Source organism: Danio rerio, chromosome 25, assembly GCF_049306965.1.
Source record: "Danio rerio strain Tuebingen ecotype United States chromosome 25, GRCz12tu, whole genome shotgun sequence".
Taxonomy (NCBI): domain Eukaryota; kingdom Metazoa; phylum Chordata; class Actinopteri; order Cypriniformes; family Danionidae; genus Danio; species Danio rerio.
Window position 1 is genome coordinate 21,001,637 of NC_133200.1, and position 144,179 is coordinate 21,145,815.

Below are 144,179 nucleotides of genomic sequence, written 5' to 3' on the forward strand. Positions count from 1 at the left end.
ACACATTAATAATGCTCTTTATTGACTTAAATGTATAGTACTCAATATGAACTCTTTAACCATTATTATTAAATTCATGTGTTGAAGAATGAAAAAGTAAATATCGTGTTTTTATTATCCTATAAAATGTAATCTTTAACAGAACTTAGAAAGTTGTGGAAGATCTATTTTTTTTTTTTTTTTTTGATAAACAGATGATAAACATTAATGGATGAAATTTTCATTTATTCACCTTCATGCCACTCCAGCTTTCCATGACTTTTGTGTTAAACAAAAAAATATATATTTGAAAGAATTTTAATTTTGGGTGAACTAATTTGCGTAATTAAAAATTTAGTTTGTGAATGCTGGACTACATCACATGTCTCTAGCAAAGATTTTTCATATAATGTATGTTCTAGCCGAGTAAACAGTTGAGTTAGTTCTAGACTACACATTTGAATTTCATAGTTGATGTCTGATGGAAACTTTTTTTTTTTCTTCAGACTGTTTCATTGTGCAGTTTGTTTAATTTTGTAATTAACTGATGAACTTTGAAGGTGTTTGTCTAAAATTATTAAGTTTGTAATTTTATTATTATGATATTCCTCTGTAGCCATTTTTCAAAGTTGGCAAATGTATAATGTGCGTTTTTAAACCTGTCTACAGCATTTAAAGAAACATTATTTGTATTTAAAGCACAAAATACTGGTCAAACACAGAGACAAAAACATTTGTGAAGGTGTATATTTTCAGGGTTCCCACCCAGGCCCGTAGCCGAGGGGGGTTTCCGGTGGTTCAAATGGTCCACTCCCCCACTGACAAAGGTCCTGTATTTGTCCCATACATGAGCTCAATTGTCCTATTTTGCTGTGCCATCATAAGTTATCAAAATAACCCATTGAAAAAGGCTTTAAGACCAAGCAGAACCTGATGCAAGTAAAGTCAACTTTCACTGTTTTCTTGTTATAGAGAAAAAAAAATTACAAGTAACTTTTATTCTAAATCTTGGACCTTATTCTTGAAAGAGAAAAATGACCCATAAAAAGTTCCAAAGCACCAAAAACGGCCATATTAATACTTATGGCTGTTGTTGTTATCTATGAATTTTCAAATGTACTTTTTCTTTACAAGAAAAGCTAGAACAATTGTGGCACTCTGCATTATTATTATTATTATTATTGTTATTTATTTATGTATTTTTATTATTCTAATGGCCAAATTGTGAGGAAAAGCTGAATGTGTTGCCCAGTTTGTTTTTTGCGTAATAAATTACAATAGGCCAAAAATTGCTATTTTCCCCCCAGTTATATATCATAAAGCAGCTTAAAATAAGTAACCTCTTCACATTTCTTTATTCTGAATCTTTGGTAAACGTTACGGTACATCAAAAAGTGTGGCCATCTGGCAAGCTAATTCAGCAAAAAAAATAAATAAATAAATAAAAGCCTAGAATCTTACTAAAATGCAGTATTAAAACCTCATAATTAAATAGAAAATGAGTTCAATAACTGCAATAAGGTCCACTTTTTGAGAAACTAGAACCACCTTTTCACTAGGCTTGCTACGGGCCTACTATACAGAATCATCCCAAATCAATCGAAAATTATAAATGTTTTTGTCATAGTAAAATTGTATTAATACAAATGTTTTTCAATATCAAGCAGTCCTAATGAAAATGTAATTTTTCTATGTGGCGATGTTTCACGTGTTTTGCCTGCTATATTTAGACTATTTTTCAGTGCCGTTTTATTCATTTCTCACTTGTCAACCAGCGATCACTTAAGTCAAATCCAGCCACCAGGCTGTGAAAATACTGTCTGTGGCTGTTTAGCTAAGCTCCAAACTACAGCTGCATGTTTTTCTGTTCATTATAGCTGATGGAAATTCAGCTTTTTATTCAGTGAAAGTCAGGGATTTGACATGTGGCTTACAGTGCAGTCCTGTATATTTTATTCAAACTAACACTTAAGTGTGTTGTTTTCCCTCCAACCACTGCATCTATTGTGTCAATGTGCTTAAAAAGATAGACACTTTAACCCCAGTAATGTAAAATAAACAATTCTGTTCCTTATTGCAGAACTCATTTAATTTACTTAGCCATTTTTCTCTAATTATTTTATTTAAGCCATTTAGCATTAAATAAGTCCTTTTCAAGTTGTTACTAGAAGAGAAACCATAGGTGTGGTTCATCAAATTAACTAAGGAATCTTCCACAATCTTCATAGGTTGTTTCAATTATTTTGTGCAAATTTTGCTTAACGTGTGCATGTGCTGTCTTTAGTTGCCACTTAGTGTGAAACACTAATACCATGTTATTTATTTCAAATACTTGTGGCTGTGTATCCAGACCAAAAAAAATGTAGATGTGGTGAGAGAAATATTACTAAATCACTAAATATCCACATGAGGGCGCACTCAGCCAAGATCTGCACTAGATCACTGCTATTATAAGTGAGCACAAGTTCCATTTTATGCAGTTTTATCTTAAATGAAAAAAAGAGTGGAAAATGAAATCTATTTCCCTCTGGATAAACAAAGCTTTTCTTTCGTTTCCCATTGACTGTTTTTGCAGTGCTTAAAAAGAAAACAACAAACTGCCATTCACTTCATTTTCAGCAGTTGAACACAAAAGAAAATAATTTGAAGAATGTTAGAAACTGACAACCAGTTACTTTATATAATTACTTTATCTTTATTCTACCATGGATAACAATGGCTTTATTCATAGCATAAAAATGCATATAGTGTTCAGCATATATATACCCCTCACAAATCTATCTTTTTAAGTCATATTTTTAATAGGAAGCTATACAATATTATATTTGTGCATGTACATTAGATTAGTTGGTACTGAAGCCAAATCTAGAAATTATCTATCAAAATAACTGACGATAACGGTCTAAAAACTATTCATTCATTCATTCATTTTCTTGTCGGCTTAGTCCCTTTATTAATCCAGGGTCACCACAGCGGAATGAACCGCCAACTTATCCAGCAAGTTTTTACGCAGCGGATGCCCTTTCAGCCGCAACCCATTTCTGGTAAACATCCACACACATTCACACACTCATACACTATGGACAATTTAGCCTATTCAATTCACCTGTACCGCATGTCTTTGGACTGTGGGGGAAACCGGAGCACCCGGAGGAAACCCATGCAAACGCAGGGAAAACATGCAAACTCCACACAAAAATGCCAACTGAGCCGAGGCTTGAACCAGCGACCTTCTTGCTGTGAGGCGACAGCACTACCTACTGCGCCACTACCTCGCCTAGGTCCAAAAACTAGTACACCCAAATTTATGTTATAGAAAAATATTCAATACAAATTTAAGAAAGAGGAAAAATCAAGAGAGGCAACATTTGAACAATTTAGTTGAAAATGTAGGTTGTAACTTTTTTTGCATTATTTTACTTGAATTAATTTGTGTTATTTTTCAATTTCTAAATATGTTTGTTGACTAAAAATATTTTAATAAATATATCAGTTTATTAAAATATTTTTTGTTTAATTACACCAAAATACATTGCCTATATTCACTGAGAAATGGATAAAAATATAAATTTTCAAAAAGGGGTTTACTCAATCATGCTGAGCACTGCATAATATTTTTAAACTCTTAAAAAATAACTCCAAATGTCGATTTTTCATTTGGTATACAGAATTTTTATGATGGGTTTTGTTGATGGATTATTATTTTATAAACAACAATTCATGTAAGATTTTCTAGTTTTCTATTTAAAAGTTTTTATCTATTTTAGTTTTATTCTGAACTTTTTTCAGAAACACATTATAGGCTACATTAAGATACCATGAAAAAAAAACTTTTAAAAGGTAAATTTCTTGCTTTTATTTAAACTTAAGCATTGTAGCCTACTTCAATAGCCAAGAAAGCAAGCTCTTCGGCTGAGCTCATTGGGTATTTCAAAATCACAATGCACGAGCAGCTCCATGCAAACTGTGGGAGGGGAAGAGAAGAGCCATCTTACTCATTAAAAGTTATCAGTGCAGCTCTCTGGTCCTGTCGCTCTGCACTCAGAAACATGCCTTGACCCAATGTGCACTTCCACGTTACAGGAATGGTTGGAATTTTGCGAACTGCAGACCTTCTGGATCGTTTGGACTAATTTTCCCAATGAGATGCGCGTGAGCCATGGAATTACCAGTGATATGGATGTGCTTCGGATTACTACTTCATCTCTCACCTTTTGGATGCTTGGATCTGCATCTATCGGAAACACTCAAACCTGGTGCAAATCTGGCAAATGTATCAATCGGACCAGAATGGACGTACAGAATCGACAGAAGTCTCACAGATAAGTCTTTTCGACACTTTCTGAAGATCGGGAGAAGTGATGGGCTTCTTTTACTCGCGCGGAAATTTGACTGCGCTCGTTTGCCGAGAAATCCAGTGCCAATGTATTTGCGGATTAAACCACAGCTTTCTGAAAACTTCATACTGCTTCATTTCAACACATTTGTGCATGGTCAGAACTGCTACATCAAATACAAAAGAAAAAACCTGACTCCAGATGCTTATATGTATGTCGTGACTGGATATGATTCGTGTTTGTCTTTAGACTCCTTACCTATAAACATTTACGAAAGTTTACCTGTTTCTATGCGGAATTCTCAGATGTTTCGTGGTAGGTGTGTTGAGAAAACCCAACGGCGTGTTTCTCCCCTCACAAACCGATGTTTACCTCACAATCAGCGAGATGAGGCGAATTTGATTTGTTTAATGCCTAACTCTGTGAATAGCTCTTTATATGTCGACGTTAAGTTACATTTAAATAGAAAATACACTGGAAGTGATTTTGACCCGTGGGCTAAACGTCAAAAAAGAAACGTGAACTCCGCTCCTCAGTTTCAACTGCCAAACTACCAGGTATCAGTGCCCGAGAACGAGCCCTCGGGGACGCGTGTCATTACACTCAAAGCCTTCGATGCCGATGACGGAGATGCTGGTGTTGTTGTATACGACATGGAAGCTCTATTTGACAGCAGGTCTAACAATTTATTTCAAATAAACCCTGAAACGGGTGGTATAACGACTTTACAACCTCTAGACAGGGAAGTTAAAGATACCCATGTGTTTAAAGTTACTGCTACTGATAAGGGGATCCCTAAAAGATCAGCTATTGCCTACCTCACTATCACAGTCAGCGACACTAATGACCATTCTCCAGTTTTTGAGCAGAATGAATACAGGGTTAATGTTCGAGAAAATGTAGAGGTAGGTTTTGAAGTTATGACTATTAGAGCTACTGATGGAGACGCCCCTTCAAATGCCAATATGATTTATAAGATTGTGAATGATGATGAGGTAAACTCATGCTTTGAAATTGATCCAAGGAATGGGTTGGTCAGAACCAAAGTCAGACCTGACAGAGAAGTCAAATCTCAGTACAAGCTTTTTGTTGAAGCCAATGATCAGGGCAGAGAGCCTGGTCCACGTACCGCCACAGCTACAGTGCATATTTTTATAGAGGATGAGAACGACAATTACCCTCAGTTTAGTGAGAAACGATATGTAGTTCAAGTTTCAGAAAACATTGCTGTCAACACACAAGTAGCTGTGGTGAAGGCTACTGATAAAGATGCGGGGAACAATGCTAAAGTGCATTACAGCATCATAAATGGGAACATAAAGGGTCAGTTTTACATACACTCCCCTACTGGGGTCATTGATGTTGTCAGCCCTTTAGATTATGAAATGATTAGAGAATACACACTACGAGTGAAGGCACAAGATGGAGGTAGACCGCCTCTTATCAATGGCACGGGCATGGTTGTAATTCAGGTGGTGGATGTTAATGATAATGCCCCCATGTTTGTTAGCACACCCTTTCAAGCCTCAGTGTTAGAAAATGTTCCTATTGGTTACTCTGTGATACACATTCAAGCCATCGATGCTGATTCAGGTGACAATGCTCACTTGGAATACAAGCTGACTGACACATCGCCTGGTTTTCCGTTTGTTATCAATAACAGCACAGGATGGGTTACAGTTAGCGCTGAACTGGATAGGGAGACAACAGAGTTTTACAGTTTTGGAGTGGAGGCCAGAGACCATGGGGTTCCCACAATGTCATCTTCAGCTAGTGTAAGTGTCACTATACTTGATGTTAATGACAATGTCCCCACCTTCACACAACATTTGTATAACCTAAAGGTCAACGAGGATGCAGTTGTGGGCACCAGTGTGCTTACTGTTTCAGCTGTAGACAGGGATGTAAACAGTGTGGTAACATACCAAATATCTAGTGGGAACACACGGAACAGGTTTGCCATCAGCAGCCAGAGCGGAGGGGGACTTATCACTTTAGCATTACCTCTGGATTACAAGCAAGAACGGCAGTATCTACTAACAATTACTGCCTCAGATGGTACACGCCATGACACAACTCAAGTTTTTATTAATGTGACTGATGCCAACACCCACAGACCAGTATTTCAAAGTGCCAACTACCAGGTATTAGTAAGCGAAGACCGGCCTGTAGGCTCCACTGTCGTTGTCATCAGTGCCACAGATGAGGACACTGGTGAAAATGCCCGCATCACTTATGTAATGGAGGACAATGTGCCACAGTTCAGGATTGATCCTGATACTGGTGCCATCACAACTCAGATTGAAATTGACTACGAAGATCAAGCTTCCTACACACTGGCTATCATTGCTCGTGACAACGGCATCCCTCAGAAATCAGACACCACCTACGTAGAGATCATCGTTCTTGATGCCAATGACAATGTACCCCAGTTTCTCCGGGACATCTACCAGGGAACAGTCTTTGAGGATGCGCCAGTGTACACCAGTGTACTCCAAGTATCAGCTTCAGACAGAGACTCTGGATCTAACGGTCGGCTGAGCTACACCTTTCAGGGAGGGGATGATGGCGAGGGGGACTTTTTTATTGAACCTTACTCTGGAATCATTCGAACTGCCCGCAAGCTCGACAGGGAAAATGTTGCATTGTATACCCTTAAGGCATTTGCAGTTGACAAAGGAGTGCCCCCACTAAAAGCAGCTGTGGACATTCAAGTGTCAGTGCTGGACATAAACGACAACGCCCCTGTTTTTGAAAAGGATGAATTGTACATTTATGTTGAAGAAAACAGTGCCGTAGGCTCCACTCTTGCCCGTGTCAGTGCCACAGATCCAGATGAAGGTACCAATGCTCAGATCCTATACCAGATTGTTGAGGGCAATTTTCCTGAGGTCTTCCAGCTTGACATCTTCAGCGGAGATCTAATTGCCCTTACTGACCTAGACTATGAAACAAAGATGGAGTATGTAATAGTGGTCCAGGCCACTTCTGCACCTCTTGTCAGCCGCGCCACTGTACATGTCCTCCTAGTAGATGTCAACGACAATGACCCTGTTTTACAAGATTTTGAGATCATTTTCAACAACTACATCACTAATAAATCCAGCAGCTTTCCAAATGGAGTTATTGGGAAGGTTCCTGCTCGTGACCCAGATGTGTCCGACAAACTCATCTACACATTTGTTGAGGGAAATGAACTCGGCCTGCTGATTCTCAACCAAGATACTGGGGAGCTAAAGCTGAGTAAGGACCTGGATAACAACAGGCCGCTTGAGGCATTGATGAGGGTAACAGTTTCAGGTGAGCTATGTTTCATCACATTTTTCTTGAAAGCATTCCATTGCTTGGTGATTACTGAAATCTACTTTGCAGGTTGCCTTGACATAGTAAAGGATTTGTCAAAGTTTTATTCTCTGCATACTTAGATGATTAGCTATCTTTGATGGATTTAGTGATAGTGATCTGCCTTCTTTCATGCCTTTCTCTTTTTGATGGTTCTCAGTCCCTGAATCTCTAAATTATTTTTACACTCATACTGTGTCATTTCCAATGCTCAGTAGTCGTTAGCACTCCCAGGTGCACACATAAATGGAAAAAAAAACAATTATTGCACTTCAAGCTTATTTACTTGCAGCACTTTTGACATTTCCATCCATTTATAAGTTTTATGCCTTCAATATATTATTCAAAGAATATGTAAAGCCTCATCAGCCCTGTTGACACTCCAATAATTGTGTCCTCATAACCTCACTATGAGGTATATAATGACCTTAAATGCCCCTTCATCTTTTAAAATTACTAGATTATATAATTACTTATAACATGACTTCATATCTCACATTTTGATTATTTATTTTCCAGACCTTTCTAATATTTTTACAGTGAACCAGAAGCATTCTGAATATATTTTTGCTTGGTCATGTTTCGGGTCACCTCAAGTAATTCTCTCTCCTTCCCTCTCCCTCCCTCTGTGTCTGGGTCTGTCTCTTCTACCTATTACTGGAAATGATTTTATAGTGAGATGCAATTGTGTCTTAATCGCTTCTCTCCAGCCATTTTCAAATTAACAGTTGTTGATTTTACCCAGCATTCCTCATATTCATGTGTCCTAGAACATATCCCCACTAACAATTATCATGCACTAACATGCATAAAAGTTAGTGAATCTTTCTCCCTTTGAATCACGGGGAAAAATGTAATGTCATTCTTACCTGTCAGGTTTGTTCATTTCATGTACATTTTCCCAGGAGCCAAAACTTACAGAAGTGTCTGATAGGCAGTGAGTGATCATGTGTCAAAGGAGGTTTCAACTTGATTTATATTTTAGTTAGTCTTTAGTCACATTCTGTGTCCCCGAGCTGTAACATGCCCTGGGGTTAACTGAAGAAAAAATTAAACAAAACAAAAAAGCTGAAATAACTGAAATCAATCCTTAATTTGAAAACCAGGCTACATGTCCCAACAAGGTATCTCGTAGTATCAGGATTAGAAGTGATGCGCAAGTGATGTGATAGATTCACAGCGATAAAACTTGTTTGTCTCTCAACAGATGTCACATTTGACAAGAAAATGTTGGGAATTAATTTTAGAGCCTTTGAAACTCCTACTAAAGCTAGGTACAACTACAGTTTGTTATGTGTTGTTGTGATTACTTTTTTTTAATAGATGTCACAGCTTACAGAGGATCAGGATGAGCCAGCATCGATGCCCCTTTATCATGTGGTTCCAGTGAGAGACTGCCACTTAATTTCATTCTGAGGAATGCCATGTGCCGCTGCTTATGAGCAGACAAAGAACTTCTAAAAATATGCAGTGACAGATTTCTTTAGAAGACCATTTTATATTCAGTTGAAGTCAGAATTATGAAACCCACTGAATTATTAGCCCCCTGTAAATTTTTTTCCTTAATTTTTTAATCCCTGTTATTTGTACCTAGCCTTAGTAGGAGTTTTAAAGGCTCTAAAATTGACTCTCAACATTTTCTATACATATCCAGTGAAAATATGTTGCGAATGTCCTTGCTTAATTAAACATCACTTGGTAAATATTTAAAAATATAAAATAATCAAGATTTTGCTTTTAACTGATTTTTCTTTAACTGTATGATCAATAGGTTGTTTTGCACATAATGTGATTGATGAGATTCAGATGGAGGGCAGGAAGTGATTCTTCTACATAGAAATCACTATCAAAACATTTAAATGTTTGTTTTATGTTGTTTATAATTGTTTAAATCCGGCAAAATAAAAAAAAAACAAACGCTTTTATGTACTTCCAAAAGTCTTTGCTCATAAAGGGGAGAAATTTCAAGAAACTGACTGAAAAACAGAAGAAAAGGTGGCACGCAATAAACATTCATTCAAAACACAATAATTCTTCTGACAGCACCAATTGAGATTAGATACAGGCCTAGCTACAGTATGTGTATAAATATGTTTTAGTGAAATATAAATCAGGTACAAACACCAACTTACCTATACAAAATCCAGGAAAATATGAATAACGTACCCTGCCATGTAATCGCTCTAATGAAATCTCCGTTTTGTTTTGCAATAATCCAAGTCTTTACTGGCTTTTTTGTGAAATAAACAACTGTTACTTGAACATCTATATGTGCAGCAGCGGTGAATGTTTGTTGATGGTAAGTTCATCGATATCAAACACAAAAGAAATGCAACTCTTGCGACAAAGTCGGTTACTATTGTGGAGCACTTTTCCCCCTTTTATCATTGATTATTTACAAAAATAAATAAATAATAATTTAGATTATGCAACGGTTCACACTTTTGTATGCTTTCATGTGCTATTACATGATGTCTGGAAGAACTATAGTAATTTATTACTATAGATGTCTAGAAGAAAACTATAGTAATTTATTATAAACATGTTTTTGAACCACATAGTCAAGTTTATAATGTGTAATCTCTTTGTTAATGAATGCTACCGAACATTGTAGTATAGTAAACTGATAAACTGTAATAAATACTGTAATGTTAGTGTAAACTGTAGTGCATTGATGGTGTATAATTATAGCGTAGAAAACTAAAACCTATTGATTAATTTGTTTATTACAGTTTTGTCATACCACAGCAACAATATAAATATTACGACAGTTAAATTCAAGTGATTATTTATAGTATGCTTCCAAACACTCTCACACATATTTATTTTTTCATGTAACGCAATAGCTTATAGAGTATTTACCGCTTCGATGACAGGCAAATATCTTTTAGTTCAGTAGAAAACTCTGCCCTCCTCACTATATAAGGATCATGCCCAACATTTGTGTCTTTTTTTATTTCTATCTCCTTTGAATTATGGTATAAATCGCAAAAATACAGGCTGTCCTCAATGTCTCCCATTCAGTCACCCAAAACAACCAATTAAAATACCTCAAATTTAACAATAAGCTGTTCTGTAAGTTGCTTAGAATAGTAATACTTAATTTCAAGTCATCCATTATCATGATTATTTTTTTAAAAATATTTATCTAGGCATTTATTATGACAGGACAGTTTAGTATAGACAGGATGTGAAATTGGAGAGAAAGATGGGACGGGATTGGGAAAATGTTAGGCTATCTTACCGACACCATAATTTTTAAAAATAGTTGTTTTATTTTGTGTATTTGTTTGTCACAGTGTTACACAGTTTTACATAAGTATTTATTATAAATGTGTTTTTGCAACATTCATATTGACTATGTTTACATGGACATCAGGAATGTAATCATTTGCCTTAATCAGAATAAGACAATAATATGATTAATGTGTTTACATGAGTCACTTTTTGAAGGTTCCTTTCATGATACCGTTTTACATGTTATCGCACATAATTCGATTAACGTCATTGCGTCAATGCGCTATCTAGGGTTGGGCAATGTTGACCAATTTGGCATCATATGATGTCTGATATGAAACCTCACTATGGACGATGGCATTGCCGTCATAGGCGGAGGTGAATTAATTATTTATGAATATTTAATTAATTAATTAATTCATAACAAATTAATTATTTGTAGCCTATCGTTTCAACTACCTGACCCACATGGTCTTTGTTTTACCCATAAACAAACCATAAATAAGTTGCACACAAATTACCACCTGTCAGTCACTTTTTTCCGAGGGAGGTTGGTCGGTAAAAAAGGTGCACAACCAACAGTATCTGAGGTTTTCCCTAAAATTACTAAGTACAAGTGTGAAAGTGAAAGACTGAACCAGTGTACTGATGCTGTGACACATTACCTGATAGATTCAAAAGACCGAAGAGTCGTTAGATAGAGACGAGATTAATTAAATATCCCGTTTAACAACTATATGAGACGCGATCCAGCGGTACATCCTTGATAAACTGTCCGACGTGCACTGCTCTCTTGAGCTCAGACGAGCGCATGACAATGTGTGTGGTTGTGTGTGTGTGTGGCTGTGTGTGTGTGATCACATGATGTGCGTTTTCAGCGGAGAGAGGGCTGTTCAGAAATGCTGAGTAAATCAAGGTGTGGATGTGGATCATTTTTGTTCTGAAATGCCATTTTAATACTAAGACGTATTAGTGTAAAGGGGGCCTAAGTGTGTATTTTTCGCGAGCGGGTTTGCGACGGGGGCGGGCCGGAGGATCAGCGATGCCTGCTCAACAACGTGTTGTCTATTAGCCATCTGCGATAGACGATGACATTGTCTATCGGCCCAACCCTAGCGCTATCTACATTTCCTCCGGAGTTTCATAAAATTTGGGGTGTTTAACTTTTAATTACTTTCACTTTTATTCATGTATATTTCATGCATGTCTCTATGACAAACGAGATATTAGATGTGAGTATAAACTGCTGGAAGAGTATTGTTTTAATGGAGTTTGATACCACACACTGTATGGGAAAAAACCCTCTGCATTTTGCAATGCAGGTGTCCTTTACTCGGTAGGTGCAGAGAATAGTGTCAAACAGCTGTGCGTGTATGGACTATCCTGTCGCAAAATGCGGCAAAAATTCTATACAACGTTATACAATTCTATACAACGTTAAAAGGTCGATTAATTATGTTTACATGTCTGTACTGCACTTCGATTTCTGTTCAGGTTGATTATGACCCTAATCGGAATAAATTAATCAAAAATAGCTGTTTACATGATGGACTCTTAATCAGAGTATTGTCTTAATCATATTAAAATCAGATCATTGGTATCCATGTAAACATATTCATTGACTATTGTGGCTCTTCTGTTTGCCAGCATAACAGTACATCTATAATGCTTGCTATTGTGCATTATTTATTTTCTGTTCAACAAACTTGACTCAAACCCAGGGAAGCATTTCTTTTGTAACAGTGCATTCATGTATATTTATAAACCCTGTCCAGAGTGCTGTTGGATTTGGTTTAATTCGATATCTAAATTCAAGTGAGCGAGCTGCCAGGAAAAGACCATCTGTGCTTAATTCTTTAGCTGAACTTTTGATCTATAGTTTTATTTTAAAGGTAGGGCACTTCTCATAATCTTTGATCTTTTCATCTTTATCTTTTGAACCTTTGATGTATTTCATCCATCGCCTCTCTTCGTCATTTAAGTGAAATCTCTTGAAGCGGCTGATGCAAAGCGTGTGGCGCGCACATTTCTCTCCTTAATGGCAGCGCATATATCTTTATCCTTATTGCAGCACATTCTAAATCACCTTATGTATAGAATCTTTATCTCGCATCAGTGTTTTGAAGTATCTGAAGCATGCAGGGAATTTGTGAACTTTTAAGAGAAAAGCAGGGATCAAGTTGTTGTTCGGGTCACATTTTTTGCTGACACAGAGCAGTGTAGATCAGCATGAATTTCCTTGCAGGCTAGTTTATATGTTTTTGGTGGTCTAAGAAATCATGCTTGGAAATTCTTAAAATTAATATCTTATTATTTTATGTGTTAGACCATTCATATAGAATATGTTTGTGTAGCATTTTTCTTGACACAATTCTAATTTGTTCCTTTGTTAGTTTCTTTTAAGAACTGGAGTTGATTTGGAAGGAATTGACAGCTTAAATAGACCAAAAAGTCTGTTGGTGAATGATGAGTTTTTATTTTGGGGGCAACTTATCTCCAGCACCCAAAACACAACATCCACTGGTCTTTTCAACCGAGTAACTTGCATTAAGCAAGCTGATCTCCTCCTTAATCCTCTGGTAATTTAATGGAAGGATCCTATTGGTTTCCCTCATGGTCCTCTGAAGGAAGTCTGGGAAAAAGAGTTTTGAAAAGCTCTGGCTCTCCGTTGTGGTTGCCGTGGGTGATGGGGGAGCATTGTGGAGCTTTTAAGCATTTTGCACCAAGCTGGGGGTTGAAGCACGGGCCCCTTTTGTGAAGTGGGGTGAGAAGGAGGGTAGGGGGCGAAATGTGGGGGGCTTCTTAAATTCGAGGAGGAGGGAGGCATTGTCCACATGCAGATTTCTGTCATTGAAGACAAAGCTGTTTGTGTGTCGAGACCTTAAAGGAAGGACACAGCTGAAAGAAGAGAGTTTTTCTGTACTTGCTTGGTGTCTTGTCTGGTGAAAGAGCAGAGATCAGACATGAATCAGAACAGCAAGTGGAAAACTTGTCACTCATGCACTGTGTGCTGTGGCTGGTGTTCCTGCGTGACAATAAAACAATATCACATCACTTGCACAAAGTAGATTTTTATATCAAGCCACAATGTGCGGTGTTGATTGCAGACTTAAGTTACTTGTAATTAAAACTTTTGCAGAATTAATAGCTGTTCTTATTTTTCAGATTCAGGCAGTTGCTATTGGACGCCAAAGACTATTTAACAAAGAATCAGGAATGGAGGTTTTTCATAGGGGTGCATGAGTACAAAGGGCAAACTGGGCATTATCTTCTCTAGCGCTAAAGCTTTGCTCCTGAATACCTTTCTTAACAATGGCTTGAGATGATGATGCAATCAAGGCCAATTCTTCACTTAATCTAAAATATTTTATGCAATCATTACAGCTCAGCTGAAGCAGTTTTTCCAAAATGCTGACCCAAAAAGGAAATGTTTGCTCTATTTTGTTATATGGTCAAACTTGTATGAATTTCAGTCTTTGGAGTACAAAAAAAGAAGTTTTGCAGAATGTTAACACTGCACTTTTATATATAATGAGAATTTATATATACCTGCTAATTGGTCACTGTAAATTGTAAAATTTACTGAATATTTTCAATATCAAAAGTAATAAATGGATGCATTTTACAATATATATTTAGTCACAGGGATGTAAATAAATACAAAATTACAGCTTTTATTGAACCATTAATGGTCACTCTTTATTTTAAGTTACATTTCTCATGATTAATAAACCATGAATTATTTTTAGCTCAATAAACTGCTAGATAGCTGCTTTTTAAAATATTTATTAAGGTAATAGTTATAGGTAGAATCAGGAATGTAGAATAAGTTATATCTACTTAATAAGTACTAATAAGCAGCCCATAGTTCATAGGCTGGTAATAGGCACTAGATAAAGGAACACTCAATTTTTATTTTTATTTTACATAGGCTCATTTTACTACTCCCCTAAAGTTAAATAGTTGAGTTTTGCCATTTTTTGAGTACATTTAGCCAGGCACGTGCACACATAGGGCTCGACCTGTGCAGTGCACATGCCCTTTTTAGTCTTGGATAGAAAGTGCCCTTCCAAAATGATCAAAAGTGCCCCCGCGACGCGGCACACCTTCGGTCCCGCCCTTCAGTAGGCGCGCGACAACACCGCTCTTGAGTACGCGCGCGACAACACAGCTGATCAGTACGCGCACGATAACACCACTCTTCAGTTCGCGCGCGATAACACTGCTCTTTAGTACGCGCGCACCCACTGCAGATCTGCACCAATCTCCCCCCCCCACCCCCCCCCCCCCCCCACCCCCCCGCTCTATCCTGCACATGCCCTTTGGACGGTCTCTGCACGGGCCTGCATTTAGCCCATCTCTGGCTCTGACTGGAGCACTTCTATCTTAGCTTAGCATAAATCATTGAGTTGGATTAGACCATTAGCATCTCATTCTTTCATTTTCCTTGAGCTCAGACTATTTTAGAGGTCGCCATAGCGGAATGAACCGCCAACTATTCCAGCATATGTTTTATGCAGCAGATGTCCTTTCAGTCCCAACACAGTATTGGGAAACACCCAAACACTCATTTACACACACTTATACAGACAGACTATTTAGTTCATTCAATTCACCTATATCACATGCCTTTAGACTGTGGGGGAAACCAGAGCGCTCAAAGGACACCAACATGAACAGAGGAAGAACATACAAACTCCACACAGAAACTGTGCCAGGACCCGAACCATTGACCTTCTTGCTTTGTGGCTAACCACTGTGCTGCCACCTTTAGCTACTCATTAGTTAAAAAGAAAGCTTGATTCTGTAGTACCATGTCTGCAGAAAGCGCAAAGATATAACACAGATTCTAACTTGTGGTGCAAGTATAGGGTTTGCTGCTGAGGATTATTTTCAGGAACTGTGTAATATCATTGTGCCAGCTGCAGGTGGTTCAGCAACAACCTTTCTTGATTGTTTTGCCAGAATGAGAGTCAAGGCCATATCGGCTTTGAAAATGGCACCTTTTTATTTTCCATCAGCACACAAAGTAACTATAGAGGTGTCAAGCTTTATATAGGAAAATTATCTAAAAACATTTTAAACAAGGTGCTAATGGTCTAATCTGATTCAATAATCTATGCTAAGCTAAGCTAACGTTGCTCCTGGCTGACCCAGACATTAGCTGAATGGATTCAAAAACGGTAAAGTGGAGTGTTCCTGCTGGGAATTGGTTCTTAAACTAAAGGGTTACCCTTTAACAAACAATCTTGTTTAAGGAAGAGCTTTGTAAGAGCTCATATTGCAGAGACCAATGAAGGTGGAAGCTTCCAGATTCTCACTATATTTGGTGGCTTCTGCATTTTTAAATAAAGGCTTTTAAAGTGTATAAGGTATTAATATTTTATATAAGTACTTTAGACCTCAAAGACCTCTACTAATAGATACAATGGAATAACCACGCAGAAGCTCCCTTCACATGTTTCTCGGCCTTGGGCAACATTAACAGCTCAACCCATAAAACCCACACCTTGCGGGGCTGATTTCACTGTGCTCCCCTGTGTTTTATGGATGTGCTTGAAGGGATCAAAGCAGACCTGCCACCGATGATGTTAACAAGAATCACAACAGATTCATGAGGAGGCCGGTCGAGGTGTGGTCTCCATTATCAGGCACTTAGACCATGCACTCAGTGGAAAGAAGCTTTGTTCATTAACTTCTCTGAGTGCAACTTACCACATTCCACTCAAGCCATACCAGAGCCAAAGCTTTTAATAGGCCTTAAGAAGGAATGTAGGGTTTGAATGGAGAATTGATGCATTGAACAAGCAAGAGACAAACAAGCAAACAGCGAAAACAGAAATGGAATATTTATCTACTATGCTGTCAGTTACCACAGAGGGTTTTTTCTGCAAGAAATGAGTATATGTGGTGTTGCAGTAATGATGCGCAGTGCTTTGAAAAGTACCAACAGATACCATTAGGTATTTAAAGGAATAATTCAGGCAAAAATCTAAATTTACTGACAATTTACTAATCCTCAAGTTATTCCAAATCTTTTCTGTTTCTATTTTCTGTTGTAAACAAAATTATTTATATATAAATAAATATATATATATATATATATATATATATATATATATATATATATATATATATATATATATATATATGTATATATATATATATATATATATATATATATATATATATATATATATATATATATATATATATATATACAGTTGAAGTCAGAATTATTGAATTGTTATATTATTATTATTTTAATTATGGATTTTATTTAAGAATACATTTTTATTAATGATCTTGTTTTCTTGATTGATAGTTTTAATAATTAATTAAATTCTAATTGGTAATTAATTGCTTTTTATAAGAAATTTTTATATAATTATTCAATATTTTTTTATAAATTGATGTGTCATACTTTTGACTTTTCCTCATAATTTCGATTTAGTATCTCAAAATTATGATTTCATAAATATGATTGAGTGCTGCACGGTGGCGCAGTAGGCATCACGATCGCCTCACAGTAAGAAGGTTGTTGGTTTGAGCCTCGGCTGGGACAGTTGGCATTTCTGTGTGGAGTTTGCATGTTCTCCCCATGTTGGTTTGGGTTTCCTCTGGGTCCTCCGGTTTCCCCCACAAGTCCAAAGACATGCGGTATAGGTGAATTTGAATTTGTATGTGTGTGCATGAGTGTGTATGGATGTTTCCCAATGATGGGTTGCAGCTGGAAGGGCAAAAAAAATATATGCTGGAAAAGTTGGCAGCTCATTCTGCTGTGGCGACCCCAGATTAATAAAGGGACTAAGCCGAAAAGAAAATGAGTTATAAATGATGGTGCTTAAGACATTTTAGGTCATAATTTGTATTTTTTCCTCATATGTTTTATATATGTACTTTTTTTTAGAATTTATTGTCTAGTAATAAATGAGTAAAAATAAGTATGTTTAATTTCTTTATATTTTATTCATGATTTAAATAATGTAGAATGTTTTTGTTAAAATTGCAACATTTTGACAGAAATATGCCACAAACTTGACTATTAAAACATATATCAGTGTAGAAACTTTTTATGTGATAAATGTTAATAATAATTTAGACTTTTTTATTAAAATGTATTATTTCAGTTTAGACCTTTTATCTTATATTAATGACAAAATATAAATATTTGATAAATATGTATAATTTCATGGTTTTATTTGCAAAACTATGAGTTTATATCTTATGTTTTTTAAGTTTTTTTGACGTATTTTGACTTTATGCATCATATTTTTTTTTTTTTTGCATACATATATATTTTTTTTCCCTTATGTCTTTTTTTTTATCATGTACTAAAAGTAAGCTCTCAAAATCTCTCCAAAACATTTATGTCTTTCCAGAGAGATGAGCCCTGCCCTTATTGCCCCATGCACTCACTAGCCCCTCTCTCAGCTGTGCCTATTGTGCGACGGGCACCAGTTGGCTCGGCTTTGCACATATTTAGGTCAGCCATCAGCAGTGATGTTGCTGTGGCCACTGCCGGTGAAGCTGGACATGTGTCTAGCCGTTGGTTAACTGATGCTTTTTGTCAGTCCATGTCATCTACAGTTGCACCAGCCAACTGCCAATCAGCTGTCTGAGTCAATGTTCCCACATGCTTTTTCAAGACTGTTTTGGAATAGATGAATGAAAAGAGACAAATAAGTCTGATGTGCTTGTATTCAGCTTTTTGTGCTGTCGCCGCATGACGCATATTTAGCGCATTAGATCATCTAGAAATAATGATCCTGTCATTATTTACTCAACCTCGTGCTGATTCAAACACTTATGCGTTTCTTTTTTTGACGGAAGATGCAAGAAGAGGTTTAGTAGAATGTTTACTTTGACTTTTTCAACTATAAAAGTTGGACAAGTCAACAAATGACTTTTCTTATGTTAAATCTTTCCCCGCCGGGTTTGCACAGTTTTGATGATTTTTATTTAAATTTGGTGGTCCTCAGAATATTTTCTGCCATGAATGTGTTATATGAGCATATTATTTATCTAAATAAAAAGCCAAGCCTGTGCTTTTTAACAAAAATCATCATTATATTTCCAGACCAAAAAGTCCTGTAACTGATTCTGCAAATCCTTACCATAGTACATCTTAAAAACGAATTGCTGTAAAAACTTTTCTCTCAATGAGATATCTTGACAAGATATCTCAACAATGGCAGGGAAAGAATTAATTTTTATTTTATTTTATTATATTAAAAACATTCCTGTTCCAATTCAGATGTGCCATATAAAACAATAAGATACTACTTTTAGGTATTAAAAATCATTTTGATACATTGGATTTAATGCGAAAACACAGTTTACTTTGTACATTGTAAAATATTTTAATAATTATTCATAAATTATGAGTTTAAGACTTTTTTTGTGTTCACTCAGTTTCTCTTTTCAAATGATTACTTTATATCATGGGTCTTAAACTCGATTCTCGAAGGGCCCAGCTCTGCACAGTTTTGCTCCAACTCTAATCAAACACAGGTGAGCCAACTAATCAAGGTGTTTAAGACTACTATGGACTATTAAGTAGGTGTGACTTGAAAGTGGTTGGAGCTAAACCATGCAGAGCTGCGGCCCTCCAGGAATTGCGTTTGAGACCATTGCATTAAATGTTTTTTCTTTTAGTTGACAAAATTTGATGTAATCATTATTAAATATAAAGAAAATATCAATGAACTGTCTACCGGCAAACATAAATAACCTACATTGCGTGATTAATTTAAACACTTTACTGGCATAAATCATGAATTTTGTGCCAGAAAAGAGAAAGTGACCAATGCATTTGCAAAAATGTCAGTCACAAAATCCTGTTTCTATGACTAATCAGACACTATAGTTTCACTGTGTATTTCTTAGTAAATCCTAACAGAATTTAGGTTATGGTATGTTTACACAACAATAACATTTTAAACTACAAACTGAAAACTTTGTATACATTTTAACCATTTGTTTACACAACAATAATGTTTTTAACATCTCTTTGTAAACTACAAAAACATGATTTTTTTCAAAGTGGCGGCATCATTTACTCTATATATGTACTACATCTTCAGTCTACAGGCATAAGCTAGTGCTTGATAAGTGTGCATGTGCACATCAATGCAGCAGTAATATTTATATATCAATCTCGATATATGAGCAATATTACACGTGTAGCAGTGCGATTTGGCTATACTGTATATCTGCACTGGTGGGGGGTGTGCGTTGTGTTCCACCAATGACGATGTACACTGCTACAAGTTTATACAACAGTTTGATGGCATAATTGTGTATATAAAAAAGAAAATCAAACATGGAGAGTTTTAAAATCCTTTTGTAAGAGGAGCTACTTTCTTCTTCCATTCATTCATGCAGCTGGTCAGTACAGCAGAAACCATAACTACCTCACCAACATCACTTTAGAACTAGTATTTCAATGATTCTGTAGCGTATGGATGACAAAACTAATTTTGCTCACATTTTAATTTCAGATAAGGCTACAGAGTTTTCCCAGTATTTCTCTGTTGCAATTGAAATATCAAAATAATTAACCCCGGAAAATAAAAAGCAAAGCAAACACTAACAGATTATATTGAATAAATACAGCACTACAACATACAAAAGAGAGATCGACTTAGAGTCTCACTTACCAGTTTTATAACGATTTGATTAGTTGTAATTTGAAATTAGTTTTTACTTATTAAACACTTATTATGTGGTCTCTGTCGCCATCTTGTGGTGGAACGTCAACCCTCTTTAATCTGTTAAATGACAAGTAAATGGCGACGACACGCTGAATCTCCAAAACTATACAAATTTTAAAATAGGCCTTGTCCTAATAAAAAAACTGCCTAGTTGCTATCTAAACAACTACATTTTCACCTAAAAAAGCCTCAAAAGTACATTATGTTGTCCAACAGCTGCAATATTTGTCAAACTGTTGTGAGTTTATTGATCTGCTGTCACTCTGAGTGGGTGTATACATACACACACACATACAGTCAGAATTATTAGCCCCCATTTGATTATTTTTTTATTTTTAATTATATCTTAAATTATGTTTAATAAAGCAAGGAAATTTTCACAGTATGTCTGATAATATTTTTTTCTTCTAGAGAAAGTCTTATTTGTTTTATTTAGGCTAGAATAAAAGTTTTTAATTTTTAAACGTGATTTTAAGGACAAAGTTATTATCCCCTTTAAGCTAATTTTTTTATAATAATTAATATAATTCTGCTAATAATTCTGACTTTAACTGTATATATATATATATATATATATATATATATATATATATATATATATATATATATATATATATATATATATATATATATATATATATATATATATATATACACTTATACATATATCAATATTTTAGTTAATCAATTTTTTCTTAACCAAATTTTTATTATTATTAGATTGGTTATCATATTTCTTTAAATAAAAATATTTGTTTTGTATGGAATTTGTGCTTCATATTAAAATAGTTTGTTAACAAAATAAATATTATTTTGAAATTCACTTTTCAAATAATAAGCAATTTCAATATCAATATTGTTCAAATTGTATGAAAAGGTATCATACCACAAAAATTTTTATATTTCCCACCCCTACTGGACAACAAAAACAACAATTGCGAAGAACAAGACTATAAGCCTACAGACACATTTCTTTTCTTTACATGTTGGATCAGTTTGATGATTTTTGTAACCTCTGCATGTGAAAATTCAAGTTTTTAGTTTTGTTGTTGTGTAAACAACCTAAGATGATAAGCTTTAAACTTCCCACTGAGCACATTTGCAGGGTTTTTAAGCCAGAATGAAGAATTTTCTTTGCACAGACCGTTTGGCCATTTGCCCTTGGAAAACACCGTGTTATAATCTGTTTGTCTTCATCCTCAGATTGTTCAAGAAAAACTGAACCTGACATTTGCTCTTTACTTGCTCTTTACGGCTGTAAACACCGTCACAGTTCAGTGCTCCTGCAAAGGATTGTGTTGCCAAGTGAAACTGTGAACATTTCAGTTTAGTTTATTCTGCTATCGTCATAATCTCAGTTTCAGTTTTGAGGGATTTGTTGAAGCTGTACTTCCTGCGGCGCAGTTTCTAAAAAAATAAAAAATTCCCAGTTTAAATAAAGGATCGTACTGTGTTTTGCTTTGTGTTCTTGATCTGCGAGCACTGGAAAGAGTTTGTACAGTTTCTGCTTCAGACCACCCACACTTGTATAAAATATCTATTAATCACACTCTTTTTTGTATTTGATTCTAGAGACTTCTATCATTCTTTTATACAAGCTTTTTCCTGGAGCGAATCCAACATCACACCTTGTTTAAGAAGATTGGGACAACTTTGACTTTGATCTATTTGTTGAACACATTTTCTGGTGGAAATAACTAATTTATCAACATTTTCATTACTTTTAATATTCATTTTGTCAGCTACTTTTTAATTTATGGTCTTTTTTGATATTTCTATTATTGGTCAACCTTGTCTGATTTTTGTTTGGCTTACTAAATATTATAATAGACATTTTAGTCTTACATATACAGTTGAAGTCAGAATTATTAACCCTTCTGTTTATTTTTTCCCCCAATTTCTATTTAACAGAGAGAAGATTTTTTTCAACACATTTCTTAACTCAATAGTTTTAATTACTCATTTCTCATAACTGATTTATTTTATCTTTGCCATGATAACAGTAAATAATATTTGACTAGATATTTTTCAATGCACTTCAATTCAGCTTAAAGTGGCATTTAAAGGCTTAACTAAGTTAATTAGGTTAACTAGGCAGTTTAGGGTAATTAGGCAAGTTATTGTATAATGATGGTTTGTTCTGTAGACTATGGAAAAAATGTATAGCTTAAAGGGGCTAATAATTTTGAAAAAAAAAATTTAAACTGCTTTTATTCTAGCCGAAATAAAACAAAAAAGATTTTCTCCAGAAGACAAATTATTATTAGACAAACAGTGAAAATTTCCTTGCTCTGTTAAACATCATTTGGAAAATATTTTTTAAAAATCAAAGGGGCGCTAATAATTCTGACTTCAACTGTACATGTATGTATTTGCCAGACTCGTTTATCCATAATTAGGCATAATTATACAGAATTCAGGCAAAGAATCAGGGAGCATAGGAAAAAGGTGGATAGAGAGAACACACACTAAGTTGCCAGATTGCAAAGATGAGAATGCAGAAATTGGACGTTTTTAACAACAAAAAAAAATCTCTAAGTTGAGGTATTATGCTCTTGACATCTGGCAACCACAAATATGAACACATAAAACATCCTGTAATAAATTATCTGCTTTTACCACTAAATTGAAGGTTCAATCGAGACTTTTGTATGGTTTTTATTTTAAGGATATATTAGTCATATATTTTGCCCTCAGTGGTATTGCTTGTGATATAGTCACAATTATGGTCTAAATACTTGACTGTCCTCTCATCTCTTGAGAAAAACATTCCCTCTTTGTCAAACATTCTGTATCATATTAGGTTTAAAAAAGTTACAAATAATACACCTTTTGCAATTGAAAATGACCACAGTTATAATGTATGGTAAGTTAAATAAACACTAAAACTAGTGAAACCAACCAGGGGCACTCAACCTGTGTTCTGTGTGGGTCCCTGACGCCCCAGTATATTGATGGGGACTCTATGCTGCAGTGAACACCATCTTTCGGATGAGATGTTAAACCAAGATCCTGACTTTGTGGTTGTTAAAAATCCTGGGATGTCCTTCGAAATAGAACTGGCATCCTGGCCAAATTTACCCTCTGGCCTCTGTTCATCATGGCCTCCTAACCATTCCCATATCAAAATTGGCTTCATCACTCTTCACCTATGGCTCTCCTCTCCACCAATCAGCTGGTGTGTGGCGTGCAGTCTGCCATAATATGGCTGCCATCACATCATCCAGATGCATTTCTGACCTCCAACACTCATTATGTTGTGAAATGACCAGCTAAATGAATAAAAAAGTTTTCTATTTTTAAAAAATTGTGGTGTAAATGGCCTTTAAGGTGCTTGTGCTTTGATATGATGTAAAGCATCTCTGTAATATTTCATTATACTAGAGTGTTTGCGCTGCTTTAGAAGCAATTACTGGTAGGAGAACCAACAGAGACTTAATGCATTTCAGAATTGGTCATATTATACAAAATTGCTCACCTAATCAAAGGAAAGACAGGAAACCACTTACCATATACATTACTTCGTACTTAGAATAAGAACCAGGTTTCTGGCATGATTAGCAAGATAACAAAGCATATTTGAAAGAAACATACTTTAGTAGTTTATGGGATTATTGAGTATTATGAACACAATAGAGCAAGATGTAACCTGTTATTATGCTGTGGGAAACTTGGGGTTAGTATGTGACAAATTTGTGATTTGCCAAGATTGCAAGTGTGCCAGATTGCTACATCTTTGATATTGCATGAAGTAGGTAAAACATTTTAGGCTGTCAATCATTACAAATGTTGTTGATATATGATACTATATAGATGATTAATGAATTAAAATGTAAATAAAATCACACATCGGTGATCAATTTAGTATTTTATCTCCTATTTAATGAGATTGGAAAGGCCGATACATTTTTTTACTATAAAAATTGAAGGAATTTCTGTACAATGCTATTTACTATAGGAACTTTATATAGAATTTAGAAACCCTTGTTTTTAGCAACACAGGTGGCCAATAAGTGAACTGCAGCCAGTTTTTTCTCACACTCATTCATATGTATCGATAGTGCATTGTAAACTCTGTAAATATTTCCTCTCCGAAGGGCAGTTTGTAGTAAAAAAAAAATCATGGCCGTCATATTGCAGTGTCAATCCAAAGCCATATCATCCTGGAGCCCAGGACTTCGTCACTCACTGAAGCTTAGTAGAATTAAGACTAGTCAGTTCCTGGATGGGAGACCACATGTGAAAATTAAGTTGCTGTTGGAAGTAGTTGTTAGTGAGGCCAGCAGGGGTAATCATCCTCTGGTCTGTGTGAGTCCTGATGCCCCAGTATAGTGAAGGGGACTTTATACTGTCAGTGAGTGTCATCTTTTGGATGACATGTTAAACCGAGGTCCTGACTCTCTGTGGTTATTAAAAATCTATTGCAGTTCTTGTAAAGTGTAGGGGTGTAACCCCTGTTTTCTAACCAAATTCCCTCCATTGGCTCTTACTGATCATGGCCTCCCAATCATCCCCATCCACTGAATTGGCTTTTTCACTGTCTCTCCACTCCCCTTATAGCTGGTGTGGTGGCTGCTGTTGCATCACCCAAGTGGATGCTACACTCTGGTGGTGGTGTGGAGAGACCCTTCCCCTTCATGATTGTGAAGCACTTTAAGTGTATGGCTAATGGCTAATCTCTTTAGAGGGACCCTGCAAAAGGATTAGGGTATAAGGATGAGCCCTTCTGAATGGAACCCAGTGACAATATTTTCACAACGCATCATCAGTTGGCCATTGCCACTGAACCAAAACTTGCATATTTTGCTGTATGATTACTACTTCTGAAAAGGATCAATTATTGTCATGTTTTGGCCTGCAGAATCAATCAGGCTGAGAAAAAAACATTAATATAGACTAGTGTTATCACGATACTGGAGTTTGATTCCAATCGGTACTGAAATTCGAAAAACGTCTGTTTTCTACTAACATTTAAGCACTGTTGAGCACAATCTTTAACAGCGCTGATTTGTGATTGTGTTCACATGCTCAATTGAAATGACTGTGATTGGCTGTGAAGGTCATTAGTTCATCGCAATCACTGCTGTTTACTAAATAAAACGACAGAAACAGGGACATGGGGCAGTACCAAATTAGTACCAAATTGCAGTATCATGACAACACTATTATAGACTTCCAAACGTTCTATGAAGTCAAGCAAAATAAAGCCTATTAAAGTCTGCATGAACTGTACGTCTTTTATTTCAGTATGCTAATGTGCTTCCAACTGAATCTGAACATTGAGTAGGGAGGTCTTTTTTTTGCACATTATTCGCTTGTAGCAAACTAATGGTAAGAGTGTTTTGAATATAAGCAAATTATTAAAGCAATTCAATTCATCTTTATTTTTATAGCACTTTTACAATGTAGATTGTGTCAAAGCAGCTTAACATAGAAGTTCTAGTAAAAAGAAATTGTGTTCATCTAATTTTCAAAGTTAAAGTTCAATTTAGTTCAGTTCAGTGTGGTTTGATTTTCACTGCTGAAAGTCCAAACACTGAAGAGCAAATTTATTGATGTGCGTTGCTAAAATGTTATTTTCATTTAAACTTTAAATTTAGTTTGACAAAATATTACACCTTTACCTGCCTACTACTGTAAGCCCTTTATATGGTTTATCATAATCCACACATATTTTCTATCGTTTATATAGCATAATTAAGCAGAACAACTTATTCAGTACTAAAATGGTATGCAATCCATGCTGTTGTTGACATCCAAGTATCTCCATAATAGCCACCCATGGCTAATTATGTGTCACTTATCATGATGTAAGTGAACACACTAAACAACAATGCATTGATGCAAATATAATTTATTGTATGGTTAAGTGTATGCACAAAAATGTGTGCCTGCAGAGAGGGAAAGGAACGTCTTGTTGTGTCTGTATCTGCCTGTCTGGCTTGGCTGACATTATATGAATGGACAGTTGAACAGAGTGGAAATATGTCCTCATTGTTCTGCAATTATAGCTCTCTGCATTCACATGACAGAGGGGCCCTTTACACCAGGAGCCCGCAACTGTTACAAGTAAATATACAAGACTCTGAACAATGCCTGTCAAATAAACCAACAAAGCAAATGCAACACTGGGGCCAGATGTACCACGCATAATAATAATAACAATGATACACTTTATTTTTGGGGGGGTTTATTGTAGCACACAAGTATCAGAATAATATTTTCACATTTTTTCTTTAAGAAAAACACAACAGATTATAAACCTTCCTCCCCTTTCAAGGATAATTTTTCATTTTGAGGTCAAGGCTGGTGCATTGCATTGCTTGACAGAAAGCCGGTTGTATTTCTGTTTAAACAGTGTGAATAATCTATCTAAAACTGTGAATGTGGAAATGCTCGGATCACAGATTTGAGCTCCATGTTCCAGCATGCTCTTAAACTTCATTTCAATCACAAGAATGTAAACTTAGCACTTGCCAGCCCCCACCATCTCATTCATTCTAGTTTAAACATTAATCCAGGCCTTATTGTACCTTTGTGTTTTCACAGATGGACTCCACCAGGTCTCGGCCCTCTGCACCCTCCGCGTGACTATCATTACGGATGATATGTTGACAAACAGCATCACCGTTCGTCTGGAGAACATGTCTCAGGAACGTTTCCTCTCCCCCCTGCTTTCCCTTTTTGCTGAAGGTGTAGCCGCAGTCTTGTCCACCAGTCCCGACGGCATCTTCATCTTCAATGTCCAAAATGACACGGATGTTAGTGGAAGTATTCTCAACGTCACTTTCTCTGCCCTTCTCCCTGGTGGAGCTCCGGGGCGTTATTTCCCATCAGAGGAACTTCAGGAGCAGCTTTACCTGAACCGCACCTTGCTGATGCTAATCTCGACTCAGCGCGTCCTTCCGTTCGATGATAATATCTGTCTGCGTGAGCCCTGTGAGAACTACATGAAATGTGTAGCTGTTCTGAAATTTGACAGTACGGCACCATTTGTGGCGTCTAATACAGTACTGTTTAGACCTATACATCCAGTGAACGGGTTACGCTGTCGGTGTCCAGATGGATTCACTGGAGATTACTGTGAGACGGAGGTGGATCTTTGTTACTCAGGCCCGTGTCAAAACAATGGGAAGTGCCGTAGTAAAGAAGGGGGATACACCTGCGAGTGCCCGCAAGATTTTACAGGTCAGTCATTCTCTTATTTTTTTTTGTTATTTAATAAAGTGTTCATGAATTATTGACTTTCCCAGTGATGGGTTGCGGCTGGAAGAGCATCCGCTGCGTAAAACATATACTGGATAAGTTGTGGCGACCCCAAAGGGACTAAGCTAAAGAAAAATGAATGAATGAGAATTAATGACAAATTAAATTGTTGTGGTGGTTGTTCAACACAAATTCTGTCATTGTCTCTCCATCTGACTGCTCCTCTACAAATATATCAAGAAATATACATAGTGGTGGTAGTAATATGGGGAAAAAAGAGAAAGTGCTTAGGGCCCAACAGCAAAGTTTGAGGATGGGGCAATTACCCCCATTACCCTCACCTGAGACCCCATCACTCTCACCCAACAGCCCAACCTCCAAATCTCCTGTTCCAGTATTGGACTAAGATGCTTTTTACACTAGTGAATTTTTGTTTTAAAACTCAAGGATCTTGTTATGGTTTTGCCTGGCATCCACACTACTCCATCATCTTCAACCCATTAAAATTGAACATTTTGAAGAGACTTTTGTAAATTCACACTTAGCCCATGATTTTTACATAGCTTGTTTGGCATGCTGTCCCTGGAGAGAAGCCTGAGCTCAAGGGATCCCTTTTTCAGGGCGCAGCTCAGGTCGGTCTCAAAACTCCCCCACTGCTGAGGCTAAGGTGAACTTCCTGAGAGTGAGACATTTAGAAAAAGACTTAGGCTTATTTTTTTTCTATAATGTAGAGCATATTTGGACAGTGGGAGGAAACCAGGGAACCCGGAGAAAACCCACTCAGACACAGGGAGAACATGCAAATTCCGCACAGAAATACCATATGGCCCAGCGAGTTCCTAGAGCCATTGGTATTCTTGCTGTGAGGCAGCAATGCTAGTCACTAGGCCACTGTGCTGCCTATTCTGGATAAAGGTCGAAGAAAGCGAGGAAGGGGGTTTCTTCCAGATGACAATAGTTGTAGAAAGGAAATGAGGATATATATATATATATAGCGACTTCTTTGATTGGAGGACTGTGATTAGCTAATGTGGGTCGCTGGGTCAATCATGAGGACTTGCTCCTCTCGAAATTAGTTTAATATTAAACTTCACATAGACCCTGTTCTGGGTTTCCAGGTGTTCTGTTTTGGTACAGATGGCCTATAAGTAGGGCTGGGCAATAAAATGTAAAAAAATAGAAATCGACATTCAGAACCTAATATTTCCAGGTCAATTTTTTCAATTACTTTTCAATTACTGTCCCTACCATGTTTGGAGTCATATGACCCCACTCTAAGGCAGAATTATACTTAAATTAGGATTTATACTTAATATATTATTATGTGGTTATACTTCTGCCAAGGGCATGTGTACAATCCAGTGCAACCGTTGCAAACTCACAAGTCAAAAAAATGTACTTATTATTCGTTACAATGAAGTGTAGTGCAAGCTTTGTGATTGGTTTGTTTGGTGGCTGTTATGAAGGTGGGTGTCGCAGAGAGCCACGTTTTAGGCAAAGTGTGTTTTAATTTTAGTTGTTCAGCGTTGATATTCAATAAATAATCATAGATAGTAGATAGTGTGTGTTTCCTTTAATTATTTTAAAATCAGGTAATGCACCCTACATTCAAAAATGTCTCACTTGTAATATGTAAGCACATTTACTGTACAAAGCTTAGTGAATTATGAGGGGAAAAATAAAAAATAAATATTATTAATAATCGTTCATTAATCGTAATCGTGTAAAAATGTTCAATTAATCGAGATTTTGATTTTAGGCCAAATCTCCCATTCCTACCTGAAAGGCATTTTCTTTTAAACGGGCGTGTGGCTTTTCAAAATAACTCTTAATAACTATAGCAAGTACAGAGATCTTTTTTTCCAAAAAGCAATGAAAATGTCAGTTTTGTCATTATAGAAAAACTGTTTAATTAAAGTTTTAACTAACGTGTTAACTGTGAAGATAAGAGAGTAGGTTTGCACTTGGCACTGGTAGGGACATATAAATCACCTCACCACATTACCCATCCCTTCCGACCACAAACCCCAAATCCTCCTAAGCCACCGCCCCCCACCCACCCTGATTGAATACCGTGGGGTTTGTTTTAACACTGTAAATGCTAAATCACTTTACATTAATACTAGCAATTGTATTAGATTTATTTTAATCCATTCTCATTACAACTCATTAAGTTCAATTAAGGAATATTGTAATGTTAAAGGATTGTTTAATAACTGAAAAAGACAGAGTTTAATAAAGACGTCTGTGTATTTTATCCATAGTGCAAATGAAACATGTCTATATCAGCCTGCTATAAAGTTAGACTGTGCATTAAAGTGGAAAAACGTTTCCCATGAACAAACTTGAGTTTATGTGACTTATACTTTTCTTTGAAAAAAGCTCCTTATGTACGCCTTTTTTTGCCATCCACCATCGTATGTCACCCACTTTATTCTTGCATTGGAAAATTCCCCTACAGTTTTGGTGCTGTACATAGCTACAGCCTCTCACATGACAACATGAAAAGGCAAAGCCAATCACAATGTTCATATGTGTTAGGGGCGGTAGAACTCAAGTAGAGAACGTGATTTAACCTTTTCTGCATGTCTAGCTTAATGTTGACAGTGGAATTTTTTTTAGTCTGTGGATATTGGTGGGGAAACATCCCTTTCCTCCATTCTAAATCTACGCTCCTGTGTGAAGGCCGTTTCATGGTAGTGAACTCGAGTGAATGCAATATCTGTGCTTTTATGTTGTCGTTTATGCCAAATTTGGACCCTATCTTCCAAATGTCGCAGGAGAAACAGATCAGGCAAACTTTGAGTCTTGAAATTGGAGTATTGCATTAAATTGTAGCATTGCATGTAGAATTTTAGCATTGCATGTAGAATTGTAGCATTGCATTAAATAGTGCTGTTCTCAGCTGAAAGGAGGTTCACTGGTGTACCCTAATTTCTGTGTAGTAGTTCATCTGCTTGAAGATTTGATTTTTTGTGTGTTCAGAGATGTTCGGGTTTGGATATTGTTTGTAACATGGTTATTTAAGTTACTGTTGCTTGCCTCAGCTTACCTCTGGCATCAACAAGCTAATTTCACAAACAGAACTGTCACTCAGGGAGTATTTCCTCTTTTCAAGACAATTTTACAACACAGGCTCATTCTGAAAATGTAGCCCTAGTATATACATTTCTGGAGATCACAAATTATGTAGCCAAAGCTACGAATGGCTGCATTACGTCTTTAAAAACGAACGCTATGGGACAGTGTGATGCCATTCCTTTTTCGGCTAACCAGCCTGCATAAGGACGGCTTTTCAGCTGTTACCAGTTTGTTTGGTTGTTGGACATGTACATCGGCGGACTTGAGATGCAGAGCAGAGTTGACCTCAACAATGGGGTGAAGAACAATTCCAGAAAGCAGTACAGAAGCCAAAAAATAAAATAAACAAGTGAATAACAGGGTGATAATCGCTCGGTTGGTCAGTCAGACAGTGAGTTAGTCGACAGCATCCTCTAGTGGATTTTTTGTAAGAAGAGAAGGCACGAATGGCATTCACAAGAAATACTTGAGATATCAAAAAGTGCAAAAAAAACGGCCTCTGGTAGATTTGTGAAAACAAAAACTGCAAAAAAAATTCGCTCCTGGGACGTATTTTCCTCACTCCGGAAATGTATATAAGGGTAGGTAATCAGAATGAGTCTGTGTTTCCATTTTGCATCGTTTATAGATCCCAAAATTCTAATACCAGTAGATCTGCAGTTTCTGAAATATTGTTCATTGAGTCATGTAAATAACCTTTTAAAGCACGGTAGTAATAAATAATAAAGTTGCTTATGATTCTAACTATCTAACCATCATGCAAATAATTAGGTAGGATTGTTTTTCTGCCATTTTTTTAAAAGTATTTTTCATTGTTGGACAATTGAAAATAGCAATTTTAAAAAGTAGTATCATACCTTATTTCAACAATTGCCATGATTTAAAAAAGTTGATGTTTAATATTTTGGTTTTGACAATTTTACTTTTGCCCAACTCCAATCTGTGGGCTCAATATCGATGTATGCAAAAAAAAAAAAATCTATGTTTTGTGTGGTCAGTTGATCCCAAATTGGTTGCAAATTTTCCCATTTTCAGTTGCTCCGACCTGTGAGAGCATCATTGCTTCTGTCATGACTTGAATGGAGATCCGCTCTTGTTAGAAGGAATTATCCCATGTTTGACAGCAGGAATGGTATTCAGACTAAGACCTGAGGTTCAGAGTTCCTGCACTGGATCATTCACTTTGACGGCTTCTGTCTGTTTGTCAGCTCGAGTTTCTGGACTACAGTAAAGAGTAGTGAACCTCTGCCCTCTCCAGCCCTCAGGTAGTATGTGGTCATAACTAGAGGTGTTGACAGTGGCCTCTGTAGTTCCTCTCAGGGGTTTCTCTCATTACAGAGTAATGTATCCCTGTAATTCCTCCGAAATGAGGGATTATCTGACCGACATTTGGATCATTACCCCTTTGGAACCTCTTTTGTGTGTCCCAGTTGACATAGTTCCTCTGGGCCCAGATCTTGTCAAAGTAATGGCAGGTACACAATGGTGTGCACAACGAGCTGACCTGGAATCAGAGATACAGGATTACAAGCTCAACAAGGTAAAGTCCTCCCAGCAAACCTCAGTTGTTTGTTCTGCACCCTGCGCTTGTCAGCATGGTGATGGATTTTTTGGGAGATTGTTATCAGCATGTTTACAGATGTTTCTCAGGTAACAGCAAATCTAACATGAGTAGGTAAACACACACAGGGTCCAAAATAATACTGTGAGTGAACTATCTGTCCGTCCGTCCGTCTATCTATCTATCTATCTATCTATCTGTCTGTCTGTCTGTCTGTCTGTCTGTCTGTCTGTCTGTCTGTCTGTCTGTCTGTCTGTCTAGTCTGTCTCTGTTGGACTTTCTGTCTTTCTTCATGAGATCAGGCAAACTTTAAAATGATCATGCAACACCAAAGTACATTTTTTGAGATGTTGTCGTATATATGTCCCACGCTGCTAAAAACACTATTAGGACATATTTATTTATCTAAAAAGTTTAAAAATTTAAAGTCTTTTTTGTTGTTGTTGTTGTTGTTGTTGTTGCTTATTGAGTAAATTTGTTCTTCTGGTTTTAAATTAAATTTTGAAGCAACGTCACAGCGATGAGATCATTGTATAAATTCCAGCATGGAGATTGGCTGTCTGTTCCAGCGGTACAACGTGACTTCTTTAAGTTTTCATCATTAATTCATGAGAAAGACTTGGTTCCAACCAATTAGCATTCTCTTTTGTGAACGAGATGCAACTTCACTAATATGCATGAAGTTCTCCTGTTTTGTGTGTTTTGTGTGTTCTTGAGATGTCACATTGTTTTGCCAACTAATTCAAACAATTAGTAGAATAAGAATTGTTCGGTGACATGGGTCATCAGTGTTGTGTTCCATTTCCTCACGATGAGAGCAGAGCTTACATGTGGACCCACATGTGTGGATTACAGTGGTCTGCTAACATGCGACAAAAATAAGTTTTTTAAGAAAAAAATGGTGAAATCCGGATTTGCCGCTCATCTTTTAAAAAAAAACACACGGTTCCAGTTCATGTTGATTGTCCTGTCTCTATGGATTTGGTAAGTGTGTGATCAGTGTTCTTTTTGTTTATGTTCCTCCAGATGGCAAAGTTAGTTAGTATCGTCACCAGTACTCTTTTAGTTTTTAAAAACATACCTTAGTCAAAATCTGCCATCTTTCTGTCTGTCTCTGTCTAATGGACCTTCTGTCTTTCCTCATTTTTGTCTGTATGTATTTGTTGTCTGTCTATTTAGGCTATCTAGCTAGCTAGCTGTCGGTCTGTCTGTACTATGTCTTCTATATTTCGGTCTGTCTCTGACTACTGTGTCTGACTGTCTATCTAGTCTGTATCTTATAAACTGTGCATTTGTTGTCTATTTCTCTCTCTCTCTCTCTTTATATATATATATATATATATATATATTTGTATAGTTAATTGTAAAAGCTTTGTATTTCAGTTAATTTAAATACTCCTTAATTCAAACCACAAAGTAGGTTGTTGGCGGTAAATATAATTAATCAATTTAAAATAAAAGTTCAGATGACCCTTGTAGTGATATATTCCTATATTTCAGCTTGTTGTTTTTCATGAGTTACATCTGAATTTAATCAAATGCCCTAAACAAAATTTCTAAACAATTGTATTGAGTATCTACCTGTAACAATGTCAATGATGTCAGTTTCGCCAGAGGCATCTTCCAATACTGGTGCGTCATCAGTTCACCCCAGATCTCATGTCATGTTAGGAGTTTAGTGGAGCAGAACAGGTGTCTGACAGACCACCAGAGCTCTTTCATTGTTCTTCTGTGGCTTTGGCTGTGGTCCTGTTTCTTTAGAGATTGAACAAAGGTTGGTCTGGGTCATTGAGCACTGTGGCCTGCCTGGAATAACTGAGCAAAGAGGACATATAGCTGCTCAATGGTCTCTCTGCAGCCTTTTCGTCTGGACAGAACTGGAAGCCATTGTGTTGTAGGATCTAACACTAAGCTCACTCAAGTGACTGGGTAAGAAGGTTGGGTTAAAGGAACAAGTTTCCAATTATTTTCTGAAATTGTGTGCCATGCATGAATTGCACCTTGTGTCAGTGGATGTAAGAAAGGTGTATTTGTTTCAGGAAGAACCAATAAGCATCCAGAACCTGAACCTTCCATTTTATTAAAGTTAAAATTCTGTTTTAAAACAAGAAAAAACATAATATATTGTTTGTTGGAATTTAGTCGGCAAAATTAATCACAAAATGTAACATCCATTGCACAAAAAAGTGAATTGGGTAGGCTAAATTGTCCATAGTGTATCAGCGTTTGTGTGTATGTGTGTGTTGATGTTTCCCAGAGATGGGTTGTGGCTGGAAGGGCATCCGCTGCGTAAAAATGTGCTGGATAAGTTGGCGGTTTATTACGCTGTGGCGACCCCGAATTAATAAAGGGACTAAGCCGACAAGAAACTGAATGAATGATTAGATGAATGTTTTACACGCTAGGAAACATGGTTCATGTAAGAAATACTGAGCTCACAAATCGATGTGCTGGGTGTGGGTCATTAGTCAGTTGCTTTTGTAACTTCACTAATGATTTGAAGTGGCAATTCTTCAGTTGTGGAGGTGGTTTGTAATCAATTGTGTAAAAATATCTGCTTAATGATTACTAATTGTTAGTGGATTCACTTATTTTAACACAAACTATTGGTTGATTCCGAAATTTGTCAGTTGCTTACTTATTTGAACAACTGAATACAAATTTCAGCAATATACAGATTGTAGTAAACCACTATTGTCCAATTTCTAAAATTATTATATCTAAATATATTATATTTGATGGCAAATTTCACAAATATATATATTACCCATTCACATGAAAGCCTTAAATATCCTGCTGACTCCCATAGACTTGTCAGTTTTATCATGTGTCACATTCATATATTCAAACATTTTGTAGGCATTTCGTCTAAATGGAAATGCGGTTTTGGAAGAGTGAATCAACTATTTTTTTAAACTGGATAAATCTTATAATGACTCCCTGGACATTTTTTGTGTAAACATCCAATCTGTATATTTTGTGAAATGATAATGTCATTAGCCCACGTCTTGGCCTTAGTCAGACACAACTACATTACATAACAGCAACAACAGTAAACTAAATTAACCTGTTAATTGAATAATCCTGCTGAAGTTACGGAGCTTCACAACTTTGTTTAAAAGCATTAGCCATGTTCGTCTTGTATTGACTTGTATTCAGAGCATGCTCCAAGTCTTTTTTTTTTTTTTTTTTTTTTTGATTTTCGTCAATTTGTTTTTTTCTTCTCTATTACTGGCAAAATTATAGTGCCACATACTGGTCTGGCATGTTTTTTTTTAGATATCATTTAATTTTATTTATTTATTTTTTTACTTTTTGCATTTGTAGTCAGTTTCTGTGGCTTCGTGTGTTATTTCTTTATTATTATTTCTTGCTATTAGGCTTGCTATTAAAACAACTACAGTGTAAATGCTAAGGGAACTAACAAACAGACCAGACACCAGAAATAAACTGCAAGGGTGATTACAAAAATGTAAACTTACAAAACAGAATAACAGAACTTATCACTTTAAAAAATGCTGGGTTTCACACAATCAATTTGTGTTGGTACAACATGAAGGAATTAAGTCAACCTATTTGCTTTTTAAAATCTAAGTGGACTGAACAAAAAAAAAAATCAAGATTTGTGTAGTTTAAGCTCATTTTAAATATGTAGTGTGAACAAACAGAAAATTACATTTTTTTACATTAGTGTTAGAACTGAATAACAAGTGTGAATACAAAAAGTAAACTTATAAAATAGAATAACAGCACCTTTGCACCACTCATATTTTCATCAGAAATTCTAAAACGTTTTTGTTTTCTGTTTTTGTGTATTCAGGAGAGCGCTGTGAGGTAAATGCCCGCTCCGGCCGATGTGTTCCTGGTGTGTGTAAGAATGGAGGCAGGTGTTTGGATCTGCTGGTGGGTGGTTTTATGTGCCAGTGTCCCGACGGAGAGTACGAGAAGCCCTATTGCCAGATGAGCACACGCAGCTTCCCCGGCCAGTCCTTCATCACCTTCAGAGGCCTGAGGCAGAGATTCCACTTCACCCTCTCCTTCATGTCAGTAATCTCACTAGAGTTACTCCATCCATCAGTTTACCTGATGCCTACCTATTCATGCATTACTTTTATGAACATGATCTTGTGCTAATCGTTATTTTTATTTTGTATAAATATAATAGTATTAAAATAACTCTCTTAACTTCTCTTCACAAATATTAATAACAAATATTAAAATAAAGCTTTTATTAATGTAAAAATGTTTCATTGTGATGTTTGTAGAATGATATTTATTTATTTATGAATAATATTTCAGGACTTTTTAAAGATTAAGGGGTTTATTTTAACAATCTAGGCAAAAAGTCAAAAGAGCATGGCGCAAAAGCATTAAGGGCATGTCTGAATCCACCATTGCTATTTTAAGGATGGAAAAATGCAGTTTGTGCCCCAGCGCATGGCCTAAATGGGTTATGCTCATTCTCTTAATCAGTTATAGGGGGGTTTTGAGCATAACTTGCATTAAACTAATCAGAGTCTCCTCTCCCATTCCCTTTAAGAGTCAGTTGCGTCGCACCATTTGCCATTCACATGTTGGACTTTGTAAGTGCAAAAACTGAACATTTCACTAGCGAGAAAACCGTTAAACAGACCATCTGCAGCGCAAGGATAAAGAATGAGCCTCCTCCATTTAGCCTCTTTACTTTGTCTTTATTTTTTCTCTTTACTTTACTCCATTACTTTCGTGGAGTAAGAAAACAGTGGAAACTCACTCCATACGCCTACATATTTAATTTTGTTTGTTAAGTGCAAAGATTTTTTTCAAAACCATTTCTAAATTCAGCTCTAATTTCCAGCAAACGAATAAATCAACAATAATAACAAAATGTGGTCAAACAACGGAGTTATATCAAAACACACATTCTATTGCCTCATATGGTGATGCAGTCTACCAAACCCGACAGGTGGACAAATCTAAACTTGTTTTTTAATTAAACAAATATAAAAATGTATATAATAAATAATACTACCACTAATGCAAATTGTCATAAATAAACTGAAAAAGGCAACGGAGTGGCACAGTAGGTAGTGCTGTCGCCTCACAGCAAGAAGATCGCTGGTTCGAGCCTCGGCCGGTTCAGTTTGTGTTTCTGTGTGGAGTTTGCATGTTCTTCCTGCGTTCGCGTGGGTTTCTTTCGGGTGCTTTGGTTTCCCCCACAGTCCAAAGACATGCTAATGTGTCCATGTATGTGTGTGTATGAGAGTGTATGGATGTTTCCCAGAGATGGGTTGCAGCTGGAAGGGTATCCGCTGCGTAAAACAAATGCTGGATAAGTTGGCGGTTTATTTCGCTGTGGGGACCCCAGATTAATAAAGGGACTAAGCCGAAAAGACAATGAACGAATGAATGAAATTTTAAAAAGCCCATGAGTCCACAAAGTGGCACAAATGGACTTTTTTATTTAAACAACATGGTGCAAAATATGAAAATTATGGTTGCGCTGGTCAGATAATAGCAACAAATCTCGCCAAACACGTCTTTATTGCACCAGTGTATGATGGGGCCCAAAATTCAAAAATATTAAAGATAAATATTAAATATTTTAATATTATAAAAGATATATACTACAAATAATAGTATTTCCAGCTGCAACCCAACACTGGGAAACATCCATAAACACTCATTCACACACATACAGTACGGACAATTTAGTTTTACCCAATTCACCTACAATGCATGTCTTTGGACTGTAGGGGAAACCGGAGCACCCGGAGGAAACCCACGCCAACATGAGGAGAACATGCAAACTCCACACAGAAATGCCAACTGTAAAAATAGTATTAGTATTTATAAATGATTTAAAAAATATTTTATTAATATTAAAATGTATTCATGTCATATATTTTATTTTAACAATTTAAACAAAATTATTTCACTTTAAACAATGAATAATTTACATTTTATTCCTAATAATAGCTAAAATCTTTAATTCTGCTCAGATATTATAAATGCAGAGAAATAAGCTTATGGTTGATAATAAGGAAAATAATTATTTTGTTGTAGTTTTGATAAATTATAAACAACTTGATAATTAATGAAAACAGTAAGGGTTTGTACTATATTATGTCTAATATGCAAACATTTACAAATAATTTTTTTATTTGTTTATTTTTTATTGCTATTATAATGTAATTTATCATAAATTTTTATAAATCAATATATCTTACAAAATAATTATACATAATACGAATAAAGATACATATTTCAATGTAGTACTATTTAATTACAAACATTTAATTAGAATAGTTAAAATGATTGATATAATAACATAAATTAGCTTTAATAAAATAAATAGTATCTTAAAAAATATTTGTATGCACCACATATTTTTATTTTACATTTCAGATAATTTGCTTTTACAAGTTTAGCAGTTTATGTCTGATTCTCATGCAAATCCTGTCTAGATATGCCTTGGGAAAATGTCTTTCAGAAAGCCGAAACATTTCCTAAGGGTAAACACCTGTTTAATGTTCCTCACGTCTCCTCACTTTTCCAATATGACATTTATTAATTACTCCGTAACTGATCTAGCAAATTAGACGTGTCAAAACCACATAAGTTCTTCTGTTGGCAAACATGAAAACAGGATGCCGCGTGCAGTGATGCATCTTTGTTCCTACTTCCGGTTCGTCTGCCCCTTTGCCATGTGCTATTTGACACCTTTCCATTTTGAAATCCCAGGTGCCCTCAGCGCAGCACCATCTGAGATACCAGAGGTTGGCAAACATTGCAGTGTCAGTTTCCCCCGTCCTTTACAGCGTCATTATTACCTCTAGCTGTGTCTCTTGGCAGCTTTTATCACTTCCTTTTCCTCCACTCCCTGTCTTTTTTTATTCCTCTGTCAAACCTGTGTCTTTTTGCTGTGAATGATTTGAGGGTTTTCCTGGTCTCTGCAGATCAGAAATCAATATTCATTAAATGTTAATTGTTAATTAATGTTAATTAAATGTTCATTAAATGTGTTTAAAAGTAACATAAAAAAACATTTTTTTGGACTGTGAATGCTAACTTACACATTAAGTTGAAATAAGAACATTTTAAAGTAATGTATTATTTGTTACACATTTTAAAATTGTGTGTTTGTTTGTTTTTTTATTCATAGGTTTGCTACCAGGGAGCGAAATGCGCTTTTGCTGTATAATGGCAGGTTTAACGAAAAGCATGATTTCATTGCGATTGAAATTGTTAAAGAGCAAATCCAGCTGACCTTCTCTGCTGGTGAGTTGTGCACTTTTACCATACATTTTATTGTAGTTTTGACAACAGTACACAATGCTTTTGTTTAATAAAAATACCCATGGAACCAAATGAAATTTGGATGAATTTTTGATATAATTTTTGAAATGAATTTTTTCTGGAGCTGCTTTTTGTGTTATTGTTTGTGTCACTGCCTTGCCTTGCTTTTATTTAATTTAATTTGTGTTTGTTTTCTAATTATTTGTGTTTTTGCTGCCATGCCTTGTTTTTTTTTATATACCTTTTTAGTTTGTTTTTGTTTTTTAATGAAATGCTCTTTTCTTTTCTTTTTTTTTCTTTTCTTTTTTTTTGTTTATTTTCTTATTGGTTGTGTGCATTGTTTTTTTTGTTTTTGTTTTTTCATGTACCCAGTGGGCTTTGAAAAAAAAAAATGTATTTGATGTCAAACCTTGATGTTTATTTAACACACATTGATGCCCTTTTGACCGCCAAAATATAAATAATAAAATAATTTTACACTGGATTTTGTTTCCCTAGCATGTAAACTTGACTGTAATCATATAATCCTCTGAAAGATTTACATCAAATCAATGTCTGAATTTTACATTGACATCAAAAAACATTAAAAATTGATTACAGGACAGACCTGTTATTGATTTTTGACGTGTTTTTCATGTAAAAAGATCAATTTGTGGATGTCAAATGGACATAAAGGTTTTTACATCAAAGTAATTAGCCTTTTTGATGTTTTTATGGTCTTTAATTTTGTCTTGTTTTGTATTGTTTGACTTGGTTTGGTTAAGTTTTTTTTTTTTCGTTGAGTTTATTTTTGTTTTGTTTTGTTGTTTCTTAAACTTCAAACTATTACATGACTTGCAAACATATTTGAATCTGAACAAAGCCTCCGTTGCTAGATATACAGCTACTTTTTGCATCTAAAACATTAGTGCGCATGTGTTTATCAAGAGCTGTGCCAAAGGAAACAGGTGGCCAAAGAGCATTAAAACACATTTCCTCTGTCTACCTGCTCCTTTGTTTTGTCAACCCTTCACATCAGCAAGAGTTGCTGTCCTGTCAGTATATGTAAAATACCATGTCCAGTCTCTTTCTCAAGTCAGAATTGTTTCCATAGGATATACAATAGCGGAATTTATCCCTGGAGTGTCCTAGTATGAGCAGATGCTTGTTACGTCTTACTACAACACTGTGCTTCTGAGAATAAAGACAGTGAAAGGCATTTCCTCTACTGTCCTGGAATGTAAAACAGATCAAACAGCACAGTGATTGTGGTAAATGATGAACCAATAGTAAGGTCAAGGGTCTGTCCCGGCTTACTAGACATCACTCAACATAATTAAGTCTGAGAGAGATATAAACAACTAAAATATTTGAAAGGTTGTGCGCTCAGGGAATGTACTGTTATAGGAGGTCCTGACAAGGCATTATCTCCTTGATAATGATTTACTTATTTTGTCCACTAGACTGGAAAATGCCACACATATTGAAATTCCCAAAGTGCTTGGGAAATATTTGGTTAAAGTGGAACTGAATTGTTTGTGAATTGTATTGCACGTGTTAAGTCATCCAAAAAACAAGCTGTTGGTCTCCTAAGAACAAAAACCAACTAAAACAAAGACATTGCCTATAAAAAAATATATAGAATTAGTACAGTTTTCATTTAACCTTACCCTAACTCACTACATCTACAAATAAGTGTTTTAAAAGGGGGAAATCTACCCCAAAACAACCAAATTCAAACAAACAAACAAAAAAAACTACCAAAACAAAATGTATCTTTAACCCACCAGTCCTACTGCACCCAACCCATGCTGAGCTGAGATTGAACCAGCAATTTTTTAGAGTCGGTTGCTCTAACAAGGAGACTGGAATCATGGCCTCTAGAAACTGTCGCTAGAGCAACTTTTGAGGTCAGAGAAGTGAAGTTTACCTGCATAGCACTTCACTAGCTGGCCTCTGTTACACTCACCCCCCTAAACCTCACTCCCATCACGGATGAGCCTCCACGTGTAACCCACCAGTCTGTGCTAAGCTGGGAACGAACCGACAATTCTTTGTATATTAATTAGTTGCTCTAACAGTTGCTCTATGGGAGTCGGTTAAAGCAACAAACTCCCATGTAAAGAATTGCTGGTTTGTTCCCAGCTCAGACCGGGATGGGTGCAGTAGACCCGGTGGGTTACATATCCATTAAGTATGGTACTAAATGATAGCTTGGGTCCTTATTGTATAACTTACTACATGTTAATCCAATAAAATAAAAAAGTAAACAAATGTTGTCTTTAAAAAGTCAAATAAACTATCCCAAAACAAGGAAATCCAACCAAAACAAAGATATTCCAAAATGTATTGTATTATTATGCAATAAATAATTGTTTTGTCCCACATTCCCTAAATTACTACATGGTTGTCCAAAAAAGAGCAAAAAAAGAAAATAAATAAATAACTCAAAAACTAGTAAATCCAACCAAAACAATGATATTATGAAATTTATTTAACACTTATATTAGTAAATAATAGTGTTATCCCGTATTCCCTAAATTGCTACATAGTAATCCTATGAGAATAAAAAACAAACAAAATGCTATATCCAAAAACAAGCAAATCCAAGCAAAAAAAAAAACAAACAAACAACCAAAACAAAGATGTTCTAAAATGTATTGTTTGCTAAACAAGAGTTTACACTTAACAGTTAACAAGATTAATTTAATTAAGATTGGGGGTTGGGGTTAGGATTAGTGTAAGTTAATATGTACTTTCAAAGTTTCTTATAGTCAGATAAATGTGTGTTGAAGGAGCAATATCAACAGATATTAAGCAGACAGTCTACTATTACTCATAAGTAATCACACCAAGGGTTGCAATCGAATGAAAAAAAAATTAAAGGCTGTTCTCTTTTTATTTGCATGTTGGATTTTTAAATGTAACTATTTAAATTTTTGTAGGTTTTGTATAAAATATGGTCATTTTAATAGGTTATTAAAATGTATTAAGTTTTTGGAAATCATTAAGTGTCTTGTGACCCCTCAGGGGGTCCCGACCCCCACTTTGGGAACCACTGACCTAACATAACAACATTATTTATAATATATTATTAATACCTTAACTCGCCAGAGGGTTCTTAAGTAGGAGTCCTATAAGAGCAAAAACTAAAATTCAAGCTAATGGTGTAATGCCCAACAAAAAAGTAACCTAAGTACCCAGACGAAAAGACAAGCAAAAATATACAAAACAAAAATATAAATGTATGTCACCAAATGGCTGTCATATAAAAGACATATAAAATAATTATCTAAATCATAGTAAAGCAGGGAATTAATAACGTTGGCCTTCGTAACTCACCAAATGGAATAAGATCTTATAAGTGTTATAAAACACATAAATAAAAAAACCTAAAAAGTTTTTTTTCCCCCTTTCCTGTTTGTCTTTAGGAGAATCAAAAACCACAGTGACTCCATTTGTAGCTGGTGGGGTTAGTGATGGGCAATGGCACACAATACATCTACATTACTACAACAAGGTAAGTCATTTGTAAACAACACAATGAGAATGAGCGGTCATTGTATTCTGTACTCCTGGAAGTCAATAGACCTAACTGATAAAACATTATCAAACTGAGCTGCTGTTCAAACAAACGGTTCTTCCGTTTTGCATTTAGTGGGAATCATTTTGCAGGTAATTAGCACAAATTTGTTCTGTTATTGATTTGATTTATGAAGGTATCCAGTCATTTAATCGCCAGAGCAAGTCAAAGTCTCACAATCCCCCTGTTTTTTTTTTATGAAATCAGTGTCTCTATGTCCATATTTCATGAAAGAAGACACCCGATATGACGCGGCATCTCCAGCTGTATCAAAGCTCACAATATCTTCTAAGAACTCCAGTCAAAAGAAACAGCTTGTATTTCTCCGTCTTTGATCCGGTTCAGTTTTCAGACCCTCGTATTTCAGTTGTTGAAATGGAGTATTTATTAAGTTTGGTGCGTGTGTGTAATACATCATGTGTCAAGTTTCATGGCCAAAAGCAAGTTACCTGCATGTCTCATTACACACCGTCTCGTTTTGTAATTTATATCGTTAGCATTATTTCATAACGTATTGAATTCTTGTTCTTCGTGTTTTTAAACAAATAGCTCTCAAGGGTTTTTGTCATTTGTTGTTGCTGCAAAATTAATTCAGCTTGAATGCTTTAAAACCTACTCCTCTACTCCTCTTTAGTGACCTTTTATCAACATCGTTTCCATGTTCCACACTTTTCTTTGGCTTATTCCCTGCTTTATCAGGCGTCACCACACCGGAATGAACCATTATTTGTTTAGGAGGAGCATTTTGAGATCTAATAGAGTCAGTCTATTAAAGCTTCAGAGAATCTTATTGAAGTTTCTTCAAAAAGAAAGTTGTTTCTGAGGCATGACAGTCAGCATGCTGTGAGTTTCTCTGCTTGAGGGCCCATCATTTCTTTGATTTCTTTTTTAAAACTTCTCTCAGAGTTGCACCACAGATTTTCTATCCACTAAAAAAAGGCTGGATGTAAACTCAGAGATGTGCATTAAATTTTAAATTGCACAAAAAAAGAGATGCAGTGCTCTTCCCAGGTGGCAGCAACTGCGTTTATTATTGATAACTTTTCCCAGTGAGTGTTGATTGAAACTTTGAGATGGGAAAGTTGCTTTATTTGTTCATTATTTATGCAATATTAAATGTTTTTACATAAGTTATATTAAGGGTGGCGATGCAGTGGCGCAGTAGGTAGTACTGTCACCTCACAGCAAGAAGGTCGCTGGTTCGAACCTTGACTGTGTCAGTTGGCATTTCTGTGTGGAGTTTGCATGTTCTCCCTCATTAGAGCGTAGTGTGTGTGTGTGTGTGTGTGTGTGTGTGTGTGTGTGTGTGTGTGTGTGTGTGTGTGTGTGTGTGTGTGTGTGTGTGAATGAGTGTGTATAGATGTTTCCCAGAGATAGGTTGCCGCTGGAAGGGAATCACTGCGTAAAACATATGCTGGATAAGTTAGTGGTTCATTCCGCTGTGGCGACCCCAGATTATTAAAGGGACTAAGCCGAAAAGAAAATGAATGAATAAATATATTGAACGGGATGAAGCAGTGGCGCAGTAGGTAGGGCTGTCGCCTCACAGCAAGAAGATCGCTGGGTGGCTGGTTTGAGCCTCGGCTCAGTTGGCGTTTCTGTGTGGGGTTTGCTTGTTCTCCCTGCGTTTGCGTGGGTTTCCTCCAGGTGCTCCGGTTTCCCCCACAGTCCAAAGACATGTGTTGCAGGTGAATTGGGTATGCTAAATTGTCCGTAGTGTATGAATGTGTGTGTGGATGTTTCCCAGAGATGGGTTGCGGCTGGAAGGGCATCCGCTGCGTAAAAACTTGCTGGATAAGTTGGCGGTTCATTCCGCTGTGGTGACCCCTGATTAATAAAGGGACTAAGCCGACAAGAAAATGTATGAATAAATAAATATATTGAACGTGGTACTGTTGCTCAGTGGTTAGCACAGCAAAAAGGTCGCTGTTTTGAGCCACGGCTGGGCCAATTGGCATTTCTGTGTGGAGTTTGCATGTTCTTCCTGTGTTCGCCCGGGTTTCCGGGTGCTCCGGTTTCCCCCACAATCCAAATACAAGAGCCAATGGATGTTTTTCAATACTAGGTTGTGGCTGGAAGGGTATCCACTGCATAAAACATATGCCAAAATAGGGGGTTCATTCTTCTGTGGCAACCCCTAAAAAATAAGGACAAAGCCGAAGGAAAATGAATGAATGAGTTAAATTGAGACTTGTGGTTAAAACAAATGATTGTGAAGTTTATTTCTAAACTAATTTTGAGAGGATCACATGCTTATGTCTCCGGTTAAAGTCACTTCTAAACCAGTTAACATTTCTGTGCGGAGTTTGCTCATTCTGCGGGTTTTCCCCGGGTTCTCCGGTTTCCTCCCACAGTTCAAAAAACAAGCAATACAATAAATTAAACATACCAAATTGATACCATAGCCCCCATCTAATACCTACCTAAAATTATCCTACCAACCTACCAAAATATTAAGCACTGCGTTTTAAGCTTAACATTTCTAATATATAAAATAAATCTGAAAAAATTAAAGTTTCTCTTGTCAACACATTGTTACAATACTTTAGATATGAGCTATCTAAATTTCAATAATGTATTGCTTTTTAATTAATGTTTTGCGAGTCAAATCTCTATAACTCCAATTTATAGATTGATTTTTTTTCTGTCTGTACATTTTTGTTTTCTTATTGTACCTTTAGAATACATTTAGGCTCACTGTCAGAAGGGAGAGGGGAGTTTGAGCGCAGGTAGATCTAGATAAACTCCCCCGGGTTACATAGGATATAGGATGGCTGAGGGTGGGTAATTGAACACATTACTCAAGGAACCACATTACTCAAGGATCAGTTTAAAGTTTTTTTTTTTTTTTTTTTTTTTTTGTACTGCTGACTCTTTTACCTTTAGTGATTAATGTTATAAAAATGTGGGACATTTTAAAACTTAAGTAACCGCAAAAAACTCAACACTTTAGCAAAGCCTTTACAGGTTAGTGAACATTGATAAATATTATGTCAACTGTGCAGCTACCACAAAAATTGACCACTCTATCTCACTAAATGTCATAAAACCTCTCAAAAGGGTGAGGTCTTTGTGAGCTCCGGATTATAAAAATATAGATAATCTCCATAAAGATGTGTGCATAAATGTTGCGTATTTTGGTTCACCTTCTTATGTAAAAAAAAAAAGCATTCTAACACTAGCCCTATCTGATATTGGCAGGTATAAAAACTTAATATCACTTATCTTGGTCTCTAAGATGATCTAGATCCTGATCAAAGTTCTGATTGAAGGAACTAGTGCCAAGTTCCAGTTTTATAACTCTCAGAGTGTACACTTTATTGTATTGTCTTTTTTGCTTCAGTCGACAATCAAGAAAACTACAGACTTAAAATTGCATGTGATATATGTAAGGTCTAGCAGGTGTATTGTTGGATTGGAGCACCTTTTACACTTCTGGGATTAGACCCTAAAGCCATCTATTTAGATTCAATAGTCTTTTTTCTTGCATTGTGGCTGTAGCTCCCCCTTAACCTGTCATTAAAACAGTCTGAAGTTCAATATAGTCTGATCGGGAAGGCAGACAATAGCCGACCCCCCGTCGAGTTAATCTGGGACTACAATAGCACGCTTGGAGTTGCTAAAAGCGCCAGATGGCACACATTTTTTCCCTGCTGCACTTAAACATGAAAACACCCCGGCCTATTATTGTAAATCTCCAGAATATGCTTTTTTCGATTTCATGAAGTTTTTCTCCATCTGGAGCCTCGTCCATATGGTAAAGATGTGGTGAAGTAAGCTGTGGTGAAAGTCCTATCAGTCTGTTTGTGTTGAACCTTATACTGAAATCTGTCTTTATTTTGATGCCTGAAAGCTTCCAACATTTATTTGCAGGTTTTGTTATGTATTAATGCCTCTGAACTTCAAAACATCGCTCCTGTTTGACCCCAGTGATGTTTGTTTTGCAGTTTAGCCTGTGTGTTATTTTGTCTGTGGAGTTCTGATGTTTTTGAAGACACTTTCAGATATTTACCTTGTGTATTAATACACAAACTCAGTGAGATGCTGCTGTAATGCAGTAATGCTTTGAAGTATAGCATTTTAAAGTATCTCAGGTAAAGACTCCCTACAAAAATCTTACAATCTTTTGAGGATGGAAAAACTTTGCATTAATTCAGAGTTTGGCAGTTATTGTGGTGCTTTAGGCCTAATAGTTTGTTGTGGCTGTTTTTGTGTTTAAAGTCTCAGAGACCCAAACAATGGACTATTTTCTCTTCAGATTTTTATAAAATGTCTACCTGACCTTGGCCTGTCACAATAGTATATTAGTATAATAGTATATTTTCATGTGGGTGAAAATAGGTCTGGTTGTAGATATCGCAGCCTTTGTTACTTTTTAACCTTGTACTTTTTTTTTTTGTTAACATTTACTAATATTTATGTAGGATATACAATTATACATTCTGATTCCAATGGCTGATTATTAAATGGTTAAAATGATGTTACTGTAATTAAATTAAATACTCTTAAGAATTAAATATTATGTGTTCTTTGGATGAGTGTACTTGCATTTAAGATATTTTATTTTCATTCTGGTATTATATAATGAGTGGCATAAAACGGTCTTAAAATGACAATAATATTGTTTATTGTTTTCAATATATTTATATTATAATATAATATTGTTTATAATTTCTTATATATTTTGCTGCAATATATCATATAAAATATATATATCAACACAGGTCTTTAAAAAAATCGTAAAAACAGTAATATTGTAAAATAACACAATATTACATATTTTAATACTCCTAAAAAGCAGTTTGTATAGTCCAACGCTAAATTGTCAGCATCATTACTCCAGTCTTCAATGTCACACAATCCTTCAGGAAAAAGACTAATAAGCACTTTTGAAAACAGTATTTTACATTTAAATACTTTTATAATGACTAATGTCTTCTCTGTTCCTATTTTAAAGTTTAATGTATTCTTGTTGAATAAAATGTATTAATTTATTCCTTCATTTTCTTTTCGGCTTAGTCTCTTTATTAATCTGGGGTCACCACAGCGGAATGAACCGCCAACTTATCCAGTATATGTTTTAATCATCGGATGCCCTTCCAGCTGCAACTCATTGCTGGGAAATACCCATACACTTCCATTCACACACATACTCTATGGACAATTTAGCTTACCCAATTCACCTATAGCACATGTCTTTGAACTTGTGGAGGAAACCAAAGCATCCGGTGTAAACCCATACACCCTGGGAAACCGGAGCACCCTGAGGAAAATCACGCAAACACCGGGAGAACATGCAAACTCCACACAGAAATGCCAACTGGCCAACCAAACTAGCGACCTTCTTGCTATAAGGTGAGAGCGCTTGTTAAATAAAATATAGTACTATATCTTACTATATTCTATTGTTAAACCTATTGTAAATCTTTTGAGTTAAATTTAAACATGGCTAATGCACATCATAGAAACGTTAATCAAATGAAATTCTTTCAAAAGTGTGTGTCTAGCTTTATGGTATTTAAACATATTTTATACATACTGTAGAGTCTCTGAAATGGATTTCATTTCCTCAATAAAGGTTGACGTTTAATATACAAATTTAATGCATCTGTATTTGTATCGTAAGTAATGTTTATAGCTTAAAAATATAATTTTCAAACACATTTTATGTATTTGCCAATGTTTTTAATTGAGTGAAACATTTAACATATGAGGCGGCACCGTGACAGTGGTTAGCACTGTCGCCTCACAGTAAGAAAGTCGCTTGTTCAAGTCAGGGTGGGCCAGTTGGCATTTCTGTGTGGAGTTTGCATGTTCTCCCCGTGTTTGCGTGAGTTTCCTTAGGGTGCTCAGGTTTCCCCTACAGTCCAAAGACATGCTATAGGTGAATTGAATAGTTGTGCTGTGACAACCTCTGAAAAAGAGACTAAGCCGAAGAAAAATGAATGACTGAAATACTTTTGTTTTTTGGCTCAACATCTGAACGCCTGGAAATATATAACAATTACACAGTAGTGTTATAACTAAATTTGTTTTCCAGGATTATCCTTGTTTTTATTATTGTTTTAGTACAGTTTTTTTTAACTAAATACAACATCTGGGGGAAAAACCTCACATTTAGACCCTGGGATCCGTGATCCATTGTTTTGAACTTGACAAAACAAAAAGGCTGATGAGTTACAAGGTTGGAGGTTAATAGTTGTGTGGGGATTTGTGTGAATGTTTGTTCCTGAGGGCACTGAACTTGTCATTGAGCTCATTTTTGTTACTTGTTGTTGTCATTTATAATATAGCATCAGATTTATTGCTTTAATTGTGATTAAAAATACTAATTCTTCTGAAATGCTGCTCTGCTTTCTCTTTCATATCAGCAAGAGAAACAGACACCTCAACTCTTTTTAATACATTGTTGTCGATGACTTGAGCGCTCTAATGAACTGTCTTCATGGTTCACATCACAACAAACTGACACTCAGAGATGTTCAACACCACGGGGCAAACATCAAAGATCAGCTCTGCACATCACACACTGCACATAATCAATTTTAATGAGCTGAGAAAACTCTTGCGGATGGGGGGAAGAGTGTCGCCAGATAATAGGAAGAAATTTCTGCTGTGTTGTGGAAATATTTTGAGTCTCTGGAGAGGTTTTTCATGAAGTGATGTGCTCTCTTTGTCTGGCGTCTCGTTGGCTTAATCCTATTAGTTGAGCCGAGAAGAGCAAAATGAGTGGTAAACAATCATCCCGTGCTGTTTGTTGGAGATTACAGACAAACAACACCTTTATATCCATATTCACGAAGGTGATGCAAATGCAGATCAAAGACTTAATGCATCTTAGTTAGGAATTAAGAAGATGTTTGACTGAGGTTTAATAGTGACATTACAATAGATCATGGGTTTTGATACTGCATTCTGCTTAATGAAAGACACTCAAAGTGAACGGAGCAGAAATGTGCTAATAGTTAGTAAAAAAGTGCACATAAGCTATTATTTCATTAAATATGTGGTAATTTACAATATATACATTTTCTAGCACAACATCTGAACATTGGATAAAGTCAGGATTACTTGTTGATCAAGTTTTTTGACATTAAAATCAAAGATTCACTGTAAAAAAATGCTTTAAAATTTACAGTATTATTGGCAATTTTAGTTGCCAGTAATGCTGTAAATATTACAAGTACATTGTAAATAACCAACTACAACTGTGCTGTAGTTTTTCAGAACAATTGTAATTATTATTTTACAACACGCTTGTAAATTTTACAGTATTATTGCTGATTTTTGCAGTATTACTGGCAAAATTTAGAAGCGCACTGTAAATGAACATTTACAACTGTGCTGTAGTTTTACAGCACAATTTTATTAATCAATTTACAGTGATTTTGTAAGAATTACAGTATTACTGGCAACCAAAATTGCTGGCAATACTGTCAATTTCACAGCATTTTTTTACTGTGTTTTTTCAAAGAGGATTTTTGGAATCTCTTTTTATCACTACATTCAGTAGTTTATAAATAAATAAATACACAAATGTTTCTACATTTCTACGTAGATTTTTTTGTAGAATAAAATGTTGTACATAATTAATTTATATATGAACAAATCGGCAAACCATCATATTTAGCTATAATGAAATATCACAGAATAAAAGTCAGTAATTTGCATTTGTTTTCATTGAAGCCTAATATAGGGCGTCTGGGTGTCCCTCATGGCCCGTCACAGGAGAAGGTTGCAGTGGTGGCACTGGATGACTGTGACGTGGCAATGGCTCTGCGTTTTGGAGGGCAGATTGGAAACTACAGCTGTGCAGCCCGTGGCACTCAAACAGGCCAGAAGAAGTAAGTGTTTTCTTGTTTGTTTTTTTACAACAAAAAATAAGAAAAATTCACAATGATCAAGCAAAGCAAGAGCACGCACACACACACACACACACATACACACACACACACACACACACATACACACACACACAAACACACACACACACACAAGCACAAGCACACACATTCACCGTTGAGGTCAACATTAGTAGTCGTCCTGTGAACTTTTATTTCCCAAGTGCTACTTAAAACACGTTTTTTGACATAATATTTGTAATAACTAATTTCTTTTGTCTTTGCCATGATTTACAATATTTTGCAACATTCTAGTATTCTTTCATAATAACAAAAGCTATAAAGCACTTTATTATAAATTTATGAAGTTATAATACTTTAAATATCATTTTACATGTTAGTAAACTTCAGTCATAAACAACTGACCAAAAATAAGATTAAAATTTAAACAGGACAGTACCTAAAATCATGTTTTGGAAGTATTTGCACTGTAAAAAAAGGCTGGGTTTCACACACTTCCTTCATGTTGTCACACCACAAATTGATTCAATTAGCTTAATTGTTTTACAAATTTAGGTAGATTGAACATAAAGCAATTAAGTTGTTCATTTTAAATTGAACGAGCAGCAAAAATAAATTGAGTGTAGAATACAGTATTATATTGGTTTGCAATTCACAAAAATAGAGGTGTTTTTTTGTACTCTGACTGATTTTTTATGAAAATCAACAGTGTTAGTTTGTGTCAATAGCGATGTTTCCATCTACCTATTTTTATGCACATTTTGGATATGTGCATAAAAACAGTTGATGGAAACACCAAGATGCGCAACAACTTTGAAAATAAAAAACCTGCTTATAACTGTGAAGGTTAACATTTTTACGATGAGTAAAGATGCACATAAACTACAATGTAAACACTTTCACTGAACAAATTCCAGTATGCACATTAAAGAAGTCATGTGATTTTGTTTTAAGAGATTATGTGATGATAGAAAATGTGTGTGAATGGACAAACCAGCAGGCTAAGCACATTGTAAACCATCTGAAATACTGCTTTGGTCATTCTAAAACACCTTAACCGTTTCAGTATTGGTGTTATATTATTTATGACCTCCAGAATTGTCACGTCAGAATTGTCATCTGTGCTCCACGTTTGACGGTTTTAAGAAGCTACATGCGTTCGCTGCGTGTCAGCATTGTCTTCAGAGATGCAATTCATTTTTTAAATAAGTAAATGATTGATGCAGCTTTTTCTACTGCTGCAAATTTGCTAAATTTGACTACTTAGATGGAAATGCTGCTTTATTCTCATAGCTTATATGCAATATTCCAGTTTTGCACATAAATATAATCAGCATATTTGGATGGAAACATAGCTAACTCACCTAGCAAATACAACTCTATTTCTTTTCTCTTACCTTCATTCTTTCATTCATTCATACATTTCCACCGTCTGCTCTCCTGGGGCATGACATTGTGCTCTGAAAGTGAGAGTGTGACAGAACAGAGGAACCTGAGCTCAAGAATGCACATTAACCACCAGCGGGTGTTGAATAGCCGATCATTACAGCAGATTACACCACATTCTGCTACTCCTCTTACATTCAGCTCCCATCGTTCCTCCTTAATCTCCAGCAATGTGCATGTCAGACTAGTTTTATGGGCTCTACAATGAACCGCACTTTCAGCTTATCTGCAGCTGCCATTCGCCATTGTGGGCTAATTGTCTGTGTGTGTGTATGTTTGAGATGCTGGAGCTCCATCTGAGATAAGTGGAGATCTGCTGGGTAAAGCCTCTGATACGCCACGGTCAGGGTCTGGCCATATGCTCACTGTAAGTGCTGACCCATAAACCTACAGGTCTGTGTGGATTTATGGGTCACGATAGGAGATCTAGATGAAATGCATTGCAGTTTGTGAAAATGTGAAGGCCAGATGCTGGATATTAAAAAAAAACCACAGTGTAACATGACTAAATAGCAGCCTTTATAGATCTAAATATAAACTTGTTTTTCTGTTTTGCATTTAGATGGTCTCTTTTTTTGGAAAACCCTCTTTTGGAAGTATTTCAGATTTTCATTTTAGTAATCTGATCCCCTTTCCATGGGTGGTAGAAATGATGGTGATGGGCATTGCTGCCAGATGTTGGCATGTAATACTGGATAAAAATCTTTTTTAAAAGAAAAATGGCTTTGAAGGGCATTAACAGCATTTACTGTAGCTTCTAACAAATAATGCAAAAAGCCAAAAAGTTTTATCAAAAATGCAAAAAATAATAAGCACAAACTGCATTTTGTCAATTTAATATTGTTTTTAATATTAATAATCATTTTAAATGTATTATTCATTCATTCATTTTCTTCTCGACTTAGTCTCTTTATTAATCTGAGGTCGCCACAGCGGAATGAACCACCAACTTATCCAGTACATGTTATATGCAGCAGATTCCCTTCCAGCCACAACCCATTACTAGGAAATTAAATGTATTATTATTATTATTATTATTAGTAGTAGTAGTAGTAGTAGTAGTAGTAGTAGTAGTAGTAGTAGTAGTAGTAGTAGTAGTATTAGTGGTATTATTATTATTGAAAAGAACAATACTCCAATAACAATACAAATGATCTATTATCATCATTATCATTTTATCATTTTATTATACAACAATGTTAATATTTTTAAATAATAATACAAAATGCAAAAATAAACAGGAAAAACCACTGAATAAAAAACAAACAGCAAGAATTTTTATCACATTCACTGAAAAAAAGCAAATTCATTAATTCATTCATTTTCCTTTGGCTTAGTCTCTATTTCATAGGTCACCACAGCGGAATGAACCGCCAGCTATTCTGACATTTGTTTTATGCAACAGATGCCCTTCCAGTCACAACCCTGTTCTGGGAAACACCCATACACTCTCATGTTCACACTCATACACTACAGCCAATTTAGTTTATTCAGTTCACTTATAAGGCATGTCTTTGGACTTGTTGGGGTAAGCGGAGCACTCGGAGGAATCCCAAACTAACACCGGGAGAACATGCAATCTCCACACAGAAATACCAACTGGCCCAGCCCAGACTCTAACCAGTGGTATCCACTAAGCCGCCGTGCCGCCAAAAATACTAATTATGTTTTTATTTAAATTTTTTATCAAATATTAAGGTATATATATTTTTATTTCCATATAAAGTTCATCCAATTCTGTCATTATTATGTCCTTGTTTTTTCGTTCAAAAATACACTACTGGTAAAAAGTTTGGGGTCAGTTTTTTTCATGTTTTTTATTTATATTTTTTTAAGGAAAATATTCTGGTGGCATTTATTAAATGTAGCTAAATTGTTTAAATATTTATTACAATTTTGAATAACTGCTTTCCTGTATGTAGTTTGAAATTAAATTATTACTCAAGTCATAATTGATTTTATTACTATTACCATTAATAATAATAATAATAATAATAATAATAACAATAATAATAATAATAATAATAATAATAATTAATATTAGAGTGATTTCTGATGGATCATCTGACTCTGAAGACTGGAGTAATGAAGCCAAAATTTTAATTCACTGGATTAAAATATTAAATTAAATTGTAAACTACTTTGAACAGTTATTTTATGGTGCATAGTAATGTATTTTATAATTATAGTCATTTGTACTGTATTTTTGATTAAATAAATGCAGCCTTGGTCAGCAGGATAAGCTCATTTTAAAACATTTTAAAATCCTACTGACCGTAAACTTTTGACCGGTTTTGTACATATTTTTGTATTTACTGAAACACAAAAGGTGATGAATGAGGTGTGAGATGGAAAAAGGAGCCACTCAACTCATTGTTGTCTATTTTCTGTTCAGTGGGTCTCAAGGTTTAGATATCTCAGTTTTGCACGCACATAAACCACATAAACATTATTTGACAAATACTGTCTGTAATACTAGAAATAGTTTGGTACTGTTTGTGCATATCCATGTCTTCATGTGTTTTTCTGTCTGTGTTTTCTTGTGTGTGTGTGTGTGTGTGTGTGTGTGTGTGTGTGTGTGTGTGTGTGTGTGTGTGTGTGTGTGCGTGTGTGTTTGTGTGCATGTGTGTTTGCATGCGTGCAGGTCCCTGGATCTCACTGGTCCTCTTCTCGTTGGTGGTGTCCCAAACCTGCCTGAAGATTTCCCAGTCCAGAACAGAGACTTTGTGGGCTGCATTAAAAACCTGACCATCGACAGCAAGCCCATAGACATGGCCAACTTCATCTCCGACAACGGCACCGCAGCAGGTTAAAAATTTGACTGTATATTAGGGCATTCCCTCATTCAAGTTATATAATTAGTTGAGTCAAATGTCTGGATATAGTACACCTTGTAGAATCTGCTAAATATTAATTATTTCACAAAATAACAGGGATTATTTATTCATTCATTCATTTTCCTTCGGCTTAGTGACTTATTTATTAGGGGTTGCCACAGCAGAATGAACCGCCAACTACTCCGGCGTATGTTTTACGCAACGGATGCCCTTACGCTGAACTCAAAACTGGGAACATTTTTATTAGAATTTATTATTATTATTATTACTATTATTATTGTAGTAGCTACAAGATAAAGTAATAGCGTAATTTATAATTATGGCACTCAAAATTATGTTTGTTCTCAGCTTGGTATGAAAAGATGGATCTTAAAGTCTTACAGGTATGATTACAAAAGTGTTAACAAAAATTATGTAAAGCTAAATATTTTCAGTGATGATGAAGGATTTTACTGCAGAATATTTGGCAGCTGTTCAGCACAAACAAAGGATTCATAAACAGCTATCACTCAAAAAAAAGATGTGGATAAATTATTATTTTTTTATATTGTGGGTCATACAGTCATGTGAAAAAAGTTATATTTGGTGTTTATCCATATCAGGACATCCGACATAATAAAAAAAAACTTAGAAATTTGGAAGATAAACAACATCAAATATCAGACCATATCATTATTTATTTAAATAAAATAAAGCCAAGGTAAAAGAAAGCTAGGAACTTAGGACGCCCTATAATTCCAATGCCTGTAGATCTACTTTTAGCAGTAATTACGTCACATCTTTTTGTCAAATATCTTATTTAGGTAAGTCATAAATAAAAAGATGACATGGATTTAGTTTACACCCTCTTATTTTATTAAAAGGCACTTTTAAAAGCTGTTTGGACAGAACTATGTGTTGGTATAGTGTGTCCACAGTCATATTTTATTAATAGAAATACGTCTTCTTTATTTCCTGATGATAAAATAGGTTTCAAATCCTTCCCATTTGAGGCTCACCGTAACGTGACATGGGAGTGCGGTGTCCTCGCCCACCAAATTGACAGACTTGTATTTTCTGCAGTAACCAAGCAGCAACCTCTCGCTCTCCCTCGGGAAGAAAATACGGAAGTAACTGAAACTGCAATTCATCAAAATTCCGCTATTCCTGGCTCCATATGGAGCAAATTTCAATTGAGCCCACTATTAGAATGGCCAACTTTACAGCAGAAGAAAAAGGTGTTTACAGCCTGGTACAAAGAACAATTTTGGTTCATATTGCTAACATTACCCTGCATGACAACTGTGATGGGGGTGAATTTTTTTATAACTCATCCGTTTTCTTAATTTAGGTTATGTTAAGTCTGCATAATATAAGGGCGTGTCACTTGAGTGACAGCTAGGTCTTGCTGATCGCCGTCACTTCACCTTAGCTGACTCAGACAGATTAGCTGTTGAAAGCAGCATACACATAAAATTATTTTTGTGTTGTTTTATGTGGCTTTACACAGTCAGTTGCCTTTTGGGATTATTTCCTATAATTATCAGATAATATGGCATGCTGTGTGCACTTAATTGTGCTCACAAACCATTCACTTGGCCTCAATTTCCCAGGTTAGTGAAATTATATACTTATACCATCTCTATTAATGCATTGGTCTTATTTAAGATCATTTATAATGTTCTTTAGAGCTTTAATGCACTCCAGAATCTGATAGATTGATTATCAGATTGATTAGCTGTTGGCTCTAGAACAGTCATCTAAAGCGTTGTCATACACTGTTATGCTGGATTTCATCAATAGTTTGGCATTTACTAACACACACAGACTATCTGAAGTGTTTGGAAGTATTTCGCGTTTTCCTCCTGGTTAAAAAATGTCATAGGAAAAATGCTTAATGGCTCAATATATTACAGCAGTGCTTTTAAAAGTCTAAACACTTTATTTATATAGTATACAACCAAGTACATGTGGTCAGAACACAAACGAGTCTCAGGTAATGAAGTATTAAGCGTTTCTCCCATAGGAAAGTCCGTCTGCAGAATGTCAGCATGCATCTGTAACTCCACTCACGCTCCGCCTCTTTGCCCTTATTTGGTATCCCTCTGTTGGTACAATGGCGCGCGAACAAAATGGCGATGGTTGGTCACACCTACTTGTTGTTACTTTTGGGTTCTTCATAAACCTATGGGTGACATCACTGATACTACGCCCATATATTTTACAGTCTATGGTAGTGAAGCTTATAATCATATCAACAAGAAAGGACGTGCGCAAAGCAACTGGAATTAAAAGGTCTGTTCAGCTCTCTGTGATCATCAATCATCATCAAATGTGATCAAGAATGAGTTTCACAAGTTCAAAACGTTTTTAAAACAGTGCAAGTTTGTAATGAATTACAGCGATTTTACCGTCTTTACTTTATCACCACAGCCGCATGTTAGGACAGTTATAAAAGAGGACATTTCAATCCAGTTTGTGGACTTTAATCAGGTTTTTTTGTACATTAACATATCCATACAGCAGTTTAAATTAACATGTGTCACATTTGCAGTGCAAAAACAATGCAAAGTTAAATGCGCACACTGTGTGTGTCCGCCTTGTGTCTGTGTTTGTGCGTGAACTTTGTAACGACATTGTGTGTGACTCATTGTTGGAACTCACAATAAATACATCAAATAATAATTGTCCAAATTTCTTACTGTAGTATTTATCACAAATGTAACGTGAGATCTGTTTCCTTCATGTCTGTCACTGTGCTGTTTAACTGACGCAGCTGAGGGGGAGATTGAGGAACACTGACAGGCATGTGGGAACTGTGGGCGGGAAGAAATAGCATTAAAGGCACTGGCAACAAAAACAGCTACATTGTATTCAGAGCAGAAAATTCCAACATTCTGAAAGCTATAATAAATACTCTGATGAGTGCTTTGAGCTGAAACTTTACGGATACATTCTAGAGACACAAAAGACTTACCTTAAATCTTGAAAAAGGGGTAAAATAGGTGCCCTTTAAACTTTTTACTTCAGCTGTATGATTCCAAGCACTGTTATTAAAACTCAAAGCTTAATCCTTCACAAAGTCTCCACAAAAAGTAATGTTAGATAAAAGAGAGAAGATGTGAATATGAGCACAGCCCTGTTATTTTTGAAAGAATGTTTTTCTTTTATTTACACCTGTTCATTAAGGTGTCAGTCTGCAAGCCTTAATTTCTAAAGTGCATTTCCCCTTTTGTATTCAGGTTGTGCAGCAAAACGTGACTTTTGTAGCCAGGCTGTTTGTCAGAACGGAGGCGTTTGTGTGAACAGATGGAACACCCACACCTGTAACTGCCCATTAGGCTATGGAGGGAAGAACTGTGAGCACGGTAAGATAATCCTCTCTTTCATACTCTTTCTATATGTCAGTCTTCATCTGCCTTCATATTGCTTAATGGACACAAGCGCATCGACACGCCCCCTGTGTTTTGCTTGGATTTGCCCTTGGCCACCATCAAATACCAGTGAGTCATGCATGAGACAGGAAGCGGTGAACAGGATCTATCTGTCTGTCTGCCTGCCTACATGCCTGCCTGTCTATCAGTCTGTCTGATCTGTCTGTACGTAAGACCTGTCTGTATGTCTAGTCTGTCTGTAACTCCGTCTGTATCTCCATATATCTGTCTGCTGTCCGTATCTCCTATTTGTTTGTCTGTCAGTCTGTTGTATCTGTCTCACCTGTCTGTATGACTATATGTCTGTCTGTCTGATCTCTCTGTTCTTTCTATCTGATCTGCCTGTCTGTATGTCTAATCCAAGGGTACCCAAGCTAATCAAGCTCCTATTAGGCTTTCTAGACATCTTTGCAGGTGTGTTGAGGCAAGTTGGAGCTAAAATCTACAAGACACCAGCCCTCCAGGAACAAGTTTGGACATCTATGATCTAGTGTATCTGTTTGTCTTACTGTCTGTGTCTGATCTGTCTGTCGATCTGTTTGTCTGTCTGATCTGCCTGTCTGTATGTCTAGTATATATGTTGGTCTGTCTCATCTGTCTGATCTGGCTCTCTGTATGTCTAGTCCATGTCTATGTCCAAACTCCTGCAAAGTGTAGTTCCAACCCTAATCAGAGACACCTGGGCTAGCTAATCAAGCTCTTACCCAGCTTTCTAGAAACATCCTTACAGGTGTGTTGAGGCAAATTGGAGCTAAAATGCGCAGGACACCAGCCCTCCAGGAATGAGATTGGACATCCCTGATCTAGGCCCAATCCCAATTTTATTTTTGTACCCCTAACCTTTCCTCTTTCCCTTGGCACTTGAAACAGAGAGTAAAGGGGATAGGCCTCAAAATGTACCTCTAATGCTGCGTTCACACCAGGCACGGAACGCATGTCAAGCACGAGTGATTTACATCTTAAATGCAAATGCGTGAATATAAATCCTGCGGCGTGATACGCGCGAATGGCGTGGTGCAAATGACACAAATTGCGCAAATGGCGCGATTTGCGCGAATGGAGCGTTTTGTGTGTTTGATGCGCGTTTCGCGCGAATTGCTTGAGTTTAAAAGTCTGAACTTCAGCGGACATTCGCGCCACGTTAACCAATCAGTAGCTTGCTCTTGTGGGGGCGTGATTGTGATGTACACATGTTGTTGGAGTCCTGGGGGAAATCCTCCAGCCGACACCGACAAAAAGTTCATCAAACTGGGCTGGGCTCAGTCAGAAGCACAGCTGAAAGCCTCAATCATCCAGGTTAAGTTTCTGGAGGAGTTTATGAGCACACAGAGCTGGATGCACCTTTGAAATGATCTAGTGGACTCAGACACGGCCCTAAACGTATCGATGCTGTTTTTAGCCTTCTTAAAGCACAAAAACAGTTATTTTCTCAATAAAATCCATGTTAGCCATTTAGCTATGAAGCTAGAGTCACCAGGCAAACTGAAGCCCTGCCCATCACGTGAATCCGCGTCTGTTCTGAAGTAAATTTGACGCATGAATGAATCGTATTTGACGCGCGAATGAGCGAGTAAACTCAAATGTCCAAGCGACTATTTACGCGTGAATGTTTTTTAATTTATGTTCAGGAAATTACCAAAGGCAACAATATCGTGTTATCATAATGATCTAATGTGGCAATAAGCTCGTAACTGTACTGTGCATTTACACCATGGCCATATTCATTTATGTAAACACGCAAAAACAACATAAACATTATAGCAGACACTGTAAAAAGGTCGTTCTCAGCCACTAGACTTTTTTGACAGGGAATTTGACAGTTATCAAGTGACAGAATGTTGTAGGACTGCTATACAGGAGTTATAATTGTGGATTATAGATAAGGATTTAGATTTACGTGACAGTAAAACATGAACGCGGTTATAAATATATTAAAACATGTGCTTGTTTGTCGTAAAAAAAATTTTAATAATGAGAAAAAATACTGACTTTTGCATTTCTTGACTTCCCTGTGCAGCCATGCTGTTGTTGTGGCTGGTGTATTCTGCCTATATTCTTGTTACCCCTTGGTTTCGAGTGTGGTCCTGGGAAATCTCTGTTTCAAGGGCTATCTAGCCCTTTCCCTCAACCCTACGCATCACCCCCACTATGGATCCCCCACTATGGATCACCCCCACCCCTGCACGTGAACGCCCAAAAGGGGAGGTAAAGGGAAAGGGCTAAAATAGGGTAAAATTGTGATCTGTCAGTCTAACTTTCTGTGTCTGATCTCTCTGTCTGTCTGTCTGTCTGTCTTTTTGTCTTGTCTATCTATCTGTATGTCTGATTTGTCTTTCTGTCTATGTGTCTGTCTATCTGTTTGTATCTATGTCTGTCTTATCTGCCTGCCTTTCTGTCTCATCCATCTGATCTGTCTGTCCATGTGTCTGTCTGATCTGTCTGTGTCTCTGTCTATGTGTCTGTGTCTCTGTCTGTCTGTTTGTCTCTGTATATTTGTCTGTGTCTGATCTGTCTGTTGTGAGTCTGCCTGTCTTTTCTGTCTTTCTGTATGTCTGATTTGTCTGTCTATGTGTCAGATCTGCCTGTCTATCCATGTGTCTGTCTGTATGTCTAGTCTGTCTGATTTGTGATATGAATTAATATTCTCTTTTCTGTATGTCTGATTTGTATGTCTGGTCTGTCTGTCTCATTTAAATATTCTCTATTCTGAATGAATATTAAGTCTATCTGTCTGTATGTCTGATTTGTCTATCTGTCTGTTTGTGTATGGTCTGTCTGTTTATCTGTCTATCTGCCTATGTGTCTGTCTGATCTGTCTTATTTGCCTGTCTGTCTTTCTGTTTGTCTGTCTGTCTGTCTGTCTGTCTGTCCGTTTGGCTGTCTGTCAGTCTGTCTGTCTTAAACACACCTGATCAAACGAATCGAGTGCTTTAGGCTTGTTTGATACCTACACATAGGTGTGTTAAAGCAGGGCTGGAACTAAACTGTGCAGTGCTACGGCACTCCAGGAATTGAGTTTGACACCCGTGAGATACATGGACAGACTTAGACAGACAGAAAAATCAAACATACAGACAGACAGATGTGATGTTTCTGATCTGTCTGTCTGTGTCTCATCTGTCAGTCTATCTTTCTGTCTGTCTATAGCTATGTTTCCATCCAAAGATGCTAATTAAATTTATGGGCAAAACAGGAATATTAGTTAAAAGACATGCAAATAAAGCAGTGTTTGCATTTAAGTGTTCAAAGAGAACAAAATCTTCACTTCCTGATTAATTGATGTCAAATATCAAAAGTAAAAATGGAATTTTCTGTGGTTGGAGAAGCTGCATCAGTCTTTTCTTTATTTAAAAAAAATCTTGCGCCTCACAAGACAAATGCCAACACACAATAAACGCATGGCAGATGCAATTGGGAGTTCTGGAGGTTATTAATAATAAAATAGCACTAATACTGTTCTCAGTTATGCATTTTCTATCAAACATTTTTTATGCGCATATCCAACATGTGCAAAAAACTGGTGGATGGAAATATAGCTTATGTGTCTGTCTATCTGTCTGTCTGTCTGTCTCACCTGTTTGTCTGTCTCACCTGTCTGTCATTCTGTCTCTCTGTGTCTGTCTCTCAGTGCTGTAATGACAGGTTATAGTTTATATTATTTTCCCCTCTAAAACCATTCAAGTAAGTGCATTATAATCACAAAATGTCCCCATTGACGGTAAATGAAGATTTGAAGTAGGGAATGGGGTTGCAAATGGCTTAACATTTTCAGCAAGCTTAGTTTGACCTAATTTTCCGAGTAAAAACCTAGTTGCAAATTCTATTTTTGCTTATCAATGGGATGGAAGGATCACACAATGTTATGAGACCATAAAATAACATACTTTAAGGCATAGTGTTGCCAGTGGAAATACATTGAAATTCCTAATTTTTCAGATTTTTTGTACAATCAATACATTCTAAAGAGACAATTAAAGGCATGTCACCAAAAAATTTAAGATGTGCTTTGGTAGAACATTAATGGTATAAACATTAATCTTTAGCTGAAACTGTGGTCATTGGCGATGTAAAAAAGCAAGTTTTTGGTTATCTGCATTTTTAGCAATAAAAATACAATCAGGCAAAACTAAATTAATATCCATAATGATAGACTGAGATCTTAAGACCGAAATGTGATTATGCATGAAGAATAAGACCTCAATGTATCAATAGGAACCATTCATTAATTTTGTGTTAAATGTAAAATAACAATACCTGTAAAAGTAAAATAGGTAGAAAAGCTAAAATCATCTATCAAGCTCATTTTCATTTTTGGGTGAATCCTCTCTTCATCCTTTAGGAAAAAAAGAAAGCCTAAGCAAAGGCCCATCTGTGAATATCACTAATATTACTGTCACAATCTCAGGGTTGGGTCTAAGATATACTACTGATATTTCCATAAGTTCAGCCCACACATGCATAAGTAAAATATTTGCCCCGAGGACACTGGTTTGTAAGAGCATTTCACATTCCTGATTAAGAAATCTCCTGGATGACTGGAAAACATTCCACCGTGTACAAATGCCAGTGATTATTTGTGCCTTGGGACAAAAAGGAATGTCAAAGTGTTTCCTTGATCATGTGTTTGTTTTTGTTTTCAAGTTATGCAGTATAAAGTTAGCTATTTTTGTGAAGAAGGTGTTCTACAAATCCATCTAACATTGCAGCATCTGGATTTTTCTCTCAGTGTCTGAAATTGTGCTTTTTAGGTTCTCCCCTGAGTCATTTCCCCTGCAGAGTGAGATTAAAAAATCTAATACATTTCATTGAACTGTTAGAATTGCTAAATTCCATAACTTACAGAAGATTAAATTTGTATTTAATAGTTACATAAAAAAAAAAAAACATGCAAATAAGAAGCTGTCTGGCTTTTGATTTTTTTTCCTTTGGATTTGAGCCCTGGGCTATTTACATTATATTAACATCTCAGCAATAACGTAAGTTGCAGTAGATTTCTTTTATGGCACCATGGTAAACTTTGACACCTTTATAGCATTCACGTAGATTAAAAAAATTATAATTTTTTAAATATTTTTTTACATATCATCAACACAATTCTAACATTATTGGCTCTATACACCAACACAAAGGATTTGAAATGAAACCAACAACCCAGTAAATAACAAATAAACCCAGAGTCTAGTGATGTCTATACGTTTCAGACTTTAGGCTGTACTTGACTGCAAAGGATTTGCAACCAGGTATAAAAAATGATTATTGATTATTCTGTCCAATTACTTTTGGACCCTTAACAAGTGGGAAGCAAATATGCCATCTGTTGTAATTCATACTGTGTTTACATGATTTGGATATAAATACCCTCAAATTAAAGCTGACAGTCTGCAATTAAGGCACTTGTTAGTTTCAATTAAAATCCATTGTACTAGTGTATATAGCCAAAAATGTTAGAATTGTGTCGATGTCTAAATATTTATGAACCTAACTGTAGTGGAGGATCTCCAAGTGGCAGTCTTCAAAACTAACCTAAGAATGAACACAGTGCAATAAACATTGTGCTCATCAGTCACATTAGATGAGGTTAATATTAAATGAAACAAAAGAATAAATTTCAAAACAATGTATAAAAATTGCTTGTTTATTTAGACCTATTGGTGTATGTATGTTATAATTACCTCCAAGGATAGTAAGGGTCATGAGTCACTGGAATTGTTGTTTTGGGGGTCTCAGGCTAAAAGGTTTGGCAACCACTGCTCTAAACTACTCCTTTAATTGGTCAGATGGCCCAGTTGGTTTTGCTTGGTTGACTGCTTCCAGAATTACAGCTCTAGATGCTTCTACAGCATATGTACATATACACAGTAATATTAACAGTAACAAACATTATTTGACATTAGAATGACATTATTTTTACAATATCAATTGAAGCCTGAGTCTTCATCAAACTTCAATCATTTTTTGGACGTCACCTCGTACTGACCAATCAAATGCTCTTTAGTATCTGACATGGCCCACACTGTTTACTACAATTTTCAGTTGTTTTTCATTTGATGCGCTTGATTTCGAGCACTCTCATTTGTGAGCTGTGATAAACAAAACACTATTGGCAGGTTTTTAAAGGGGACGAGGTGCTTTATGTCCCACCCTGTTGTCATATTTCAGGTAACATTAAATCAAACATTGAATTTAAAAAATGCACATTTCAAAACATTTCTTGTTACCTTAAAAATCAGTTACATTACACACTGCATTAAAGAAAGTATAAAAACACATATTAGCAGCATTAAATCTCTTCATTCAGTTTGAGTGGCATCTAAACTGTTGTCCTATATTCTTTCCACAGTTATGCCCGCTCCACTGCATTTTGATGGCCATGCGCTGGTGTCATGGAGTGATACAGACATCACCATTGCCATTCCCTGGTACATGGGTCTTATGTTTCGCACACGAAAAAGCACAGGAGTAATTCTACAGGCTACTGCTGGAGAGTTCTCCAAGATTAATCTTATGGTAAGTGGTGTAATTCATCCTGTTTCATACAATATTCTTGCTTTAATTTTTTGACGCATATAATCACACTGGTATGACCAGTCTAGGCTGTAGTAATTAAAACATTCAGTGTGTCATGTGAACAGCTGCTAAATTCAAATTCGGCTTTCTCGCTATGGCTCTTGCTAGAGCCAGAAAAAGAGGTGCAAGGCACCTGTCTTCAATCCCAATTTATCAGTATTTTCAACTAACATTAATTTTAGGTGTCAGACATACAACTACACATACAGTAAGTACTAGCAAAACAGCAAACAGTCTGTCCAAACTGCTCATTAATGCAAGTCAGCCAATCAGGCATGTATACATGGTCAAGACTATCTGCTGCAGTTCAAACCGAGCATCAGAATCGCAAAAATGGTGATTTGAGTGAATTTGAACATGGCTTGGTTGTTGGCGCCAGACGGGCTGGTCTGAATATTTCAGAAACAGCTGATCTACTGGGATTTTCACGCACAACAATCTCTAGGGTTTACAGAGAATGCTTTGAAAAAGAGAAAATATCCAGTGAGCTGCAGTTCTGTGTGTGCAAATGCCTTGTTGATGCCAGAGGTCAGAGGAGAATGGCCAGACTGGTTCCAGCTGATAGAAAGGCAACAGTAAATCAAAGAAATACTCGTTACAACTGAGGTATGCAGAAGAGCATCTCTGAATGCACAACACGTCTAACCTTGAGGTGGATGGGCTACAGCAGCAGAAGACCATACTGGGTGACATTCCTGTCAGCTAAGAATAGGAAACTGAGGCTACAATTGGCACAGGCTCACCAAAATTGGACAATAAAAGATTGGAAAAGCGTTAATGAGTCTCAATTCTGCTGCAACATTTTGATGGTACAGTAGGGTCAGAATCTAACAGCATGAAAGCATGGATCTCGGGCGATGCGATAGCGGTTCAATCTGCCGTGGCAACCCCTGATTAATAAAGGGACTAAGCTGAAAAGAGAATGAATGAATGAATGAATGAATGAATGAATGAATGAATGAATGAATAAAAGCATGGATCCATTCTGCTTTGTTTCAATGGTTCAGGCTGGTGGTGTTGGTGTAATGGTGTGGCGAATATTTTCTTGGCACACTTTGGGCCCATTAATACCAATTCAGCGTTGTGTCATCGTGACACAGCTCACCTCAGTATTGTTGTTGACCATGTCCATCCCTTTATGACCACAGTGTATTTATCTTCTGATGGCCACTTCCAGCAGGATAACACGCCATGTCATGAAGCGCAAATCATCTCAGACTGGTTTCTTGAACATGACAATGAGTTCACTGTACTCAAGTGGCCTCCACAGTCACCTGATCTCAATCCAACAGAGCACATTTGGGATGTGGTGGAATGGGAGATTTGCATCATGGGCATGCAGCTGATAAATCTGCAGAAACTGCGTGATGCTATTATGTCAATATGAAGCAAAATCTCTGAGGAATATTTTCAGTACCTTGTTGAATCAATACACACACACGGTGATGTCTATGAAGATGGCAACACAAACTAAACAGATACACATTCTTTAGGTTATTTATTAACATTTAATTTATTTTTCTCCCAGTTAAACAACCACTGACTGTCATGTCTTTCAGGAGAAGTTGGTGAATTAACAGGGTTTTAATCCATCCAGCAAGTCTAATCTTTCCTCTGCAGGGCAGAATAACATGGTGGCATCCATCATAAATCAGACAATATGATTATTAGTAAACACCAAAGTCCATTTTGTTACACATATTTAAGAACTGGAATATCAGATGTGTCACAATAACTAGGAAATTTGCCAATAATTGCAGAAAATTAAAAAAAAAAAGTTTAAAAGAAAAAAACTATAAGGTGATGCATAAATATTGGTCACATAAAAAAAACTCATCCAGGGTGACAGAGGGTGTATTTAATACTTACATGTAAAAGGGTTAATAAAGTAGATGAAACAGACTGTGCTGTTGTTCTTGTTTGTCTCAGACTTTTTGTGTTTCCAGGTCACCAACAGACACCTTCGGTTCCAAGTGTTTTTAGGGAACAGACGTGTGGCGCTCTTAGATTTTCCTCAGGTGTACGTGGATAATGGAGAATGGCACCATGTGCTTGTCGAGCTCAAGAGTGGAAAAGATGGAAAGGACATCAAATATATGGCTCTTGTTTCATTGGACTATGGCATGTTTCAGGTATATGATCTCAAATATTTGTTTGTAATATGGTTCAAACACAAATTGTATAGTGCTGTATGTAAATTTTACTCAAGTAAAGGTTTTTTGCTGTCACTAGTTTATCTGATATGTTTATCACTGATGTCCAATTTTGGATAAGCATGTATTAAAGGGGTATCCTGCCATTGTTTGCCATTTCGTTTGGTTTGTTTCTAAAAAAAAATATTTTTTATGAACCATCTGTCTTGTCCATCACATCTCAAATTATGTATTGTTTGCTTTAACTAAAACCAAAATATGACATTTACTGAAAAAATATTTATAATATGAACAAACTGTCATATATTTTACCTGATATACTAACATAATTATACCTAAAACTTAAAAGAAGTCACCATTCTTCTCAGAAAACTGTCAACTGTTGTTGAAATTTTTTACCAGATGTCAGTAACAATCAAAGTAATCCATACATACAAAGAAAACTAAGTTTAAAAATAAACTTTTTGTAATAAAATGAAATGACACATGGAAAAAAACATTGAACACATGAAGAAAGGGAGGTTTAAAAAGGCAAGGAAAGCCCAGACAGCAGCTGAAATCTCAAAGTAGTTTAGAGCAACCCTGCCCTTCATCACTGTAAATTAACATTAGATGCTTCAGTCTCAATGGTAGACATTTCAGCAACACTGATGCTAAACAGCAAAGGAAACTTACAACTAGTTTCAAAAAAAGAAAATAAAGCTGCTAGAATGGCCCAGCTAATCACCTGACTTTAATCCAATAGAAATTAAAAACTATAGACCAGTGTGCATGATAAGACCCACAGAACCATAAAATGCATGCAGAAATTCAATATATTGTTCTTATGTTGATCCATTATTGGACATTAAAAAAATTCAGACACAGAAAAATACTTCAGACACAGAATACTTCATACATATTTTACCTGCTGAAAGAGACTTAAAATATTAAACAAATCTTGGGAATACATTTGAGTAAGAAAAAATGTGTAATTGTTAGTTTTGATACAAACTACTCATTGGTTTTGATATCTAGAGGACAGTGGAGATCGGTAATGAGCTGCCCGGACTTAAACTGAGGAACTTGTTTATTGGTGGACTGCTTAAGAAAGATGACACTGTGCAGGGTGGATTTAATGGCTGCATGCAGGTAAATCCCACATACACATATTTATATAATTTAAAGGTGTGTATTGTCTTATTCATCCGGCTATGTTAATATGATTTTCTCATAGGGTGTGCGAATGGGCGAGACGTCCACCAACATTGCCAACATCAACATACGGCATGCAAAGCGAATCCATGCGAAAGACGGGTGTAATGTACCTGATGCATGCCTGGCTAACCTGTGTCCATCACACAGCCATTGTACAGACAACTGGACATCCCACACATGTGTCTGTCAGCCAGGTAAATACAGTACCACTAAAAAAAAACATGTCTTGGAGTGAAAAAAAAGGTTTACCTTTTCAGAAAGACAGCATAGCTGATCTAAACAGGGACCAGGTGGACAGAATCAGTGAAACTCTTGCCATGACAATTAAAAATGTACTCAGAAACTTTGACAATCAAGCAACCAATAAAACTATCTTTCTTTCTCTCTTTCCTTTTGCCCAGGTTATTTCGGCAGGGACTGTGTAGATGCGTGTTTATTGAACCCCTGTGAACACACTTCCTCTTGTGTTCGCAAACCAAGCACTAAACGTGGCTACAGCTGTGACTGTGGACACAATTACTATGGCCAGTACTGTGAGCACAAGTGAGTATCTCTACTTTCCTTTGGGTCAGTTATTCCATCCATCCAAACATTTGGCCATCCTTATCCATCTATTTGTCAATCCATCAAATAATTTATCTGGTAATTAATTAATTAATTCATTCATTTATTCATTCATTCAATTATTCATTAATTCATTCATTCATCCTTCCAGTCATCCACTTGTCTAGTCATTCATCCATACATTCATCAATCATTTCATCCATCAATCCATTAATTAATTAATTTATTTATTTATTCATTCATTCATTTATCTGCCCATCCATTCTTTCATCTGTACTTTCATTCATTCATTCATTCATTCATTCATTCATTCATTCATTCACTTATTCAGTCGTTCGTGTGTTTATTTGTTCATTCATTCATTCATTCATTCATTCATTCATTCATTCATCTAGTCATCTACCCATTCATTCATTCATCTGCCTGTCCACTTGTCCACCCATCCATTCATTCATTTATTCATTCATCTGCCTGCCCACTTGTCCATCCATCCATCCTTCCATCCATCCATCCATTCATTCATTCATTCCTTCTTCTATCCATGCATACAATCATCCATTCTTCCTTCCAGTCATCTAGCCATCTAGTCATTTATCCATCCATCCATCAATTCATCCATCCATTCATTCATGCATTCATTCATCTGCCTGTCCATTTCTGCACCCATCCATTCTTCTAAATGTTAACTCATTAACTAATTAGTTCATCCATCAGTGCATTCATTTATCCACCCATCCTTCCAGTCATCTACCCATCTAGTCATTTATCCATCCATTCATCCATCCATCCATCCATCCATCTATCCATTAATTAATTCATTCATTAATTAATTCATTCATTCATGCATTCATTCGTTCATTCAGTCAGTTAGTCAGTCAGAAATCCATCTGCCCATCTATTCGTCCACCCATCTTTTCTTCCATATACACATTCATTCATTCTTTCATCCATGCATTCATCCATCTATCCATCCATTCATCCGTCCATCCTTCCGATCATCTACCCATCTAGTCATTTATCCATCCATGATTTCATCCATCACTTCATTTATCTGCCCATTTATTCATTCATCCATTCATTAATTCATTGGTCCATTCATTCATTCATGCATTCATTCGTTCATTCAGTCAGTTAGTCAGTCAGAAATCCATCTGCCCATCTATTCGTCCACCCATCTTTTCTTCCATATACACATTCATTCATTCTTTCATCCATGCATTCATCCATCTATCCATCCATTCATCCGTCCATCCTTCCGATCATCTACCCATCTAGTCATTTATCCATCCATGATTTCATCCATCACTTCATTTATCTGCCCATTTATTCATTCATCCATTCATTAATTCATTGGTCCATTCATACATTCATTCATTTTTCCATCCACCCATCCTTCCAGTCATGCACCCATCTAGTCATTCATCTGTTCGTCAATCTATCAATTCATTCATTCATTCATTCATTCATTCATTCATTTATTCATTCATTCATTCATTCATTCATTCATCTGCCCATCCATTCATTCACCCATTAATTATTTTATCCATCCATCCATCCATCCATCCATCCATTAATTTATCATTTATTTATCAATCTATCCATTCATATGTATGTCCATACATATATGTATTTATTTGTTTATTTATTTGTTTGTTTTTTTATTATTCATTCATTCATCTTTTCAGCCGATCATCCATCCATCCTTAAATTCATTATAAAACCTTTCAATTGTTTGTCAGACATAAATGCACTTTTGCACTTGTCCAAGCAATCAGATGTAAACAGACTTTTTCCCATGTAAGCTCGAAAAATCCCCTTGTACTAAAAGAAGGTGTGTATGTTGTTATTTGAAGACACACGAAAATCAAAAATCTAATTTTCTCAACTTGTCATGTAGTTTTGAATTATTATTTTTCCATGACACTTAAAAATATTGTAAACTATTTGAACTGTTTAAATGGGGTTTGGTTCAAAACCTAATTGTACTTCACTAACTTAACTCCATGGAAAAAGAACACTGGGACATTCATATTTTTGTTTGTTCTGGAGAAGAAAGAAGACACACAGATTTGCAAATAATTGCAGAACATTAATTTTTGAGCGAACCATCCCTTTAATGTTTAGATATGGTAAGGATTAAGAAAATCGCTGCACTTTTAGTTGCGTGCTGAAACGCGCTGCAGACAAAAGCTTGATTGTCTGATGGTCTGTTTCATGAACTGCCAAGGTTTAGTGAGTAGCAAAATCTGTGATAGCAGATGCTGCCAGTGATTGTGATGCCATTGTTACGATGATCCTTTAATTGTGCTGTTTTCTTTAATTCTGGTAATTCCACATCTTTGGCATCCACACTGTAACACTTTTATTCATAATGCAGCAAGTTGACTTAAGCTTAGACTGCTGGGATAATCCAGTATTTGTCATACTTTCAACTAATAAAGATAAACTGTTCTCAAGCAGAACCATCAGGTATTTCTTTAATCATAATCTTTTTAATTGACATTTTATACAGTATATTTTCCACAAGATGACCCCTGTTTTTTTATCTTATATGTAATTCCCAAAGTGTTTTAACACTACTGCACATTATACACATTCTCAAACTGTAAGGGGTGGCATGGTGGCTCAGTGTTTAGCATTGTCACCTCACATCAAGAAGGTTGATGGTTCAAGTCCCAGCTTGGTCAGTTGGCATTTCTGTGTGGAGTTTGCATGTTCTCTTCGTGTTCGCATGGGTGTCCCCTTGTGCTCTGGTTTCCCCCACAGTCCAAAGAGATGTGGTATGAACAACGTATGCTCAATCTGAAATCGTAGCCCTATATATATTTCTGGAGAGCTCAAGTTTTGTAGCCAGAAGTACGTATGGTTGTATTAAAAGGAACGCTACAGGGTGGTATGACACCTTTCCTTTTCGTGCTTACCAGCTGACCACTTACCTCCATTGAAGAACGGCTCCAGAAAGCAAGACAAAAACAAAAGCTAAAAAATAAAATAAACAAGAAAATAACAAGGTCAAAATCTGAAATTGCTGTTAAAAATCAGGCGAGGGCTTTACTTCGGTCGGTTGGGTTTAGGGAAGAGGGCGTGTCAATGGGTGCTTTTCAAAACACTATTAGTTGGGTTTAGTGAAGGAGGAGGGTGGGTCAGTTGATCGGTCAGTCAGTCGACAGTGGTAGATTTACAGCAGGCTTGAATGGCACTTTCGAGAGAAATTTGACATCTCAAATAGTGTACACAGTGGCCTCTGGTGGATTCGCTAAAACAAAAACTACAAAAATGTTGGTGCTCTCCAGAAATGTATATTTCGGTACGTTTTTAAAATGAACCTGGGTTGGGTATAAATGTGTGTGTGTAAATGGGTGTATCCCAGTACTGGGTTATGGCTGGAAGGGCATCTGCTGCCTTAAAACATATGCCAGAATAATTGGTGGTTCATTCCACTGTGGCGACCTGTGATAAATAAATGGACTAAGCCAAAGGAAAATGAATGAACAAATAAACTGTAAGGTTTAACTGTAAATTCTATAAGGAGAAATTAATCTCTACCACAGAATATATTGTGTGTGATTTTGTCTTTTAATATGTCTGTGTAGTTTCTATTGACTTTTATATTAGTTTTAATATACTGGAAAATACCAGTTTAATATACCAGTTATTTTAAACAAAATAAATAAACTTTTTTTAAATAGTTTTCAATCAAAAAGTTAAAAGATTTTTTTAAAAGAGGACAATTAGTTTGTTGCAAGTAACAAAAAATGATTATAGTTTAAGGGCTCTATTTTGATGGTCCATGCCCATTCCCTTTAAGACCCAGCTGCGTCGCACCAAGAGCGCATTCACTATTTACAGGACGCAAAGTAAGTCTAAGTGGAAAAAATGAGCATTTCACAAGCAAACAGTTAACAGTTTTTTAACAGAAAACTGTTAAACAGAGCATCTACTGCGTGAGAATGAGAGATAATGGATCACTTTCACTTTCGCTCTTGGATAGGGAAACCTTTACGCACAGACATCAATTAGTCTATAAATAATTAATTTCGTTTGTTAAGCAAAAAGATTTGGTTCAAAACTATTTCTAAATTCAGTTCTATTTTCTAGCAAACGAATAAATGATTAATAATAACAAAGTTTGGTCAAAATACTGAGTTATTTCCAAATACACTTGCTATGCCCCATATGGTCTAAAACCTGACAGGTGGACAAATCTGAGCTTGTTTTTAACGAAACAAATATAAATATGGATATAATAAATAATACTGCTAATAATAATAACATTTTACAAAAGTAACTTGAATGAACTGAAAAAGCCTCCCGAGATGAAGAAAGTATGAAGGCAGTGGTTTTTAAATTACTGTAGGCTAGAAATTAATATGTTTTGTAATATTTTAATAATTTATATTTATATCATATATATATATATATATATATATATATATATATATATATATATATATATATATATATATCCTTAATATATTATATCTTTTTCATATGTAAAGATATTTGCGTATTGCTCTACATCTTGTGTGTAGTGTGTTAGCCTGGCGCACTTTGCGCCAGACAATAGACCGACTTTGTTTTGGTCTAAAGATCAGACTATTTACAGTTTCTCAAAATAGCAACGCGCCAAAAAACGCCTGCTTTTTTAGACCAGAACGCCTATGGGCGCACATTTGAGCGCAAATGCATTTGCTATTTAAACAGCGTGGCGCAATGCCTCAAAATGACTTTGCGCCAAGCTTAAAGTAGTAAAAGACTATTGCGCTGCGCCTTGCGCCACATTGCACCGAATGTATGATAGGGCCCTAAAAGTTTTTGAATTCTGAAAATTATTTAAATTGTTGAATTGTTTTAAAATAATGAATTAAAATATATTTCTAACATGATTGTGTGACTACAACATGATTTTCATTACAAAACTACAGTTCTTAAAGGAATATTTGTATATTGAATGCATTGAATACTTGATTATTGCTTTGTAAAGTCACTAAGATTTTTAAGATTGCATAAAGAAAGAATATTGTACAGTGAACGCAGTAATACTATAAAAAAATTAAAGTCTATGACATATAAACCCAGTATTACAAAAAAAAAATCTAAAAAATTTAAGTCTCAATGACGGAAACCAGCTTCCAAATTAAAAGCAGCTACATTAAGAACAATAGCATCAATGTGTTAAAGATGATAGAATTTTCTGTTTCCTTCCATTACCATAAAAAGACTCTCTGTTAAATGATCATAAAGGAAGTAAGTCTACAATGATGGATTGCTTTCACAATACATCATGTCAAGTTTGCCTCGCAGTATGAAACCACTGCTTTGATTTTACAGTGCAATTTCACGTCAAATTTCAAAGCAAATCCCTCTGTTTTCCAACTTCCAATTAGCCCCAGTCTTCTGTATTAGCACTCCTGGCTTTCATTCTGTGAAGTTTAAACAGTCTTTTTCTTTTTTGACGCGCACAGAGGAGATCAGCCTTGTGCTCATGGCTGGTGGGGAAACCCGACATGTGGGCCTTGCAACTGCGACCTCAGCAAAGGCTTCAAACGGGACTGTAATAAAACCACAGGAGAGTGTAGCTGCAAGGTAAGCAACAAGTGATCACATGCTACACAAAACAAAAAACTATAGAAAAGGATAAAGAGAATGCTTGAAAATGATCAGTTTCTGTGGATTTAGAACTGTAAAAATGCTGGGTTCCACACAATTCCTTCATGTTGTCCCAACACAAATCATTTAAATTAATCATTTTTAAGTGGATTGAAAATTAAACAATTAAATTGTCCCAAAAAACCTTTGAGAATTTTTTTTTTTTTTAACTAATCTTAAATAAGTAGTTTGAAAAATGCTGAAAAAAAATGCTGGGTTCCACACAATCAATTTGGGTTGAGTTCAATTCTTAGTGTTTACAATTTTGAGTGAATCGAGCATAAAACTAATAAAGTTGTCAAAAAAAAAAAAACACGTAAGAATTGTGTTGTTTGAACTCAATTTAAATACATTGTATGAACAAGCAGCAAAAGTCATTTTATGAGTGTGCTATGTATGGTTTGAGGAAAACAGTTAAAGATTTCTTAACTTTTCTGTTGAAATCTTGACAATGTGTTGTCTTAAAAATTAATATACAAGGGTCTGAAAGGATGCTACTATTTATGTCATTTTATGCATTTTGTTTCATCAGTGTCTAGAACAGAAACTGTACAGACATGTTTTTATAATCAGTTTACGAAAATGATAAAATATAATACTAATCTACACACTTTATTTTAATGTACAAACCGTGGTATTACAAAACCATTAACTAAGACTTTTAGCTTAATAAACTACTAATTAGCTGCATATTTATAGTTTTTCAGGTAGAAAGTGAAATTGGGTTGGATTGGGGCTGTACTTTATAAGTGCTAATAAACTAATAAACTTTATGAGTGCTAATAAAAGTGTTAATATCTTAATAACAGGCAGGTAATAAGCCAGTAGTAAGTGCTGTGAATTGTTACTTACAGTTTTTTACAATTGCTATGACACTTTTATCAATACATTTAACAAGTTTCCTAAACTCTTAACACAATTAGCACAAGCTCCGTCTTCGTGGGCTATACAATTAACACATTTCTTGTTGTTTTGACACAAAATGCATCCAGTTAACACAAATTTAAAATGCTTTAACTTCTTTTACACACAAACACAACCAAGAACAAAACAATGTAATTTTACAGTCAAATTTACAAATGCTTTAACACAGTATGTCAGAACAGATAACACCATGTTCTAAACAGAAATTATATAGGATAAAGTCAAAGTGAACAGCTGTTCTAATTGTGAATTGAAACACAAATATATTCCCTGTATTTTATTCAATTGCCAATGAGAAACAGCATATTGCGGTTACATAAATAAATAAATAAATGTATGTATATATATATATATATATATATATATATATATATATATATATATATATATATATATATATATATATATATATATATATATATATATATATATATATATATATATATATATATATATATATATATATTTCTTTATTTAATTATATAACCGCAATATGCTGTTTCTCATTGGCAACTGAAAAAAAAAAAAAAATATATATATATATATATATATATATATATATATATATATATATATATATATATATATATATATATATATATATATAAAACTGCAATATGAGTCTCACATATATATATATATATATATATATATATATATATATATATATATATATATATATATATATATATATATATATATATATATATATATATATATATATATATATGACAGCTGATTCCCATCTAGAAAGCACACTGATGTCTTGTTTTGGTTTTTCCAATCACATGATCATATGTTCTAATAGAGGACTCTTGAGGTTTTTGGAAGGAACATCAAAGAACTCTGTCACCAATACGTCCATGTAAGATTATGCAATACAGTCATTACTGTATTATACACAGTGTGTTTTGCAGTAAACTACTCTTTAAACCTGGAGTTCATTAGTACATACAGTACAGTACATATACAGTACAGCATTTGCATACACTGTGTCTAATTACTTTCAGAGAGTCATGAAGTTAGAGGCCAATCAAGTACCACATGAAATTTTCAATGTTGACAAGGCTGGGGATGTCGCCATAGGAAAAACATAATAGGCCAAAGGGCCATAGTTACCGTGCCGGGCCACAGAAGATATCAAGTATAATGTGGATGAGAACATGTGGTAAAAGACCGGGCAGTATAGAAGATTACTTTGTTATTTTATTATAATTGTGGTGCTTTTCCTGTTTGCAGTGATGTCCTTCTGCAAAAAAAGTCTGTGCTGCAGAAATTCTGTGTCTGTATTTTTTTTTACATAAACTGTAAATTTTATAAAGCAATTTTTTTCTTTGTTTTGTATAGAATTTTTGCCGTAAACGAAAGAAAATGCATGCATTTACTTAACCCAACGAAACAAAACTGTAACGAGACTTCAAATATAAGGGCAGAGCTGACACATAAACTAATGCAGTTTCTGTAATGTCAGCTGATGGTAGTGTTTTTATTGTCAGTGTGTTCTGACTGACTGAATGTTTATGTTGGAAGAGAACATGTGTTTGTGTTTTGAACAATAATTTCATTTTGAAACATGATTGCAGTGTTTTGTTAGACATGGTGTAGTGTGTTCGTTTATTATTGTATTTTGAAAAGTAGTTTAGAGGTTTAGTTTACAATGTGTGATTTTGAGCATAAAATTAACTGTTTTGCCAATTGTGTATTTTAGGTGTGTTACTGTGTTAAGAGTTTAGCAAACTTGTTAAATGTATTGAAAAAAGTGTCATAGCCATTGTAAAAAACTGTAAACTAAGGTGTTGCTTAAAATGTCCTTATTACAATAATTTATACACAATTATATTTAGTTATTAGTTCTCCTATGATATTTTATAAAATATATATATTTTTAAAAACCATAGTATTCACTATTATATAATTATTTTCTTCTGTAGAAAGTCTAATTTCTTTTAGTTTAACTGAAATATTTTTAAAATCTAAGATTATTATTAATCCCCTTATGAAATAACTGTTTATGTTTGGCTATAGAACAAATCACTGTTGTCCAGTGTCTTGCCTAATTAACCAAACTTGCCTAGTTAACCTAATTAACTTAGATAAGCCTTTAAATTTAACTTTAAACTGTATTCTAGCATCTTGAAAAATAACTAGTAGAATATTATGTACTGTCATCATGGCAAAAGCAGAATAAATTCATTATTAGAAAAATCAAATTTTCTGTAATTGTGAAATCTATTATATTTAAAAACAGGTCTAATCATTATTAATGATCTTTTATTGATTATATTTGATCAGTTATGTAGTTTTTATATTCTGATATAAAATTTTGCCTTTAGAAGAATTTCATTACCAAACAGGAATTTGCGTTTAAAAGGAATTTATGCTTTATATAAAGTCTCATACCATATCTGTATTTGTTTTATTAAAATACAGTAAAACAGTAATTCATATATATGTAAACACTACACATACTGTATACATTCTGGCAAATAAAAAGTGTCTACTAAATGAGTAAATGTAAACATAATGTAACTTTTTCAGGACAACTACTTTCGTCCACTCGGAGGAGACACCTGCTACCCGTGTGACTGTTTCCACTTGGGCTCTCATTCACGGGTGTGTGACCCTGTGACGGGACAGTGCTCCTGTAAGACAGGTGTTGTGGGCCGCCAGTGTAACCGTTGCGACAACCCATTTGCTGAGGTCACAGTCACTGGATGTGTGGGTATGTATCTGTTAAAGAAACACTTCACTCAAAACGGACATCTCTGCAATCATTTACTCAACCCATCACTTGTTACAAACCTGTTTGACCTGCTAGAAGCATCCATTTCCCTGTATTTTCCCTCCTTTTGCATGAAATGTGTCTTTAAGTCAACATTCTGCAGACAAAAACACTATTTTTGCAACTCCTGAATAGGTCTTGAAACCCCCCTCTTTCGGTTCAAGTCTACCTCAGATTTTTTTTTCAAAAAATGCTCTATGATGGGTATGGAGTGTTGTGAGCAGAAGGGAGTATTGGGCATGGCTGGCAAAGCAGAGGAAAAACAGGTGGGCTCACCAGCTCAAGACAAAAAATTACTATAAATGAAGATAACTTTTCTGATCCTGAATCCCCGGGTCTGAATGCAGACAGTCACAGTGGATAGCTGTACAGCAGGTCTCTTTCCCTATCTATTTCGGTAATCTGGAGGATTTTAAAAATGGGCAAACACAGCAGCATGGATATAGTCAATGTCTGAATGGTAACAAACTTAACTGATAAAAGACAAAGTCCGCCATTCTCCATTTCTCATAAAATTCTCACAAAAAAAATGATTGCTGCACTTGTTGGTTGGCGGCATCGGTGTGTCTGACATCATCATGGAGAAAGTCATGCAACACCGTGGATCATCGAATCAAACACTTACAACCCTTTACAACCACCTAAATACTGTGTGCCATGAGCTGTCTCACAGCTTGACAGGTCTGTGACTGTCCATTTCTTTGGAAAGCATGTGCAGTCACGAATAGTCAAGAAGCAGCATCTTCTTATAGAATATGAAAACTCAGTCTATGAATAATCATAAGAAACCGACGTGTCATCACTGGACAGGCAGATATTGCTGCATCACCGATTATGGTCCTGCTTCAATGATGATTTTAAGGCCGGAAAATTTAATTAGCTGACAAAAGCTCAAAATTATCCAGTTTTCCCCACAATTATAGCAGGTGCTAGCATTGTCATAATTAATAGTCAACACACACAAATATGTTATAATCTCAAGGATACAAAAGGGTTTCCTAAAGATAAAATAAAAAAAGGCCTCATTGGAGCCACTACATAACAGATCTGACAGATTTCACTTTCTTACTCTCACTTCATTTGTTTGTCTAGTGGTATATGATGGCTGTCCTAAAGCCTTTGAAGAGGGGATCTGGTGGCCCCGGACCATGTTTGGTGGACCTGCAGCTACAAATTGCCCCAAAGGATCCAGTGGTGAGTCTGATGGTTGATAAAACTCTTTGACTAAATTACAAATTCACTAAATCAATCAATAGTATGCACACACTTGACTGAATTTGAGATTATATTTTACTAAACAAAAATGTATCTATTGCCCAATTAAGATTATTATCATTTTATCAATATTTTGTCAAAATTATATATTTCCCAACAATTTCTATTCTCATTTTAGTTAAAGTTTTGTCTTTTTTATCATCCATTTTTAAAATGTTTTCTTTTTTTTATTATTTTTAAATTATTATTTATGTAAAACAGTAGAACTAGTTTCATTACTCTTGAATGTTTAAATTTGTATATATTTGATTTTTTTTAAAAAACACACGTGTGTGGGTTTCCTCCGGGTGCTCCGGTTTCCTCCACAGTCCAAAGATATACGCTATAGGTAAATTAAGAAAGCTAAATTGTCCATAGGGTATGTGTGTATGTCCTGAACCTCCAGTTGGGGGTTGAGCGTTGGCCTATAACAACCCAACTCATAAAAACTAGATGTTACAAAACACCGGTGCGGCTAAAGATCAACTTCAATGTAAATGGTCCTTGAACTGGACGTATGTATTTATATGAGCAATATCACACGAGTAACAGTGCGATATGGCTGTATATCAGCACTGGTGGGAGGCATGCGTTGGCACGAGGCCAAAAAGAAAGTTAAACACGGAAAGTATAAAAATGCTTTTGTATTAGGAACTACTTTCTTCTGCCATTCAAATTCATAACAGATTGAACGCCCCCTGCTGGCCTCACTAACACCACTTCTGGCAGCAACCCAGCTTTCCCATGTGGTCTCCCATCCAGGTACTGACCAAGCGCAGCCCTGTTTAGCTTCAGTGGGCGACCATGTGAGAGTTGCAGAGAGCTAACATGCTGGCTACTCTTCAGACCAAAGATGGCTCTAATCTTCTAATGGCTTATAATGCAGTCATGTTGCCATCTTGCGAATAGACAGCGTCAACCGTCTTTGGTATGCTCAGTATGGCAATCTAATGGACGCTGATGCTCTGTCCCTCAGAAATTATAAACATTTTAAAATACGCACTATCCTTATAAATAAACTGCATATTTGCTATCTAAACAACTACATTCTCGACTAAAAAACCTAAAAAAGTACATGATGTTGTCTAACAGCTGCAATATTTGCACATATACAAATTCTATTTGTGTTATTTAAATTTCATTGTATCAAATGTAAATTTATTTAATTTCGTTTTTCCAAATATGTAAAAATAACATATAATCCCATACTCATCATACAAATATTTTCATCATTTTATAATATTTTTAATATATACATAATTGGTATCCTTAATGGCATTTCAGTAGTCCATTGTTGAATGTGATTTAACAGGCACAGCTATCCGTCACTGCAGTGATGATAAAGGCTGGTTTCCATCAGAGCTCTTCAACTGCACGTCGCTCAGCTTCTCAAAGCTCAAGAAAGCGGTCTGTGGCTCTTCTGTTTTGCTTTATTAAATACTAGCTGGAATACTAGTCAAGATATTTTCAAGCATCCCGTGACAAGTGTTTCGTCTTTCTCTTGTGTTTTAGAGTGAGGATCTGTATGCAAACGCTTCTCGAATGGATGGAGAGAGATCCAGAAGTCTTGCAAGTCTGCTTCAGTCGGCCACAGGACACACATATCGTCTTTTTGGGAATGATGTGAGGACGGCCTACCATCTGCTGGCCAGTGTGCTGGAGCACGAGAGTCTGCAGCAGGGATTCGAGCTCACCGCCACACATGATACTGATTTCAACAGGGTAAAATCCACACACACACACATACTTGAATGTATGGTTTCTGAGGACTCTTGACAGGCTTAATGTATTTATACTGTTAAACTGCTTATTAAATGGCCTTAACCAACCCCATAGAAAACTTGTGGCAAATATTGAATGTCAAATAATCTCTTCTAAAGTATGATTTGTAAGTGTTTTGAACTACAAGGATATACTGTAAGCCATGTCCTCATAAACCACACACAACAACTGCACACACACACAAAATCTTTACAGCTCAAAAGCTTTACATGTTTTCATATTCAGGTTCAGTCTGATGAAATCTTATTGTAAAAACCAAATAGGAGCTAAAGTTGGTCAAGATGATCTACCTTGTTGACACTTATTTACGTAACTATTTAATGTTATTTTACAGTGCTGTACAATTAAGTTCTTTTATTTTGACATTTTTAATTACTTTTCAGATTTTTTTTTTAAAAAGAGCAAGACTTTTAACGAATATTTTAGTGTTTTTGTTTTCTTGCATTCTTTTGATTAATTAACTTTTATATATTTAACCAATTTTTTTATATTAATGTATTTTATTATATCTTATATTATAGTTCTCATTTTCATTTAAATTAAATTCATACTATAAATACAATAAATATTAATTAAACTATTCAGACATATTAACAATTATACAGTAATACAAATGACAAAGCCACAGCCATCATTACCAAAGCTTTAACTAACATGGTAATTTAAAAAAAAAACGATGCAGATTATTAATATAAACAATAGTTACTCTAGCAGCTCCTTAAATCATGTTTTCATTTTATTGTTGAAAAAGTGAAACAACGTAGCCAGGATAATGTGAATAAGGTTATACAGCACACTGTTCCCTTTGAAGATTTCCTCAAGGGTCTGTTTTCCATATCAAACTTGCAAAGTCCGAAATTACAGGGAGAGGATGCGAGACTGAACTGTGTGTGTAAGCTACTTAATATTGAGGAAAAGCCCCAATCAGATAGGCGAATCTCAGACGCCCCGCCTCCGGTTTCAGATGTCTCCATTTTCCACCATCCACACTGAGACGGAGCAGCAGCGTTTTAGAATGAAAACGGCCTCTCCAGCATTTCCAAAACGCTCCGTTTTCGGCACTCGAAAACTTCGGCGTAGTGTGGACGGATGGTGTAACCGTAGCAAAACTTAGTGTAAACGGGGCATAATACAACCTCTACTTTGGAGAAAGTCAGGAAAGTGGGAGTGTCCAGCTCTGTTTAGGGGGAAGTGTCGGAAGAGGGAAAAAGGCAAGGTCCATAAAAAGTTGCATAAAAATGGGAGTGTCGGTTTGGGCATGCTCTGATTTTCACAGAGGCAAAACAAACACAGACGCAGAGGAGAAAGACAGTGACTGTGTTTACATGGACATCAGTAATTGAATTATTTGCCAAATTATTAAATGGTGGATCCCTCGTGATAAATGAGATATTTGATTTGAGGAATTACTGGAAGTGTTTATCTTTCATGCAATGTTTGTTACCGCACAGCAAATGAGAGAAAAAAAAACCTCCGCATTTCTCAGTAACTTAGACGCAATCTGTTGGTAGCATCAGAAAGCTGTGTGTGTTATTCCTGTCACAAAATGCGGCGAAAATCCTCCACGACGGTAAGTTTGGTTGTGGTGCTTACACGTTGACAGTCAGGAGAGCAGCATTTACAGCAGATTTTTCAGTCCATAATACTGTAGTGATATTAACGTACAGTAAACTTTATTAACTTCGAAATCATTTGACTAAGGTCCATCTATAAACACTGAAAGAGTACTGCTGACGATACAAACTTACTTTGCCTCAGAATAAACAAACAAAAACCACTAGTCGCTCACTTACCAAATCTGTAGAGACAGGACAATCAACACCAACTGGATCCGGGTCTTTCTAAAAAGTAGACAAGCGGCAAATCCGGATTTCACCATTTCCAGATGAGAAAAGCTCTCGGGTGAAAAATGTTCCTTAGACACTGTTCCTTTTTTTTTTGTCGCGCGTCGCGTGCACAGATCCACACGTGGGTCCAGCTGCACTCCCATTGAGGGAAAATTAAAACAAAACCTTCACTGCAGCAAATTATAAAAGCAGCACTGACAACCCGTATCTCCAATCAATTCATGTTCTCGTGCTTGGCAACACAATGTGTCGTCTCTCTGCCGTCTAAACACTGTACAGGTAAAAACTCGTCTTTGAAGCTATCATATTAATGAAGTTGCACCGCATACATTAAAGAGCGCGCTGATTTATGACGGCAAATCAATGCCAATATTAATCGAGTGCAGCGGTGATGTTTGCGCGCGAGGAGAAGTGAACCGTGAGCAGATTACAGGTCTACACGCGAGAAAAGTACAGCTCGCGAGCGCATAGGGGATCTTCACGCGCGCGCTCAACTGATCCAGCGCGAGAAAACAAGTCCCGCGCGCGCACATCATCATCTGTGCGCACGATGGACGCTCTCGCGAGCGAGGTCATGCCTACAGCGCGCGCGCGCGATCAGTTCTCTCCGCTCGCTCGCTGGTTCTTCTCTCTGCTCGCGTGAAACCGATTTGATTTTTGTCAGTCCTGGGGCGGGACTTGGTGTACTTGTTATCTCTAACGCTATTGGCTACTCTGCCTTTCCGGAAGTTAGCCGTGATTGGACGCAGGTTAAAAGATCACGCCATTAAATATATATACAATTTGCAAGTCATAATCATAAGAAACTTTCTGAGAACTTTATGAACTTTATGAGAATTCAATCTCGAGAAACAGTCAAATAATGATAATTAATCTTCTAAAATAATGACTTGCATTCTTGTAACATGACTTTCTGAACCCATTTGATTTTTTCCCGTGCAGCACTTCTGGTTTGTTGTATTTTACTTCATTATTAACCACAACAGCAGAGCTCATTATGACACCTGGGGTTGATCTTTCTAGGAAATATTGTCTTCAGAAGAGTTTATTTGGTTTTTAGATCTTTCCATACAATGCAGATGTGCAGTGCAGCTTTGTATATTATTATAATTATTAAACTTTTTTGTAATATAGATCAGTGGAAAAAAAAAATAAAAAAAAAAATATATATATATATATATATATATATATATATATATATAATTTTTATTTTTCAATCTCATTTTTAGTTAATGATTGAATAACCTGCATATAAAGACTTCAATCAAAAATGATTAGCCCAATCAAACATAAAGAATACAGTGACAGACATTCAGATGGGTGTTTATCGCCACCTATTGAGCAACAATTTAATTTCTACAGTCTTCGTTTGGCTTTACTCACTATCCATTACATTATTCCAATTCAGAGGCATACAAATACCACTTTTTTATACAATATGCCCACATCTTAAAGGTCACATATGCAGTTGAAGTCAGAATTATTATCCCACTTATTTCTTGTTTTATTTTGACTAGAATAAAAGTAGTTTTTATTTTTTTTAAAAACACACTTTAAGGTCCATATTATTAGCCTCTTTAACCTATTTATTTTTTTCGAAAGTTTACAGAACAAATCATCGTTATACAATAACTTGCCTAATTACCCTAACCTGCCTAATTAATCTAGTTAAGCCTTTAAATGTCACTGTAAGCTGTATAGTAGTGTCTTGAAGAATATCTAGTCAAATATTATTTACTATCATGATGGCAAAGATAATATAAATCAGTTATTAGAAATGAGTTATTAAAACTATTATGTTTAGAAATGTTTGAAAAAAAAAATCTTCTCTCAATTAAATAAAAATTAGGATAAAAATAAACAGGGGGCTAATAATTCAGGCGGGCTAATAATTCGGACTTTTTAGTGGAATGACTAATGGCAATATATTTACTATAAACCTTTGTACTTTATGCACTTCATGCATGTGTAGCCTATTTTGTATACTATTGTCCATCCAATTTATTCTGACTTGTTCTTCATAAGAAAATGACTCAAGGACAATGAGTCTAAGAAAAAAAAAAAAGATTTTTTATAAATTTGAACACGTTAGTTCATGTTCATAAATTTGGCTTGAGTTCAGTTTAAATGTAGGTGCTAAACTTCATCAAATGGTTCAAAACACACATTTAAAGTCTGAATTATTCGTCCTGATTTAATAGCCCATGTATATTTTTTTCCCAATTTCTGTTTAATGGAGAGATCTTTTGCCACATGGTATAACTCTCTCTTTCTCTCCCAAGTAATAAAGTTTGTTACAGAAATATATCTCATTATTTTGATATGTCATTATATGACTTGGTCATGATGGTAAGAATAGGCATTATAATGAGATTAATTATTACAAGAAATATCTCATTATTGAAAGTAAGTCTCCACCTATTATTACTGAGAAAGTGAGTCTATTAGTTTCACATTGTGACATTATGATAAGATATCCTATATATTTTTATTTAACGGGGAAACTAGCTTACCTGCGTCCAATCCCGGCTAACTTCCGGAAAGGCAGAGTAGCCAATAGCGTTAGAGATAACAAGTACACCAAGTCCCGCCCCAGGACTGACAAAAATCAAATCTGTTTCGCGCGAGCAGAGAGAAGAACCAGCGAGCGAGCGGAGAGAACTGATCGCGCGCGCGCGCTGTAGGCATGACCTCGCTCGCGAGAGCGTCCATCGTGCGCACAGATGATGATGTGAAGGGACTTGTTTTCTTGCGCTGGATCAGTTGAGCGCGCGCGAGCTGTACTTTTCTCGCGTGTAGACCTGTAATCTGCTCACGGTTCACTTCTCCTCGCGCGCAAACATCACCGCTGCGCTCGATTAATATTGGCATTGATTTGCCGCCATACTGATTGGTTTGAACTAAGTCTTACTCATGAATGAATGCAGCACACTCAGAAACGTAATAAGGAACTTCCAGGTACAGACGTTCAGTCTACAAGCTGGAATACACGCCAAGATCTCATGGCCATGACGCAGCTTCAAAAATTCGTTTTAAACTGGAAGTACGAATTTGCTCGAAATACGCAAAAATAAACAATTTTCACATTCACATATACGACTGTCAACAGCTCAAAAATGTGTTTTGGTGTTTCGTTACCGTTTAAAATGGCATTTTAGAGCGAAAACGATCCACGTCCACACTGGCATTTGACCTAGCATTCCTAAAAAGCCCTCTTTCCAAACTATGCCATCGTTCATTGTGATGTTTCACATTAGACATCGTATGTTGCCAAATTGGTCAACATCTCCCAATCCTAATGTAAGTTGAAATTAGGGTGGACAGAACAGTCTACAAATATATATATATATATATATATATATATATATATATATATATATATATATATATATATATATATACACACACACACACACACATATATATACATATATATATATATATATATATATATATATATATATATATATATATATATATATATATATTAGGGGTGTAACGATTTATCGTTGTACGATTTATTGCGATGCAAAAATGTCTCGATATGCATTGTGGCGTTATGACGATTTGATTACGATATGACGTCCGTTTTCTCTTAGTAGTTGAGCTGTTTGCACGTGAGCCACGTTCCACCTGCTGTCGCACGTGAGTTCAGATTGCAGCAGCAGTAATGTTAGCAGACCAAGATGAGTGGAGTTGAAATAGAGGATGGCCCATCCTCTCAAAATCAGACGTCTGGCAAAATTTCGGTTGTCCAGTCATTGCTTTAGACTCGTCCGCTTTTTGACACGCATACTGGGTCAAACATCCTAAGTTTTAAAGTCTTCACAGTGATTTACATACTTTGCACAGCGACATGGATACCTCCTAATGGTGTTGAAAGAGTCACATACTGTATTTATAAGGTACAATTCACCCTAAAATATCATTCTGTCTTCATATAATGATGTATTGGCCGCCGCAAAATCACACAAGACGTGAGCTGTTACTACAGAGGGCGGATGATAGACGCGCGCGTATGGCAAGCCGTTGTAGCATTTAAACCTTTGATCTGACTATCCATAAATATATTTAGAGATATCTCTAATTATATTTTGACTAGTCATAATTATAATTCGACTAGTCAAAATATAATTAGAGATATCTCTAAATGAATTTAATTAAATATGAATTAAATATATTTATGGATAGTCAGAACAAAGGTTTAAATGCTAAAAAGGCTTGCCATACGCGCGCGTCTGCTTCAGTGAACAGAACCTGCAGGTTGTGACTAATAAAGTAGTAAACAACATTCAGTTTGTGGAACAGAGTGATCGTTCAGGAGCAGCGTGGGAAGTATGAACAGCACTTAGCAGTGGAAATGAAACCGAAAACGTACACATTATTTAAACAATCATATCGCATTTTAGAGTTATGAATCCGACAAGCATTAACCCTTTTGAGTACAGAGGTACACAAAAATGCACGTCAACATGATACACTTGATAGCGCCGACATCAGCGACGCCGAAGAAATAGTAAACCTGCCTAAACTGCTGAAAAGAGTCACGACTGTCCTGTGTAATGAAAAGACGGCCACCCTGTCACTCATCATGCCCAACATGAAGACAGCCATCCATAAAAGCCTCTCAGACAGATACACATGAGTTCAGGATTATCTTATAGAACTGCTGATTACCTGGAAATGTGGATTTTTTTTGCACACAGAAAAAACACAAGTGACCAAGCAAAGCCTTAAGCTCTTACTATTAAATTCAATTGAATAGAAAGCTTATTTTTTTGCACTTTTACTTATATTGTTCCTTAATTTTGTCTCTGTCATTTCAATAATATTTTTTAAGAAGTTTTTAAATTGTTCTATTTTCCAGAGACAGGCCTGTTTAATTTATTTTCTTAAAGAAGGTTCAGTTTAACAAGTTGAAACAAAAGAAATACATAAAAAATAGTTTACTTGGTAAAATTTGCATTTCAGTTAAATTTTCAATTTTTATTCCAAATATCGTGATACATATCGAATCGTGAACATTATATCGTGATACACATCGTATCGTGAGCTGAGTGTGTCGTTACACCCCTAATATATATATATATATATATATATATATATATATATATATATATATATATATATATATATATATATATATATATATATATATATACATACATACATATACATATATATATATATATATATATATATATATATATATATATATATACATATATATATATATATATATATATATATATATATATATATATATATATATATACATATATATATACATATATATATACAATATTAAGTACCATTCTAAAAGGTGATATCTTTTCTATTCTTCTTTTGTTATTGTTATCTTTTTGTTTTTTTTTTTTTGTATTTGTTATAATTGTGTAAGTCCTCGTAACAGAATAATGTTTATGAGAAATTGTCTGGTGCATATTGAGCGAAAAGTGTGTTTCCTACAGGTGGTTTGTACAACCCCCTCACAAGTGTGAAGCACACTCGGAATTGCACGATAAAAAAAAAAATCAACAGCTTCTCTCTCAAAAACTTTGAATGTATTTGGAAGCTATATTGTGTGGTCTTGGTCCAGTATTAATGAACATCCCTCTTGTTTGCCATGCTAGAACATCATTAAAGCCGGAAGTGCCATCCTCGACCCGCTTAACCAGGAGCATTGGGAGAAGATCCAGCGATCTGACGGCGGTACGGCAAACCTGCTCCACCAGTTTGAGGAGTACGCGAACACTCTGGTCCAAAACGTGAGGAAGACCTACCTGAGACCCTTCACCATCATCACTGACAACATCAGTTAGTATCTCCTTCTTCACCCTGCAGCCTCTGCTCTTCTCAGACCTAAACGTATTTACCATTTTATGTCTTCCCATTTAAGTTGTTGCGTTAGATTTTCTGGACTCCACTGCAAGCCAAGAAAAGATTCCTCGATTTCAGGAGGTTAAGGAGGTCTTCTCAAAAGAGATGGAGTGTTCAGTCCTGTTCCCAAACCTGCTTATGTCAAAGAAAAGCAAAGGTTCTTACTTTGAACTGTATTTCTTCTGGCCTTCGCTAATTTTGGCATCCTTGGTAAACATACTGTAAGTAAAGAAATGTCCTTGTTGATTAGGTTTTTGTTTGTTTGCTTAAAGAAGATGCTTGAGTTGTTTTTTTAATGTAAGTAGAGTATAGTACAGTTTTTATATTTTTTAAAAACAAAATCATTTTTACGGTCAGTATTATAAGCAATATAAAACCCCCTTTTTTAGTGGCTGCAAAACAAACGGCTGTTGTCCAGTGACTTGCCTAATTACCCTAATGTGGCTAGTTAACTTAATTAACCTACATAGATACGCCTTTAAATGTAACTGCTAGTTTGTTCTAAAATAACTAGTAAAATATTATGTACTTTCATCATGGCAAAATAAATTAATTATTAGAAATTAGTTATTAAAATTATTGAAAAAATATTAGAATTTTTTGTCTCTTTTAAATGCCACTGGAGAAATATTTTAAAAAGGATTACAATTTTACAGGAGGGTTTTAGATAATTCGATCTAATAATTAAACAATCTTCAACTGTATTTTGCTCATATGTATTTATAGGGGTACCAATTATTGCAGCAAACCTATATTTACCTAAATATTGGTTTCTTGACAAAACTTTTCTGCGTTTGCGATTGATTGTTATCAGTGAGTTATTTTTATTTTTTTGAGTTTTTTTATTCATATTATGTGGAAAAGATTGACACTTTTACATCCTTCTTTGCACATATTTACCAAGGGATGCCAATATTAGTAGAAGGAACTGTACAAGCATTAATATTTATGGAAATGTGATCAAAATGTTAAACTTTATGCATCTTATTACACTATAGATGCTTTAAGCACTGATCCTCCATCTCAGATTAACTCAACTGTGTCTGTGATGAGCATGGATGGATCGGATGTTGTTGATCTGATACCATCCATAAAGAAAAGAAGCCATGCAGAACAGCCTGATCCCCCTGCTGCAGTGATGGTGATGATCTACAGGTCTCTGGGTCACCTTCTTCCAGAGAGTTACGATCCGGACCGACGCAGTCTAAGGTAGATTTTAAGCATTAAATTTATAAACTATATATATTAAACTTAAGCAATACTTGAAAAACTAGTAATTGATTAGGAGTAATATTTTAATAAAATTTGAAATTTGAACCAAGATTAAAATTCTGGATGATTCATTCATTCATTCATTTTCTTTTCGGCTTAGTGCCTTTATTAATCTGGGGTTGCCACAGCGGAATAAACTGCCAACTTGTTCAGCTCATGTTTTACGCAGCTGATGCCTCTCCAGCTGCAACCCATACACACTCATTCATACACATTACGGACAATTTAGCTTACCCAATTCACCCACAGCGCATGTCTATGGACTGTGGGAGGAAACCCATGCGAACACGAGGAGAACATGCAATCTTTACACAGGACCCAGCCGAGGCTCGAACCAGGGACCTTCTTGCTGTGAGGCGATCATGCTACCCACTGCACCACCGTGACACCCTGGATGATAGATTTGGATTTAATTAATTTGGATTCATTTGTCAAAATTTTAATTAATTACAATTCTAGAGTTAGAAGTGGATTCCGATTTAAAATGAAAAAAACAAAAATCTAAAGTCACTTATTTTAACTAAATCAATCTTTTTTTAAACTTCACAATTGTGGATACTTAGTCAAAAGAAGTGAATAATACTTGTCAAATTTAAAATCAAAGGTCAAAAAGATTATGAGATAAAAAGTTTTTACAATGTCATGAAATGAATGGTATAAATTATTCGAAATTATTAGAATTATTAAAAAGTCAAATTAGAACATACATCGTGAAATAATGCAAATATGACATGATTTTTGTCCTGATTTAAAAAAAATGACAGAATTAATTATGTCATTACTAAATTATAAGCTTTGTATTCTTAAATTGGTATTTAGGCAAGGCAAGTTTATTTGTATGGCACGTTTCATACACAATGCCAATTCAAAGTGCTTCACAAAAAAAGCACTGTACAAATAAACTTCTTGTTTATTAATAATTTAGCTTTTTAACAAATAAACTAATTTACAACACATTAAGAAGAATAAAAGGAACATAAAACACTACAAATATAAGAGTATAAATAACAAAGAACAAACATTATTGAAAACTATTTTAAAAATATGCAAAAACAGGGTTAAAAGGAATTTAAAAAGGAGGAAAAATTTGTTTTATAATAAATTCTGAAATCATGGGCTTATAGTAAGGTATATGAAATAAAAAGTCAACATTGTTAGATTAAGCCATTAATTCAGTCATTAATGCATGGTTCTGATAGGTCAATTATGGCATTCCAAAATATGTTTACAGTATCTCAGATAACACCAAACAGAACTAATAGCACAGGTTCACTTGGATACTACACCATCTTGAGACTTGATAATAATATGAGTAGATTAGTGTATATACAGTTGAAGTCAGAATTATTACCCCCCCTATCAATATTCTTTTCCTAAATGATGTGTAACAGAGCAAGGACATTTTCACAGTATGTCTGATAATCTTTTTTCTTCTAGAGAAAGTCTTATTTGTTTTATTTCGGTTAGGATAAAAATCTGCTTTAATTTTTTAAAAACCATTATAAGGTCAAAATTATTACCCCCTTTAAGCTATATATTTTTTGATAATCTACAGAACAAACCATCCCTATAAAACTAACTTGCCTAATTACCCTAACCTGCCTAGTTAACCTAATTAACCTAGTTAAGTCTTTAAATGTCAATTTACGCTGAATACTATAATCTTGAAAAATATCTAGTCAAATATTTATTTATTTGTCATCTTGACAAAGATAAAAATAAATCAGTTCTTAGAAATTAATTATTAAAACTTTTATGTAAGATTTTCTCTCCATTAAAAAGAAATTGGGGGAAAAATAAACAATTAATAATAATTCTGACTTCAACTGTATGTGGTGTTTTCCACTTTCTCAGACTGCCAAATCGTCCTGTCATCAACACACCTATAGTTAGCGTGGTGGTCCACAAGGATGGAGAACCGCTCTTAAGCCCTCTCCAAAGACCAATACTGCTGAACTTCAGACTCCTGGAGACTCAGGAGAGGACCAAACCTGTGTGCGTCTACTGGAACCACTCCATCATGTAAGTGCTTAATGAATTAATAGTATCATTTATCTTTCATAGATTGCCCAAAGAAAGCTACAGTATCTTTGCTTTTGTAATGATTGCAGAATAAAGATGTATTTTTTTGTGATAGGGTTGCTGGTGGAGGTGCCTGGTCTTCTAAAGGCTGTGAGTTGGTCTTCAGGAACTCCACTCACATCAGCTGCCAGTGCAGTCATATGAGCAGCTTTGCCATCCTCATGGACATCTCCAAACGAGAGGTGAGACTTAATGAGCTATTGTGGTTTGTGGAGATCAAGGTTATAATAGTTTTGTATTTTTCGTTAGTTTTAGTTTTTATTTCGTTTTGACTTTTTGTTTTCAAATTCAATTAGTTTTAATTAGTTTTCAGAGGCAGATTTACTAGTTTTTATTAATTTCTATATTTTGAAATGACTTAGTTTTAGTTTAGTTTTTATTAATTTCAGTATTAGTTTTAGTTTTTTTTTCTAAATGAGGATATTTGTTTGGTGCAAGTTTCAAAATCAATAGAATAAATATTGTATAATAAAAACTTACATTTTATGAAACCTGTATTTAGAGGGTACATGAACACTATTATCTACCAATACAATACCCATCCTCAAATTCAAATACAACAGCCCACAAGATAGCAGCCTTAAGTACAATATGTGTGCAAGGCTGCTCTGAGATTAGATACACAGTAGTGATGGGAAGTTCAGATCTTTAACGCGGATGTTAGGACTCAACATTATAAAGTCAGCAATTATAATTTCAGTCAGTTAAAACATCACTATGATCTGAAAAATGTCTTATAGTAAAGTTTTGCAACCCAATTGAATCATGATTCACTTGTTTCAATTCCATTACTCTTTTCTATTATGTAATAAACACGTTTTTCACCAGATTCTCTCACTTAAGCCCTCGGTTTACCCACGGCACAGCAGGCTGTCATGTACTGTTTGGTTCACCGCTTCTCAAATTTGATCTCAGTGTAACGTTACTGTTCTAATAACTGAATGAGCGTATATATTGGATTATTTCGAGTCAGAGTTGGGTATTAGGCTTGTTAAAAAGAAAGTCGTTTGTGGATAAGTGCTTACTGTAGATGAGAATTTTTTCAAATGATTCAGTTCGTTTTGGTGAATTCATTCAACAGGTTTACTTAAAAGATCAGGTTAAAAAGATTTTTCACGATCGCGATAAAGAAATAAACCCCATTATTGGGCACAAATTTGTTAAAGTAATAGTTTTAAGTGTCGAATGCTGTCACAGTGCTGCTGTCATGTCCACTTGTTGTTTCTGTCGTGGGAGCAACAGAGAGGACTGACTTGAGGAGAAACGGCTCGATGGTAGCAGGCTCTTGAAGTCCGCATGGGTCAAACACCTGCAGCACAAATTAGATTTACGAAAACAAAGGAGGTTTTTGCTCTAATTTTAGTTAGTTTCAGTTAGTTTTGTATGTACACAATATAGTTTCAGTTAGTTCAAGTTTTTTTTTTCAGTTTTTTTTTTAAAACTCTCGTTTTTATTTTTATTTCAGTTAACAACAATTATTTCAAATTTTAGTTTTCGTTTTTTCGTTCGTTTTCGTTAACTATAATAACCTTGGTGGAGATGCATTAAACAGCCTTTAAAGGATGATTGGTAAATAGCCATGGTTTTTAATTAAAGGTATTAGTTCATGCAGAAAATGAAAATGTTTAAATTAAATGAAAATTAAATTATTAATTACGCACTCTCATTTTGTTCCAATGCCCTGAGACCTTCTTTAATCTTCTGAACACAGATTTATATCTTAAATGAAGTCTGAGAGCTCTCTTATCCTTCATAGACAGTAATGGTCCTGAGATGCTCAAAGTCCAGAAAAGGTACCAAAATAATTGTTAAAACATTCCATGTGACTTCAGTGTTTCAACTTCAGTCATACGAAGCTCCAAGAACACTTTTGTGCACAAAAAATTTTTTAAAACCATTGCTCCTATTTAAAATACACCAAAAAAAAAATTTTATAAATTCATTGTAAATTAAATAAATATCCTGGTCTGATGCAGAATACATGGGCAATTTACAGTGAGTGAAGGCGTTTTTAAAATTTTTGGTGCACAAAACTGTTCTTGGAGCTTCGGATAATTACATGGAATGTTTTGACAATATTTTTGGTTCCTTTTCTGGACTTTGTCTCTGAACCCTTGCTGTCTATGGAGGGTCAGTGAGCTCTCGGGTTTCATTTTTAAAAATCTCAATTTATGTTCTGAAGATAAGCGAAGAACATGGAACAACATGTGGGTGAGCAGTTAATAACAGAATAATTATATTTGAGTGAACTAACCCCTTAAATTTGGGCCAATCTGGATTCTGAACTTGCATTAAAACTCCACTGCAATGATTTTATACTGGGCAAAGTGTATAAACTGAGCAATAACAGAGGCCAGCGGAAGAGCACCAGTATACCAACCGATATTTGGACTGGTAGCCACATATAGAAATGAATGACCAAACAAACATTCATTCAGGTGCCACATATAGAAATGACCAAACATTCATTCATTCTCTTTTCGGCTTAACCCCTTTATTCATTCAGGGTTGCCACAGCGGAATAAACCAATAATTTTTCCAGCATATGTTTTACGCAGTGGATGCCCTTCCAGCTGCAACCCCTCACTGGGAAACATCGATACCCACTCATTCACACACATACACTACGGACAATTTTAGCATACCCACTTTACCTGCACTGCATGACTTTGGCCTTGTGGGGGAAACTGGAGCAAAATGGCCAAGCGCTCAGGGGGAAAAAAGATATTCTGCATTAAGTTTTAAATTCAGTGAACATTGTTTTTCTTTCAAAAAGTATGCAAAAATATACATCTAAAGCTAGAGTAAACATTTTCACAATGTACACAATAGGCATCATTCACAATACATGTGGATCTGTTGATATGATTTTATGTGTGAATTTTGTTTGTATTTGAAAAATTCACTAGGTAGAATCTCTGGAAAGATAGAAATACTGGAAGAAAATCCTAAATACTGAAATTGGGCTCAAACTAAGTTATCTTTAAGTCTAGATTATGCTTTCTTTCTTTACAATACCTATCAAATGCCAGTGCAGCTGTTTTGTACAGCATGGAAATGTTAATTTGCATTCTTGTTTGGCCTGTCTACTGTTTTTATTGTTTACAAATATGTTTAATATAGCATAATTTATAAAGTCAAAGTCAAATCAAATTTATTTCATATTATTTGTCAATACTAATTTTGGGGGGAAAAAATAACTTAAAAATGAAATTAGTCCCAGAATCAGCCATTTTGTTTGTAAAAATCATAAATCTGAATTGTCTATATTTTCTAGTATTCACACAGCTAACTTAGGTTATTCTCGGTTACAGCATGGTGACGTTCTTCCTCTGAAAGTGGTGACCTACACAACAGTGTCAGCTTCACTGGTGGCCCTCCTCATCACCTTCCTCCTGTTGGCCATTCTTCGCAAGCTGCGCTCCAATCTACACAGCATCCACAAGAACCTGGTGGCCTCCATCTTCCTCTCAGAGTTCATCTTCCTCACTGGCATCAATCAGACAGACAGTCCGGTGAGCCATACTATAATATCAGCAATGTTATTTTGTTGTAATTATAACTTAGCAGTCTCTGTGTGATACTAAACCCTTGCTTTTCTAGTTTGTTTGTACAGTTGTGGCCATTCTTCTACATTACTCATACATGTGCGCATTCGCCTGGATGTTTGTGGAGGGGCTGCACATTTATCGAATGCTGACTGAGATGCGTAACATCAACCAAGGCCACATGCGCTTCTACTATGCTATTGGCTGGGGGATTCCCGCTATTATTACCGGTATGATGCGCTCAGCTGATCAACAGTTAACCTACTGACTGATCGCTAACATGAACTAGAGCAGCAATTCTCAATCCTGGCCCTCGTGACCTCCTGCTTGACACATTTTGCACGTCTCTCTTGTTTTACACAGCTGATCTAGATAAGCAGCTCATTAGAAGCGATTGCCTAATAAAGAAACTGTGGCTGCATCCGAAACCGCCTACTACTCAGTAGGTACTGCATTTGAATTTAAACGTACTATTCGGCTGTTAGAAAAGTATGTTCTATTGACCTTATTCTAAAATGCAGAAGTGCGCCTGTTTTCGCGATTGTCTTAGAACTTCCGATTCAGTCGCCTATGGGAGAAATGACTAGGAATAATAAACGGCGGAAAATGGTCAAACTACTTGCTCTACAAACAAATGTTTGCATGACTACACAGTCCAAGTAGAATAATATAATAAGAAAATATCAAATTGCAACATCAAGCAGCGTAACGAGCAGTTTTTAATGTCAAAAAATGAATGGAAGTGAATGTGACCGGAAGTCGCGAGATAAAAAGATCCAAATGGCAGCGCCTGCTCGTCCGCGGAGAATAAGGTGAATATGGTATGAATGTGGAAAAGTATGAATTGAATTCGGACGTACTACATGCACTATTTTGTCATGGTCACGTGACCTACCTGCGTCAGTTGCGTCGCTTCACTTCCATTCATGAATTCTCTCGCGTGGAATTATGGGATAGCGCAGCGTGCATGGGATGCGCACTCCAAAATCTCGACGGAAGTAGTAAGTCATCCGGGTACTTCTCGCATACTGATTTTCGAATTCTATGAATTCGGACATACTACTTGCCTCGCATACTGATTTTAGCATACTATATAGTATGGAAGTATGCAGTTTCGGACGCAGCCATCGTTCCTATTGACATGTTCCCTACAGAGTGTTCACTGCTCTCCCCTGGTCCCTGCATAAGTACAACTGGCTGAACTAGAAGTTTACTTAATTTAAAAATGAATTATTTAACTTCACTTATTGCAGCATTTTTAGGTGATGTTGATTACAGAAGTTTGAAGGGTTATTTAACTGTAATCTTGAGTAAAAGTCACATCTCACACATTTTAATGCCTTTTGAATTAAACAATCTGTTCCTTCGAGCTGCAATCCTGGCAAAATATCATGTGGTGTTCAATTAGTGGGTCACTTATGTTCGAATGGAACAAACCTCTAAGGTAGTTAGCCTAATGTTCAAAATTTAGAAAAACAAACTAGAAATCTACAAAAAAAACTTACAAAGTGCCTTCAGGATGACGTTAAAGTAGTAAGTTCTCAACTAGGAATCTTCTTAAATGCCACAAAAAAACCTCCTAAGTGACCTTAGTATTACATTCAAGTGTTTGGTCCTCAGCTTGGGGTACATTAGTGCCTCACTTAGTGCCTCACTTGTGTTGTTTGTGTTTGGTGTAAACCCAGCCCTGTTGGCCTTTTATAAAGGACACTGACATCATGAGGCAACAACTCCCGTTGTAGTGTCCACACAAACACACTGTACCCAAAGTTTTGAAAAATCTTCACCCTGGGCGGACTTTTCAGAATGTTTTGGTTTCAGTCACCTGATACTGCATTTTCATATGGACAGTGTTTTGAAAATACCCATGTTTGTGTGGACAGGGCCTTAAATGGACAGTATTAGGTGATCTACCTGGGTGCCAGGGCCAACTACAGGGCTGCAGAAATCTTACAAAAGGACCTCAAGATGACTTATTAGAGTATTAAATTTTCAACCAATTTTATTTGAAAAGTTGAAAAACAAGCAACTTGGTCAAATTTATAAAAATACCAGATAAATTCTGAATGTATTTAGTATTGAAATTTGGAAAGATGTTAGAAATATAAACAGATATAGTATTAGATTCTTAAAACCTGTGTAGTTTGCTCTTTGATTGCCCACTAGTGCTGATTGTGTGTCTGTATCATCAGGTCTGGCTGTGGGTTTGGATCCGCAGGGTTATGGAAACCCTGACTTCTGCTGGCTGTCTGTTTATGACACTCTCATCTGGAGCATCACGGGACCAATATCCATAGTAGTGCTGGTCAGTTTGTGTTTTATTTATCTTATTTAAAAAAAATTTTCAAACTAAAGTGCTGATTACTTATTGAAAACATATCTCTTTGTTTAACAGATAAATATAGTCCTAATTGTGCTGGCAGCCAAAGCCTCGTGTGGACGGCGCCAGCGAACAGAGAAATCTGGAGCAATGTGAGTAAAGCAAAAGTGTGTAATGATCAAAGTGAAGAATATTTTTGGTAAGCAGGGTTTTTACATTGGTTATTTGCTGTTGTTCAGCTCTGCTCTTCGAGTGGCCTTTCTCCTCCTGCTGCTCATCAGCGCCACCTGGCTGCTGGGTCTGATGGCGGTCAACAGTGATGTGCTGTCCTTCCACTACCTATTCGCCATCCTCAGCTGCTTACAGGTACAAATGCACCCATATGGTTATGGAAAAATAATGTATGTTAGAATTGAAATTAGAGACATCTTAGGTACTAAGAATGTCCATGTTGTAATTTTAAAAAGGTAAAATAAATATGAATCAGTTTCAGAATCAAGTTCAAAATGCTTTGTTTTATAGTTATTTATATTCTTCATTTAAAATGTACAGATATTATTGTTTGTTGCTGTTGCTGATAAAATAAATTATATTTATATTAATAATAATAATTCTATTATATTTGTATTTTATTTTAAATAAAAATAAACAATGTACATCAAAAATTGCTAAGTAAATAGATATAAACAAAATGTAAATAACGAAATATATAAAATAAATTTTAACAAAACAAATCCTAATAAAATTGGGTTGTATAAATGTAATAAAAATAATAATAAAAGTAGTAATAATAAAAATAGTTAAAAATCTAGATCAAATCAAAATTGTAAAATGTTAAATTAAGTACAATAGAAAAAAAATAAAGGAAATTATTAAAATGTGGTTTAAACAAATAATACTAATAATTTTGAGCAACAGAAAGAAGTAAATAAAAGGACATTAAATAAAAGTTTAAATAATAATATGTTACATTAAATACAAATAAGTTGGGTATTGATCAAAACTGTATGAAATTAAGTTGCACTCTTAAACTAATAAGCTTTTATATTAAAAAGAAATTATAATACATGCCAGGATTCAGTGTTGACGTGTTAATTTTTTTTATTCCAGGGCATTTGCATCTTCTTTTTTCACTGTATTCTCAACAAAGATGTGAGGAGAAACCTGAAAAGTGTCTTTACAGGAAAGAATATACCAGCTGAGGATCCCAGTGTAACTCGGGCTACTTTACTCACGGTGAGTTTGACTTAAAGTTGGATCTAAAGGTGAACATTATTATGCAGGCATAGTTTATTTATCCTCTATCATTTTCTTTAGCGTTCACTGAATGGTGACGTCTACATGGAGGATGGAGGTCTGTACCGAACCACTATTGGAGAATCTAGTGTGTCTCTGCAGAGCTCAGTCAGATCAGGAAAGAGTCACGGTAGCAGTTACCTCGCTTCCACATTCAGGTAATTCACCACAGATTCATATTGAATACCATGATTAGCCAATCAGAATTAAGATTTCCATGTTGTAAAAAACATCTCAATTGAATTTATTACATGAAAGACTTACATGAAATTCACACAGACCTTGGCTTTCTGTCACATGATAACCTGGTGTCTAACTTAGCAAAGTTAGAGAACAGTTTATGAATACTCGATTTTGTTCAGAATGAATTCTTTAAAATGTTGAGGAATTTCAGTTGTTGCTATATCATGCTACATAATTTGTTATACTTTTTTCCACACTCAAATCTTGATCTGGACAACCTGCTGAATATCATTAAAGAGCAGGTCATACGGTGTTTTAAAGGGCCCTATTATTGTGCTGGAGTCCCCTACATTTAAATCCAGCTAATGTCTGAAACATTGTGATTTTTTCAGAATATGCTCTTAAAATCAATAGGAACGATTTTAATATGGTTCATTTAAGCCAATTCAGGGCTTAATTCTTTTTTGTTTACTCACCCTTTTAAATGTTCCATAACTTAATAAGTTTTTCTTCTGTTAAACACACAAGAAGATATTTTGGAAAATGCTAGAATCCTGTAAACATTACCTTCTGTAGTAATTGTTTTTCCTTCTATGGGGGTCAATGGTTACAGGTTTCCGAAATTTTTCATAATATCTTCTTTTGTGTTCAATAGAGGAAATAAACTCGTAAAGGTTTGGGACCACATGAGGGTGAGTAAACATTGAGTTATTTTTTGAGTAAAATATCCCTTTAAGGTCTGTAAATTCCTTCCTTTGCTTCCATAAGCCAACTTTGATTTGATTTGTCAGCTGGCCAAGTGTGTTTGAATGGTCTTTACGTCTCTACATCCTGTCTGAAATGGGAATGTTCTTATTTTGTGGACAGGTGTCGTAATTCGACTTCTCATCAATAAGAAATTATCAGACAGGAGGTTTTGAATATCAGAAAATAGACTTTATTCTAAATAATAAAGCAGAGAAAGAGCAGAGCAGACCTCATAGCATTCTCCTCCTCTTTCTCTTAATCTTTCTAAAGTCTCTGTGTTTTCCACAATCTTTATACAGGTTATTTGACACACCCCTAGGTGTCTCATTTTAACTTTTGACCATTTTAGGATAAGTTTTTACTCTAGGTGGCCCTGTTATTCTTGGCTCTCAGCCCACTAGCTCATGTCAACAGAGATGTTACAAGTCTGTGTCAGCAATTGTTTTGACACCAGAGACATAGATGCAAAATAATAAGTGTTTAATACATTACATTGTCATGATAGGATAATAACTTGATGATATGTTACTCACTCTAGCTTCTGACACATATAGCTTCATACAAGTATTTAACATATATAATCAGTGCTTTACATATTCAGTTATTCTACACAATCATTCATTCTTCAGCATAGCCTTCTCCTAGTCTTGCTCCTGTGCAGGCATACTCATTTTACACAGTATTTTTAACACACGTTGGCATGTTTGCTGCAAACACTCCATACTTTTTGAAAAGAGAAATTTAACTGCTTTACACTTAGAAAATACCTCACACAGAGAGAATAAAAGCTTCTTCACAGGCAGGGATTATGCAAATATGTTGCTTTGTGTTTTCGTAGATTACAGCAAACAAGAATATAGCAGCAAATAAAAAATTAATGCGATTCATAATCGACTATAGTTTGAGAGATATTGGGCTCTATTTTAACGATCTAGGTGCAAAGTCTGAAGCGCATGGCGCAAAAGCATTAAGGACATGTCCGAATCCACTTTTGCTACTTTAAGGACTGAAAAATAAGCTCTGCACTGCGGTGCATGCTCTGACAGGGGTGTGCTTATTCTTTTATTGAGTTAAGGGTTTGTTTTGAGAATAAACAAATCAGAGTCCCATTCCCTTTAAGAGTCAGTTGCATCACGCCATGGCACATTTGCTATTTACAGGGCGGACTTTGTAATTGGAAAAATTCTTCACTACTGAGAAAACGGTTAAACCGAGCGTCTGCAGCAAGGATAAAGAACAAGCCTCCTCCATTCGGCCACTTTACTTTCTCTTTCTCTTTTGTGGAAAAGGAAACAGTGTTGTGCACACATACATCTATTAGCCTAGGTAATTAATTTAATTTGTTAAGGGCAAAGATTTGCCTCAAAACTCTTTTTAAATTCAGTTCTAATTTCCAGCAAATGAATAAATGAGCAATAATAATGAATTGTGATCAAAAAACCAAACACACTTCCATATTCATATGCGCCATATGGTCCAAAACCTGACAGGTGGACCAATCTAAACTTGTTTTTAATAAAACAAATATAAATGTGCGCATAATAAATAATACTAATAATAATAACATTATACAAAAGCAAATTGTCATTAATAAACTGTAAAAGCCCTCTGAGATGAAGAAGGCATGGAGGCAGTGGTTTTTATATTTATGTAGAAAGTGATAATTTTTGTAATATTTTAATCCTTTATTTTTTTTTCCTTCGTAAAGATATTTGTGTATTGCTGTACATCCTGTGCATTTTAAGCAATGTGTTCGTGTTTAAGGCACACAACTAACCTGCTCTGCGCTAGACTTTAGACCTGCTTTCATCTGATCTAATATGCAGTTTATTTAGTTCCTCAAAATAGCTACGCACCAAAAATGCACCTTAACACACCTCTTTTCTAGACCGGGGCACTCATGAGTCCACAAAGTGGCACAAATGTATTTGCTATTTGAACAATGCGGCAGAAAATGGAAAAAAAAATTAAGCTTGAGTTTGTCTGAAAATAGCAACATGTTGGGGCAAACACATCCCGCACCCTATTGCACCGAGCGCATGATAGGGTCCAATATCTTTTTCAATATGCTCTTTTTAATGAAGGATTAGTTCCACAAAAAATGATTAATGACTGACCCTCATATTGTTGCAATCCCCTGAGACCTTTGTTCATCTTCAGAACACAAATTAAGTTATTTTAGATAAAATCCAAGAGCTCTCTCATACGGTGGCCTAGTAGTGCACAACAACATTAAGATCACAATTCAATGAAATTTCAAAAAGCAAACATTAATCTCACAACACAATGACATTAAGATCACAACACAACATTATTTAAAAAAGCAAACAATAATCTCACAACTCAACATTAAGATTACAGTGCAACATTTCAAAATTTCAAAATAATCTCACAACACAACAAAATTAACAACATGACACAACCACATTTCAAAAAGCAAACATTAATCTCACAACACAACAGAAATGCTCCTTACCACTAGGTGGCAGTTGGTCCACAAATGGGTAATTGTGTGCACGTCACAAGTATTTGTCCATTGCATGGACATTACAGAAGGGTATGCCCAGTGGTAAAATCGGCTTCTTATCCCTTGGTAGCAATGTGTTGTGACAAATTTGTTGTGGCGTCAAGAGGTAATCGCTCTTTCGGTCTGTAACTTGCCATTCAACTAGAAAAGAAATAACCACTTCACTGCCACCTAGTGGTCAGGGGCATTTCCGTTGTTTTGTGAGATTAATGTTTGCTTTTATAAAATGCCGTTGTGTTATACACTACTGGGCCACCAAACTCTCATTCTTCATACACACTAAAGGTCATGAGATATGAATTCAGTGCTTCAAATATAATCATACATATAAACTCCAAGGAAAATGTATGAAAAAAACTGACTTTGTTTGCAAATGTCTTTCACACCAGTTAAGGGTGTGTATTTACTAAGAGTAATACAGTGTGTTCGCTGCTGACTCTTAACAATCACCATCTCACATGGGAGAGAAGACATTGGCAAACAAAGTCACCAGCTTTTTACATTATTGGTTCCTTTTCTTGACTTGAACATCTTGTGACATCTTGCTGTCTATGAAGAATGAGAAAGCTCTTGGAATTAGTCTAAAATATCTTAATTTGTGTTCCGACATTGAAAAAAGGTCTCACAGCATTTGAATGACACGGGGGTAAGTAATTAATACCATCATTTAAATGTATGTGTGAACTAACCTTTTAAATACTTCTCTTTAACACCTGTTAGAAAATAACTAAGTGACTTAAAATTTTTGGAAAACATTTTGATCTTCACTCTATATGTGAAATTATACATTCAAATGAACTCTTTGAAGTATTTTCCTGCAGCTGTGCCGGCAGCTGTTTCATTAACATATTTACACCAATTATCACCTGCTAGATTGTGCATAAACATCTCAGGGGGGGTGAATATCTTTAGTTCATTATGACTCTCAATTCATTTATCTCTATTTTAGTTATATTTATGAGTGCGATTTAGTTACCATAACCACAGACAGAGTCCTTCAGCATTGTAAAAGGCATTCTAATTCGCAGCACAGTGTCATGCGTTACATGGATCATATATTAAATCCAGCATGCACTGATTTATGCGTTTGATCTCTCCGTTTGCGTTTTACGAGGAACATTTTATTTGCTAATGAGATAAAACATTCTGGTTGTCGTGCTGCTATTTTGGCGGCTACATTTGTGAACATTTAACTAGCAACTTGCTGGTTTTAAAGGATTTCAATGTGACTCCACTTAATTGTAACGATAGAAACAAATTCTCATTATACAGTATGTTGTTTTCACACAGGGAGAAGAAACGCAGCATATCGTCCAATGGTGGACATGTGGGACACGATGAAGTAGACTCGACACTCTTTTTTCATAAGAGTAAAAAGAAAGAAGGTGAAAGAAAATACAGAGAAATATATTGTGTTATGCAAATATTTCTAAGATTGTCAAAGTCTGTTGGTGGTTTTTAATTTTTTTAATGACTTATATTTTTTGGCATAATCATTGAAAAAGGCCTTTCATATTCATTCATTCTTTTATTCATTCATTCATTTTCTTTCCAGCTTAGTTCCTTTATTATTCTGGGGTCGCCACAGCGGAATGAACCGCCAACTTATCCAGCATGTGTTTTTATGCTGCTGATGCCCTTCCAACTGCAACCCATCATTGGGAAACATCCATACACACTCATTCAAACATATAAACTATGGACAATTAAGCCTAACCAATTCACCTGTACTACATGTTTTTGGACTTGTGGGGGAAACCAGAGCACCCGGAGGAAACCCATAATAATAATAATGATAATGGTAATTATTATTATTATTATTATTATTATTATTATTATTATTAATTAGCTAAATTGGCCGTTGTGTATGAGTTTTAATATAAAAGTGTATGGGTGTTTCCTGGTGTTGGTTTTTGCCTGGAAGGGCATCTGCTGCATAAAACATATGCTGGATAGATTATTGGTTCATTCTGCTGTGGCGACCACAGATTAATAAAGAGAGAAAGCCGAAAAAAAATTAATGAATGTATTATTATTATTGTTGTTATTTAACAGATTATTAGATTATTGTTAGTTGTTAGTGTTGTAATTTGAGTAATTTCTTAATAAATACATATATTTAAAAGGCATATATGTATATTATTCATTCGTTCATTCTATTTTAAGACTGTTTTTTATTGATGTTATTTACTTTTTGTTTCACAAGGAAAATCAGTTATTATTTATGTTTTCTATAGTAACTCTGCTTTAACACAGCAATTCATGAATATTTTGTATATATGCACTTTTTGCACAATTTGTCCCATGAAGATCCCATGTGCAGTTAGAGGGTGAAGAGCAGCTTGTCTTCTGTGGCAAATTTTACCAAATGAGAGTTTACATCATGGATTTAATCCTATTAAATGTGTTTTTGGCTACCTCTGCTGGTCGAAAGTAGACAAGTTCAAATTTTAGACCCCTTTTAGATGCCGTGTAAAGCATAAATGACTACACTCCATTTTGAAAATTAATATCTTAATCTATTTCTAAGTAAATATGAGTTAGATATTTCTGTGCATTTGAACACAGCATATTTATTAAACAGATATATTTATTAAAATAATACATTAGTCAGAACATCTCTGGGAATACAAAAATAATACATTAAAATTTATGTGAAATATTGCAAAAATAAATAAATAAAAATTTAAACAAAATTGTGTGTGTGTGTGTGTGTGTGTGTGTGTGTGTGTGTGTGTGTGTGTGCGTGTGCGTGCGTGTGTGTGTGTGTGTGTGTGTGTATATATATATATATATATATATATATATATATATATATATATATATATATATATATATATATATATAGTTTATCTTGATTTTTGCTCTTTTTTAAAAGTGTTATTTAATATTTTTCCCTAAAATATAAATTTGGGTGACTTTTTTTTACGTTATTTTGTGAGATTAACTTGTGTGTTTGTTTTTAGACATTTTAAATTTTTTATGTCTTATATTGTTTACCATAAACATTGACAGGGCCCTTAAATATTAGAAAAGATGTGTAAAAAAACTATAATAGTAATAATAATAATAGTAGTAGTAATTATTATTATTATTTTCCCAGTACTGTGTTGTGGCTGAAAGGGCATCCACTGTATAAAACAAACTGTATGCCAGATAATACATTAAAATGTATGGGAAATGTTGCAAAAAAAAATTACAAACTACAAAAATTTTTACAAAAATTGAGATATTCTTTTGTTTCTCCTAATTTTTGCTCTTTTTAAAAACATGATTTAATAATTTTCCCTAACATATAAATTTTAACCTTTTTCAAAAGTTATTTTGTAAGATTAACTTGTGTGTTTCTATTCAGATTCAGATTCGGACAGTGAGCTGTCAGCAGATGAGCACAGCAGCTCTTACGCTTCCTCACACTCCTCAGACAGCGAAGATGAGGAAAGACACTCCAAAACTAAGTGGAATAATGAGAGGACGCCGATTCACAGCACTCCTAAAGGTGACCTCTGACCTGCACTTTTACATGTGCCATTCAAGCAAACACCAAAAACAAAGAGATCATAATCACTGAAAATAATACCCCAAAAAAAACCAACTCGCTCTTATTGAGAACTTTTTTTTTTTTAATTTTGCAAATCCAGCACAGTTTTATAAAATGTTTTTGTATTTTTTTTTTTTTTTGGTAAACATGTGCCACTAATATTACAATCCCTGTAAATTCATGTGAGCAAAATATAAGTAGTTTAAAGTATAAATTTATATTCGTATTGATATTTGACATTTTTAGTACGCCTCTGTGTCTGGAAGCTTGACCTCCGATTCATTAAGGCTATAAATATAGATATAATATAAATATACAAATATAAAAGGTAAAACATTGGCCAAGCTCACTTAGTAGTTCATCAGTGGGTTAAACCAAACAGCAGCTGTGATTTTATTGTGAACATTTGTTGAGCTGCGCACAATTTGAAGAGGCCACGTTTCCATCAGGATACACGTTTCCATCAGGAGTGAAATTATTAAAACCACTGTTAGCCAACTAAGATCACAAGTTCTGTTGTTATAAACATGGTTTGACAATTCAGTCTTTTCTTGATTCCATCATTCCAGATAACATTCACAAACAGAGTCACTAACGCTTGTGTGTTTAAAACTACACCCCTAGAGCTGCAGTTAGTTCCTGGCTGTGTTCTATTCCGATAACTATAGATTCATTCATTCATTTTCTTTTCAGCTTAGTCCCTTCATTAAACAGGGGCCACCACAGTGGAATGAACCACCAGCTTATCCAGCATATGTTTTACGCAACGGATGCCCCTCCAGCCGCAACCCAGCACTGGGAAACACCCATACACTTGAATCTTGCATTAACACACCACCCGAGAATCAGCGACCTTCTTTCTCTGTAGTGACAGTGTTAACCACTGAGCCACCGTGTTGCCATACCTCTAGATTCAGAGCTTTTATTTAAAAAAAAAAATCATTTTGAATTTAATTCAATATTTCATAATTAGGGCAGCACAATGGCGCAGTGGTTAGCACAATCGCCTAACAGCAAGAAGATCACTAGTTCGAGCCCCAGCTGGGTCAGTTTGCAATTCTGTGTGGAGTTTGCATGTACTCCCCGTGTTTGCGAACGTATTTAATACAAACATTTTTATTTGATAAAATCATTTAATCATGTAAATAGTTTTTAGTTGGTGCTACACAAATTGATGGGATGGAAATCCTGCCCTCAATAATAATAATAATAATAAATTGAGTTCATCCAATGAGTCATTATTGTTTTGAGTGTGGTAAACTGCAGAGTTAGTTTGGTCTTGAGGCTTAGAAAGTCTCAAACATCCCAAACATCACTGTCAAACTGAAAACACAAACTCAAGCATCTTCATTTTGTTTTTCATTTTTTACATTGAGCAAGCTTGAACAACAAACCATTACACTGTAAAAAAAAAATGCTGGCTTCCACACAATTCATTCATGTTTCCCAATATAAATCAATTAAGTTAACGTCACGTCTTTTACAAATTTAGGTGGATTGAACATAAAGCAATTCAATTGTCCCAAAAACATCTTAAGAATTGTGTTGTTTACACTGATTTTAAATAAGCAGTTTGAACATGCAGCAAAAGTCATGGTTTGAGTGTACCAAGAGTGCCTATAGTAGTACAGGAAAGTGTGTATCTAAAATTAACTTTTGTCTTGGATAACTGTGTTCATTTTTGTTCAACAGTCGATGGTGTGTCTGGTCATGGAAAGCCGTACTGGCCAGAAGAGATGCCCACAGCCAGTGAAAGTGAGGATATGGTGCGTCCAGAAAAACTGCGGGTGGAAACGAAAGTGAATGTGGAGCTTCATCAAGGCAATAAACTGAATCACAATGGAGATCTATCTCAAAGTGAAGGTCCACCTAGTCAGCCAAACAGCAACCAGCTGCCCAGAAGAGGTGAGCAACAGCGTGATCTACTGTTGAAATGCAAACATTGCATTTGATTCTGTTTTTGATTATTTTAAAACAGAATATAAAAATACAATAAATTCTAGCTTTTAATTTGTAATTAAATATGTATGTGCAGGAATTTAAAATGTCAACACAACAAAAAAAATCTATATAAAGTGATCATTCTATAAAAATAATTGTTTACTTTATATAATAACCAGTCATATACTCATATGTAAAAAGCTTGAATCTAATATCTTGTATAAAGAAATAAAACGGTAATTTTCTTTTTTTTTAAATATTATTAATTAATAATAATAATAAAACATTTTATTTATAATGCGCTTTTCTAAGACCCAAAGCGCTACAACAACAGAGAAATCAAACATGCAATAAAATACAAGTATACATTAAAAAAAGTCTAAAATATGAGCACAGAATAATCAAGAATCTAAAAATGCAGTCTTTAAAAGATCAGTTTTAAGCATCTTCTTAGTGTGGAAGCATTTCTTTCAGAATAAGGGAGAGCATTCCATAACCTAGGTGCAGCAACAGAGAAAGCTCTCCCCCCCACTGATTTTAGTCTACAGGGTGCTGCTGAGTTTTAAATGTACTGTAGCCGTTTGGTTAATTTAGCAGGTAAACCAACAAAGAGTGCATTACAATGGTCAATCCTGGAAGTGACAAATGCATGAATAAGTCTTTCAGCATCTGGTGGAGTGAGGTAGGACCTAATTTTTTTTTTTAATTAAAAGTATAATTTTTTTATTGTAATAAAAAAAAACGTATTTAAAAAATATTTCATAATTATTTATAATTAAATTATCAAATTCTTCTGCTCTTTATAGTGTTGAGCAGTTCCAGCATTATGGATGTGACATTTGCAGTAAAAACTCAAAACATAAATTCACTTATAAAGTATTCATTAACATTATATTGACACATGTTTATATTTTCCAAAACAACTAACCACAAAGTTATGAGGTCAGAAAAATATCAGTCTGTAAACATTTTTTATATTTTAAATGAGGAAAATAAAAATGTGTTATGGATGTGACAAAAAAGGTTGCAAAGTTACAGTCTACAACATACTTTGTAGAAATTCTGTGAATTAAACTGCACAACCTGAAAGAAACAACGATAATCAAACCGGTACAAGTCGGCTCACTATAAAACCAAAATGATTGATTTTATTTTAACTGACATTTATGCATTTATGAGAGAAAAGCTCTGTTATGAATGTGACACTTTTCTGTTATGGATGTGACAGCTGTGAAATTGCCATTTGTATGATTTTGGTAAATTAAATATAATAGTTTCTGAGTATTTTTACATTTCTGAGTATTTTTAAAGTACTGTAAAATACTTTCTTTCACAAAAAAAAAGTAGAAATGGCTTCTCTATTTTAGTGAAAACTTAATATATTTTATGGCAAGGTTGACATTTGCATCTATTGTATTTATTCATAAACGTCTTTCCTTCATGTTGATTGTTTTCTTAATATATTTCAATCTTATGTATTTATTCTGTGTTAAAATTATTCAATTTGTTTAACCTGTTATTTACTAAAATGTTTTACTAATATATTTATGTATCTTTTAATAAATCAAGTTTAGCATTTAATTTAAGTAGTTAACAAATAAGCTTATTTTATGACTATGTATTTATTATATTAATAATTTATTATTTATTCATAATTAAGATAATATAAAAGTTATTCTATCAATGTTCTTTATTATATTATATTATTAAATTTTTATTTTATGTATTATTAGTAGTAGTATTTACAAATATTATATTATAATTTATTTTCATTTATTATTGGTATTATTATATTATAATATGCTTCACTTTTATTAGGCATTTTGAAGAACAAGATCACATATCCTCCTCCACTGACGGACAAGAACATGAAGAACCTCTTGAGGGAGAAGCTCAGTGACTACAACCCACCACAGATCTCCCGTAAGACCCCGTCACCTGGGTCAAACGAGGGTCTCCACTCAGGACCCGAGACCCCCAGCATCATCATCAAACCACCTCCAGTCCCACCCAAACCTGCCCTCAACGGCCTCACACTGGACCTGACCACCCGTCCCGTCACCCTAGCGGACGACGACTTCCATTCAGAGTCAGTTTAATGCATCATTTCAATTTATTTGTTTTAGGGCTGTCAGTTTAACACACTTTAAGTCACCTTGAAAGCAAAAATAAAAGTTGTTTTTCAATCAATATGTGAATATTAATGTTAAACATTATAAGCTATAGTGTAGCTCTAATGTTTTGTTTCCACTAAGCGGTACCGTTCAGTATAGTACAGTAAAGATTTGGTATGGGTCACCCTGAATGAATCAACTTATTTAATAGACCAGTAATTCCCAACCCTGTTCCTGAAGGCACACCAACAGTACACATTTTCAACTTCTTCCTAATCAAACACTCCTGAATCAACTCATCAGAACATTAGAAGAGACTCAAAGCCTCAAGTTAATGGTCAGGGGTGCGTTTCCTAAAACCATCGTTAGCCAGCTAAGGTTGCAAGTTTCATTGTTACAAACATAGTTAATTGATTTGCCGTTTTCCAAATCCATCGCTCCAATGAACATTCGCAAACTGCATCGCAAATTTGAGTACTTAAAACTACACCTCTGGAGCTGTAGTTAGAAATATAGTTCCTGACTGTGTTCTATTCCCACTTATCCCCCTATGCCCTATTCATTTAGAACACAGGTGTCAAACTCAGTTCCAAAAGGGCCGCAGCTCTGCACAGTTTAGTTCCAACCCTAATTAAACACACCTGATCAAACTAAGGCCGTACTCACACTAGGTACAGTTGCCTTGAACCGGCCCAAAGCACGCTTGTCCCCCCTCCCGTCTCCCCCGACGGCCCGCGCTCACACCACAAACAGGCCTCGGCACGCTTACGTCATCGCTGCTGCGCTGTTTAGTGAGAAGCACTCTCTCACTCAGCAGCACAGTGGAGATTTCTCTAGTTATATCGTTTCAGCTGTTTGCACAGGCCCTATTTACATGTGTTATTTACATATATTTCAATTAATATGGAAAGCGAGTGCATGGTTTTACCAAAACTAACATTGGATTTTATTTTAAATGCATGTTTGTGTAAAACAATATCATTTGCACAAAGAAATGATGGGGTTCTTCTCTATAGAATATGTTACTCCGCCCAGTTTAGAGCATCATTATGGGCATTTTACATTATAACCAACGTGGTTCAAGTGATGGATCTGCGACAGAGAAACTAGGGGTTTTGGGAAAAACTCTTCAATTTTCCCAAATGATGCATCGTACTATGATTCAGCTGCGAGTTACATCGTTGTTTGGGAAACGCACCCCAGATAAGAGAGATGTCCAAAATATGTACTATTGGTAGGCATTGGCCGATATAAGATTCTAATGGTATGATAACCTTGGATAAAAACATCACTGCATTGTGATTACTGCTCTAAAATAATTTTTTTTAAATGTTTGTGTAAAAAAGCAAGAACTATTTTTTGAATATTTTTTAACACAATGGCTTCATCCGAAATCACATGCATATATCCATACTATATAGTAGGCTAAAACAGTATGAGAGCCGAGTAGTATATCTGAATTTATAGAATTTGAAAATCAGTATGCGTGAAGTTCCCGGATGACCCACTACTACCGGCAAGATTCTAAAGTGTGCATCCGATGGACATTACGCTATCCCGTGATGCACCATGAGAAAATTCATGAATGGTAGTGAAGCGACACAACTGACATGGATATGTCATGTGATGATGACAAAAGGACATCTGTAGTACGTCCGAGCTTCATTCATTCTGTATAGACATATTTTTCTAACTGTCAAGTCAAAATTTCTAATTTAAATGCAGGACCTGCTGAGTAGTAAGCCAATGTATTTTATTTTGAGAAACATTGAAAATAATTTGGAGCAGTAAACATGTCCGGCTAAATAATTCAAATCAATCATTGACTTCTGCTGTCTCCATTAATTTCAATAACACTGATTTCTCTACAATTTAACAGCATCTTTGGATATTTTTTTGTGCTGGAGATTCTGTTTTCCTAAATAAATGTAATCAAAAACTCTTAGAGATACTTTAGGTATGACAGAAAGTTTTGGCGGTTTTAAAACCTTGACTTTTCCAAACTGCTGTACATCTTGAAAACGGTTATTGTCCCATGCCTATTCATTGGTGTGCCTCCAAGAACAGGGTTGAGAAACACAGCATTAGACACTTAGGTGCTAAAAAGTACTAAACAGTGGAAACGGGCAAAAAGCATATCGAACTGTACCGTACTAAACTCTACCGCTCAGTGGAAATGATATTACTTGCAGTTTTTGGCCCTGTCCACACCAACACTGCTACTTTCAAAACCCCACTGTGGCCATTTGTCCCTACCAGTGTGGTGAAATTAGTTACAAATTATCTAGTTACTGTAATTAAATAACTTTTCTTCTGGAAGGTTAAGTAATGGATTACTCATCATTTTTAGGTAATTTAATTACAGTTACTTATTATATATTTGCCTTTAAAAACTGTACATAAATGTAGGAGTCCTTTATAAATCAATTCAAAGAAGAACATTAATATTCTGCAATATACATAGCAAATAGAAATAAAGGGCCCTATCATACATTCGGCGCAAGACGCGACACAATCGTTGTTTGCTAGTTTCAGCTCGGCGCAAGAGTTGTTTTGACGTTTTGCGCCACGCTGTTTAAATAGCAAATGTATTTGCGCTCATATGTGCGCCCGTAGGCATTCTGGTCTAAAAAAGGAGGCGTGTTGAGTTGCATTGCTGGCGCGTTGCTATTTTGAGGAATTTGAATAGATGGTTCAATAGATCAGGTCAAAGCCGGTCTATAGTCCAGCGCAGAGTGCGTTAGTTGTGCCTCACTTACACATTGCTTAATACATAGAGGGTATACAGCAATACGCAAATATCTTTAAAAATTAAAAAGAATTAAAGGATTAAAATATTACAACAAATATTATTTTCTAGCCTTCATAAATATAAAAACCATACTTTCATGCCATCCTCATCTCAGTGGATTTTTCAGTTTATTCATAACAATTTGCTTTTGTATAATGTTATTATTATTAGCAGTATCATTTATTATATGCATATTTATATTTGTTTTATTAAAAACAAGCTTAGATTTGTCCACCTTTCAGGTTTTAGACCATATGGGGCACAGCATGTGTATTTGGATATAACTCAGTTTTTTGACCACAATTTGTTATTATTGTTCATTTATTGCTGGAAATTAGAACTGAATTTAGATTTAGTTTTGAAACAAATCTTTGCTCATAACAACTGAAATTAATTATGTATAGGCTAGTGGATGTCTGTGTGCACAACACGTTTCCCTATTCACGAGAGTGAAAGTAAAAGTAAATAATGAGGAGGATCATCTCTTATTCTTGTGCTGTAGATGTTCTGTTTAAATGTTTCTCGCTCTTGAAGCGTTCAGTTTTTCCACTTACAAAGTCCGTCATGTAAATAGCAATTGCGCTATGGCGCGGCACAACTGACTCTTAAAGGGAATGGAAGATGAGACTCTGATTGGTTTATTCCCAAACACACCTATAACTCATTAGGAGAATAAGCTCAACCCTCTTAGACCATGCGACGCGACGCAAAGTGGATTTTTCGTCCTTAAAATAGCAAAATCAAATTTCTAAACATAATATTTTCATTAACTCATTTCTAATAACTGATTTATTTTATCTTTGTCATGATGACAGTAAATAATAATTGACCAGATATTTTTTAAGACACTTTTATACAGCTTAAGGTGACATTTAAAGGCTTAACTAGGTTAATTAGGTTAACTAGGCAGGTTAGGGTAATTAGACAAGTTCTTGTATAATAGTTTGTTCTGTAGACTATCGGAAAAATATATAGCTTAAAGGGGTTAATAATTTTGACCTCATTAAAAACTGCTTTTATTCTGGCTGACTTTCTCCAGAAGAAAAAATATTATCAGACATACTGTGAAAATTTCATTGCTCTGTTAAACATAATTTGGCAAATATTTAAAAAAAGAAAAACAAAATTCAACGGGGAGGGCTAATAATTCTGACTTCAACTGTATATATACAAGTGAATATAACAGCTGTTTTTGAAACTGTAAAATCTTTCTTAATTTTGTCAATATATGGTACGTATGAAATATTTTGTCAGCATGAGTTTTTAAAGCTACTTTAATCTATAATGTCTGCTTTTTGCATTTAACACATTAAATAAGTAATGTTTTACAGGGTTAATGTCCTTAACTTTTTAACTGATTGGCAGTCCTAGTTTGTGCTGAATTTCAAACCTTTATCTTTCTCTTTTTAGTGGAAGCAATGAAACTTCAATCTGACTCTTCTGAAGGATGAAGAAACTGAAAGTGCTTTAGGGAACCGGTTGCCGGATCCAGAAAAGCCCATCATTCTCCTGCTCTGAAGTTGTTTTTAGTATTTATAAAGATTCATTTAATACAAATAGAGGCTGGACGCAAGGTATCCCAGCTTCCCAAGTTCTACCACAAGTCCACATTGAACTGGTCGAGGACAGATAGTGTTTCTGGCATTGTGGATTTGGCGTTATTTTGATACAGACTGATTTGTACAGTTTATTGCAAAATTCATTGGTCACGAACAAATGACTTGTGACATGTAAGTAATGTTTATAGATGCATTTTGTACTTTAGATGTGTATTAGGTTTATTTGTATAATTCTAAATTAGGATTTCATTGTGATGCCAATACTGAGTATTTATGTTTACGATGGTATTTTTTACAGCACTATTTTAAATGTGTTCATATTGTGTTTTTTATATTGTGCATTCAATTGTAGCTTAATTTGATGTAGCCTAAAGTGTTCGTTACCCAAAAATTTAAATCTGTCACAATACACTCAAACCTATCTTGTTCAAACTCGTTCATCTGTTAAGTCATATTATGATATATTTTTTAGAAATGTTGATATTTCTGCTCCTCTATTGAAAGCCTGTTCACCCAAAACTCATTTAAATGTAAATTAATACCAACATTTATTCTGTCCATTTTATGAAATGATCATGTATCTACTGTACATGTCTCTTGGGTTAAACAGCTTGATATATATTTGATATTTACAGTAGTTGAATCACTTTATGAATGCTTTGATGCTAATAGACTTTCAATGGAGGGTCTTAATACCTGATGAACAAGTCATTTAGGTTTGGAAGAACATGTTTGGAGTGAGTAAAATGATGACAGAATTTTTATTTTGTGTTGAACGAACTCTATTTTCTTTACCCCACTCATGTTTCAGATGAATTATTGGTCCATCATACATAATTTCTGTCGTTGGGTTTAACAGACGTGTATTTTTGCAGTTTTTTTTTTTTTTTTACCTCTGACAGTATTTTCCAGTCTATGCTCAGCATGCCTCAATGTCTCCGCCAGTGCTGTACATAGACAAACAATGTTTTGTTACATTTGCTCCACCTACCCAAAGTACATTTACTCTTTAAATGATCTTTACAGGACAGAAAATGCATGTTTTTGAAAGTGAAACAGTTATTGCCTCTGCTTGAACTAGAATAATTATATTGTGAAAATATGTAATCATGTGCATGTCTATTATGCAAGGTCATTCGTAACTTTTTGATTTCATGGAAAATTTGTTTAAATTTGTACAATCTCATTAGAAAGTTTTCAATACATCCCTGGAGCTACCTTTTTTTGAAGTTTTTGTTTTCACGACTCCACCAGAGGCCACTGTGTACTCTTTTTTTTTTTCAAATCTCAAAATTTCTCTCATGAGTGGCATTCGCACCTGCTCTTCTTACATAAATCCACTAGAGGCTGCTGTTGACTAACTCACTGGCTGTAATGATCAACCGAACGATATCCCCACCATCCCCTTTCTCTAAACCTAACCAATAGACAAATTTCACGCGGCCGCCATTTTCAAAAGCGAAATCGGTGGGAAGAAGCCTGTAAGTATAATTGGGAGTTACATAGGAATGTTGTGTAACTGGCTATATATCTTATCAGCGAAGATAAAGTGACACAAATTTATCATTTCTCCGCCTTCCGGGTGACCCGAAGGTCGATTCTGAATGAATGGGGAATGTAGCCAAGTTAAGGGAAATGGCACTAGTTAGTTAATGTTTTCTTTCCCAAACACACGTTTTAGATGCCATTTATCATATTCGAGTTAATAAACTGATTCTTTCACTATATTAGACTTGTCACGATACTGAATTAAAAGAAAAACTGGCAATTTCACGCTAACATTTAAGGCAATGTCGATAGCTTTCTTAAAACAGCGCTGATTTGCTATTGTGTTCACGTGTTCTAGACGCGATATGAGAATATAAAGACTTAACCAGATACAGTACAAGCCACGTGGAGCGATTACAAGTAACAGAACACAATTAAATACATAATTTGCAAGCTAGAGAAAACAAGGAGGCAACCATTTTAATCGCACTTACATACTTACATTTGTGAAATGGAGGATGAAACTGATCCATGAACTGTAAACTTCCTGCCAAGCTCTGACAAAGCCCCATCAGTAGTCTTTTGTGATCCTTCCTTTTACAAACAGCCGACAAATGCCCTGTTGTGTGTAGTTTGCTGAAGCACTTGTCAGAAAAATGACAGGAACACAGCACAAGGCTTGGGTTATAATGCTGAGGTATTTTTGCAAAAATAAACTTCAACCGTCCACTGACTCTTCACAGCCTCATCTTTGGGTAGAAAAAATAACACTAACTTTCCCTCAGACTTTAGAGCACAGCGTCTTCCCGAAATGATTTAACCAGGAACTGCTACAGTGTTTGTCTTCCTTTTTTCTTTCTACAGTGTTTGTGGGCGAGGGCGCAGGTTTCAATTTTCTCGTGTCTAAGTGAGCAACTTGTGGGCGGGGCTTGAGTTCCGTATAAACGTCACGCCAACACTGCTAAGGATTCGTCAGCACTGCGATTTTTCTCTTTCGCTCAGAAGCCGCATTTTCAGTCGATAATTTTTAGCAGCAAAGCATTCGGTGCATCCCTCATCTATAGATATGAAAGGAGTAGGCATACCTGAAGAAAGCCTAATGAATTATTAGAAAATAGTGCACAATGTGGTAATCTGGCTATGACATAAAGCAGAGTGGCCGTTACACCGCAGCTGTGCATTATTCCCAACTAATTCAAAGTCAATTAATCCACTTATACCACGGTTACCACACCTCAAGCCACTGTTCGGACATTTTATTTAAAGACATATGTACGGTTTTTGTCCTCAGACTGCCCCTGTGTGACGTACTTTCCTACGCATCTCATCCAAAATAAGTAAAATAATTAAAATTATTCAGCGGTGTGATGTTGAACTTTAAAGTGGTCAAAATCTGCCAAGAACGACATTAACTGTGTTTATCTGAAAATAATTGTACACTTTAGAATTAGCATCAAGCATTCAACAGTCCCATAGAATAAACACGAGTACTTGACAACCGAAATAACAATGGAGGACTACAAGACTATAGTAATATCGCCATCTACTGGCCTGCCATACATGTTTTTTGTTTTTGCATGTTTTTTGTTTTTGCAGATCTGTATAAACAGGGATGATTTTGACAGTGTTGTCTGTACTTAAAAAAGAAAGAAAAACTTCTTTATGTTTTTAGTACTTCCGTCATCATGTAATTGTACCCTCAATAACAAGGAGAGAATCAAGTTTCCTAAAGTGCCTGCTGACTGTTTTATAGCTCTGCCAAACTGCTTGTGTAAATATATGCAGACTGAGGAATTCAGGGACCCGTTCTTTAGGTTTGACTTGTGTTAAAGGTCAATCTATGTGAAAGTGACGTCAGATCAGTAACTGTATTCTCTTATAGCTAGAATGCATTGATCAATAAGTGAACAAATGTTTTCATATGTCACAGATGAAATGTTTCATGAAATACCTCCATTACCTGTCAAAGCTATCTTAGATACCAGCATGTAAAATAAGGTATTTATATTCTTATTATTCGCACTGATAGTACATTTGAACATTGTAAATAAAGGAATTTGAAAGATTTAATTAAAAAACATGTTGGTCATGTATCTTTTTTGGCATCAATTACAGCCTCAAGTCTTTTTGAATATGATGCCCCAAGCTTGGCACACCTGTCTTTGGGAATTTTTGCCCATTCCTCTTTGCTCAAGCTTTATCAGGTTGAATGGGAAGCGACGGTGTACAGCCATTTTCAGATCTCTCCAGAGATGTTTAATAGGATTTAGGTCTGGGCTCTGGCTGGGCGACTCAAGGACATTTACAGAATTGTTGCTGTGAAGCCACTCCATTGATATTTTGGCAGTGTGCTTTGGGTCATTGTCCTCCTTGAAGATGAACCGTCACCCCAGTCTGAGGTCAAGAGCACTCTGAAGCAGGTTTTCATTCAGGTTGTCTCTGTACATTGCTGCATTGCTGGCCTTCCCAAAAAGACAGTTAGACAGTTGCAGCTCATCCAGAATGCTGCAGCCAGAATTCTGACCAGAAGCAGGAAATCAGAGCACATCACACCAGTCCTCAGGTTTCTACACTGGCTCCCAGTTACATTCAGAATAGATTTTAAAGTATTATTACTGGTCTATAAATCACTAAATGGCCTAGGACCTCAATACATTACAGATATGCTCACTGAATACAAACCCAACAGATCACTCAGATCTTTAGGATCATATAAACTAGAAATTCCAAGAGTTCAGTTAAAGCAGGGTGAATCTGCCTTCAGCCACTATGCCCCTCGCTGCTGGAATCAGCTTCCAAAAATGATCAGATGTGCTCCAACATTAGGCATGTTCAAATCAAGACTGAAAACACAGCTGTTTAGCTGTGCCTTTACTGTATGAGCACTGTGCTACGTCCGACAGATTGCACTATTATGTTTTTTCGTTTTCTTTTTCATTCTTTTATAACCTATTTTAACACATTTTAAATTGTTTTTATCTGTTTTTAATCATTTTTATTGTCTGCATTTTATGTCCTAAACTTGTCTTTTTATTCCTGTTTATGTAAAGCACTTTGAATTGCCACTGTGTATGAAATGTGCTATATAAATAAACTTGCCTTGCCTTGCCTTGCCTTACAGGCCTGATTGGTGGATTGCTGCAGAGATGGTTGTTCTTCTGTAAGGTTTTCCTCTCTCCACAGAAGAACGCTGGAGCTCAGACTGAGTGACCATCAAGTTATTTATCACCCCCTGACTAAGGCCCTTCTCCCCCGATCACTCAGCTTAGATGGCCGGCCAGCCCTAGGAAGAGTCCTGATGGTTCCATATATTACCCAGTGGTGTTTTTTTTATTTTATATTATACTACAAAACACCAGTTTACTGTGGTTAAACTAAAGTACACTACAGTACTTATTAGTTTATCAGTTGCCTATCTAATATTACATTATGTTGTAACATTCATTTACACATCCATTCATTCATTTCCACAGTGGAATAAACCGCCAACTTATCCAGCACATGTTTTAGACAGCGGATCCCCTTCCAGCTAACCCAGTATTGGGAACAAAGAATCGTACATTTTATAATATATACAGTATAACACACTTGCTATAAAATGGTCTAAAACACTATATTTATTATAAATAACTTAAGTAGTTTTATTTTAAGACACTTGCATTTATAAATATAAAATTTCCCCAAAATTAGAATATTGTTCAATACAAATTTTACAAATAAACCAAAAATATACTTACTTTTTTTTTTTTTAGAAAACTGGGAAAACAAACATGTGTTGAACATGTTTATATTTATAGGCCAATATATTTTTAGTCATCACATATTATTATCAACCCACATGAAAACCACTGTTTTTGATTATTCAAATGGAATGTTGGTCATACTGTTGTTAAAATTAAATTTAGGAAGAAGACTGACAAGGAAGTTTATTGACAAAATTAAATTGATGGAAGTGTCATTTATTTATTTATTTTTTTTTTTTTGTTTGTGTTTATATTTCTTCTGTTTTAGAATTTTTTTATTTAGAATTTCTAATTTTTATAATATTTTATATATTGTTTATCTTTTCCCAGTGTTGGGTGCAGCTGGAAGGGCATCCGCTGTGTAAAACATATGCTGGATAAGTTGGCGGTCCATTCCGCTGTGGCTACACCAGATTAATAAAGAGATTAATGTGAAAATAAAATAAATTATTATCTTTATTATGTGTGCCCTGTCCTGTAATTTTAGATGAAAGTGATTGTTTAAAAAACAACATTGATCGGTCCTCTAGCACCCCCTAGTGGACTCAATCCCCAGTCATAAATTGAGGTAACTGCAGCGCAAACACCCTAAAACGAGTCAAACCAGACCTGTTACATATCAGTCCAATCTCAAAGTGAAAATTGACGCCAAAACAAGTCCACACACATATAAAACATACACCCTCGGTTTTGCTTTCACCCTCATGACGCATAAACTTTTAATCATGGATTGACAAGAGTTATGGGATTAATCTCCACCACCTCACTTGTTGAGGCTCTCTAGGCCTTCTATTGTAGACATTTCATCGAAATATTGAATTCATTCAAGCTCACTAGCTTAAGACAGAAGTCTTGAGTGTGTGTTTTTTGTCTGGGCGACTGTCAATCATCGGCCCCTTTAAGAGCTTCTGTCGCTGTCATTGACGAAATTTCCTGCTGTGAAGTGAGTGAGTCTCTGGATATCAACAACGAAGTGAAACCGACTAATGATGGTTTGCAGTTTGCACGCGGGTTTTCGTGCGTAATAACGCTGGAAATTACATCTGACAGCTCAGAGGGTCGCATTGGTGGATCAATGTATCTACTCAAGCATTTTACGCTGGATTTCTCCTCAAGCTGGTAGCAGGTGGTGGTGGTGGTAGTGGCGTCGGCGACGGAGGAGCTCGGATATTGATGCCTTCCTGTTCATGAAACTTAATTACGAATTACGTGCTAGGTAGGTAGTAAACTTTCTAGCCCCTTTTCCCAATGTTAATCTCTTTGGCGGGCGGGCGGGGCGCGTTACAATGTATTACGCTTTTGTTACATTGTTGCATTCGGTTCCACAAACTCACCAGAGCGCGCGCGGATCGCGGTGAAGGTGCCTTCAACATTGCTCCTGGTTTTATGGAAATACGTTTATTTCGCAATTTTCATTGATATATTGTGTGGTTTGATGTGACAACTGTGATATAGCGTGAAGGATAGGTAAGAGAATTGTTTGAAATATTTAGCACGCGCGCGCGCGCGCCGCCATTCTTGTAGATCGATTTATAAGATGTTTCGAAAGGCTTTTTAGGTCAAGGCATTAATCGGCAATCTATTAATGGTGCAACTCTGTCAGACCTCGATGTTTTATTGATGAGGTCCAACTTGAACCGCACGGCGAGGTGATGAAGATGCACAACCCCGGAGCTTCTGAACGCGTGAGGAAAACGTGCTTTTGTGTGTTTTTATCATTTTACTATGTGTAGAAGGTGCATAACATTGCTGTGACATAATATGCTGCAGAGGGTGACAATATGGGGGGATGGTGGTGTTTGGGGAGTGTAAATGGAGATGTCTAACACAATGCCACTGAGTATGGTCGAAGGGAGCTTAGAGAAAAGGCTTGGCCGCTCAAATGATTGCCAGAGTCGGAGAGAGTGAAAGGGGAGTCGGCCGGTGGCGTCAGTGTGGATAAAATAGTTGTGGTAGTCATGGTGTTTACCCATGATGTAACTCATGGGTGTTAATATAGAATTAGGATTTGCTTTACAATAGAAGGTCGTTTGTATGTTGAAGTATATAAATAAGTATCTTATTTTTAATAGTACAGTATCTGCTATAGGCTACTATCAAACGGGGAACGTTCCCAGTCAAGATTTTAAATACAGTAATGTTAATAAAACGTTTAAAAGAGTTGGTTTTTAAAACGTTAGCTCAATTTTATTTAGGCTTGCATTTAGGACTGTGCAATATGGAAAAAAAGCTGTCACGAATTATATTTATATCAGTTTATGTTAATAAAATTCAAAGTAAATATCAGTTTAAGGGCACAATAAAAGAGTGTTTCATTAAAGTTAGGTTGCTTTATTTATACCCGAAGGTAAATTTGGTTTGCAGTCAAGTGTCCTCGTTTTATAACTGTGCCACACAAAAAACTCTCCATACTCTCATAGCGTCAACAACAAATAGACATAAAGATATAAAACATAAACATACAAAACACTCACACTAGAACATATTTCACTGACGTGTTTACATTATCCCAAATGTTTAAAAGAATGTTCAAATGCTGACACTAAACCAGTTTGAACTTTTGAAAAAGACGATCCTGTGGTAAAGTCTATATGGGATACAGCTGCCAGTACTTACATCAGTATAGCATATTTTTTGTTGCTATGTACAAAAATAATTAATGTTTTTACACTGGGTAAATTTTGGGGTTGGAGTTAGGTAAATTTATTAATAAAATAAATTCAATTAAATTCATGTTTATATAGCGCTTTTGCAATGTAAATTAAGTCAAAGCCGCTTAACATTCAGTAGTAAAGTCCAGAATTAAATATTTATTGATCATAATTTCTGTTTTTATATTACTGTGATGTTGGAGTAGGGTAGACATTAATAAAATACAATAAATGAGTAATGTAATAAATAATATAAATAATTATCAGGGGACGCAGTGGGTAGTGCTGTCGCCTCACAGCTGGATCAGTTGGCATTTCTATGTGGAGTTTACATGTTCTCCCAGCAATTTCCTCCGGGTTCTCCGGTTTACCCCACAAGTCCAGAGACATGTGGTAGAGGTGAACTGCGTAAGCTAAATTGTTCGTAGTGTATGGGTGTTTCCCAGTGATGGGTTGCGGCTGGAAAAGCATCCACTGTGTAAAAACGTGCTGGATAAATTGGCAGTTTATTCTGCTGTGGCGACCCCTGATTAATCAAGGGACTAAGTGAAAAAGAAAATGAATGAATGAATGAATGAGAATAAAGTAATTCTCGTTAACTTCCTGCTGCAGCTAAATCCCTTCTAGCTACAACCGTATCCTGTGTCACCATACTAATGACATCACACACACACACACACCCTTTATAGAAATCAGGAAAACACCAAAGTTGCTTTAATATGTTGTGTGTTTTGTTACACACAACATATTATTTATTTTTATTATTTATATTATTTATATTTATTTACCAAAACATGGGGAATCAAAATCCACAATATTTATTTATTTATTATTTTTTAGATAAACAGTGCTACTTCTTCTGCAAGTGATCATAAGTGGAAGAACCGGAAGCGACGAACTGTGGCAAAATAAATACATTTAATAGCTTTGGCAAATTTTACCCTAATTCTGCTCAAACTACCATGATTATAGGTTTTTAACACTTTAGCTAATCTATGCATCGTTTCTAGGATGTAATGAAGACCACAAGTCCCATGATTCACTCTTATGCCTAGTTCACACTGCGTGATTTTAGCCCTGATTTCGGCTCGCCGACAGGTTTTGAGAAATCGCCGACAAATGCCTGAAATCACAGGCAAATCGCTGCTCGTGCACGTGAGTGACAATCACACAGTATGAACTATCAAAGACGCGATCTGAGAGAATCGCCGATGAGTCGCCTATGCCTGTGAGATATTTGGCATGCTAAATATCTGGAGCTGTCGGTGATTCAAATCATGACGTGTGAATTGAGTTTTGACTGAAAATAACATCAGCCATCGCCTACAGCCAATGAGAGAGCAGCTTTCACTTGTGTGTGTGTGTGTGTGTGTGTGTGTGTGTGTGTGTGTATACCTGCTGCAGGCCAGCGGGAGGCTGGGGGAGAAGTTAAAAGCGCTCTTTTTCGGTTTATTTGGACCCACGAAATGGAGGAAAAACTAGTGGAGGTTAGACAGGACTCAGGAGCAACTGTGTCTGTTTGACATTTAATACAGAAAGAAATTAGTTTATTATCAACGTTTAGGAGAAATGGCTAATTCCCTTTAAACCCAGGTGAGCAAACATGTACATGTTCTACCCCATTAAAGGCTTCTTTCTCATTATGTAGTTCATAACAAAAGATATAATACGTGTTTTTGGCTGTGAGACGTAGTTTGGATGACGTTGTTGGGGATTCTTCCTATGGTAAAGTCATGCAAGGTGAAAGTCTCTGTCCCCTGATCCATCTTGCAGTGTAAACAAAACAGCGACAAAACGCTAGCCCAGATAGTCATGCAGTGTGAAAACATCTGTGACACGACTACTTTGAAAATCATGCAGTCTGAACTCGGCATTAGTCAAAGCATCATAAAAATACTCCTTTGTTTGTTGTAAAAAACTTGTCCTCTAGTGGCCGGAAATGACATGCAGTTTTTTAAAGGCCAATTTTTGTTACTAAATGTATGTTGTGTAAATCAGACTGCTCACTGTTGATTTGATATAGTTCTTTTGATAAAACAGATCTGAAGTATAATATTTAAAATGAGAAATCTTTCTAAAACGTATATAGAGTAAAGAATTTTCCTTAACAAAATATCTTCGAGTGATACATAATGTTAACTGTGCATTCCCAGCGAACAGAGGCAATGTTATTGGAATATCAACTAACATTCTGGCAAGGTTTTCTCAATGTGATGTACAAACATTCATGTGGTAACACTTATATAACATTTGCTCTGCTCTTCAATAATGTGTTTCTATTCTATAATAAAGCATTATTTCAGGTTGATAAGGAAGTTCACCTAAAAGTCAATATTTGCTGTGAATTTACTCAACCTCAGGCCATTTAGGATGTACTTTATTTGACTTTTATTTTCTTTAGTAGAACATTAAAGAAGATTTTTAGCTGAGATTGAGATTGTTAGTCTTTTCAGAATATCCAAGTTGATGGCTACCAGCATTTTGACAGTCAGAAATGTGCACAGATAAAAGTAAACATTTTTACCTTTTATTCACAGTCTAGGCAAACGTAAACTAGGGAACCTGAACCCGTTGTTGTTTACAACAGAGAGGAAGGTTGCATGTATTGTATTGTTGATCAGAATGGTACTTTCGCCTTTTCTGGATGCTTCCAAACATGTATAAAAAAATCTAAATTATGTTTGAGAAAAGTAAAGCTCTGGCTAACAATTTTTTCTAGGGAAAAGCATGCTGTTTTATTAACTACAAGCCATATCACCATATCACAGCCATATCACCGTGCAGCCCAAGACCGGTTACTGAAGCTAAGCAGGCCTCAGCCTGGTCACTACCTGAATGGGAGACTACATGAGAAAACTAGGTTGCTGTTGTAAGTGGTCTTATTGAGGCCAGCAGTGGGGCACTCAACCTGTGGTTTGTGTCCTAATGCCCCAGTAAAGTGAAAGGGACTCTATATTGTCTGTGCACAACGTCTTTTGGATGAGACGTTAAACTGATGTCCTGACTCTCTGTGGTCATTAAATATCCCATGTCATGTCTCGTAAATAGTAGGGGTGTAACCCTGGTGTCCTTGCCAGATTCCCTCTATCGGCCCTTACCAATCATGGCCTCTCAATCAACCGAATTGGCTCTATCACTGTCTGTCTACTCCCCCTATAGATGGTGCGTCATGAGCCTGCTGACACCGTTGTCCTGTGGCTGCTGTCAGACCATCCAAGTGGATGCTGCACACTGGTGGTGGTGTGGAGAGACCCCCCTCTCATGATTGTAAAAAGCTTCAGGTGTATGGCCATACACGATAAATGCGCTATATAAATACACAACACTTACTTACAAGAGTTTCATACATACTGCAACTTTAAGTAAATAATTATATACTGGACATTCATAAAAAAGGAATCATCATTCTAGTCATAACATTTGAATACTTGAGCAAAAAATGAAAATTATTGTTCCCTGCTGATTCAGAGCTCCTATTGGACAGGGCATTATCATGAATAGGATTTGTGATTCTTGTGCAGACTAGTAAAGAGAGAAAAATATAATACTCCACCCTGAACAAATCAAACTTGCTTCGCTACTTGTAACAACTATAATTTAATTGGGAAGATCAGCTTCACTTCTTGAGAAGTTGCTATTGTGTGCAGCGTTACTTCAGAAAAAAAAAAAAATTCTGCAAATATGCAAATACGTGTGTTTTTACTTTGTTTTTTTTTTCCATTAGCTTTTTTATCTCCAAGTTGGATTGTAAAAATGTATGTTTAAAACTTATAAACCAGAGTTAAGCTTATTTATTATCTTTATTTATTATTGTTTATTTGAATACTAAAAAAGTGTGTTAAAAACTTACAAACCAGACTTAAGCTTATTATTAATTTATTTTCATTATTTAATTTTATTATTTTGCTCTGATTTTTACACTTTTTGCCAAGTTTGGCATGTATTTTCTATAATTTAAATGAAGTTGTTTTAAAATATGTTTAAGTATGATGAGAAACCTTCAGAAGAGACTTTATTAGACAATCTAGTCATTTATAATCAATTTTAAACTGTCTACAATCTGATTATTTATCATAATTTTTTTAAATATAAAGTAAAATGTAAATTAGTTCAATTTTAAAAATGTAATAAACTAAAAAGAAAATTAAAAGATATTCATATTAAAAACACAAAAACAAACAGAAATGGTTAAAAGAAAATAACATACCACAGTCATAATATTCATTCATTCATTCAATTTCTTGTCGGCTTAGTCCCTTTATTAATCGGGGGTCACCACAGCGTAATAAACCGCCAACTTATCCAGCAAGTTTTCCGCAACCCATCCGTAACCCATCTCTGGGAAACATCCACACACACATTCACACACACACACTCATACACTATGGACAATTTAGCCTACCCAATTCACCTGTACTGCATGTCTTTGGACTGTGGGGGAAATCAGAGCACCCAGAGGAAACCTCGCAAACACAGGGAGAACATGCAAACTCCACATAGAAACGCCAACTGAGCCGAGGCTCGAACTAGCAACCTTCTTGCTGTGAGGCGACAGCACTACCTACTGCGCCACTGTTTCGCCCCCAGTCGTAATACTGCAAATTAAATTAATTATTTTAAATGATCATCAAAGGATTGTATGTTATGTTTCGAGGATTCTAAAAAGTGTGCATTCCAGCGTGATGCTTCAATACATTTTGCACCATGTGCCATTTTTGTATGACTTGTGCTATTTATTTTCTTACAGATATAGAATATAAGACAAAGGGATGTTTTTATTGCACCATAGGCCTGATTTGCTCTATTGCTTCTTGCAAGCAACACTTTTTACAGCAAGTGGACATGATTAGTTTTGATATTGAACACCCTGTCATAATTTATGAAGAAACGCTGCGTTCAAATGAATTTTAAACATTGTAAATCTGACAAACTTAGACAGGGGTGATAAATACCATCCGCTCAAGCTTTTTCCCTTTCCCTCTCGAGAGCTGCATGAAACGTCTGCTTATTGTCAGAAAAAAGTCCCTTTTTAATTCACAGGATGCCAAATTCAAGCAGCTTGAGAAGAGGTGGGCTGGCGTTAAACCTCAGGCCTGTCATTATCATGTACAGCATGTTGTCTGAGCTCTAAAAGTGAAATCAAAACGGGCTTGGAGGTTTTGAGTGTCCAAGCACGCATTCAACTGCTTTGTTCCCAGGCCTGCTTTGTTTGCTGTAAGGTCAGCTAACTGCAGGGAATGCAGAGTTCAGGACACCAAGAGCATTATTTTGTAACCGCTGTGGGCCTTTGGTTCCTGGAGTGATTTTTTGTAAATATAATCCAGTCACATGTTGCAAAGCTGCGCTCAGCATTGCCTGGGAAAGATCTTTGAGATGCTGCCCGAGGAAGAGTACAGTAGTTCATGACCTGTGTCTTTGCTCGAGTTAAATGGGATGCTTCAATTGAGTAACAATTAGTGGAATGTTAAGATTAATGGCATAGTTCTGAAAAGAACATCTACAGTTTTAGCATTTTGTACTTAAGCTAATGTTGTTCTTAAAGGCATAGTTCCCCCATAAAAATAATAATTGTGTCATTAATTATTCGCCTTCATGTTGTTACAGACCACAGAAACCTTCATTCCATAGACAGCAAGTGTCCTGACCTGTTCAAAGTCCAGAAAAATACCTACAGTAATTGAATGGTTTCTTCTTAGTGTCAGTATAAAGCTCGTCTTCATGAGATCACTGTGTTCTTTAGAAACTGTTGAATAAAGTTATTATTTGTATTTAATGTGTGCACAAGAGTATTCCAGTAGCTTCATGATATGGCTGGGTGCTTTTACCCAGCCATATTATGAATTATCATATGCATTTTGTCAGTTTAACCAGTTGTAGTAATCCTTCAGCACATGCGTTTTGATAGAATAGATTTGCTAAATCTCATTTGCGATTTTAAATTTGATTAACTGTCCAGCCACACTTCATAATGTTCCGATTGGACAGTTAAAGGCATATTGTTTGTTTTAAGGCATTTTTCTGGACTTTGAATGAGCGGAAATCTTGCTGTTCATGGAGGACCAGGGAGCTCACAGATCTTATCAAAAATTTCTTAATATGTTTTCTGAAGATGAACGAAGGTCTCAAGGTAATGGATCAACATGAGGGCAAGTAATTTAAGTAATTTTTAACACAATTACAGTGTACTCGCACTAGGCAAAATTGTCTTGAACCATGCTCAAGTGCAATTGTTGCCTAATTGTCCCCTCTCCCCCTCTGCGCTTTTCACACTACCCTTCACTCTTCAAGCGTACCGCGCCAAAGCTCAACCAAACTGCGATCTGGCACACCTCTTCCAACTGGGAAAGGACCGGCCAAATGAAACCTTAGTGGGAGGGTTTCAGAGTACTCATACTTGTCAAATGAACCAGGCGATGAGGGTCAAACGTGCCTGAGCATGGTTCGGATAGCATAGTGTGAGTACACTCTTAAAATTTTGGGTGAACTAATCCTATCAGCCCAACACAAAAAGAAACCATTTAATGTATGCACTGCTTGCTGATTTTTTAAAAGTTGAATCTGCCAAAGAAATATAGAAGCACAATAGCTTTCGTAAAGTTAACAACTAAAACTATGAAAAATCACTTTGACATAAAGTATTTAGGGTGTCAAACTTTCGAGCGTTAATTTTTAAAGGGTTCATCAACCTATGTTTGCCAAGTACAAAACCTTCATGCATTCTTACATCTGTCTGACATTGGCAAAGATATGCTAACAGCATCCTAAATCACTTTGAAACATGTTAATAGCATGTCAATCCTTGTTAGCAACTTACTAAAACATGCTAACAACACGTCCATTTTTTATTCTTGTAGCAGTGTGGTAAACATGGTAACAAGATGCTATTTGATCATTACAATTGCTAATGTGCATTTTAAAGTATGGAAATGCTACATTTCGAATAAAAAGTTCCTTAATTTCTAATGTTTTTTACTTTCTATTTTAGACTTTTAGACTTTGCAAAAAGTGTTATTTCGAGTAATAGGAGGTGGAAATGCCTTTGTCGAATAAACTGATGAAGCAAACATTATACAAATATGACTGTATTGTTCCTTTCTAATTTTGTTTACTGTTGATTAGTAGGTTACAATACTACAGTCAACCACTAACAATTTCATTGTAATGCACTTTATTTGCTTTTTTTGTTGCAAACTTTGAAAAGATTCAAAGAATGTTAAAGCGTTGAAAAGACTTGGTTAAGATGTTTGATGTGTGTTAAAATGGCTAACACCATGCTAATCCATAATAGCATACTGTTATAGCATGTTAGCAGCTAGCAACAAATTAGTATACTTTATTAATATTTATCAATATGTATGTACAACATTTACAGATTCTTTTCATAGTCAGAATGATCATTTCATTGGATCTGTAGATCGCTTCATAAATCCACCCTGAATAACTCGTTGACTAATCAGACGTCACAAGACTGGAAGAAAAAAATTAAAACGCATAAGTCACTATCGCCTCAAGGTCAAGACACTAAACCAGTGACTGGTTTTCCTCGTCCTCAATCAGCTGTGGACAGAGGTCTCCCTGTGGGCCAGAATGACGGAGAGGATCATGGGGCTTCTACCTCTGACCCACATACTGTACAGAACAGGGTGCTGGACCACACTCGTTCCACACCAGCTGATCTCTTTCAGATTGAAGCAATTACTCCAGTCCAGTAATGCCTGGAGTTCAGAGACCTGAATACCCAGTGCTCAGAGACTATTGTGTAAGCGACTGACTGTCAGTGGCACATTATTCCTGAGCTTAGAATGGCTGGCTTTGTTTCACTCTTCTGAAGTTCCCTTGTAGAGTATGGTGATGGACTTTCATCTTTTTGCATTCCTAATGGGTGTTATTATTCATATCATGGTACTTAGTGGAGAATTCAGCCAAAAATAAAATCATCATTTACTTGCTTTGATGTAATTCTGTATGGATTGCTTTCTTTTTTGGAGCAAGTGTGTTTCGAACTGGTACTTTCACTTTCATGGCAACGAAAAAGTTATTAGTCAGAAATGTAAATGACATAATTTCATTCATACCGATACAGCTAAAGTAAAATTTTCTAAATGTTAGAATCTAAAAAATATGCAAGATAAAGCTGTGGTCACACTAGAGCTTGAGCTTGTGAAATTCTGTCGTGTGGCACTTCGATAAGGGGCTGGATTAAACAAGATAATTAGACATTTAAAAAGCGAGCGACTGCTCCATGTTTTAAATTTCTGTACAGAGAGGTCATGTTTTGATCCTCGATTGGTCTCACGCAGTCAAGGGATGCGATTTCGAAGGTCAGAGTTCACCAAGCTTGAACTTTGCACCGCAGCTACCTGCGAAACTTAACGCATGACCCTGTGTTTCCGGTCTGACGCATTCGCGTGCGTATAAATGGATGTCTATTGGAGGAAAAGCCCAGTGAGACTGCGGCTTAACAAAACAAAAAATAACAAAGATTTAGATGTTTTTTTGTATGTTGTAGTTTGTCTACATACTTGCATTTCTGCGATACACACTGCAATATTGAGTATACTTTCACCAGATGACTTCAATGGCTCTACTTGGATATATATATATATATATATATATATATATATATATATATATATATATATATATATATATATATATATATATATATATATATATTAGAGGGTTTAGGATCATTTTATAGACCATTTGCAGTTTAATAAACCAATAACAAGCATTGATCAATATAGAAGAGCAAAGACACAAGTAAAATAAACAATGCTTCATAGATTGCTGGGAGTCTTAATGGTATTCAGGTAAACAAACTGAATAATCAAATGTAAAATAAAATTCTCTATCCGCTTGCTAAGTTGTGACGTATGGAAAACTGTTTCCAGGTCCAAGCCGCAACTCATTTGAATTGACAAAATATTCGTTTATGACAATTTTTTAGTCATATCACACATTAAAGTTATTTTATTATAAAATCATGGTGACATCAGTCACTTGACTTGCTGCATCACAGACTTAAATATTTTAACAGTTATAAAAATGTATCACTTTCTGGCCATCTGATATTAGGCATGGATATATTTATATTGCGATCATGATTTTCGAAAGTATTACATCATTTTGTAGATATTTATTATTACCATTTGTTGAGTCTCCCCATAAAGTTTGATATAGCGATTGGACCCGGAAGCCACTTTGCATGACGTCACACTTAACAAGTGGATAGTCATCTTCATATACGTAAATACAATGAATCTTTTTTTAAATGTTGCAAACATCATAATTTATTGTGCAAAAATGCTTGAATTGGCTCAAAATGCTTACATGGGCCTTAAGAAAGCATGCTAATGCTACAATTGTTGGTAACATTGTGGAGTCACTACAAGGAGTAACCATAAATCATATGTTATTCAACTGTGGCACCTATAACTGTGGCACTAGTCAACTATAACCTTGACTCCTATTGGCATATGCTGCGATGCAACTATTGCAAATGCACACATTGCGATATCAATGCTGTAACAATATATTGTGCAGTCCTATTGCATGCCTATAATGGCAGCAATTCAACTTTTTATACACAAAAGTATCTCAGATTTTTTCTCCATGTGAATGAGAACAATACAAAAGCTAAATATTATTTAACCGAAATCTTGACCTTGTCTACTGGTCTCTGTGCAGCATTCATTATGTGTTCACAAGACTGTACCTTGACTCTAACATGCCCAGAAAAAGAGTTGTTAGAAAATTAAGATCAGTAGAAACAAAACATAAAATACAACTCATGTACTTTTTTTTCTCCAAGATAAATATATTTGTGCTTATCAGAGCAGCAAGTCAGTAACTGTCATCTGACAACTCAGTTTTTTCCATTGTATTATGCTTGTGTATAGTCCTGCACAATATCTCACATTTTAAAAAAAATACTGTAAATATGCACATCATAATGGTTTTATTATGTGAGTGGAATCAAGCCATGTTAAGACAGACAGCAGCACGACTATTGTTTTGTTTTCCTGATAAATTTTGATGTTTTTAGGTGGATAATGCTATACGTGGAGCAAAGTGCTGGTGATTATTATTATTTTTATAACTTTTATTTAAAATTGTTTATTTTATGCTGTCGTAAAACTTTTAAAAGTTGAAGTTTTGCTTTCTTTTCCCTGCAATAATCTGAAACATGTTGGTTATATCATTTATTACAAAAATCCTATTGCATATTGAATATCATATTATTTAGCATGCTATCATATATCAACTTGTTCTTCAATATCGCAGTCATATATACTCATATAGCCTGACCGTAATGTGATACTTTGTCCTTTTTTCTTCTTTTCTTTTGCTTTTTATAGGGCTGATCACTATAAAATCCCATTATATGAATAGTTTTTTTAATTAACCATGGATGACACCAGGATGAGTACAATAAATAATGTCTGAATTCTCATTTTGAGGTGAATCATCCCTTTAAAATGTGCAGCATAGATAAGAAAAGCCAGGGTTTGGTCTAATTTGTGATATTTTATCAAGTGTTGCGCAATGCATTTCTTCATGGCTGCTCAGTTTCATGTCAACACGCCGTCTCACAAGCTGCTTTTGTCCCTCCAGGGTTGCCACCCGCCATGTTAAGATAAAGACACAGATCTCTGTGCTGAACATGCTAAAGCGATTGGATAAGATAAGGTTCAGAGGACAGAAGCGAGATGAGTTCCTGGACCTTGCCGAATCCCCCAACGCATCTGACAGCGAATGTAACGATGACATCCCAGTAAAACACCGGAGCTCCCTCAAAGATACAGAAGAGCAGCGAGACCCTGTAAGTGAGGTTTTCTTCGTCTGTGAGATTATCAAGGGAGAATCCGTCAGGATCTGCTGAATGCATCTTTTTCTATGTGGTTAAATGTTGTTTTGACTCTGTAGAAAAATTTAAGTTGCTTTAAAATGGCACTGACCTTCATTTTACAGATATTACCATAGCATTTTTTGTTTAACCAAATAAATAAAACAAAAATAAATAAAATTACATGAAAATAAATACATTTTATTTTCTGAAATTTAGTTCCTTTTTATTTCTAAAGCAAAAATGGGTCCTGTTTTATGTTGTGTGGCCTTAATTACTGTTTAATTGCATTGAAAAAAAATTAGGCACAGCAATTTTATTTATTTAGCACATTTCATACACCAGTGGCAATTCAAAGTGTTTTACATAAATAGGAATAAAAGAGACAAAAATAAGAAAATCAAAACAAATAATAAAAAAACAGACCAAAACGAATTAAATTGTGTAAAAAAAAAAAAAAAAAAAAAAAAACAGGTTATAAAAGAATGAAAAAAACGAAAGACAAAATAGTGTGATCTGTCGTAGCACAGTGCTCATTCAGTAAAGGCACTGCTAAACAGATCTGTTTTCAGTCTTGATGTGAACGTGCCTAATGTTGGAGCACATCTGATCATTTCTGGAAGCTGATTCCAGCAGCGAGAGGCAAAGTAGCTAAAGGACGATTCACCCTGCTTTGACTGACCTCTTGGAATTTCTAGTTTATATGATCCTAAAGATCTGAGTGATCTGTTAGGTTTGTATTCAGTCAGCATATCTGTATTATATTGAGGTCGTAGGCCATTTAGTGATTTATAGACTTTAAAATGTATTTTGAATGTAACTGGGAGCCAATGTAAAGACCTGAGGACAGGTGTGATGTGCTCTGAATAAATACAATGTACATACTGTGTTCATGATATATTACAGAACACTTCTGGTGCTGTGGTGGGATACAGGTTGGGTTTAAGGTTGCCTTTAGGTTTAATGGTTGGTTAAGGTGAAAGGGATAGTCAACTGTATAATTTAAAGATGTAATTATAGAAATGAATTACAGATGTAGTTGCTTACAGGCATTTAATCAAGCATAAGTATAATACAATAAATGTATTTATGTAATAAGTGCATTGTAGCAAATAATCAATTTCAGTGCAAGTAAATATTAGTGAAAAGCCACCTAATTAGCCTAGATATTTAGCCATAGGTTTAGGAAACATTAAGATCTGCTTATTCTTTTCATCATCTAATTCATTCGTAATTGGAAAAATAAAACTTATTTAGGCCCTTCTAAATATTTTTAAAGGAAATGTCTAAATAAAATATAAATATGTTAAGTACAACTGGTAATTTTTCCATTTACATTAGGGCAGCATGATATTGGATACATTTTACATTGCAATATTTATTTCTCTGCAATTTAGAAATTGTGACATAAATACAATGTTATCAGATGACTTGAATAGCTCTGTTTGCAAAGCCATTAGTTTAGATTGAGTGGGATGATTTTGTAGGGGAGTGAAATATAAATATATGTTTTGTCTAATTTATTAAATGCATATAATAAACAAACTACAGTCATAAATAAACACATAAATATTCAGCAGAAACTGAATAATCAACTGTTAAAAAAAAACACTGCACAGTCTTCATCATGTAAATAATTCAGTAAAATTCATCTTTATTAACCTCTACATGCTACTAAAACACTTTTAAACTCTTAAAATCCTTATATAGTCACAGGCGTAAAAACACATGCACATGATAAACTTTTTATTATGGTTGCATTCTGCAGTGTCTCCACAAATCTCGTGTGTCTCCACAAAATGTTTTGACCTGTGGTTTCTGGTCATCTACAGTATAATGCCAAATCAACAATGCATATCTTGCTATGTGAAAATTGCAGATACATGCATTGTGATATCGATGCTCAAACGATACATTGTGCAGCACTAATTTACATTGTATGTAAATTCTCTAACAAAAACAACAACAAAAAATTGCAAGTTCATTCATTTATTCACTTTCTTTTCGGCTTAGTCCCTTTATTTCTCAGGGGTCGCCACAACGGAATGAACTTATCCATCATATGTTTTACGCAGCAGATGCCCTTCCAGCCAACACTGGGAAACATCCACACACTAAAGAAATTCAAATAACGATAAAAAAAATCACTTAATCTATGTCTATGGGCTACCATGTAAAAGCTGCAAAGAGCTATTTATAACATCATTTGTGTTGATGTCTGGGATTTATATGTTTTGTAAATATTTATCAAATATGAAATTTGACTGGGCTGACTTTTTCTATTATAACCGCTAGTCATAGAAAATAAATAAGTTATTAAATAACTGTGCTAGCAAAAAATAAAAATAAGTAAATAAATGCTAGCAAATACAATGGTATTGTAAAAGATGTTAAATGATTTATCAGTTTAATTTAAATATATATATATGCTATTCCAAAATAACAAAAAAGTCTTCTTAATTGTAATAATAATTCCACTGCATCCCATTCAAAGATGCTATTGGATATTAACCAGTTAAATTTATTTGTTTTTTGCATTTTTAGCAATTTGCTCATGGCAGATTTTCATGGTGTCCGCGGGGTCTTGAAGTCTTAAAGTCTTCAGAAATATTGTCTTGTAGGTCCTAAATCATTTTATTTTATTTTTCTCTGTGCATGTCAAGCTACCCAATCAATTCAACACGAATCCAATCTCCAACAATACATTCTTAATAAAACTTTTAGAAAAAATTGTATTTGTAAATAACATTTTAACAGTTTGTAGTGCATACATTTAAGTTTTTTTTTTTTTAAGTTAGTAAGTATACAACTAGGGTCTGCTTTTTTGACACATTACTTTAAATATTTGGGTAATAAATAACTAATTAGAATTAGTTTTTTGATGGGGCAAGAAAAAAAATTCTGCCGGGCAATTAAAAAATCCTTAGCCTTAAGCTCTGAACAAGTCTAAAATGTAATTCTTGATTGTCTTAAAATGTCTTAAATTGGACTTGGTGAAACCTGTAGAAACCCTGCATTTCAACCCCAGGTCTCAAACTCAAGTCCTGAAGAGCCACAGCTCTGAACACCTTGATTATTTGGATCAGCTATGTTTCATTTAGCTTTAGAGCAAAACTGCAGAGCTGTGGCCCTCCAGGAGTTTGAGACCTATGATTTAAACAAATAAAAATCAAATTCGCTATAATTAATGTTTTCTGAAAAAAATCTCTTTAATGGAATATTAACTAAAAACTTTAGAAAGAAACAACATTATTAATCATAGTAATAAATCATGTTTTCCCATCACTTGCTGGCAGTAAGCATTTGCTTCCTGTTCTTTGCATATCATGAGAGGCAGACAGCAAGATTCCCAAAGGACATCCATTATCTCCACTGTATTTCTTCTGTATAAATGACCTCTTCCTGTTGTTGCAGCTGAGATTGCCCTCCATCTCTCACATCCTCAATTCTTTGATAAAAGTTTTCCTGTGTCTGTTTGCTTCTGATGCCACCCTGCGTTCAGCCTCTGACCTACTGCATGACACTTTACTAGAGAAGAACTGATGGGAAACCACGCTCTGACAAAATGATGTTATTAAGAGCAGCCTCCTTCAAGCGTGTTTTCAAAGAAATTGCATTTGCAGCTTATAATTTAATTAGCCCAGGAAAGCTCACCTAAGAGATCTGCTGTGTCTCTGGAGGTTTCTAAGCCGGTCAACATTGTTAAATCTGCCGTGTTGGCGTCCGGTTGTGACAAGAGCCGTGATTTGTAGAAACCTGGTTCTGCTGAACTACTGGAAGACAACACTGTAATGTCTCTAGCATGCTGGAGCCACAGACAAGTAACAAATCTTTGGACTCCTAATGAACAATCCTATTTGTATTTTACGATTGAATATAATGTCTATTAGACTGTCATGTTAATGTTTAATGTCGGACCTTAGCAGCTATTTAATGTTGACATTGTAATGAGCCTTCACAAACTTCTACGCTGCTTATGATTATGTTGAGGCTTAAGCACCAAACTACCACCAAATCAATTTTTTAAATAACATATTTAACATTTTTATTTAAAATAACATATTAATCATTCTGTTATGTTGTCTTTACATCCAAAATATTAGTGTTAAATAATGTCAGAAGTCTTTTTAGCAATGTGTAAAACATACTAGGATTCCTTAAAATTCCAGTGTAAATGAAGTTGCAACTTGTTAAGCATGATAGCAGTGTGTTAAAACATGTTATAAACATTAGCCACGTTTTAATTCATATAATGTGCTAAACATGCTAACAGTGTTAAATCATTAGCAATGTGTGAAATCATGATGGGAAAATTCTAACAACATGCTGTAATGTTTGCAGTGCGCTAAATCATCTTATAAACAATAACCATGTGCTAAATGATTAGCAACGTGCTTAATCATGATATAATATCCTAGGAACATACTAAATTGTTAGCAATGCTTAATCATCGCATAAACCTATGTTAAAACATGTAATGACCTTAACTTGCATTGTTTTAAATCATTTGTACCGATTTAGTACCAGTGTGCTATAGTGCTAAATCATGTTATAAACATTAGCCATGTGTTAAAGGGCCATGAAACCCCCCTGTTTCAGCAGGGTGTTTTCACACCTCTAGTTTGGAAAAAGTCAGGAAACTGGGCGTGTTCAGCTCTGTTTAGGGGGAGTGTCGGAGAAAAAGAAGGTGCATGAAAATTCGCATAAAAATGGGAGTGTGGGTTTGGGCACACGCTGATTTGAGGCAAAACAACACACAGACGCAAGAGAGAAAGACAGTGACTGTGTTTACATGGACATCAGTAAATTGAATTTGAATTGCCAAATTATTAAACGGTGGACTTTAACGGCAGTTTGGCAATTTTTTTAGGAATTTCATTCATGCCCCTCATGACAAACGAGGTATTTGATTCGAGGAACTGCTTTAAGCGTGTATTTTTAATGCATTGTTTGATACCGTAACAGGAATGAGAGAAAAAAAAACCTCCGCATTTCTCTGTAACGTAGATGCACTCAGTAGGTAGCGTCAGAAAGCCGTGTGTGTTATTCCTGTAACAAAATGCGGCAAAAATCCTACACGATGGTAATAGTTTGATTGCGGTGTTTACATGTTTACACTTGGAGAGCAGCATTTACAGCGGATCTTTCAGTCTATGATATTGTAGTGATGTTAATGTACTGTAAAATTTAGTAACTCAGAAATCATCAGACTAAGGTTCGTCTTTAAATACTGAAAGAGTACTGCTGACAATACAAACTAACTTTTTCCTCTGAATAAAAAAAAACAAAGACCACTGATCGCTTGCTCACCAAATCTGTAGAGACAGGACAATCAACAACAACTAGAGCTGCGTCTTTTTTAAAAAGAGTCGAGCGGCAATTCCGCATTTCACCATTTCCAGATGAGAAAAGCTCTCGGGTAAAAAATGTTCCTTACAAAAGTATTTTTGTTGAGCGTTGTTTCAAACCGGAAGAACGAATTTGCTCGAAATAACGCAAAAATAACCAATTTTCACTTGTTAGTGAAAATAGTGTCCTAATAGTGTTTTTAGTAGTGTATATGACTGTCAACATCTCAAAAAAATGTGTTTGTGTTTTCGTGACCCTTTAAATCATGTAATATGCTAAACAAGCTAGCAGTGTGTTACTGTAAGTCATTTAGTAATGTGCTAACAATGTGCTATGTCATGATTGATAATCACAACTTGTTAAAATAGCAGAGTACTGAATCGTGTTATTAGCCATGTTTTAAGTCATGTAATTTGCTAAAGAAGCTAGGAGTGTGTCAAGTCATTTAGTAATGTGTTAAATCATGAAATAAATATTCCAACAACATCCCTACTTATCCCCCTAGGCCGCTTGGCTGATTGTAGCTGGTTGACCAGCCTAGTTTTAGAGGGGTTTTGGCCATTTCCAGGCTGGTTTCCAGTTATTTCCAGCCTGGTCTTAGCTCGTCTGGCTGGGAGGCTGGTTTTAGACTAGGCTGGAAATAACTGGAAACCAGCCTAGAAATGGCCAAAACCCATCTAAAACCAGGCTAATCAACCAGCTAAAACCAGCCAACCTGCTTAGGCTGGTTTCAGCTGTTTTTTTTTTCAGCAGGGAAGTCATTTAGAAATGTGCTAACAATGTGCTAAATCATGATAGAAATATACTAGCAACATGTAAAAATTTTTGCAGTGTGTTGAATCATCTTATAAACATTAGCCTTGTATTAAATCATAAGCAATGTGCAAATCATGATAGAAATATTTTACAATATTCATAAACAACATATTCAAATGTTGGCAGTGCTTAATCATGTTATAAAATTGTTAAATCATGTAGTGCACTGAACATGCTAGCATTGTGTTAAATCATTTGCACAGTGCTAACAATGTGTTAAATCCTTTTAGAAACATTCCAGCAACATGTTAAAATGTTAGCAGTGTGATGAGTCATGTTATAAACATTAGCTATGTGTTAAATAATTACCAAAATACAAAATCATGATAGAAAGATTCTAGCAACATATTAAAATGTTAACAGTGCTTAATCAGTTTTTAAAGTGCTACTTTAAACTTTTTAAATCATCTAATGTGCTAAACATGCTAGCATGTGTTAATGTAACGTCCCAAACAAGCCAGCAGTAATAAATCATTAGCTAAGTGCTAAATCATGATAGAAATATTCTAGCAACATGCAAAAATTTTAGCAATGTGGTAAAAAATGTTAGCATTTCTTAAAATACCAGTGTAAATGAACATGTTAACACCATGTTAAACATATAGGCTAAGTGTGTTAAATCATGTTATAAACAATAGCCATGTTAAATCATATGTTAAACATGCTAGCAATGTGTTAAACTATTCGCACTGTGATATAAACATTAGCCATGTGTTAAATCATAAGCAATGTGCAAAATAATGACAGAAATATTCTAGAAACATTATAAAATGTTAGCAGTGCTTAATCATGTTAAATCATGTAATGTGCAAAACATGTTTGCAGTGTGTTAAATCATTAGCAGTGTGCTAAATCATGTATGAAACATTCCAGCAACATGTTAAAATGTTTGCAGTTTGAATAATGCTAGCAATGACACATCATGTTAAGCGTTAACATACAGCTTTCTCTAAACATAAACTACAGTACAAACTTTTAGAGAAGGCTTTAAATCAACAGCAGATTTTCATCAAACTTTACTAACATATTTTTTATTCCTGTTTGTCCTCAGGCTGGATCAGGGATGCTCACCATGTCTGCTGCGCCCATCCAGGACTACAAGATGACTGATGCAGACCCGCTCAGTGAGGTCAAAGGTCACCTGGAGATAGCCTTACTGGAAAAGCACTTTCTTCGTGAGTGTTCAAGATATTCATTCATTCTTAAGGCGTCCCTATTTTACATGGCTCCATTGTTTTACATCATCGGAGCTCTGCTGATTTAGCAGTCCTTTCAGATGGATTTTATATCCTCTTATGGCCACTTTGTCATTTTTGAGCCAGTGTGCTGTAAGCAGTGTCCTAAAACCTAGCATGCGGACTCATTGCATACTGTCTGCATAGTCAGCAGTATTTTAAGGCAGCAGGTTTAGAACTGGTTGCATTGAGAGTGAAAGCTGTGAACAATAACCTGTGCATCGTTTGTGCCCACTTTCTTAATTAGGACTTTAAACTCCTTAATATTTATGATCTAGACTGTGATTTATGTTCATTTAAAAGAATGTTCTCAAGTCAAATATTTTAATCTTACAATTGAGAATATTTAAAAACAAACATGAGCTTTATTATTAACAGTTTAATGTAAGGTCTGTAAGGTTATTAATCTGGGGTCGCCACAGAGAAATTAACTGCCAACTTATCCAGCATATGTTTCACGCGGCGAATGCCCTTCCAGCTGCAACCCATCTCTGGGAAACATCCATACACACTCATTCACACTCATTAACTATGGACAATTTAGCTTACCCAATTCACCTATAGCGCATGTCTTTGGACTGTGGGTTAAAAACCGCAAGTGTGCAGGGCAAACTTTAGCAACTCTACGGCCCTTATTAGAAAAATACATTTTAATGGCTCAGTGTTACGCTTGATTAAATCCTCATTTCTGAGAGGTTTGAATGTGCTGTAATTTGTGTAAATAATCTCAGTCATAATGTTCATTTGTTAATTTGTTATTAGCCTTTTAAACATGTTTTTGAGAGATTCCCAATTTATTTAGTAGTTAGTCGATCGTCGTCTTTCATATACAACCTCTGAACCAGTAAATGCATGTATAAGCGCTGATTGACAGACGCACTCCGTACATTAAACTGATCCCAGATCAGCTTTTGTACACGCCATTTAAAGTGACACCTCTGTTATCAAACAAGTGAGCAGCAAATGAATTACATGTTTTGCTTTGTTTGATAACAGAGGTGTCTCTGTAAGAATGCACAGATCTATAATGAAAGCATTCCATTACTTTAGTAACTGTTTGTGCTCGTTTAAGAGGAAATTAGCTGTTTAAAATAAAACATGCAGGACAGACATGTTTACAAATTATTCAGTGTATTTGTCTGTTTAAACAAACTCGAATCCAAAAGTGTCCTGCACCTTTGCTCCTCTTTAAATGGCGTGTACAAGCTGATCTGGGATCAGTTTAATGTACCAAGCGGGTCTGTCAATCAGCGCTTGTGCATGCATTCACTGGTTCAGAGGTTGCATATGAAAAGCGACGATCGACGCACAACTTTATTGTAAAGAAAGTGAATGGTAAAATACGGGAGAATTTTGGTAAAAACACGAGGGTTTACGTAAATTAAGTGAACAGGAAGTGTTTGTGGAGAAACAGTTTTGCAAGAGAACGCAAAACATCTTTGCGAGGGAAAGCAAAACATCTTTTCGAGGGAACGCAAAAAAAAGCTTAAAAATGTTTTCCTATCACTGTTTTTTTTCTTCCAACTTTTTTTTTTCCTACACCTATTTTTTTTCCCCACCATCACGTCCCTTCCGGGTCTCCATACAGTCCTTCTTTGTTAACATAATATTTATTGCTTTAGCCACAATATTCTTAATCACGCCCTTGTTAGTTTGCAATGATTTAATGAAGTGCAAACAGAAAGCTCCACCCCTACTCAATATTTTCACTACAGTTGGAAGTACATCAACATTTACAACAAATTCCACCTCACGCATACTTTAAAGTGATAAAAATATACATTTCTATTTAATTTAAAAATCCCTAAATTGGTAAAGTTTTACAATCACTTGAGGTGGTTTTGGATTTTTGTGGAGTTTTTTGGACAAAGTGCTGATGTGAATAATAGGCAAGGCAAGGTAAGTTTATTTATATAGCACATTTCATGCACAGTGGCAATTCAAAGTGCTTTACATAAACAGGAATAAAAGAAACAAGTAAAAAAAAAAAAATATATATATATATATATATATATATATATATATATATATATATATATATATATATATATATATATATATATATATATATATAATGGGGGATGAAAACGTATTTGCCAAATAAATTCTACATCCATGATACTTATCAGCTTTTTCCATTGTTCTTGACTTGTTTATTGTTGGCTACTTGGTTTACTAATACCACAACTTAGTGGACAACTTTTACCTATTTCTTTTTTCTTTTTTTTTTGCAAACTTTAAAAAGAGTTGGCATTTGTGTGTGTTTGCATGTTCTCCCCGTGTTCGCGTGGGTTTCCTCCAGGTACTCCGATTTCCCCCACAAGTCCAAAGACATGCGCTATAAGTGAATTGAATAAACTGAATTGTCCACAGTGTATGTGTGTAAATGAGAGTGTATGGATGTTTCCCAGTGATGGGTTGCGACTGGAAGGGCATCCGCTGTGTAAAACATATGCTGGATGAGTAGGCGCTTCATTTTGCTGCGGTGACCCCTGATTAATAAAGGGACTAAGCTGAAAAGAAAATGAATGAATTAAAAGATTGTCACATTTAAAATGATTTTTTATAACAATCTCTGGTGTTTCTGTATGGAGTTTAAATTTTACATCCAGATTTAGTTACAAACACCTCCTAAGGAGTAAAACTGACCTGCAGTAAATCTCCAGGTGTG

At 35.5% G+C, this 144,179-nt stretch overlaps 2 protein-coding genes across 37 annotated transcripts in view; both read left to right on the forward strand.

Annotated features, from left to right (window-relative positions):
• The first annotated feature begins 3,967 nt into the window (after positions 1-3,967).
• celsr1b (cadherin EGF LAG seven-pass G-type receptor 1b) lies at positions 3,968-117,599 on the forward strand. Its single transcript, XM_001920737.6, has 35 exons — positions 3,968-7,616; positions 27,161-27,799; positions 36,280-36,502; positions 39,604-39,719; positions 43,148-43,236; positions 50,986-51,143; positions 55,252-55,415; positions 58,666-58,791; positions 65,198-65,364; positions 67,371-67,556; positions 68,595-68,708; positions 68,794-68,968; positions 69,176-69,317; positions 74,804-74,924; positions 78,450-78,633; positions 79,786-79,887; positions 81,260-81,354; positions 81,460-81,669; positions 89,210-89,393; positions 89,476-89,613; positions 90,455-90,665; positions 92,583-92,750; positions 92,866-92,992; positions 96,125-96,325; positions 96,414-96,588; positions 98,551-98,663; positions 98,754-98,830; positions 98,918-99,044; positions 99,789-99,914; positions 99,996-100,132; positions 104,722-104,816; positions 106,787-106,930; positions 108,665-108,877; positions 110,732-111,002; positions 115,229-117,599. The coding sequence occupies exons 1-35, from the start codon at positions 4,139-4,141 to the stop codon at positions 115,251-115,253; spliced, it is 9,021 nt and encodes a 3,006-aa protein (XP_001920772.2). The 5' UTR covers positions 3,968-4,138; the 3' UTR covers positions 115,254-117,599.
• A 3,958-nt stretch (positions 117,600-121,557) lies between these two features.
• gramd4b (GRAM domain containing 4b) overlaps positions 121,558-144,179 on the forward strand; it is a 65,738-nt gene continuing 43,116 nt past the window's right edge. For 4 of the 36 annotated variants that reach the window (XM_005163041.6, XM_009297989.5, XM_005163043.6 and 1 more), the window contains exons 1-3: positions 121,558-121,824; positions 133,877-134,084; positions 141,325-141,448. In XM_005163041.6, the coding sequence (XP_005163098.1) occupies positions 121,796-121,824; positions 133,877-134,084; positions 141,325-141,448 (361 nt within the window). In that variant the 5' untranslated portion in view covers positions 121,558-121,795. Of the gene's footprint in view, positions 122,313-133,876; positions 134,085-141,324; positions 141,449-144,179 lie in introns of all 36 variants that reach the window. The other 32 variants (XM_073943065.1, XM_073943071.1, XM_073943072.1 and 29 more) reach the window with 14 other exon arrangements.

Bases quoted from the DNA above. Each gene is read 5' to 3' on its own strand.
- celsr1b (XM_001920737.6), top strand. From the start codon at position 4,139: ATGGAATTACCAGTGATATGGATGTGCTTCGGATTACTACTTCATCTC. The intron at 36,503-39,603 runs GTCAGTAATCTC...TTTTATTCATAG, and splicing joins CACTTCACCCTCTCCTTCAT to GTTTGCTACCAGGGAGCGAA. The intron at 100,133-104,721 runs GTAATTCACCAC...GTTTTCACACAG, and splicing joins TACCTCGCTTCCACATTCAG to GGAGAAGAAACGCAGCATAT.